Here is a 144179-nt window from a genome sequence, read left to right as displayed (position 1 = left end):
CTCTAGAACTCTAAAATAACTTCCATTCTTGCAAATGATCTGGCTTCCTTTGCCACAGCAAAACTGTGGTGTCCTTAATAAAATGCTGTGGTCTACAAACTCAGCTCTGATTTGTCTTTTGACATAGGTTTTACTATTTTCATTCTATTTAGTGTTGACATAAAGAGTTTAAAAAGATCATCAAAAGGTTACTCAGTAGTGTGTGTGTATGGGTGTTTGTCAGTGCTTGTGAATGTTAAAGAACATATTCCTTATCGAATGGTTATAAGCAACCCGATGTTTTTATTGCATAATAGTGTGCTGCAGTGTCAAGGGCACTAGAGTCAAAGACTTTGATTTAAATACTGCTAGTAAATAGCTCTGGAACCTTGGGAAAATTACTTAATCTTACTGAAGATCAAGAGTATTATTAGTAAAGACCACTTAGGGGATTGTATTAATATTAACTGGGAAAGGGAATAACAGGCTTACAAAAGATACTAAGAACATGCTAATTATATTCATTTCCACTTCATTCCCAAGATCCCAGTAATTTATAAACATCTTTTAAATTATTGGTACCATGACCCAAGTTGATTATGAACTTGCCTTTGTTTCCAATATAAGGAATTTAGGGGGTCTGGCTCCCAGTAAAGGCAAAGTAGCTGGTATTGAAGTAATATTTCTGTGAAGAACAATGATAAACTCTGGAAAAATATAAAAAATAATAACAACAGCAGCAACAAAAATGGAAGGCACTGGAAAGTGATTGTAAGCAAGCTGAAACTAGAGGCAATTCAAGCTAGGTGAGATTCACATTTAGATAAATCTCTTAAATCCTTGGCTAACCTTGAACTACACATGCATGGGCAAGACCTGAAAGGTTGGAAGAGCAGAGAGGTTTCAGTGCCTATCCCTTCTCATCTCACCAAATTAGAAGTTCTTGGTAAGCACTTTGAGCTTTCCCAGAGGATTTACACCTTGGGAGAAAATATGATGCCCCAATATTACAACCTAGCTCCTGAAGGGCACCAGTTGGTGCAGCCACAAGACCAAAGAACACATCTGGCATTTACTCAGGCATAAGCTTTTTTAGGACATATGGACAGGAGAGAATCTCTGAAGGTGGTAGTTCAGAGAATGAAGATAGCGTCTGCAAAGAAATGAGAATATGAGGAGTGCTAGATAAGGGGTTTTGGAACAAGGACTTTCCATGGGTTATGAGAACAGTTTCTGCAGGGTCACATGAAGTGTATACATGGGGGGTGGTGATGTTTTCACTACGCTCATAAGAAGGATATTTACAAAGGGCGTTTTCTGCTTTGGGAGGATTATAGTTTATTATACCATCAGTACATCTTTCCCCTCTGGGGAGGGCTGTTAACCTTTAACTTATGTCTAGGTCTTGCAGCAGCTGTATGCTGAGGACTTAGGAAGACCTGGGTCCCCATACTCAAGATTAAGAATTTCACTCTAAAACTAAGGGTGAAATTAAAATTGATTTAGTCTAACAAAATATGAAAACAAACCTCCATAAACTTGAGATGATTCTCTAATAAATTCTGCCTGCTAGGAGGAAGCTCAGCATTTTTCCGAGGAATATGAGAGTATCCCGAGTATAGTGTAGAATTCATATGTCCAGTATACAGTCAAGAATAATTAAATATGCAAAGTAATAGAAAATGTGATCCATAGTCAAGAAAAGGAGTCCATATATTTTTCAAGTAGCAAATTAGAACTTTTAAAAGACTATGATAAATATATAAAGCATCTACAAGAAAAGGTGATATATTATGAGTTAAAAGATGGGGAATTTCAGGAGAGAAAGGAAATAGTTTAAAAAAAAGAACTGGATCAAAATCTTAGAACTATATGTTAGATTAATGTAACACATTAGATGCTTGATTTCAATTTTGATTATGTGAACACTTGATAATATTCCTTTTTATCAGTATTTTATTCCATTTTCCAAGACAGTATCTATAGAATAAGATAATTCTTTTGTTTTCAAGCACTACTAGAAGAGGAAAAAAGTAATATTTTTAGGACTTCTAATTAGCATAATCATTCCAGTGTTGAGTTCCCATTAATGGCTACTCTCTCTGACATGAGTTATTCTTGTAAGCTTAAAACATTAGAATCAGTGTATACCGCCTTACCAGAAATGAAACCCATATTTGGACAGCCAAAATGAGTAAAGATCTTCTAATATTTATTTGAATTATGGTTTAAGACAAACACATAGCAAACTTATAAAAATAAAAATTAAACACTGATTGATTTTAATATATTTTACGTTCCATATTAAATGTAAGATTTCATATGTAATAATAAGCTTTAAAGTAATGACTTATTTAAATAGAAGAATGAAGAATTTGAAAGAGACAAATTAATCAGTCATCCAGGAGAAACTAATTAGGAGTGAAAAAACAACAACAAAATACCTTAGAGACCTCATGCAGCTTGTATGGAGAACAAAAAATAGGACTGAAAACGAATTGCAATGTGATGAAAATTCAGTGTATATGATTTAAAAGAATAAGATTTTGCTCTTTACAATCTTCCTTCAAGGACATTTGGCCATTGTGGAGATAATCCTAGGAAACAGATACATTCATTAATTTTATAAGCATTTATAGAGTTCCTAAATTATCCCAAGTACTCTTTGAGTTGTTGAGGATCTAAAGGGAAATAAAATGTGCCCTTCAGCTGTGTAACGTTTATTAGAAGAGATAATTAAGCAAATGGACATTTCCTGTTTAATGTTATAAGTCATTTGCTAGCGTTTGCCATGTGGTACTACAGGAGCATGTGATGAAGCACTAAACCCAGACTGCAGGGGGAGGTGGTGTCAAAGAAGGCTTTCTGGGGGAAGACCCACCTAAAATGTATCTTGGAAGACAAATAGGGAATATACAGGTGAGAGGAGCAGAAAGGAGGTGTGGGAGGGGGAAGAAATAAAATATGTGATGTTCATGCCTCATTCTAGTACTACAAATAGTTTAGTGTAATACACTAAACAAATTCCAGTAATACAAATAGTATAGTGTAATACAGAGTGTGCTGATGGAGAAGCTGGGAAAGGCTGATTGGGCTGAGAATATGGAGGGCCAATATGTGTTTACAGGTCACAGGAACCATCAAATGATCTTAAAGAGGGTGTTAATAAATGCGGATTTGGGGGAGATCAATATGGAGGCAATGCAGAATGGGTTTCATTTGAGTGGTATTGGTTGGAGGCAGGAGACCTTTTAATAGACTAGTGATGAGTCTAGGTAAGGAATTATGTAGTCCTATACAATAGGAGAACAGGGACTTAGGAAAGAAAGGAACCTCATTGAGTGCTTGTAGAGATAAAGTTAAAGGCTTTGCCATGGATTGAATATAAACTGAGGAAAAGGAGAAGTTATACATTATTTCCAGTACTTTTTTGGTCTGGACCATTCTAAAGATAATAGTCTATGAAATGGGAAGACTAATTTCAGAAACAAAGATAATTTTTAGTTTTGACCAGCTGATTTTGAGGTGTCTATTACAATAGGGATGGGGTGAGAAGGATTTAATAGAATTTTAATTTGGAGCACAGGACTTGGACTTCAGAAAATTATAGATATGGGCATAATATAAATATATATTTGGAAGCAATTTTCAATGGTGTAGTAGTTGATGCCCTGATAATGGATGAAGTTATCCAAATAAATCTCTATATGAGAGAAATAAAAATATGAAGAATGGGACTGGTGGTAAAGAGTATCATTTAACTAGTCATTAGGAGAAGAAATGCCAGAAAAGGATACTGAAGAGTAATGACTTGAGGAGAGAGAAGAGGCAAAAGACCAGAGACTGGATGAACTTCTCGAATGGGGAGAGAGCAAATAGTGTCTATTGCTTCAACTTGGTCAAGGACTGAATATATCCAATGGATTTAACAACAAAGGTAACCTTGGAAAGTGTGGTTTCAGCAGAAGGGTGTGCTGGAAGTCATAATGCATCAAATAGAGGGGTAAAATATTGGTGAGTAAGAAGAGAAATCAAATGTAAATAACACAAGATGGAAGCGATGTATGTTTACACTTTGAGGGGGGAAGTAGAGAAGGGAAAGAGGTTAAGAAGAAAGATAGTTTAATTGATAGTGGCTGACTCAAGCAGGAAGTGCCAAGGATCCAGAAATAGGTATTATGTTGATGAAGAATGTGAGAGGACAGTGACTAGGGAAAGATGACAGAGAAGAGGATAGAAGCTTGAAGAGGTATGCAGACTATGAGCCCAGTCAATAACCTGTGGCCACTTGAACTCCCAAGTCCCAGTCTGGAATGAACCCAAATCCATTTCTGGGAATTGTACAGGCACCACAGAAGAGCTGTGTTACTGCAGCGCTGTGGGAGCTCAGAAGCAAGGAAAACTCAGACCCAGAAGAGGACAATGTTACAGTGATTGGTAAAGGGCATTTACCAACTTTGAGGAGCCATACTTCAAAAATTAAGTGAAACGCATGTTAAAGTTTTAATCAAAATGAAATGGAGGGAAACATTATCCATGAGAACTGTAAGGTCATTTTCTGGATCTACTTTTTCAAATTGCAATATACCTGAAACAGTCTTGTAAAAAACATTCAAAATGAATACATTAATCCTTTCGCCTAATTGGAAATCAATATACATAAAACTGTAAATCTTTTCTACTCAACTAATATAGCTTGGTACTTTAATTGGATCCAAAAAAACAATTATCTTTAAATTTCAGAGAGATGAGATTCTTATCTGTTCTGCTTAAGTCACCTCTTTGGGATTTATCTCTCTTTAGAGATACTGTGATTCTTATTCCAAACTTAAAAAAACAACATATTAATAACCTTATATGTTAGAAAGTCCTTCTTTTGCTAATCTTGTAAAAGCTTTTTTGTTTGTGTTTGCCATTAAACAAATTTTTATGCTTATATGTATTAAACAATTTGAATTATCAAAAGTATTAATATTATATTAAAGACAATATTTGCAGGCAGAGCAGACTCACTTTTATGTATTCTTTAGACACATCAAAATATAAGTTTTTATAAATTCTTAATGAAATTACTATAGCAAAATATTCCTGAACTCTGCTTCCCATCTCAGGGTATGGGACTTGAGAAAGATATGGGTAAAAACATTCATTTCTCAATCTTTTGTCCAAAGCTTCTCACATCTTAGGAAGTCTTGTAGGGTGAGAGGAGAGCAATAGAAACTGAGTTGTAAGATACATTTTCCCATTCAATGTATTACAGGTGATCTGTAAATAAATGTAAGTTGGTTTATTTATTGCCTCACAGGACTGAATTTAGAACTCATGTTCATAGTCCTTCCTAGAAAAAATCTCTGGGCTGGTATTGAAATGATCTAGGAAGTGTTCCATGAAATCGTATGACTAGAAAGTAGACTGGCATTGATGGAGGCTTGGCTCGTATTCCCAGGCTCAGGAAGAAAGCAGTGTTTTCTAGTTATCCATCCAAACTTGTTTTAAAATAAAACACTATATCCAGTTCTAGTGGGATCAAGTGTGACACATAAACTTATGGCCAGCAAAGATTAGCTTTCCATTTTCAGTGAGATATTGTTTATATGAAGGGAATTATCTCATACCTGATCTTCTGCCTTTTAATCAGCATTGGTAGTCTCTGCAGGACCTGTTGATTATTCTAATTAATATTGGGGCTCCTATTCCTTTTTGGTATGCACTACTGTCCTGTCTGTTATCTTCAGTTTTATTAAGATGCTCGTTTTCTTTGCAGATCTAATATCTGAAGAATATATGTGTTTCTTTAGGGTGTCAAAGAAAATTGTTCTTTTCATCTGGACTAAGATGGCTGTGGCAAACAGCTTTAGAAATTCCTATTTCAAGGATTTATATAATGCTGCCTCATCTTGCTGGAGAATGAGGAAATAATGAGGCAGAAATAATCTGAGGATAATACCTGAGAATCAGAAGGTATGAAGAATTCACAATGTATTATTCCACCCATTCTAACTACCTTCAAATAATAACAAAATTGAACACTGGTTTGGGAAGCATAAAAATGATTTGGCAAAGTCAAAAATTTGCAAATACATTTGGTAAGGCATATTGAAATGCAGAGAATTCTAGTCTGTGGTGGGCCTGCTGCCTAAACAAAATAGTAGAGGCAAGTGTCCCTGAAATCTTTTCTGAAATGATATAAAAATGAAAACAGGAGCAGAAATATATCTGAAGAGACATAGAACAAGTAATTGAACTCACTTACATAAAGGGCTTGTGTAACACAGTGTGACAGAAAAAAAACACCACAAGATTTTTCTATTTATAATTCCCTTCTAACATGGAGGACAGCGAAATTGGCTATATGGAAGATATTTTGTTTGCCGAATAGGGTAATGGATATAAGTATGGCTTGCAAGTTTGGAAGAGAAGGAATGGTGTTAAGTTTGTCTTGAAAAAAATTGTGGCAATGGTATCTTTGGGGCAAAGAAATGGGTGAAAAGGGGGCAATAAGAAGGAAGGGTGGAGAAGGAAACGGAGAGAGAGAGAGAAATACACACCTTTGGCTGGGAAGTGACTTGGGAAGAAATGTTGAAAGGAGTTTTATGCTGTGAGAAGCAAATTCTTCCTTAGGACTAATCTACAAAATCCTCAGGAAAATCTACATTTTTCCTTAAGGACTCATGAAGGTGAAAATAGGTGATTTATATGAAGTCAGTTAAATCTAGGTTAAATAAGTAATGGTAAACAAAAACAGCAGATTTATGGGAATTGGATATTACATTAAACACTAAGGGAATAAGAGCCATGTAAAGTGTGAGTGCTATTTTGGAAGAAGGCAGGTGTCATACCAGGCACTTTAAAAGACTGTACTTTGTTCCACTTTTCAAAGATTATTGAAAGATGGGAAAGTGAAATACTTTTAAAAATGGAACCATTTCTTCTAAGGCAGGAATAGAGAAAGAGGTAGAGGAGCAGGGGTAATGAGGAGGGCTCTAAAAAGTAAACTGTGCCAACTAAGAATGAAAGAAAGGAGAAGAATGTTCAAGTCAAACAATCAGAAAAATCATTCCCTCAATTTTCCTTCATGTATAGGATAGGTCTGTTAGAATGAGATGCAGAGGAACTCTATCTATCTTATTCAGGAGCATTCTTGCTTGTCAAGGGAACTTTATTTGATATCAAAGCAGAATTTCTCCTTGGTGCCAGGAATCTACCACAATATATGGGATGACTTGCATCAGAGGGATCCATTTCTAAAAATCTTGAATAACCTTGCCTCTTCTTTCTGCCTTTCCCTACTCCATCACTTTACTCAATCCCTGAATCACACAGGGCAGATACCGTGAAATGTAATTGACCGATGTATTCTCTTACTGAACCCAAGTAGATCCTTAGAGAGCCTTGTAATTATATATTCCTAATTTACCTAGCTGCTTCTGTGGCTGAAATGGCTAATTTAAACTGGTGTCTTTTACAAGCTATGTCCACCAGAGAGAGTGCTTAACAGCCTGTATCTAACCTATCAACCAAAGGGACACTAGGAAAGAAAATCCAGTTCTCTGTTTCATTTTTGGTTTTTTCTTAAGGAATTTTGTTTTTAGGAAAAATATTTATCAGCTGAGGGCCTGGGGTGGAAAGGCAGTCCTGTAGAAATATTTGCTAGGCTAATAAATATGTCATGGAGATTTACAGTGCTTGAGCCTAACAGTATATCTTCTGTTATCTGACATTCTGTTAACTGGAACTCTCTATTAATTATTATATTTGGCCAGGTGATTGATATTTGCTGCTGGTAAAGATGATCCTGTCAAGAACTGAAGTGGTTTTCTCTACTATGAAATAAAGGAGGCTCTGTTTTTTTAGTATAGCTTATTTAATGTTAGGGAATTTCGGGGCTAATTTTATAATGAGTAAAATACGTATGGTATAAACTTTTTGCTGACTAGAATTTTTGGTTCAGTGGAATACTGTATCAGGAATCCATGTAACAGGGAAATTCCTACATAATATTATATGTATCTATATCTATATCTATATCTATATATAATATATATACATGTATTATATATATACTTGTATATACTTGTGTCAGGACTGAAAAGTACTTTGTATTTAACAAAATACTTAATGAAATATGGAAACCTTTAAACAACAATTTAATTCATTGAGCAATAAGATAAGCAGACCTCATTTTAGCCCTGAGGATAAGATATATTCCTGAAGGCATACACTTTGTCCTGAAGCTTCAGACTAAAATATGTCCTGTATGTTTTGGGGCCAGGGGCAGAGAACCAGGCTGGAACTCAATTTCTAAATTCCAAAACTGATTTTTCCTCTTAGTAATTTTGACCTTGAACAAGTCACACCATATGACTATACATTTCTTCATATATAAGGTGATTCACACACCTCTTCATCCATCCATCCATCCATCCATCCATTTACTCATTCATCCAGCACAGTTCTAGGCACTGAGAAGCCAGTGATGAGTAAGTAGAACTCTGCTCAGTATCCTATCATAGACCTGAGAACTTACTTATGAAAAAATGCCCTCTCTTAGGAACACAACAAAGTATCATTTTAATTTACCCTAATTTTAATACACCTTATTGTTTCTCCTGTATTTTTCAGTCTCTTCCAATAGCCAATTGAACTTATTTGTAAATGGGGTTTAATTGTATACTGAAGAATTGTAAATGGTTATTAAACAATAATGTCATTACTGGCAGAAAGGAATTTTCAAATATACTCAAATAGACTAAGATTATTTGAGTTTACATTAAAAACTACTGTGAGCAAGGTAAAAGAAGAGAACATGGATAACATTTAGAAATGGACACTCGTCTTAAGGGAGGGAAGAGACAGTAATGTTTGTGAGGATTTACTTTGTCAGATAAGATGTGGAAAACATAAAGCAAATTCTGACAAGAATCTTTTCAGCTTAATAGCTGCACTGAAAGCTGGATGAAAGCTTATGAACCAATCTGTTTCCAGATAAGAGATTCCATACAGAAGGGTAGAAGGTCATTTTAGGATTAAATAAAAAAATCTAACAATGATCTGTAATGCAGCCACAATTATCCATAGATAATTAAAGGAACTAAGATGGAATATGAGTTACATGGACAATAGAACCGGAGGTATTTTGTTTATAAAAAAGAATTTGTTTTCTTAAAATCTGTGTATTGAATATACATTGCACAAAAGACAAGAACGTATTAGAATGGTGGTATTATGAATTATTTTTCTATTTTACCTCTTTTATTGACATTATCTACAATGCACTTTAACTATTAAAAAGGAGGTAAAAAGGCAGTGGGTTATTTCTTTAATCTCATTGTTATACCAGGATACAAACCAGATTCCTTTATTTATTTGACACATAATTTTAAGCAAGCTAAACCCTGTAAGTCTTGGTTACATTATCAGTTAACTAAGTATAATAATGTCTTGTAAGTATAAATTAGGTTACTAAATGAGATAATATGTGACTAAAAGACATTTAGACATCCATCAATGGAAGTTTTTCTCTATAATTAAGATAATTACATCTATGAAGAAATATTGAAGCATGTATAGGAAAATATATTTAGATTTTATAATCCCAATGTTCACCTGATTCTAAATGAATAAAGCAACAGAGGTCCATGGGATAGCTTATTTACTACGAATTTAAATGATATGATTTCTGTCTTAGGTTGAGTCCATTTGAAAGTGTCCAGATGGCTTCTTGAGCTCATTTTCTTAGGGTTTAATTCCTCTCTAGGTTAGTTGAGTTTGCTTTGTTTCTTTTTATTTTTTTTTAAAGATTTTATTTATTTATTTCCCATCCCCCCACCCCACCCCAGTTGTCTGTTCTCTGTGTCCATTTGCTGCATGTTCTGCTTTTTGTCCACTTCTGTTGTTGTCAGCCGCACGGAAATCTGTGTTTCTTTTTGTTGTGTCATCTTGTTGTGTCAGGTCTCTGTGTGTGCGGCACCATTCCTGGGCAGGCTGCACTTTCTTTCGCGCTGGGCAGCTCTCCTTACGGGGTGCACTCCTTGCACGTGGGGCTCCCCTACGCGGCACGGCACTCCTTGCACGCATCAGCACTGCACTGCACATGGGCCAACTCCACATGGGTCAAGGAGGCCCAGGGTTTGAACCCGGACCTCCCATGTGGTAGACGGATGCCTTATCCACTGGGCCAAGTCCGCTTCCTGCTTTCTTTCTTGATCACAGATTTCCCTTTTCTGTGATCCAACAAATGGGGTCTTTCAAAATAGAAGCTAAAGAGAGTAGTGATGTGGGTCAGTACCAATCAATTTACCAGGAATGCTGAATAAACAGCTAAAAATGCATTTCTTGCTGACAAAGGGTCAGAAGCTAAAAGACTACACCCTATTATTAATAACTGTAATATAGTTATGATGCAAAATTAAACTGGAATAGAAGAAAGAAGGCAGGTGGTACCAACTCTCTTACTTTTAAAGATACAAATGTAGCTGCATGCAATGTCAGTTGTTTGTCAACACATTTTTTTCCAAGTGATATTTTATTAACCTGTGATGAACACTATAGTTAAGGAATTTTCTGCATTGGCTGAAAATCTTACTTTTACTGACTTAGAAATAAAATGCAGAAAAAAAATATAAATAGAAGCTGGCCATTCTGGCAAAAAGATTTTCCTTGCTCCTCAGTTGCGCCCCAGGAAGTAGGGAGTGTGGCCCCTGGGAGGAATGGGCATGAGCAGTGGGCAGAGAATTTAGTGGTGTCCCTATAGTCATGATTTTATGTCATTCAGGTGGTGCTGTAGAATATGCTTATGAACATTTTAATCAGAATACAGAATGGGCCAATATGAATCTGTGCCCATAGATGACAGCAGTATGGAATTATTTCTATAGTATTAATACCAGGTGCCATATTCAACAGCTTTATTTCCTCGGCTGGAACATACCTCAGGTTGCATAACGACCATTTCCACTTGTTGGATACTCCTCAAGTGAAGTCTGTACAAAAATGGCTGGATTTTATCACAGGCTTCCTGTTTTCCATCAATAGTGTGCTCAGTTTCTCAGTGACTGAATCTTTAAGTAGATTTTTTTGTTTGTTTGTTTTCTTTCTCTCAGTCTTCATATCTATTAGTCACCAAACTCTGATGATTATGTTAAAAGTTTCTCACCTTGATCTCTTTCTCTTTCACCTTTATCTTTTCCAGCTCCAACTTTCTTATTTATTTCTTGTTAAGATAATAACATATTTTCTGCTTTTCCCAGAGCATATTGTGAGCATCAAATAAAATAATATATATTAACTATAGAGTGTGCTATTAATGTCTATAGAGTTGAAACTTTTTTCATCATAGATTCTGAGACAGTTCATACTCAATTATTGCTCAGCCTCCCCATCTGGTGCAATGCTGCTGCAAATACAAACATATATTGTGCATCACCATATATACATACACCCACCCATATATATGGATGCTTATATATATAATAGAGAAAGAATTAAACTATAAAAAAGCATGACATTACACTATAAGTATGAACTGATACTTCATATATCATTGTTTCCTACGATTTCCCCCTTTCTAGTTTTCTTTCACATTATTACTCTAGTGAAGCACTTGCTGCAGTAAAAATAAAAACATTTATATTTTCTTTTTCCCAACTAGATAAGATTAGGACTAGGAGCAGAAGAAGAAAGGAGTGGAGGGGTGGCTGAGACTGGGCCAAAAGAAGTGTAGTTACTGGGGTCTTTCAATTTGGCAGAAGACTAATGTTCATCTTTGAGTGGAGGTGGTTCCATGCCAAGCTGTTCCTTCCCTACCTGCCCAATACATCACTTGCAGACAACCCACAGTCTAAACATGAACTATTCTAAGCCTCTCTGCGGTCACCCCTCGGGCTGAAGTGTGGTTTGCTGGCCTGGCGGGGGAGCAGCCGCGGCAGGCCAAGCCGCTGCCCCCATAATAGGGTGGCTGGTCGGACTCACCGCCACCCCTGAAGGGAGCTCGGCATGGGCGCAGAGTGCCCTCGGGTCTCCCCTTCTCGGCAGCCATGCTTCCGCAGCCGCCCCTCCTCCCGGATGGCGCCACACGATGCCTGTGGGGCGGCACCCTTCTTCTTCTTTCTCCTTGCGCAGGCACAGGGCGGAAAATTCCAGTCTGCCCTTTTCCCCTCCCCTGACAGCAACAGCCAGGCGTGGGTGGAAAAATCCAGTCTGCCCTCTTCCCTTCCCCCGACAGCAGCAACAGCCAGGCGTGGGCGGGAAACTCAAGTCTGCCCTCCACCCCAGCAACAGCAGCCACCAATCCCTAAACCCTGTCCCTTCCCCCAGCAACAGCGACAGCCAATCCCTAACCACCACCCCTCCCCCGTCCAGTACCGCCCACTGACCTTTCTCCGGCAATCAATCAGAACAGGGCGTGGCTTCGACCAATCAGCTTTCCCCAGCCCCTATAAAACTGTTGCCTCTCCCTCAATAAAGTGGACTTGCGTGTTTACCTTGTCTCCGCGGTAGTTCTTCTGCCGTGCGCCCTCCAGTCCTGAGAGGCCCCAACAAGGGCCTGGCCTCCCTTGTCCCCAGTTCGTCGCCTGCTTCTCCGGGCGACCCCTTCGTTGCCGGCTTCTCCGGGCAACCCCTTCATCGCTGGCTTCGCCGGGCGACCCCGTCAGCCGAACCGCGCAACCCCTTGTGAGACCGATCCCTCGTCTGCTGCCGGACCGACCCCTCGTCCCAAGCGGGACCGACCCCTCGTCCGCAGCCAGACCCCACCTCTACCAACTGAGCAAGCCGCCGCACCTCTCTGCACCTAACATAATGTGGGTGACTTTGGCTACTTGTGTGGAGCCAAAGATCTGAGGGAAAACTTGGCTTTTACCAAAATCAAATGCACAGAGTCCATTAGTAAATTCTCTATGAGCTTCACCTACTAATATTTCTAACATGAAATATATCCCATTTATAGGATTTTTCCTAAGGTTTAAATGAAATCACTTGTGCAATGCCTGGAACACTTTAGATATTGAGTAAATATTTGATGACTCTGTCGTGGATATTTATAGTTGGAAGGGATCTTAGAGATCTCTAGTTCAATCTATTTCATTTCACAATTAAGATGGTGAGCCCAGAGAAAAGTGGTGGTTTGACCAAAATTATACTACCAGTTCTAGAACTCAGCTGCTCTAAGTCTCAGTGCTCCTTCCACTATATTATAAAACCTTTTAGCTCTTCTGTTTTGCATCATTATATCACTCTCCTCCCTAACACTCTCTTGCTCTATCTCCTTTGGGCTCACACTATACACATTATTTTATTCTTTTTTTTTTTAAATCCAGATTTTCTCCAAAGAATAAGAAACAATTTTATTTGTATCTGTCTGCGGAGGTTTGGCAATGTAATTATTGTGGAATCGTTTTAGTTTCAGCAAATCCATTATTACTAGTATGCTTCAGGGTGTTGTATTGACTAAGGAGAATTTGTTAAGGGGTTTGTGCATTGTTTTTCCTTAGCTGGTATTAAAAGGAACTTTAAAATGTTAAAAAACAACAAACTCATTTGAACTGAAAACCAAAAAATACTGTGTATTTAGGTGATTTATCATTGCTAACAATCAAAAAACAGTTTTTCATTGGTGTGCCTTAGTATATATCTAAAATGGATGCCCCCTCACTGCATAAGTACATGCAGTCCCTGTTTACTCCTAACCTGTTTTCTAAGAATTAATTTTTCAGTTGACAGCTGGAACTGGAAAATAATCATTCCATGGAAACAGTGTTATTATAAATCTTAGTTATTTTAACTTATTTATTTGAACTCACTGATATGAAATAATTAGAATGAACAATCTCATAGAGTCAGAATCCAGAACATAGGTTACCAAGGGACATGGTGGGGGTAGGGAATAGGGAGTTAAAGCTTAAAATGTTCAGAGTTTTTAACTGGGACAATGGAAAAGTTTTGGTAATCACTGGTAGTGATGGTAGCACAACATTGTGACTGTAATTAACAGCACTGAATTACATATTTGAATGTGGTTAAAAGGGGAAATTTTAGGTTGCATACACACTAATAGAATAAAACTTTAAAAAATCCATGGAACTGTACAACACAAACAGTGAACCCTAAGTTAAACCATGGACTAGAATTAATAGTATAGTTATAAAAATGTGCTTTAATCAATTGTAACAAATGTTCCACACCAATGCAAGGTGTTAATAATAGGGTGATGTATGGAACCCTGTATTTGGTGTATGATTTTTCTATAAACCCACAACTGCTTGAATAAAAAGAAAGACAATCATTCCTATATAAAAATTAATATAGGAATTCAATTCGATTCAGTTCAATTCTGATTACAAAAGAATTCAAAGACAATACATAGAAATTTGTGAAAATTTATAAAAAATTGGAAAGGTAAACAAAAGAATAGAAGAAAATAAAAGTCATCTGTAATACTGGTAGAAACCCCCAAAAGGACATTATGGAGACATATGAAAACATTGAAATATTAGGAAATATATATACATGGAAATATTAAGTATTCAAGGAGTATGATGTGTGTAGCCTACTCTCAAATATCCAGAATATAGACAGATAGATAGAGACAGGGAGACACATATATAAAGGATGGATAGATGAAAGACAGAGAGATGAATGGACACACACACACACAGAAAGAGAGACAAAGAGAAAGAAAGAATATGAAAAGCAAATGTTGTAAAATGTTAAAACTGATGGACCTGGGTATCTGGGATGATTGTGCTGTAGTTCTCTGTATGGGGTTTGTATTATTTTTAGGGTTACAAATCAGATGTCTTTAGGGACGTGTGAGATAGCAAGGTGGACCTGGAGTTAACTTGGAGACTGCCAGCATTAGCTAAAAGTATGTTTATTTTCATACTTTAAAACCTTATGTAAACTAAAAACAAATAGACAACAACAACAAAACAAATTTGTAGACCAATTTGGCCTTTGGGCCTCTAATTTTCAAGCCTGGTTTATAGTATTGTTCAGGCATCCAGTGATCAGAAATAATTTCCGGATGAAAAATGACCTCTGTAGAGTCAGTTTATGGCTGACCACTAGGGGGAGTGAATGAAGCATTTACTCAACAGCCTGGCATAACCCTAGCTCTGGAACCTCCAACTAGAATTATTTTATTGTCTTTTACATTTTATTTCGGAGATGAAATAATGTAAATCTGCTGCAGTGGTAATGTCAATATTGCAATAAATTTGAAGTGTCAATGGTTTTTGATCTGCAACACCAACAAAATATAGTCTTACACACAAACTACCCTCATTTAAGACAAAAATATCTTCTTACCTGGAAACCATTTAGCAATGTTTACCTCCATGAACTCCATATACGTGCAGGAAACATAAGTAAATTCTGTTAGATTTCAGAATCATGATTAATTCTTAGGTACAGCATGTATTAGGAAGAGCAAGGATTCTGTGTTCAGACTACTCTTGTTTGACCTGCTTTACACTGATCATTGGGAGGTATAAATAAGGTAATATGTGTAAGATACTAAGTATACTACCTGACCCAATGCAAGCACTCAACAATATTTTATAATGAGACATAGTAAATTAATTTTCTTTCATGCCATATGTATTTGAAAACAACTTTTAATAATAACTTTAAAATAATATATTATTTTAAAATATTAATAAACTGATGTCACGGGGTTAGGTTAAACTTGAAAGTATTAATATTACTGAACAAATTAATAATTTACAAATGCAAAAGTAGTGATTTATACCATGGCAAAATATTTTCAGTTTTGTTAAAGTATAAACAACTTGTTGCATATATTAATGCATGCATGTCATAATAACTTGATTTGACACAAGACTTTTTAAACAGATGCTTATACAAAGAAATCTATATATATATCTTATATTTATCTAGTCTCTTCTATTTAAACTCATAAAGCCATGCCTTTTTTCATATTAAACTTTCAGCTTAGTTTTACATTTTCTGCTTTGATGAACACTTTCAAATTCAAGACAAATCAGATAGATTTTTTTTGTTTAAAATTTATCTCTGGATCTTATATAAATGAAAAGTGTGATAAAGGTAAGATACATTGGCACTTAGGGAGAGATTTATAGAATTACTGTGCAAGAGAGAAATCAGTTGTACAACTTCAATTACAGTTAGTGAGGATTGTGTGGCGGTTATCTCACATACAAAGCAGAAGATATGACTGCTTTTGCTATTGATGTTAAGTTACATTAAGCCAAGAACTCATGCCAGATCTCTGAACTCTTATATTTGGCTTTGCTTTCTACAGTCTAAATATTTTATTCATTAGCAAGTAAGAATGCTCCCATACAAGGCAATACCTGGTGTAACATAATCTTAATTGAATAATAAATACCCTAGATGGTTACATAATTTTCTTTCTTAAAAAAAATCCTTTAATGTAATAATACATTGTATTATTAATGTAGCAGTAAATAATACAATGGAACAATTCAAATGCACTACTGGTAATTAAACACACAGAAAAGATGTAAAGAATGATGTTATCTGATTTATTGTTTTCCCCTTGAACCTAGTACAGAAATTATAAAGGTTAAGAACACATTCTCTAAAATCAGACTTTCTTTCAAAATATAATAAAACTTAAAAAAAAAAAAAAAGACTTTAATAAAGGGAAAAAAAGGCTAGCCTTTCTGGGTTCAAATCTTGACTCTATCTTTGAATAGACCAGCGAGGTTACTTAATTCATCTAAAAATTGTTTATTCATCTGTAAAATGGAAATAACAATAAAGTTTCCTTCATGTGGTTCTCAGGATTGAATTTTCTCATTATTTAAAGCATCCAGGTCAAGCATTTGACATATAAAAATCACCAATAAATGCTAGTTGCTTTTATAGCATTATCGTGAGCATTGTTCTTTTTATTGGTGATCATAATTAGGTTTATTTTTTTCTCTCAAGTAGGCCAAAGTAAGGGAAGACTGGCATCATATATTTATAAGCATCTATTAGGTACCAGACACTTTGACACATACGTTATCTTGATTAACCCTCACCAAAATACTGCAAGAAAAGAAATATTCTTTCAGGACTTCATAAATAAGGAAACGGAGGCTGAGCAAACTAGAGGCAAGGAGCCAGTTACTAACAATCCAGAAATCAAGCTAGGCTGTCTGACTCCACAGTTCATCTCTGTCCCAAGATATAAGACTGCAAAGATACATGCTTGCATTTGTGTTAGATAGGAGATCCAAATGCCAGAAAGTCAAAGTGCCTCCCTCCTTGCAAAAGAAACCTTTATTTACGGCTCAAGAAACTCAACAAAAACAAGAATGTATGGGACACAATTCAGTTAAAATACATACAACACAATCTTACTTTTAACTAGATAAGATGATTATATATTTATATATAAAAGTAAACAAGCAATGATACCTAAGAAATTATGGAAAAAGAAAGATTAAATGAGGTAGAGGGTTTCTATACTAGATATTTTAAAATATTATAAAGTTTCATTAATTTAACCAGTGTGGTTGTAATGCATGTGTAAACAGGTAGGTCAGAGGAACAGAATAGAAAACACTGACAGTCTCAAACACATTTGGGAATATAGACATGATCAATGTAATACTTTAAATTAGTTTGGAAAAGAAGGACTGTTCAATATATGGTGATGGGAACAACAGGAAATCATCAAGATAAAGTAAAATTGGAGCCTGATCCCACAACTTACATAATAAATTTCAGATGGATCTAAGTTTTATACAGCAAACACTCCTTGAAACTCCTAAAAGAGTTTGATGAAATCTATTCTATCTGTATAGACTGTGATTTTATAAAATCTACGACAATTGCTACAGCTCTCAATTTCAAGTACCCACACATATGCATTGAGGATTGAGTTTGAGAATACTGGAGTATTGAGAATTACAGCAAATGTTATAGATTTTACATAGTAAGTTTCATTTTCCAGCCAGAAATCCATGATGACAGAACCTGGTCCTTATCTTTTCTGCCACTGTAATGGCGGAATGAGAAATATTCATGTGTAATCCGCAGAGAAATTTTTCCAAAAGATTGACAAGCACTCCAATGTTATAGATATTACCTCCTAAAAAGCTTATCTTTTAAAAAGGAATAAACCCTTTCACTTCTCAAATACTATTTGTGAAGCAAAAAAAAAAAAATCCCAGAAACGTTTCTAGTTTTTTTTCAACTTCTTTCCATTCACTGACACCTATAGAGAACAGGGAGAACACTTAACCAAAGAGTTGAAAGCAAATGGTATTGTCAATCACTGCAAAGCTCATGTGTAGAGAACTCTGCTGATTGCAGACTGTGGGGTGACCAAAATTAGGCAGAGTGAACAGTTATAAATTCCCTTTAGCTTTTCTGTTTGGATTAGAAGGGTTTCATGGTAATTGTCATATACATCATTGGTTTATGGTGTTTTTCATTGTTTAGTTTTGCTTTTAGTTCCTCTAAGACAGTTAGGCTTTTAAAGACCTAATTAGATACTCTTTTTTTGTCATACCATGCTGGGTTAAAATATATATAATTTCAGAAAGATAAAAGTCAAATAGTTTCTAATGGTGTTCATTGGTTCATCAACCAAAACAAAAAAATATTTGAATGGAAAATAGTTAGTAAGCATTTATGTACTTCACTATAATTTAAGGATAACTTTGGTTGACTTATACATATATAAAGTGCTTTTAAACTTTACATTACATTATATAAGAAAGAATTTATTATTACGCTAATAAACAGTTTTTCACCCTAGGATGACTCAGTTCTATATAGGTGGCTCAAATGTTGGACTAATCCATACAGATTATCTCCTAGATTTTATTAATATCAATCCTCTTGGAGGATTCTATTTTAATGAGGAAATGTTTCTAGAGATATTAACCTACTTTTCAAGATGAATATTTACTCTTTTTTTTTACCTGGTACTGGCTAGAACCAGTGGTATTTTTTTGAAACTATATATATTTTAGGCAGTAAATACATAAAGATCTAAAGGGTGTGGTTAATCCTAAATTATTGGAAAGTTTCATATTACCTTAACTTTTAGGTATGTTAAGTTCTATATAACTCAAAATGCAATATAGTCTCCTGGCTACTCTTCAAAGGATTTACACTTCAAGGCTTGAAATTGAGCACTATTCCTAAAGATCTTAAGAGTGAAATGGAGGCAAGGATCCTTAATAGTTGCAAAGCTCTTCTCTTAGTAACTTGACATTTCATCAGCTTTTATTTATGTCTTATAGATGGGTATTTGGGGGTTCAATCAACATCTGCTACTCTTTTATTACTAAGATACTGACTCAGTTGTTCATGGAGCTCTTTGTTCCTATAGTTGTGATGAATTTGCCCTATTGTAGCCAGTCTGTCTTATTTTCTCTCTTAAATCCAATCTGTAAATTCAAAGACAGTGTTTAGAAAAGAGAATATAATTGGCCCACTGATGGTAGAATGTATATCTATGATCTAGCTAGTCAAATAAAAACATGAAAATTACATGATTTCTAGAAATTGCTGTATTCCAAACCAAATCAGAACAATGTTTCAATTTTAGATGAAAAGAAATTAAGAGAAGAACAAGATCTATGTTGGAACTTTTCAATTTTGGACAAAATAGTTGCTGTTGCCTAGATACTGATGATTAGACCAATAAGTTAATGTGAAAGAAATTCAAGGGCAAGGTGATTCATGAGAAGTCCATGGCATGAATGCCATTTTGCATTATTTCAGTCCAGAGCACAATCTGAGAGACAGGCATGTGGACTAGATATTTAAAATGTCTCTTACTTTCTTGAAATATTCTAGAAAGGTGACACTCTCAGTTCAAGTTGATATTTCTATTTTGAAATTCTAGAGTAATTAAATCAAAAGGGATTACTAATTTCTTTCTATCACCAGTTAGAGAGGGGTATAGGCAAAAATATTCCCTCTTGCAATTGTTCACTGCGGGACTTTAAACTCAAAAATAAAAGGAACACAGATTAAATTCTCATTTCTTCCTGGAAAAACCTTCCATATAGATGAAGAAAAAAGAGACATTTTCTAAAATCACTGGGTTTATTTTAATTTTATTTAGAAGTAAAAGTAGGAAAGTTTTAAAAAGATGGCTGAATAAGAAGGAAATGATATAAATGCAAGAAACTAAGTGGGTTATAAAAAGACAGAAATGCATGGACATCAAGCCAGTTATTTAACATAATGATGCCAAAAACACAGTTAAAACAAAACATCCAAAAAAGAGTATCTTGCAATATAAACAAGATGTTAAAAATGAGCATGGAAATTAGAGAGAGTCAAACTGCTCATAGGAGATGACCATGTTATTGAAGTTCTCCTAGTTAATTTTAAGGTTCCTTTTTAAAAATATGCTAAAGGTATAATTTTATTGTTTGTTCACATCAGTTTTAAGATTCATTTTCTAAAAGATAAGTAAAATAATGTAAAAGCTAAAATAAGTAAATTGATGTGGACAAATTATGCTTATCTTTCTTTTTTTAAATACTAGAGATCATGATGAAATGTTAAATGGACACGAATCTTATCTACCATTATATGCCAATAACAAATCAATAAGACTTATTAGTACTGAACCAGAATCAATTTTCTACATTAGGTTTTCATTATGATTGCTGATTGTAGTTAAGTATTTTTAAGATTGTTGAGTGTATTTTAAGGAAAGTGTCCATGTGGTAGGTACTAGTTCTACATAGGCAAATGAATCATATATGGAATAAACAATAATTGGCCTATTCGCTATGATGTTTTCATCCTTGGAAAACCTCATGTTCATTAGGTACACATCAGCTGGAGACAGGTGGGTGGAACAGATGACTTTACCCTTTCACCTCAATGAATTTATGTAAAATCTCACTCACTGAGTTATATGATGATAGAAAATAATCGCAATAAAAAAATTCATCCTAGCAAAATGATAGATTAATTTTTAGTGGTTTTTTTTTTTTTTGGTTAATGTGAATGGGTTAGAAATAGGCTTGCTGCATGTCACTTAATAAATTGTTGCATAATATTCGTGATATTATTATTCTGATACACAGATATGCACGATGCTGTACAGAAACTAGATAAGGAAGAGGTAGTGGTGAGGTAGGGAAGGGAGAGGGAGAAAGAGTTAATAGGAAATTACAGTCCATACTAGAAAAGATATCACCATTCCAAGGGTAAATCAAGTTGTGGGCAGTTTATAGAGAACAAAAGAGGCAGAGGGAGTGCCTTTAATTGTGTTCAATAAAGGACAGATACAGACGGAGCTGTTAGAAATACAATCTACCTAGACCCCACTTAAAGGGTAATTTCAGCAGTTTCAGGTAGAATAATTGAGAATGCTCTGCAAAAAGTGATAAAAAGTCATTCTGTAAGGAAGTGTCTGTTCTATCACAGATAATGGATGTAGGCAATGGCTTATGGAAGACAGAAGGAAGGAAAAGTGGAAGGAAGGGAGGGCCAAAATTTTAAAAAGGAAAAAAGATAAAAAGAAAAAAGTAAAGTAGAAGCGAAACATCAAAGTACAGGATATTAAAATGTTGTAAGTAGGTGTTTTCATACTGGTGTGCCACAACTTACACAAATGCTTGTTAAATTACAGGGAACAGTACCTTTCTTTTAGCCTTTAGCTGCTCATGATACTTGTCACAGGTATCTCCTGGGATCTCTCCTCCCCAGAGAGTAATCCCAACGATGGTGTACGTAATACCCATGATGAGCAGGGGGAAACAGTACACCAGTATAATGACAATAATATGGTAGCTGCAAGAAATAAAAAAAGATATGTCTGAAGAGCATATTGGGATGACATGTTTGAGAATTTGATTCCGTTAACTTTTAAATCCTAATTTAAAATACCTTATGATTATTTCCATATTATCTCTATGTTATCATTTTACAAATCCATCAAAACGATCATGCTTCTGTCACCTACAGTCATATTCCAAATGGTGCTACTTGATCTTTGTCAACCTTTGCTTAACATATGGGAACAATAGCTGAGCAAAAGTACTCATTTAAATTGCACACATTCCCTTGCCTAGAGACCCAGAATGCGTATCTTTCCTGTGCTTGGTAATTGTTGAGCTAAACTGTTTGAATTTATCATCAGAGGGAAAGGGGTGGGACAGAAAAAGCTAACTGACTCATATATTTTTTCATGGATCCATAATGATTCCACAAGTTATTGGACTGTGATAAAAAATCAAGTAAAGGCATATTTCCAATATCATGGTGCATCTGATTCTTTTGTTATTTTGGTAAATAACATTCAGACATAGTATATATTATATCAAAGACATGAAACTACATACTGTTAAATAAAATTCTGGGATTTCATATGTTCAATCAAAATTATAAGGATGCAATTAGGAGGAATAAAAGGGCACCCATAAGATAACAACCCAAACAGAAATTTTACAAATATTTGTGTGGCTTCTATTGTCATAGGAAGGTTTTAAAGCAATTAAGGAGTTTGATGTAAGTCCTTCTTTATAATTGAGTTTTTTTTTAAAATAAAGGAATTCTTAAACTTCCTTGCTTCCAGTTCCTGGAAGCTTTCACTAGTTTTTGATTTAAAGTCAATGGAGAACTAATTCGGTGAGGAAATAATTTAATACTAAGGAAAATAATACTATGCAAATTGATTTATTAATATAATGGATAGTATATAGTATTCAGTTTAATAACTGCTGCTTGCTTTTCCTTGAATAAATGCTTCCTAACACTTTTTAAAATTTGAATTCTGCCTAGAGTAGAGGTAGATAAAATAGCTCCTTTAAAAGAGAAACATTATATCTACATCATTAAATAGGCTACTAGGGTAGGAAAATAAGCATTTTATTCAAATAAAATTTCAGTGATCAGAAAAAAGTATAAAATGAATACTTTTACTTTTCTTAAGGTGGTCCACACTGTGAGATACCATGTTCTATTGTATAGTATTATTTCTTTTCAAACTTAGGGTTCAGGTTTCTTTATTGCTAAAACAAACAAAAAGGAAATCAAGCCAAAACTAATTAAAGAAATTTCCAGGACTCCCCTTTCTTTCCCACCCAGGATCCTTAAAAGAACAATTAACATCTTTGGACTTCATTTCCTCCTTTCTCACTTGTTTCTCAATCAATAACAATCTGCTTTCCTTTGTGCACTGCTTTCAATTCCAGTGCTCTTGGAAATACCTAGTTCAAGGATATGCTCATTGTTTAAAACTTGAATAAGACGTCATCTTCTACAGGAAGCTCTCCAGGAGCCACCACATATAAAAATCATCATGTTTTCTAACCAGAAACATCTGTTAACTTATACAACTTTATATAGGCCATATAATGCTGATTATAATATTTTTTAGTATCTCTTTTCCCAAGCAATGCACAAGCCCCTGAGGGGAGTGTCTATGTCTTCTTTACATAATTGTTGTTTCTAACCTACAGTTTCCTAAATGTTTGATAAATGGTATTGAGAAACATAATAGAAAATTAACTTACATGAAATGTTGTTTGGGACCTTCCGGCCATTGCACGTAACAAAGAGTACGACCCGGCATGACTTTGGTTTTGGAGTAAAGACACTGAGGGAAAGCAAGTAGAAATGCTAGGATCCAAATACTTCCAATGACAAGTTTGGTGGCTGTGGCAGACAGTCTGGGTTTCAAGGGATCAATAATGGCCATATACCTATAAAAACAAACAAACAAAACCATTTTGTAAAGTAGCTCTCTTGTTAAAGGATTTGAAATTGAGATTCAAAGGAGTTTCAGTGGCTGGGCTGGGTAAACAAGACAGTAAGGATTTTGCTTGTGTAGAGGCAGCAGAAATGATGAAAGTGGCATTGACCCAGCAATTGGGAAGATCTGGTTCCTATTCTGTCACTTATTTAACTTTTTTGAAATTCAGCTTAGTTATTTTAAAAATAGAAATAAAAGCACCCACGTTTTAGGGGTCAAGTAAGGATCAATATAAGTAAGTGCCACATGGGAGGTCCGCGGTTCAAACCCCGGGCCTCCTTGACCCATGTGCAGCTGGCCCATGCGCAGTGCTGATGCGCGCAAGGAGTGCCCTGTCACGCAGGGGTGTCCCTGCGTAGGGGAGCCCCACGCGCAAGGAGTGCGCCCCGTAAGGAGAGCCGCCCAGTGCGAAAGAAAGTGCAGCCTGCCCAGGAATGGAGCCGCACACATGGAGAGCTGATGCCTCAAGATGACACAACAAAATGAGACACAGATTCTGGGTGCCGCTGACAAGAATACAAGTGGACACAGAAAAACACAGTGAATGGACACAGAGAACAGATAACTGACGGGGGGGGGGGGGGGAGGGAAAGGGAGGAGAAATAAATAAAAAATAAATCTTTAAAAAATATATATAAGTGGAAGATTTTGATTATTTGATGCTGTGCTTAGCATAGCACCAAATCATTAGAATTCAAAATGTCTGCTAAACTGATTTAGGAAGGCATGTAATAAGTGCTTAAAAATACTAGTTCTCACCTTTTTTCTTACTTATGTTTAAGTTCTTAAAAGAAAATGCTAGAGAAATGATATAAATAATACATTATTAACAAGTATAGGAAACCCTGTGAAAGATATCATCATCATATTCATTTAAAAGGAGCAAGAGGCAAGTTCAAAACTCAGTTAAGGACGAATAAGTCAAGTTTGATTTAAGTTATGCCTTCCTATTACCTACCAAAATCATCATGATGCCTATCTATGCAATCACGTATAACACAGTTGTTATGTGAAAATATACTTGAGCCTCTAAAAAAACATATCTCTCTTAGAGTGTAACACTTTGGAAAGTTGGGAAATATCTGAACATACTAATGAAAGTCAAACTTTACTCACTACTCTTCAGAGCAGAAAATAATATACACAAAAGTTTTGTTTTGTAGTCATTAATAAAACACATTATTTTATTTTCACCATTGATTATATTCTCAGATATATTTTGAATTTTGCCAAACTTTCAAGGCAATACTTTCATCAAAGAATGAGTTACTTAAGCCAAAAACATTTTGACTTTAAGAATACATTTCAAAACAGGCATAATTCATCAATTTGTTTATTGCTCTCAGCCTTTGTATCTATTAGTCAGAATTAGGTCTTTGGTAGATATGTTTGATCTTGTTATATATCATTCTTAATATTAACTTTAGTCACAACTTATGTAAAACATTCTTAATTCATTATATATGATAGCTAATAGGTAAATGTGAATTGGTGATATGAAAAGATAACTAGAAAAGCAGTCCCTCGGTTTAGAAAAATAAAGTGAACTATATAAAGTAAATAAAATGTACATGTTTGGAATCAAGGACTCTTTAAAACCTAAACTTCTCATACTTATATTGGTGAAGAAGAATGATAGCAACATTTATTGATTGCTAACCATGTGCAGGTACTTTATTCATGTGCAGGTACTTTATTCATGAATTATATATATTTAAGATAAAAATAACACACTAAATGGGATATATCATTATCCCTATTTTGCAGAAAAAGAGGAGATAAAACCTTCGGTGATGAATACTGCAAGAAATGTTGACTCAGTTGAGGACTTAGCTGTTCTACAGCAATTTTGCAAGGAAAGGAGTAGGGGACATATCCGAATTCACTCTCCTGCTTTTTCATCTCCTGCTGGTGTTTCCCCTTAGGCAAAGCCAAGAAGCCAAAAAGCAGGTGGCCCTACTGATGCAGTCCACAAAGGTTGTCTGCCTGGTGGGAAGGGTACAGAGAAAAGAGTGGAAAAGTTAAAGAGTGTATCAAAACTAAAAAAATGGGAAAATAATCCAGCTCAAATAACTTTGTGTTTTCACATGCAGTTTCCTTGATGGAATGATTTTCTTTTGCTTATTGCATTATCTGAAGTTCTATAGTTGAAAAACTTACACCCATTCTTTAATTTCCACTCTGATATAGAATTATCACTGTAGATTCTTTCCTCTCTCTTTTTCCAGAGCTAGTTTCTGCATCCTCACAGGACTCCACTGGCATTATGCTTATATTTTGATTTTAGCACATTGTTCTAAATGAGCTACTAGAGGCAGGGATACTGATTTACTTTTTCTATGTTCTTTAGCACCTCACTGAGTAGCAGGCTCATAGCAACATCATTGGTGAATATTGATTGCAAATGGTTGATGAGCATTTGGAAGATGGATGAATGAAAAATAGTTTGCAAATGAAGACTTCAGCATGCATACATTTAAAAAAAGGCATGTTCTTAACTTTGCTAAATAGGAATAATAAACATAATGGAGGGTATGATTATTAAGTTGAAATGAAATTTAATAATACGATGTACTCAAAGAGACTTAGAAATATTAAACACAATAGGCACATAACCTAAATCATCCTAAACTATATTGAATAAAAAAATTAACAATTGGGAAGAATAGAGTTAAACTTGAGATGAAAAACAAGCAAATAAGATAATATATTTAAAGTGCTTCTAAACTACTTTTATTGGTATGGAAAGAAAAATAAATTTACACTGAAATTCTAATCTCAGTATTAAGAAACTGCTTTTGACATTGTCCCTCATTTCTTTAACTAAAATATATCCCATTGGGCTAGTATAAAATTGTTACCTCTCTTCTAAATTGCTACTTTAAAGCAATTTCTTGAATGGAAAGGAGAGTAATAATATTTATGCAACTTGAATAGGACAGCTAGTACTCAGTGATTCAGTGATTAAATGGAAATGTTCAGTGTTACACTTGGAGATTTTGCGAGTCCTTTGGGTACACTAGGAATTAATTCCCTTCACTTCCTTCTAATATGAATCTACAGAACATGAGGCTCCTTTCTGGTGTAAATAGTAGACTATGGCAGTATCAGTATATTATCCTGATGGTGCCCATCAAACAGAAGGACTTCTAAACTTTAAGTGTACTTAAGTTGTGATGAGGTAAATGCTTAGTTAACTGTACAAGTGGAATAAAACAGGTCATAAATAATTTCAAAAGCCAATAGCAAAGATGTGAAATGGAGACTTTTTCCTTGGCTGACTTTCTTTTTAATTATATTTTCATGATATCCTATTAAATCTAATTTGAACACAAATTAATTGGTGGTAGTGAAACGAGTTTAAAAACTTGTCTCTGTTCATTCATTAATTTATTCATTCAATAAATATGAATAGAGCTCTAAATCTATGCATGAATTAGTCTAGGTACTGTGACATAAAAGAGAACAGTAAACACTATGAAGAAAAACAGGAAAAGAAGTGGAGAGAAAATAACAAGACATTGTTCTTTTAAATGGTGGTCAGTTCATACATGAGATATACTGAGAAAATGAAAAGTCAGCTGTTCATTTCTTCGTAAGAGTTGCTTCTCTGTCCTTTCACTCCTGGCACACATTAAAATACAATTATTTATTATTAATAGCCTTTGCTCTTTGTGGGACATTAGTCTCCCAAGTCTTCCTGAGGTCATGGTAGACAAATGATTTAATAGTCATATAATCTGACTTCAAGGAGCAAGTGTTTTCCAGGTCTGTCATTTTCATCCATCTCACCACTGGAGCAAATCAGAGATGGTAGACAGTTCAGTTAATTTGAAAAATCATTCCAGTATTGAATTATCAGTTTCCCAAACAGTGAATTTCAGTTCCATTAATTTTAGGACATTATTATGCTCAAGTTATAATCCTCATGAAGTGGTAAATGACATCTGTGATGCATTACAATGTCAAGAAAGTAAAATTCAGTTCCGTAGGCCCTAACTGCCTGGTTGCATTGCTTTCTGCTAGATAAAGGCCACCCAGGAGACTTAAATCTTTGGACTGTCCATGTGCCAGCTGGGCCCTGAATCTCAATGGAGTTGCAACACCTACTCTCCAGTTCATTGGTCTCACCCAGGACAACTAACATGGAGGTGATGTTGGACAACTACCATACCAAAGAACTGAAAGAGTCTACAACTGCAAGCAAGAGAGTCCCATCCATCTGTCCTATGGGTTCACAACCCCCTCTCAATTAGAGGTGGAGTGGACATCACCATCCCCAAATCCTAAGGATTGGGGAATGAACTATGGACTAAAGTAGACTTATTGGTATTCTACTATAGACTTATTGTGATTCTAGCAATAGAAGAACTTATATAATTGATGTGGAGGCAGTGACACTGGAGGTTCTGAGGTCAGGGAGCGAGAAAAACAGGTATATTACAGGGACATTTTTGGGACTTGGGAATTGTTCTGAATGACATTGCAATGACAGATACAAGCCAGTATAAATCTTGCCATAATACAAAATTGTGTGGGAGAGAGTGTAAACTATAATGTAAACTTTAATTCACACTTAGTGGTAATGCTCCAAAACATGTTCATCAATTGCAATGAATGTACCTTACTAATGAAAGATATTGTTAATTTGGGAAAATGTGGGAGGTGTGGGAGCAAGGCATATGGGAATCACCCATATTTTTTATGTGACATTTGTATAATCTAAGTATCTTTAAAAAAAATTAGAATGAAAAAATAGAAAACTAAGCAAAACAAAACAAAAAAAACTACTAGAAGATAATGTAGGGAAACATCTACAAGACCTTATCGTAGGTGGGAGTCTCTTAAACCTTACACACAAAGCATGAGCAACAAAAGAAAAAAATAGATAAATGGGACCTCCTCAAAAGTAAACATTTCTGCACCTCAAAGAACTTTATGAAGAGGGTAAGTAGGCAGCCTACGCAATGGGAGAAAATATTTGGAAATCACACATCCAACAAGGGTTTCATATCCATGATATATAAAGATATACTACAGGTCAGCAAGAAAAGGAAAAGTGACCTAATTAAAAAACAGGCAAAAGACCTAAGTAGACATTTTTCTAAAGAAGAAATATGAATGGCAAAAAGCACATGAAAAAAATGTTCAACATCACTGGCTATTATGAACTGAAAATCAAAGCTACAATGAGATATCATTTCACATCTAATAGACTGGCCACCATTAACAAAATAGAAAACCACAAGTGTTGGAGAGGATATGAAGAGATAGGAACACTTATTCATTTTTGCTGGAATGCAGAATGGTACAGCCACTGTGGAAGAATTTATGTTGCATTTGCATATCAGTGAGAAAAGAAATGAATGACAATGATAAAGAAACATCCTTTATTTACTAAAATAAATAAAACATCAAAAGTTAAAAAAAAAAAAAAGAAAGCCCATCAGAATCCTGCACTGGTATTCCCCTGTTCCAATATAGAAAAATAGATTCACATTTTCTATGTGTAGAACTATGCTTGTGTCTTTGGTATTACAGAGGGACAAATAATGGTTGTCATTGTTACCTTAATAGCAGTACATGGCAATCATAGAACTGATATTGTTAGGCAGGTGATTAAAGTTTTCTGGAGTGGGTGTCATTATACCTGGCTTTTAGAAGCCAGAACTCAAAATAACTGATGTAGTAGTATTCTTGGTTTTCATGAAATGGGTGCAGAATTTCCCACACCAAATGATCTATTGTAACTAGATTTTGAAATGCACTAAAATGATCCTCAACCATCCTAGTGTTAGGTGTAGTGCTGACTGTGGGAAGTTGAGTGAGATAGGAGAATGTGGCGCTCTACTTGTTTTACAAGAGTAAAATAAATCTTTTTGAAAGTTCAGTTTGGGGGTGCACATTTAATTTTTGTCATATTTTATAATGTAATGGTGACTTTTGAGAACTATAAGGAAAAGTAAATAGAATGATGGATCTTAATGGAAACTCTCCAGTACCAGAGAAATAAAAGATTGAATAACAATGTTCTTTGACAAAAGACTCAGTAAAACTCCATAGAATGCAGATTTGGGACACTACAAACTACTGTATTAGGTTTCTACAATATGGATAGCTGGTTGTGACAAAATAAGACTTGTAGCATCTTTGATTCCATTAAATTATGTCACATTATCATTTTACCAAGCAATTATCTTTCCTTTTAAATCCCTTAAATCCTTTAATTGAAAGTACTCTTTAATTCCTGTCAAATTATGCCTCAGATCAGACTGTATTCAAGCAATGTGCAGTACTTGAGAATAAATAAAAGTAGGGTGCCCCCCATGGTGTTAGTGAGGGTAATAGTGCCAAGAGAAGTAATTTATATCACTAAATTGGTTAGGAACTTCAGAAATAAAATGCTTATTTCACTATTTTATCTGTAATCATTAAGTTTATATTTATTTATTAATAAAAACTTGAAGAAATTAGAATCTGTCCCAAGAATAGCTAAGCCTTAGATTCCCAAGTCATGCCTTATAAATGTTCCCTATCCGTTCCAGTGTATAAAATATATGTGCAATATTCAGTCACTTGAAAACCTTCTGTTTACCTACACCAGTGGACAAGGTAGGTGAAAGCAGAATGTAATGTAATCAGACTTCCCAACTGGCAGAGACAGTAATTGTTCTATACCTATGCATGCTGATGTTATCGCAGAAAGCTATGGACACTACTTAGTGTTCATGCAACAATAACTAAAGCTTTAGTACTGCCCCTCAGAATGATTCTCCTTATTTCTACATTTACATCTTTTGGAACACAGAATACTAAAAGAATTCTTACTATTTCATCACGAAATATTAGATGCTTATTGCTAGTCAAGTATACAGTGCTATTGAGATTATGTGACCAGTGCCCTCGAGGATCTTACAATCTGTTCCTTGAAGAACAGGCAGATGGTTTTAGTTGTTTCTTGTCAATAAAGTTGTGCTTTGAGTCATTTTTCCAAAGTAGGAATACATTTTGTGTTAATGCATCTTCTGCTCCATTTTCCTTATTAATGTCTTCTTTATCAAGGGTACTGACTGGATCTAAGGGTGATGTTGACTTTATAGAAAAAAAGGGAGTTAATTAGCCAATGTTAATTAGCCTGGATACTTTTACTATTATTAGAATGGTAGGCTAACCAATTGAAGTAGCAATTACACCCACCAAACACAACAAATAAAATGGTACCTAAACACAGGAAGTTTTATTCTGTTGAGTTAGAAATATGTAAGCCAGATAGGAAGGGAAAAATGGAAACAGACCTAGCAGAAATGAAGGTACACACATTCTATAGGAACCATTGTGGAAATTTGCTCTAGACACAATCCAAAAGAGGGTTGCCAGATTAATTTAAAAGACATATATATTTTTCATAATTACCAAGTAGGAACACAATAACAGCTATAAATAGAATAGCTTTTCATTTGAACCTTAATATGTAGCTAAGAATGGAAATCTGGTCAGGAGGCCACTTTCTCGTTAATCTGGGCATTATCCACTAAACTGTTCCGTTACCTAAAATTATTAATGACATATATAGATTTTCTGTTTTTGTTTTCTCACCATCTGGGGATCATTTTTGCTCTCTAAAATAGGAATACTTTTTTATGTTCACACTTAATAGGGCTAATGAGGTGACTGGAAATTAATGATAGCTATTATGATACCTTGCCAATATTCAGAGATTACTTAGTAAATGCTATTACTTTAACACAACAATTTTCAAAAGACAGTGACAATTTACTGGGTAGTTTTTTTCTGTTTGAACCGAACTTTTCTCTCAAATTACTTTTCTGTCCTTTTAAGATAAACTATTTTATTTTTAAAAAATGGCAATATACAGTTCCTTATAAAATATTGCACCTTCTCATTGCAGCCAGAAGGTTGTCCTGCTTGTTTAGACTGGTGCAATAGGATATTTTTTATATCTATTTACCAAACTCAGGATGACTTTTAACCTCAGAGAAAAACTCCCGAAAAGATCAAAACCACACACAGTATTCCATACAATGATCCTCAATCACTCCCCAAAAAAACAAATTTAAATACCCACACTTTGTGAAAGAGCTCTCAGGTCCATTCACCTTTCTGTGCTAGGAATTATTTCCTAAGATGTAGTGTCTCTCTCATGTCATGAAATATATTTACAGAAATATATTAGACATATCATTCTTTTTCCCTGGCATCATCCCTTCATTTATAATTCACTAGGATTCATATGTCATGTAATTTTGTAGCTGAAAGGGATCTTACATTAATTATGTTGCAAATAGGTTAACAACATAATTAAAAAGTAAAAGGATTGAAAAAGTTATACCATCTAAGTACTAATAAAAAAATGAGGAGGCAATATTGATCAGGCAAAGGAGACTTCAGAGAAAAGAAAATTACCAGGGGGTAAAGAGGGTGATTGCATAATGAAAAATGGTTCAATTCACCAAGAAGACATAATAATCCTAAAATGTGCCTAATAAAACTTCAAAATGCATAAGCAAAAAATTACATGACTGAAAGGATATATGACAAATCTACACGTGTATTTGAAGCTTTCAACAATTCTCTATCAGTAATTGATAGAACTAGTAGATAGAAACTCAGTAAGAACTTTACAGAACTAAAAAACTCTACTAATAAACCAGATCTATGTAGAACACTCCACCAAATAAAAGCAGAATACACAGACTTTCAACTTTAAATGAAACATTCACCAAGTCAGACAATATCCTGGGTCATAACACAAGTCTTCAAAAAAGTAAAATAATTCACATAATATAAATATGTTCTTATATCAAAATGGAATTAAACTAGGAATCAACAGAAAGATAAGAGGAAATTCTCCACACTTAGAAAGGAAATGACAAACTTGTAAATAATCCGTGTTTATTAGTGTTACATGCTGTTTAACAAATATACTTCAATGAGTCAGGAGACTGAGCACAACTTAGCCCAGTCTACAAATGTACTCACAAGTCTGCAATCAGGCTGGGCCAAATCTCATCTGAGGTTTGATTAGAGAAGTGTTCACTTCTTACTCTCAGGTTGATAGTAGAATTTGCTTGTGGCTGTAGGAATCATACCATTTTGCTACTTTAAAATCAACAATGAAGACTCTAGAGCTATCAGCTAGCAAGATAGAACTTTGTATAACATCACATAATCACTGGAGTGACATCATATTTGCTATGTAAAAGTGATAATTTTCTTACAAGAAATACAAAGAACATAAGAGAGGACCCGAACGACCAATTTCTGGAATAAAATAGGTAATATCAATTTATTAGGAAGATATAACAGTAGCAAATGTATGCTTATAATGAGGGGGTCCCAGTATATAAAGAAGTAAATTCTGACAGAATGGCAAATAAGCACATGAAAAGATGTTCAAAATAATTAGCCATTAGGGAAATGTGAATTAAAACCACACTAAGATACCATTAAAATAAAAAAAAAAAATACTGACAATAGTAATTACTGGCAATACTCTGGAACAAATGGAATGTTCTCTACATTGCATTATGAATGCAAAATGCTACAGCCACTATGGAAGTTTACAAATTTAAGTATGCATTTTAGCATATGACTTAGAAATATCAGTCTTAGTTATTTAACCTAAGAAAATCAAAACTTACATTCACAGAAAAACCTGTACATGAATGTTTATAGCAGCTCTATTCATATTTGCCCCCAAATAGAAACAAATGTTTTTCAAAGGGTGAATGGACAAACTGCTATACCTAGAAATCCCTTAGCAATTAAAAATAATAAACTATTGATACACTCAACAGCTTAGATAAATCTCAGAAAAGTCAGTCTCAAAAGGTTACATATTGCATGATTACATTAACATGGTATTTTTCAAAAAGACCAAACTACTGTGCTAGAGAATAGATCTGTGGTCCCAGTTTTTGATGAGGAAGATTGTGACTATAAAGGGAAATAATCAAGAAATTCCTTTGTGGTTCTGTATCCTGATTGTGGTGGATGTTACATGTATCTATGTGTTAAAATTCCTATATCTGAACACAAACCAAAATGGATTTTACTGTATGTTAATTTAAAAATAAATTAAATTATGTAATTGGTATTTAAATTTCCACATATAATGAAATAATATTTATGATTTCTTGTTATATCAGACATTCTTGGGATTAAAATGTGAGTATATAAGGGAATTTTATAAAACAAATCTGATGTGACTATATAAACATTTTTTAAACTTAGACTTTAAGACATGAAGCATTATTCAATATAAAGAGGGACATTCCATAATGATAGGAGGGTCAAATTCAACAGGAAGGCAGAATGATCCTAGTTCTGTTAACATTGATTAAAATATGCAATGCAAAAACGACAAAACCAAAATGAGAAACAACTCTCAATCATAAATGAACTCCAACACACTTCTCTGTTACTGATAGGACAAGAGGATAAAACAATAATAACAGATCCAGTAAAGATAAAGAATTTTGAATATGATTTGCCAACTTGATGTAATTGTACAGCTCCTTATGTCAGACAACTTAAACAATTCTCTACATTTATTTTGGTACGTTACATCTGAGTTGTCAAGATTTTTGTTTTCTAAGACCCTTAGAGTGTTTTCCCCTAAAGTTTAACAAATTAAATGTGGAACCATGTCAAAATAGCAAATGAATGGAAAACATTGTACAAACTGTCATTAGATATCGTTTATTCCATATCTCCAGGGACTTGCAGGACCAGATAAACGTAATGAACCTCACTGTGAGTTATAAGAAACAGATTATGCAAAGGCAGAGTTATCATCCAGGCTTCTATGCGTACATGGATAACAGAATAACAAAATAATGAGAAAACATAGGAAACTTTCAAGTCTTTGAGCAAAATGAAATTGTGGAAGAATAATTTTGTCCTGCTTTAGAGAAAAGTTGCATTTTTATGTTTCTTTTCCTGATTATTAAACATATATCTGTGAAATATAAAATATACATATTTTCTACATTGTATATATTTTCTATATATATTTCTATATATATTAATATATATATTAAATAATTCCCTATATGCTCTGCAAAGTTGCTGTGCCTGGTAAATCAGACTGCCAGTTTCTCATATAGGAGAGATTTCTTTAACCTATTCTTTTTAAAATGATAATGTTGGATTGTACTGTTTTTTTTTTTCTTCTGAACTATCATAACCCTCAACACAAAATTTAGATTATATAAATCTTTGTTGAAGAGATTGAAAATATTATGATTGAAAAGTAAAACAATTTGCAGTTTAATTTATTTTACACCATGTAGTTAGCTCACTGAAAAACAATGTTTTCTTATATCCATTCAATTGAAAGGAATAAAAAGCAGTACATATAGTACTATGGCATCTTTTAAATTCAATAAGATGATACATCTGGGAGTTCTAAGTTGTGATTAATAGGATTGATACAACATAAATACTCAATTTCACAAGTAAGTGCAGAGCATACTTTGTTTGATTTCCTCAAAATTGTTCCTTATGCTCATTTGAAAATCCCTAATGTTTTTCTTTATAGATTATTCAGCTTAATATGAAAGTGATCATCATGCACTGGTTAAGTATTTATTTACATATTAACAACAAATAGCCAATTTATTAAGATATGTTTTTTATTTCTTTTTTTTTTTTTGTAAAATAAAGAACATTGAAATCACTTCTACAATGGCTATATTTTCAGCACTAATAACACAAATGTGGATTCTCCTCCTATGTGTCTCCATAGCAGCCTGTATTCCATTTATGAGTCATTCATTCAATAAAGGTACAGCTCTAGCTTTGTCCTCATGGAACTTATATTCCAGTGGGGGAGACAGACAAAAAAGCAATGCAATTTACAGCTAAGCAAATTGTATATTAACTTAGAGGTTGACACATGTGCTGGCCAGAACAAACTGGCTCCAGAACACAATTGAGCCTACTGTTGTGTACTACTGAGCCGCTTACATATTTTCCCTTACTTATAGGAATACATAAAAGAGAATTTTAAGTAACTTTGCTATTTGTGTAGTTGTGAAGGGGGAATAAATTCTCATAGATGATACTATAAGCCTGAAATAGGGAACTCAGGCCAATATTTAAAAACCTGTGTCACATATAAAACTAATTAATAGCAATAATGAGCTAATTTATCCCTGGGCCTAGAAAAAGGCTTCAAAATTATTTCATATAGGTGAGATATTTTCATCCAATTCCTTGGAAAGAGATTTCATAGCATACAAACCACTTATTATAAGTCAACAATACTCTTGTCAGAAATATTATTATGATTTTTACGTAAGCCTAGAAAATGTGTGTAAGCATGTTACCATAAAACATCCACTACTAAATATCTGGAGTCAAAACTGTTCTGTGCTTTCTCAGAGTCATTATTGGTTATTTAGAATTATTTATTTTAATTAATTAATATTTTAAGTTATTTTGTTTCATGTATGTGAGCTGCATTTTGTTGCAGATAATTTTTTAAAAAGAAAAATATGAAAAATAAAATCATGCACAATATGGCTATTAAAAGAAAATCAAATATATATCTACCTTATTGTACATATAGAAATATATCAGACTATTAAATCCATGGTCTAAAATTCTTCATGTGTTAGGGATCTTGCTGAGTATAAATGGGATTCAGACTCTGACTGTGTCTAATGAAGTGGTCGGGCTGCAAACCATAGCTGTCTATTTTACAGCATTTTTTTATTGTACTAGTGAAAAAGCCTGAATAAAAATGATTTATGCTCAGAGTGTTGAGGCATAAGGAAGAGGAGTTGTAGACAATTCCTCATCCTGAACATATAGTTTAGAACTGAACCCAATGGAGAAAATTTGTAAGTAGCAAGTGAAGGAATCATGTTTACTAAGAAATTAGTAATACATGGAGTATAAAATTAGGGAAAAGACCATTATTCAAAGTTCTATTTTAGACAAAATAAGCTTCACAAAAATTTCAGGCAGAGGACAATATTTTTAACTTAGGATTTTTGCAGATTTGGATGCTATGTACCAAAGTGTGGGCTTTATAGCTTTGTTCTATCATGTTGGGGTTGAGGTGGGGAGGATGGAATTGTTTAAGAGGCCAGCTGATGAATTTTTATAAGAATACCCTGGGGACTCTGAAATGGGATGGTACTATAGCAGGACAAGGTTTATAGGTAGAGGTTATAGACCAAGGAAGTTTGGATATTCATGATAATGTTATCTCACTTATACCTATGGACCTGGTGACTTGGAAGAATCTGAGACATTCAAATATGTGATTTTTTTTCCTACATAGAATTGCATTTCATAGATTCACCATCATTTATTTGATAATTTCCTTTTGTTGGGATTTCAGGATTTTGTGTGTGCTTTGATTTTTGGTTTGAAAAACATCCTTGAACATAAAGTATCAAAATGTCAATTTCATATTGTTTGATCTAAAAGTGTGTAAAAAATGCCCTTTTCATTGCATAACTACTATCTTAGTTTGCAAGGGCTGCTATGACAAATGGGTTGGCTTAAACAATAGTAATTTACTGTCTCACGTTTTTGAAAGCTAGAAGTCCAACATCAAGGTATTGACAGGGTTTACTTTCACCTGGACTCTGTAGCATTCCTACAATCCTCCGTCACATGATACTCTCTCTCTACTTGGGTCTACACCTCTGAATTCCATTGACTTTTGGGTTCTACTTCTGTGTCCAGTACCCTTTGTTTATAAAGACTTCAGTCATGTGGATTAAGGCTCAGGCTGATTCAGTGTACCTCTATCTAAATACCATCTTTGAAGATCTTCACAAATGAATTCATCTCCTCAGGGGTTAGGACCTGAAGATGTCTTTTTGGTTCAATTCTCAATGCCTATCAATTTCTTTAAAGTTTAATTGGTAGCAAATGGAATCACTGCTTTAATTTTCACTTAGTTGTTACTCTTTTTTTTAATGTTAAAGTTTTAATTTTGCAATACTTTCAAACTTACAAGACAGTCACATAAATAATACAACCTCCTTACAGAGAAATGCAACATAACTCTATCCCTCAGATTCTCAGATACCCAGATCCACCAGTTTTAATATTTTGTCACATTTGATATATTATTCTATGTATCCATCAATCATCTATCCATTTACTGAATACTATATAGATCATACGTATCATGCTCCTTGAACACTTAATATTGTCAGCTATATATCCCAAGAAAAAAATATTCACTTATCTGTCCACCTTAAGTACAGTTATCCAGTTCAAGAAATTTAACATTGATAAAAAACGAACAGTCTGTATTCTAATTTTTTCATGTGTCCCAATAATACCATTTTGAATCCTATCTCCTTCTTGCTAGATCTTGCCCAGGATCATATACTGCCTTTAATTATCACTGTTTATTTATATACTCTTTATTTCATTTTTATTGTTTTTGTTATTGTGGGAACATATGTAGAACATAAATTTTCCCATTTCAACCACTCCCAAGCATATTATTCAATGGGATTCATCACATTTTGCTATGTTATGGTACTCTCACCACCTTCCATAGCTAAAAATTTCCTATCTTCTAAAAGAGAAACCCTATACATATTTTGCATTAACTCCCCATTTCCCTTTTGCTCTCAACCTCTGCAATCTGCACTCTAATTTCTCTCTATGAGCTATAATATTCTCCAATATTTTCTTTGTAATGATCTGATGTTTAAATTTAATGTCCTAAATGTATAACAATCTTTTTTGCTTTGACAGCCACTTAACATCAATACTGCAAAAAAACTATGTTCCTATACACCTTCTTCACCCCCCCACCTTTATGTAGCTCTTGTCAAAAATTACAGTTATATATTATAAGTCCCAAAACACTGATTTATCATTACATTTTATGTATTTTCCTTTTTGATCCTAGAGGGAGTAAAAGGTGGAACTACAAACCAAAAATGCAGCAGTATTGCCATTTATATTTACTCATGTCATTACCCTCACTGGAGATCTTTATTTCTTCATGGAGCTTCAATCTATTGTCTTTTGTCCTTTTCATTCAACCTGTAAAACTCTCGTTAGCATCTCTTGTAGGGCCAGTCTAGTGGTGACAAATTCTATTTGCTTTTGTTCATTTGGAAATCTCTCCCTCATTTTTGAAGGACAATTTTTCCAGATATAGAGTACTTATCAGTTTTTGCTTTCAGCACTTTAAATATGTCATCCCACTATCTCTTGTCTTTATGGTTTCAGATGATGCTCTCTTGTATGTGACATGTTGCTTCTCCCTTGTGGTTTTCATAATTCTCTGTTTATTTTCTGTATTCAAAAGTTTTATTATAATATGCCATGACATGGGTATATTTGGGCTTATCTGGTTTGGAGTTCATTGAGCATCCTGGATGTGTATATTCAGGTTTTTCATTTAATTAAATTTGGGACATTTTCAACCATTATTTCTTTGAATATTCTCACTGCCCCCTTTTCTCTTTCTTCTTCTGGGACTCCCACAATATGTGTATTGGTATGCTTGATGGTGTGCCAAGGTTTCTTAGTCTCTGTTCACTTTTCTTCATTCTTTCTTTCTTCTGCTCCTCAGACTAGATGATTTCAATCATCTTATCTTCAAGTGCACTGCTTCATTCTTCTTAGAGCTCCAATCTACGGTTGAACCCCTCTATGGAATTTCTAAACTTTATTTACTATGGTCTTCAGCCTTTTTGGTTGCTCTTCATCATTTCCATCTGTTTTAGTTTCCTGGTTGCCAAGACAAATATCAAGTAATGGATTGGTTTAAATAATTGGAATTTATTGGCTTATGGTTTTGAGTGCAGAAGTCTTAATACCGAGGCATCAACAAAGCAATGATTTCTCCCAGAAGACAGTTTTGGCATTCTGGATTGGCTGCCAGCTACTTTTGGTCCTTGGCTTTTCTGTCACATGGTATTTGGTGGCCTCTCTTACCATTTCTCTTCAGGTTTCCACTGATTTTTAACTTCTAGCGGCTTTTTTCTGGCTTTCTCTCTCTCTCTGTGATCTTCCCTATAAGGCCTTCAGTAATAGCATTAAGAGCCATCCTGATTCATCTGTGCCAAACCTTAATCAGGCAACCTCATCAAAAGGTACTATTTATGAGTTCACACCCAAAAAATGGATTAAATTTAAGAAAATGTTTTTTCTGGGGTACACAGCTCCAAACCACCACACCGTCTCTCTATTAATATTCTTGTGTTCATTTGTTGTTTTCCTGATTTTCTTTAATTCCTTGTCCATGTTTTCCTTTAGCTCTTTGAGCATATTTAGAACAATTTTTAAAAAGTATTTGTTATGTCTCAAGTCAGATCCTCTTCACTGATGATTTCTAATGCTTTATATTTCCTGGACTACCAATTTCCATTTACCAGGACCACCAATTCCCATTTCTTTGTATGCATAATCTTTTTTTTTTTTAACCTGGATATTTTGATATTTTGATGTGTTATCCCTGGAATTTATACTCTGAGACATCTGCTCCTTAACCTTATATCTAGCTGCTAGTGTTATGACAAAGCTTCCTTTGAATGTCAGAAACTAAAAAGAAAGGAAAAAGAAACAAAAGTGCCTTTCTCAGTGACCAAAGTGTAGGGGCCACCCTGATCATTTGTGTACATGTTTCTTGTCTTGGGCATCCACATATGGCCCAGGGAATTCCTGTGTATATGGATATGAATGTCCCCTTTCCTTAGAAAACAATTTCCTTACAGCCTTGGGCACGGTGTGTTCTGGGGCAGCAAGTCCCTTAGGTCACCAACAGACAGATTGGTCCAGACTAATACATTCCCAATATGCACGAAGGTTGCTCTTCTCTCCAGGAATGGCTTGAGGGAGTCCTACTGCAAATGCAGATGAGCTCTGTGCTGAGTCAGTGAGGGGAGAGAGAGAGATCGGTTAGGGCACCAAGAGATCCGACAACTTGTAATACAAGTTGCCTTTTTTCTTCATTTGGTGCTTACCCTGTTACTGCAATCCTTTAATTGTTTTCTGGTGCTTTGAGAAAGGTGTTTCTGCCAGTTCTTGCTGGTTGTTGAAGTCAGAACCTGAAGCATCAACCTCTGCCATCTAGGTTGGGGGGGGCGGTTCTTAGCTGATTACTTTTATGTTTTATTCAGCAATTTGATTGTGTGCTTATCATGTGCAAACTAGTGTGATAAGCCTAAGGATATAAGGATGGCTAATAACAGATATAAACCTACCTTCATGGTAATTATTAGCAAGTTATTAATCAAATACACTTAAATATAACTATAAGATTTAATCTATGAAAAATGTTGTGATTAACATGTGTTATGAAAATTTATAAAGGGGTACCTGAATAAATTGTGAGACTCATGGAAGCTTTCCCTCTGAAAGTGACATTTGAGCTGTTATTTAAAAGAGAGCAGATTTAAGTAATGAAGAACCATCAGAAGAGTATTTGACACAGAAGAAACAGTGCTTGTTCAAATGTTCATGGCATAAAGACAGTACGATACATTTCAGCAACTTGAAAGGGTGCGGTCACCCCTCGGACTGAAGTGTTGTTTGCTGGCCTGGCGAGGGGCGTCGGCCGCGGTAGGCCTATTCCAAACCGCTGCCCCCATAATAGGGTGGTTGGTCGGGCCCACCGCCACCCCTGAAGGAAGCTCGGCATGGGCGCAGAGTGCCCTCGGGTCTCCCCTTCTCGGCAGCCATGCTTCCGCGGCCGCCCCTCCTCCCGGATGGCGCCACATGATGCCTGTGGGGTGGCACCCTTCTTCTTCTTTCTCCCTGCGCAGGCGCAGGGTGGAAAAATCCAGTCTGCCCTTTTCCCTCCCCCCGACAGCAGCAACAGCCAGGAGTGGGCGGGAAACTCAAGTCTGCCTTCTACCCCAGCAACAGCAGCCACCAATCCCTAAACCCTGCCACTTCCCCCAGCAACAGCAACAGCCAATCCCTAATCACCACCCCTCCCCCGTCCAGTACCGCCCACTGACCTTTCCCCGGCAACCAATCAGAACAGGGCATGGCTTCGACCAATCAGCCTTCCCCAGCCCCTATAAAACTGTTGCCTCTCCCTCAATAAAGTGGACTTGCGTGTTTACCTTGTCTCCGTGGTAGTTCTTCTGCCGTGCGCCCTCCAGTCCTGAGAGCCCCCGACAAGGGCCTGGCCTCCCTTGTCCCCAGTTCGTTGCCTGCTTCTCCGGGCGACCCCCTCGTCGCCGGCTTCGCCAGGCGACCCCGTCAGCCGAACCGCGCAACCCTGTGAGACCGACCCCTCGTCTGCTGCCGGACCGACCCCTCGTCCCAAGTGGGACCGACCCCTCATCCTAAGCTGGACCGACCCCTCGTCCGCAGCCAGACCCCACCTCTACCGACCGAGCAAGCCGCCGCAAAAGGGGATTTAAGTGCATGGTACAGAGATTAGGCCAACTGAATCATAATATGTGATGAAGTGGTGATTAAGGATTAAGCTATATAAAGGTTTATCATCTGGACTAAGAATATTCTTTTTCTCATAAGAACAATAGGAAAACATTCAAGGTTTAAGTAAAGGTGCAAGAAATATGTTTTCATGTATGCTTTGAAAACATCACTCTTCTTTGCAATGTGAACACGTTAGGGGAGGCTAAAGACTAGATGCAGGAAGACGAATCACTATGGAAGTCATTATAGTAAGTAGGTGAGATATTATGGTAACATGGTCTAGGGAAGAGGTGTTAAGACAGAGGGAAGGCGATAGATTTGGGAGCTATTTCTTGTGTTCTTTACGGAAATGGGGAACACTAGAAGGGGAAAAGGTTCAGAAGTACAATAAGAGGTTTGGTTGCATTTAAGGTACCTTTCTGACATCTAAGTAGAGAGGTCAAGTAGGCAATTGATTATACATGTCCAGAGATCAAATAGGAGTTAGGAATGGGATTTTAAATTTGTAAGCTCATTTTCTACATACCATTTTATGCTTTGTAAATTTTAAACCATATGTATGTATTACTTACTCCAAAAAATAAAGTAAAAATTTTATAGAATAAGGTAAATCTCCATATTTTAATATCAAAAGATATTTAAGGTTCACAATTTCTTCAATAAATATTTAATAAACCAGCAAGTTAAAAATCATGTCATTTTAGTAGAAAAAGGAAATATATAGGTATATGTGCATGTATATAATATATATGCATATCTGTGTTACACTTATGAATATACACACAAACATATATACACATAAATATAAAAAAATAGTGTAGTTGCAATGTGGATGTAAAGATCATAGGTTGGCTATATTTAGAGTAGTATTATGATTAAATTTAAGTTTCTAATAGTTACATTTTTGGATTTTTTACACTGTGCTTATCTGTTTCCTACAATGAGCAAGATAGAAAAAAATACAGTTAAATAAAAGAGGAGATGTTTTAGTTTGCTAAGTTGGTGAAATGCAGATACTGTGAAATGGGTCAGCTTTTAACAATGGGAATTTATTAACTTACAAGGTTACAGCTTTGAGGCTGAGAAAAATGTCCATATCAAGGCATCATCAGGTGATGCTTTCTTCCCAAAGACTGGCTGCTGGCAATACTGGACTCCTCTGTCACATGGCAAGGCACATTGTGGTGTCTGCTGGTCTTTCCCTTCTCTCCTGTTTTTTCTTTTCTTTCTTTCTTTTTTTTTTTTTTTTTTTTTTGCTTCTAGCTTCTTGAATTTGTGTCTTATTTTTCTCCTTTTGTCTTAATTTCATTCTCTTATAAAGGACTCCAGTAAGAGAATTAAGACCCACCCTGAATGAGATGGGTCACATGAGAACTTAAATTCCTACTCACCGAAAGATCCTACTTATCCCACAGGAGTGAATTAACTTTAAGAGCAAATGTTTCTGGGGCCAATACAGCTTAAAATCATCACTCTGGGCTTGGGGAGGCAGAGATGGATTAGTATCCAATCTTGAATTTTTTATCTTTGTATCAAGCAAGACCATATGAAAACTGTGGTCAGAGATTTAGTTTGCAGAGAACTTCATTCACTGACTTATGCTTTGGCATCATGCCTTTGGCCCACTCAGAGGCATGCTAAACAAACCTGCTTTTGCTCATATGGCAGTGTGGACACTCTTCTTTATAATCAGAGAATTTCCTGAACTTCAAATTACAGAAAAAAATTCTTTAGCCCTTAAGGAATTCATAAATCATATAACCATTTGTATTTTCCTTTTTGTATGGTTATTGAGAGGTTCAGAGACGTATTTGAAATCCAGTTTCCACAGGTGATTAATAGTCCACAATCTGAAAATCTACATTACAGCTTTACCCTGGTCTTCTTATTTTCCCCAATCTTAATTTTTCATTTATTTATATTCTTGTGCTTTGTTCTATGGATTTTTATGTATCTCCAATAATCTAGAAGAAAACCAATTAGATAACAGAAAAATATGGGCACTATTCATTCAAAATAGATAAATGAAGCTATGTGTCTGGATGAGATTTCTTTGGGGGAGAGAGGAAAGAATGAAGTAGGGAAAAAATAAAATCCAGGATTTAGCACTGAGAAACTTATATATTTAATTCCTTATGGAGCCAAGAATCAGAAAAGGAGACATGGAAGAAAGGCTGAGGAGGAAGGAGGAGATCAGCAATGACGAATGTTAAAAGTAGAGGCATTCAGGAAATAGTCAAGATTAGTGCTGAAAGGACAAATAAGTTGGGGACTGAAATGTCCACCAGAGTTTACAATGTGACTGTTTAGATAGGGTTTTGGACAGTAATTCAGATTTGAGGGGCTTGAAGAGCAAATAGTAGGTATTGAAATGGAGACATGAAATATAAGCAACATATACCTTTATATATTAATTAGTGTTTATTTCTTTTGTCAATTTTCTGTTTATGTCTTTCATCCATTTTATATTGGTTATATATACCTATACCTATATATATATAGGTATGTAAGAATATTTTATGTATTAATGTTTTGACACTATCTGCTAAAATGCTGCAAATTCTTTTTTGATATATTCTTTCTAATTTGATTAATGCAAACATGCTATCAAAGAGAGTTCTTCTACTTACTAAGAGCCACCTCTGATTACACCTTAATCTCTGATGATCTTACATTTCTTTCATTTAATTAATATATTTTTATTGCTTTCTCAATGTGTTCATGATTAATTTGGTAAGACCACACTATAATTGTAACTGTACTGTCATAGCTCACTACAATATTAATTCTAGTGGATACAAATTGGACATTTTAAAATCTTTGAATGGGAACTACATATTGTAGAATGAATCAAAGGTTCACAATAAAATCCCTAACATAATTTTTTCCAAAATATAGTTTTATTTAATATTTTGCAACTAATTTAAAGATATAAAGCAATTGATCTTAGGTTAAACTTATCTAGTCTATCATCTAGGCTAAACACTGATTCAAGTCTTACTGTAACACTAATAAAGAACATTAACTTTTTTTTACGTCTTTGACAGTGGCTCTCTGTAGAATGGAGAGAAATGAGATTGGCTCAGGGTAGTAAAATTAAAGACTGATAAAGGATCTTTAAAAAAATTTACTAATATGTTTATGTCTACAATATTTTTAGAATTTATGAATAATTTACCACAATACAATTAATTTGTTGCCAGATTGACACCCCACTATTTTCCTTGACTATTTTTATTTGTTCATAATAAATTTCAAAGGCATTCCATGAATACTTCATGTAACAGATTTATAAAAAGAATGAAATAGAATCTTCCTAAATAAAAAACAGAGTAGCATGTTAGATAAATGTTTATCTATTTGACTAAACAATATTACTTAGTTGAATTAGATTAAAAATTTCTTTAAAAAATTATTCATGTTCAGTATGTCCCTGAGTTTGAGGTATCTAAATAAATCACTCCTTTAAGGTTTCCAGGTAAGAAACAGTGAATGTCATTTTGTAAAATTCTTAAATATTCAGATCAATACTGGAACATATGCCCTAAAGATGTCCTTCACTATATATTAATACAGCTTCTTAGAGTTTCTAACTCAATTGCAGAAATGTGCTTAGATAATGGAAGAAAATACTTAACTCTTTTCTAGCATCCACGTATGTCAAATGGTAAATGTCAAAAAGGAATAGTAATTACATTATTTGTATTGTATTAACTGATCTATTAATAATTTTCTAATTTTATATTCTCAAAATGTAGGTAATATGTGACATGTAAGATGTGAATTTTACATATACATAATATATACAATATATGCACACATATACAAGTGCTAAATTCTAATTTGCTTGGTGATAGTAATGTCCATGTTATAATTAAGCCTTACTATCAACACAACAGTTTAGGAGGCACAATAATGTAGAGGTGAAAAGGAGCCCAAGGTCCTGGAGCAGGTTACAGTGGTTCTCATCTTGGCTCTAATGTATGATCATGGGAAAGCTTAGCACATTTTAGATATTATATCTAAATGTTATATTTTAAAATGACATATTTGGGGAGCATGGTGGACTGAAAAGTGGCCCTTCAATGAAAAATAATTCCACTGTTTGTGTATAAATGTGTGTGTGTAGGGGTGGTGATAAGTAATCTTCCAGGCAAGTCAGAACCTCAGAATAACTGAAAGATGGCTTCTTGACCAATAAGGAAATAGCTTTGCAAGAATGTATAACAAAGCAAGAGGTAGCCTGCTTCAGGGTAAGACCAGAAACTGTGACCTCATTTTGATCTTATTTTTGGTATTCAATAGTGCTAAATTCTAGTTAGCTTGAATCTTTAGTAGGGTTACTAATATTATGAAAACAGTAAGTGATACATAAAGCAAGCATTCTCCCAGTGCAGGATACCAAACACTTCAAGGTAAACTCAACAAGATGTGTGACCATTGGTTTCAAAATCTCCATTCATAAAATAAAGGTGTTCATTAAGCAATCTCCCCTAGTTTTTACAGGTCTAAAATCTCTAAGTCACAGAGTCTGAGAGCATTTTGCTACAGCTGAAGGAATGCCATATTCAACTGAGTCAAAGCTGAAGTTGTTTTCAAGCTTGGGGATCTTTTTTTTTTTTTTAATTAGAGAAGTTGTGAGCTTACAAAACAATCATGCACAATTGTGCAGAATTCCCATACATCACCCCTCCTCCAACACCTTACATTATTATGGAATATTTGTTACATATTATGAAAGAACATCATCAAAAATTACTACTAACTATGGTCCATAGCTTACATTTGGTATATTTTTTCCATACACCCCCTATTAGTAAGACAATCTGAAGCATACTCAACTCAGATACTGAAAATATCTTTTAGAATTGATTTAAAGGAATATTACTATTTGAAGAGATAATGATACAAAGATATACAGAAAAAGAAAAAATGTATTTAAAGTAATTTTTAGAATCAAAGACTATACAGATTTTAAATAGAAAAAATCTATTTTAAGTAGTTTTTAGAGTCAAAGACTATACAGACTATTATAATTCTCCATAGTTTACCAGTCTATAGAATCTTTCCCCATTTGTGTCTTATCAAACATGGACTGGAAGAACTATTTCTGTGATATTTGCAGTCATTTTATAGAGTGAAGTTTGCAAGATTGACACTTCCAAGATACTCTCTTACACTTGAAGTTCCAGTGAGTTATGATACTTTCGGTTATGGTTGCATGGACCTTCTGTCACATTTAGCTGAGAAGACAGTTAACAGTATATGTTCACAGTAAATATATTTTCCTACACAATTAATGTTTTATTAAAATAACTATAAAAGTTAAATAACCCCTTTTTAGTTCCTATTGACAAAGGAACACATCTTTAAACTGTAACACAAGTATTTTACTTATTGAGTGTTTTCTATCCTCATTTAGTATAAATTGAATTGTATCCTCCTACCTTAAGTAGAAAATATATTTAAGTATCTCTGTCCTTCTGTTGGATTGTAGTTAACAATACAAATATGAGAGCAGTCTCTCATGAACTATAACGAATATACAATACTAATACATGGTGTTTAGATTATATTGAAAATTGTATGCTCCATAAGTTTTGTAGTTTTGGTGATTGAACAATGTATTCTGGAAAAGTTCAACTCAGTTTCAGAGGAGTGAGTGAATGCAAGCGTTGCATTATAAGTAAAACTTCAAGACATTTTCAGATTTTCTATAAATGATGGTCAAAGGAAATTGAAAAACCACATTTTCTCTCCTCAAAATTGAAATACCAATTTCAGAGGCACTAAACTTTTCATGGCATTTCATATTACTTCATTAATATTTTGAGCATTATATAAAATGATGTGCTAATGTTTTCCCCATCATAACATTAAAAAGCACATACTTACAAAACTCAAAATAACAAAAATAAAACAAAACAACAAAAAAGAAGATGCTTAAACCAAAGAAGAATTCACTCCTATCTTGGTGGAACAAGATTCAAGGCAATTTCACCTATTCCTCAACTTGGGAATGATTTTGTGCCTTCTTTTAGCTCAGTTCTATCACTAGCAGAATGAAAGGATTATATGTGAGTAAGAATCAGTGATAAAGGGGAAAGAGAAATTTGGCAGTTTCCAAATCACATTTAAAAAATGTGATTTTGTGGTGATTGATTAATCTGTCCACTGATTCTACAATTTGACTGTCTAGGCCTGGCACCAGAAATTAGATTTATGTTCTCAAAGATTCTGACCTTACTATTTCAAACACTAAACATAGAGGATGGAGTTATAGAAAGAACTTGTGTTTTTCTTATTTTTTCAAATACCAGTTGAATATAGTAAGAATTACTATTTAGCTTCATTTTATTTTGAGGCAATTTTGTGAATGTTGAAATAAGTGCTCTTTTTCTTTCCTAGATGAAGACAATGAGACTTGAAGTTAAAGTGACACCCCGCCCAAGCAGTCTGCCAATCATAAAGCTGAGACGGAAATCAGGGAGTATAAATAGAGTTTAGTATGACATTGATTTAAAGTAAACCCAGCTTTCAATAATACGTAGGGATTCACCATTGTCTTTTCATAAATATGTTTAATATGAAAAAGCAAATGCACATAGGATTTTTAAAAACTTGAACATGGGAACCAAAGTTTGAGGTTTATCCAGCCTCTTAATTGCTTGAGCATCTAAGGATTACCACCGTAGATAATGAGGCATTATATAGAAGTCTTATACAGCTGTACAGCTTTTCTGTAAAGAAATTTCTCTCTCTCTGTCTCTGTCTCTGTCTCTCTCTCATATTTCTTCCTTGGGCTTAACGTTGGCCATCATCTGGAAAATTGGAGGCAAACCTTTCAGGCACAAGGTTTACACAGCTCAAAGCCTCCACCAACTACAGCAAGTTAAACCTAATCCGGGAAATTATAGAAACTGTCAACCAAAGCAACCTTTCGGACAGAGCTTGTGCCCATGCGGGGTTCTTCTGTGGCTGCCAGGCCTTAGCTTTGGAGCAAGGAAAAGGGGCTGGAGATGGGTGGTGGATGAGGTCGAGCATACCAGAGAGAGGAGGGAAGGGTGAAGAGTGACTCAGTGTTCATTTATCTGCCAGAATGGTAAAATGACCGAGGGAAGAAGGTGAAAATACATTTTATAGACTGTTTAACTCATTTGTGAAAATTTGGTAATATTAAATGTTCTGGGCTAAGATTTTCCTACTTGGAATGACAGATTTTCCTATCTCCCTCGTCCACCTTCAGCCCGTCTGTCATGACCTTAATGAGGCTCCGTTTGGGACGGGAGTAGAGGCGGTCAGGAAGGCAGAAACTGGTCCAGCCCTTTGAGGACTACAAGTGGCTTAGTTACCTGGTTTCCCAAGAACTCTTCACTTTCATCAGACCTGTCTGCATTTCTTCTGTAACCTCACGCCCCGACTCCGCTCCTCTCGCCCTCCTCCCGCCTTCCTCCGGCCTCCTCACCTGTCCACGGCGATGGCCGTCATCGAGTAGATGCTGGCGAACACCGCCGTGATCGGAAAGAAGTTCTGGAAGCGGCAGTAGTTGGCCCCGAAGTACCACTCGCTGTGAAGGGCGTAGATGAAATTTACCAAAGTGTTGAAGGCGGCCATGGAAGCATCCGAGAAAGCCAGGTTCACAAGGAAGTAGTTGGTGACGGTCCTCATGCGCTTGTGGGCAAGGATGATCCAGATGACGATGAGGTTCCCGAAGACAGCCACGGCCACCACCACGCCGTACGCCAGGGACCAGAGCGCTATGCGCCAGGAAGGCTGCACGAACTGGTTGGTGAGGTTGGCGCGCGGCTGCGGAGGCGCTGGGGACGCGGCCGGCAGTCCCAGCGCGGAGGCGGCGGCGGACAGGTTGCCGGCGTGAACCAGCAGCTGCAGCCACTGGACCTCGGCGGCGCCCGACGCCGCTCCTGCCGCGAGCGCGGAACTCCCGTTCCCGGAATCCGCACCCGCGTCTACCGCGCTGTCAGTCCAGTTCGCGGCGGCTGGGAAAGAGGCCATCGCCTCGGGTCTGCAACGCCCAAACTCCCCACGCCCCTGCAGCAGGCCGGACCCGACTCCGCTGAAGCTCCTTCTTCCTTCTGGTCCCTGGGTACCGGCTGGTCTTCAGCCCGCCTGGAGGCGAGGTACAGCTCCTGCAGGTTGAGGGGTGTTTTGAGTCAGCAGGTGTTGGGGAGTAGGAGGGGCACTTTCTCGGAGAAGTTTGTTCTGGCAGACTGGGGATTTAAGAAGATCCGGAAGAAAAATCTTAGAGCAGTCTCCCTTGGGGAACTCGGGCCTTTCCCAGGCGCACAGTTCCAGGGCATCCGCCAGATCTCGGTGGCTCCGGCGCTGCGACTCACTTTATAGTGTCCTGGAATCCCCAGCTTCGTTGACGTCTAGGGCTGCGGGGCTGACCAACCCCTTAGCCCACTACGGTTACGCTCCTTTCCTGTGTCCCGCCCTTCCGATTTCATCCATTCGCTTCTTAAAAACAGCCTCACAGCTGGAGCCGGCTGCCTGACGTGCACAGGCAAGGGCTGTGCTTTCTCAGCTGTGATGAAAATCGTTCCAAGGTTCTTCTTCTTCTGTTACCTTCAGGGTATTTTGTTGAGGTCTCTCTTCTCAGGCTTTTATTGTGGGCTGTTCTTTTCTGCATCAACTAAACCCTTTCTCCTGTGAGGCGAGAGTGCATGGTTTCAGCCTGCTGCAGGCTGTAGCCACAGAGGGCAGCGCGCTTGCTTTGGTTTTTCACTACCTTTCGAATTTCATTCAACTTTCTGCACCTGAATTTATGTCCTCACTTCTTAGATCCCTTTTCCTCTCGCTCCCATTTCTAAAGTCTACCCTTTCCCCCTCTTCTTTTAATCACTATCCTCAGAAAAATGTCCCCTTGCCTTCAACCACTGTCCCTCACCCATCCAAACGTAGGTTTTTTTAAAGCATAACGAGGAGACTTGAATTTTTTTTTCCATTTCTTTGGGATGAACGTATCCCGTCAACGACTTTAAATACAAACTCTTTGGGATTCCGGACCGTTGGCGCCTTCTTTTCCAGGGACTGACCACACCCTTGAAAACAAGGGTGAGGAATCGCAGCAGCAACCCTGGTTTCCCCGTAGACCAGCGGACAGACGTGACTTCTGAGCTGTGGCTGAGAGCAAATGAATTGGAATGCCCTGTGGAGTACAAGCTGGAGAAAGCCGTCTGCATTTAGAAGGATATTACAATCAGTGTTGAAGAGCAGAAGCTCTCTTTTCTTTGTTGCTTAGGGGCAAGGCCGTAAGGATTAAGGGTTAAACATATTTTCAGGAATCCACCAGAATACAGTTGAACTCTTTGAACCCCAGTTACCTCATGTGAAAATGATTTTTTTTTAAAATGTAGTTTACAGGGTAATTATGGGCATGAGTAGTTTCAATATGATTTCTTCAATGCCCCCAGGCAGGAAGGAGACCTCAGAAAATGTTAGCATCTTTTCCTGTAGTTATTGTGTATTTTATCTAAATATTTTCAGGCTAAATGGATCTGTGCAGCAAGTTTTATTTGCTTAACTAGGAAATAGCGTGTGATTTGTGGGCATTATGCGTTCTTAAGTTTCCCTTTTCAAAACCCTGCTGTGATTATTGCACAAATGAACATAAGATGACTAGGATGAATAGTGTTTTCCTTTTATAGTTTTCATGACTAAAATAGTGGAATATATAATAAGTTTGAAGCAACCTGATAATAATTATGTTGACATAACCCTGCTTCAAAATAAATATATCCTGAAAATGATAGTTATTAAATATATTTTCCTATTCTTTCCTGAGAAAATTTGTGTCATAGGTAAAGTTAATAAAGATTTCTCACTTCTTGCTTCCCAATTCTAAATTAAATCTTTTTTTGAAAGGCAATGCACTCATTTGTGCTAATTTACCACTTAGAAATTACTTGAGTCACAAATGAAAGCCTCATTCTTTTTCTTGAAAATCCCTTTGTGTGACACATACCACTTATTCATGAGTACAAAATGGGTTGTGTGATGGTTATGGAACTAAGCTTATTTTGATCAAATATTTAAAGTTGTAAAATTACTAAGTTGTAAAGGAATTGGTTTAGTTTGTACTGTTGTTTTACTTGCCCAGGTAGCAATATGCCTTGGGTTCTGTTTTCACTGGGATTGTAGAGGAATAGAGATGATAAAACAAAAACCATCAGTGCTGACAGAATTAGAAATAGGTACAATGAAAGCTATTTAAAAAGTCCTTTCCTTTCAGAGGAAAGTTCTTCCCTTTCTTTCTTTGATCTACCTTATATAGAGAGACTCTCCCTGGATCCCAATAGGGTAGTGTCTTAGTTTGTTGGGCTGCAATGCCAAATACCACACAGGGCTTGGCTTAAAGAAGAATATATTGGTTTACAGGTCCAGAGGCTATAAGTCCAAAATCAAGGTGTCAATAGGCTATGCCTTTTTTCTGGAGTCTGTAGTATTCTGGCATTGGCTTGTATTGGTTTCTTCTCTGCTCTCCATCACATGGTGATCTCTCTCTCTCCATGGGTCTGCTCTTCATGTTCCACTGACGCAGAGCTTCTGGCTCCTCTCTGGGCTTCTCTGGCTTCTGGTTTCCAGTTTCTCCTCTTTTTAAGATCTCCAGTAATATGATTAAGAACCTCCCTGATTCAGTTGGCTATACCTTAACTAAAAATAACATCATCAAAAGACGTATTTACAAATGGTTTCATATCCATAGGAATGCAGATTAAGATCAGGAACATGGTTTTATCAGGGTTCATAATTCAATCTCTATATTTAGTCATTGTTCATTTATTGCTTAGTCATTCCTCAGACATATATGGAGTTTACTTTCTTCCAAGTGTTGTACCAGGTGTTAAGGATGTAACAATGAAGCAGTCATATATGTATCCTGTACTCATGTAATCTGCAGTCTACCAATATTTTTGACATTGTAATAGGTATTGAGAGTAATAGAATATGAAAGGTAGAGAGAAAAATGGGAATGTGTGATTGAGGGGAGGGATACTGTGCCCACTGGATTCTGTTAACTTCTCTAAGAATTTTTTTTGTGTGTGAGAATGGAATGAAGTGCCAGAGAGAAAGATTGACCTGAGATTACATCTTAAAGAATGGGAAGGTTGAGGCTGGACTAAGGAGAGGGCTTCCTAAAAGAATTTGGTGAATTCTGCTCCTTGCTGCTCCAGAATCTAAATCCTGCTCTTATCTTAACCCACTCAGCTAATTTCCTAGTTCTTCCTCATCCTCCTTCTTTTACTATAGGAACATCAAAAACCTCAGACTTGGGCCACAGGGGAAAAGAACAGAAGGGCAGAGGACATGGCAGCACAGCAGAAGTAGACTCTGATGGGTAAGATCCTATATTCTTGCATTTGAAATCAGAGAGTATGTGTGAGTGTGCACCTAAGCAAATGTGCATGGATCCCAGGAAACAGACCATGCATCTACCCTTACTGATGTTGTTGTTTTTAAAATTTTTTTCTCACTGATGTTAATATGTTTTATTTTTATTTTTTTTGTTATTTTTTAAAATTTTTTTTATTTTTCGATTTTTTAAAAATTTAATTGCCTTTTTAAAAAAGATACATAGATCACAAAAAATATTACATTAAAAAATATAAGAGGTTCCTGTATACCCCACACCCCACCCCACTCCTCCCACATCAACAACCTCTTTCATCATTGTGGCACATGCACTGCTGCACCTCATGAATTATAGTTTATATTGTAGTTTACACTCCCCCAGTACATTCAGTGAGTTATGATAGGATATATAATGTCCAGCATCTGTCCCTGCAATATCATTTAGGACAACTCCAAGTCCCAAGTACTTAGGGCTATAAATTTCTCTAAGCACTGCCTTGCTGCATCCCATAAGTTTAGAAATGTTGTGTTCTTGTTTTAATTCATCTCAAGGTATTTATTGATTTCCTTTCCAATTTTTTCTTTGACCCACTGATCATTTAAGAGTGTATTATTTAACTTCCATCTAATTTTGGATTTTCCAGTTCTCCAACTGTTCTTGATTTCCGTCTTGATTCCATTAGGGTCAGAGAGGATGCTTTGTGTAATTTCAAACTTAAAAAATTTATGGAGAGTTGTTTTCTGACCCAACCATGTGGTCTAACTTGGAAAATGATCCATGTGCACTTGAGAAGAATGCACTGCTTTTTTGGCAGTGCAACGTTTTGTATATGCCTGTTAGGTTTAGTCCATTTATCATATTATTCAAGTTCTCTCTCTCCTTATTGATCTTCTGTCTAGATGTTCTATCTATTGATGGAAGTGATGTGTTGAAGTCTCCAACTATTTTTTTTATTTTATTATTTTATTTTTTATTTTTATTGACTTTGTAATAATATTACATTAAAAATATATATGTGAGGTCCCATTCAATCCCACCCCCCCACCCCCCCTCTTCCCCCCCCCCCCCCAGCAACACTCGTTCCCATCATCATGACACATCCATTGGATTTGGTAAGTACATCTTTGGGCACCTCTGCACCTCATAGTCAATGGTCCACATCATGGCCCGTACTCTCCCCCATTCCATCCAGTGGGCCCTGTGACGATTTACAATGTCCAGTGATTGCCTCTGAAGCACCATCCAGGGCAGCTCCATGTCCCAAAGACGCCTCCACCTCTCATCTCTTCCTGCCTTTCCCCATACCCATCAGCCACCATGTCCACTTTTCCCAATCCAATGCCACCTCTTCTATGTGGACATTGGATTGGTTGTGTCCATTGCACCTCTATATGTCAAGAGGAGGCTCAGATTCCACATGGATGCTGGTTGCAATCCTCCCACTTTCAGTTGTAATCACTCTAGGCTCCATGGTGTGCTGGTTGTCCTTCTTCAACTCCATCTTAGCTGAGTGTGGTAAGTCCAATAAATCACATTGTAGGTGCTGGAGTCTGTTGAGGCTCAGGACCTGGCTATCACATTGTCAGTCCAGAGATTCAAATCCCCTAAGTATATCTTAAACCCCAACATTAACTGCACCTTCAGCACATTAGCATGAAAGTCTTATGAAGGGAGATACCATCTGAGTCCAGATTCATCACACATAAACACCATTTCCAAAGGGGGGCCATCTGACCTGGTAGTTAACCCCATCGGCCATGACCATAACTCCCATGGGTCTCTTTAGCCCTCAAAGGAACCAATATCTGGGGGTTGTATCTGCTTTATCTGTCTCTCTGACTCTGCTCAGTTGTGCATGAGGGCAATCCTTCTGCCAGCCTCCAGACTCTTTTTTAGAAACTCGTAGCCATATAAACTCATTTCTCCTTTCCATTTCCCCCTTACTTTAGGTCAAACAGCATTTTAAAGTCATGGTATTTTATGTAGACAGGGATATTCTACTGATCCGCATTGAACCTTCCGTAAAAGGTCATTTTCCAGTTGCATCATCAGTTGGTAGTTGATAGTGGTCCCTCGGTGCCAGGGAGGCTCATCCCCGGGTGTCATGTCCCACGCTGGGGGGAAGGCATTGAATTTACATGCTGAGTTTGGCTTCGAGACTGGCCACATTTGAGTAACATGAAGGCTGACAGGAGGAAATTCCCAGGCACAATGTTGCTCTAGGCCTTGTTCTTATTTTAGGCTTATCAGTTCACAAGCATAGTCATTAGCATCAGGGGCTCACTGTTGAACCCTCACTCCCTCCCGGTCCCCGCCGCTGCACCTGGGAGACTGTTGCTGCTCCCCTAGGGACCACGACAGAGCACCACTGGCCAGGAACCCAGTACCCCCCCTGCTGTGGTTTTTAATTGTTGCCACTATGAGTATATCCAAACATTACCATGCACCCTGGACATATGTTCTGTACAGCTCCCTGTCAGCCATATATCACCTGTCAATGGCATCCCATACCAGTATCCCTCCATTGCCATTGTTGAAACACTCTGTGATCCAGAACTCCCCGAAATTTGAAGCCCAATATAATGTCAGGGTTCCTTACTAGGGAATGGCATATAGCGATGGGTTTAAAGGTTAGATAAAGAACACGTGTTGACTTGGAAAAAATTCTACATCCTATCTTTTTCTTTTTTTTTTTTTTCCCCCTAATTATTCAGCTTCTCTTCACAGGAGCCCTAGACCACAGCAATGCATATATATAATATACAGCACTCCCATACATCCACCACAAAACCTTTTCCCTTCCACAGCAATACTCTTACACCCTATTCACATCATATTTACTTAACATGATGTACAGAGTCTGAGACACTAGCTTTCTAACAAGGTGACATCTGTGCTTACATTATGGTGCATACTTTAGGATACACAGTTTTTTACATTCTTAGTTATCCTATGTTTTACATTATGGTTTACATTATCAGTCTGTCATCTCCTATATGTTATGGTATAATATTACATGTTTTATATCCATCCTTGTGTACTCTCAAGAAACTCCTCTCTTACCCCCCATTTACCTTGGTTCCACACATTTAACGTCCATTTTCCCTTCCAGCTTGGTGCCCACAGTGACAGCCAACCTCCGTTTCCTGAGGAGCCACTTCCAGAGATAGATGGAATAGTGTTCAGGGCCTAACTTGCTCAACTGCCCCAATGCCCTGGGAGCCACCCTTTCTCTCGAGGGATACAGTTCCCTCTATTTGATGGCATTAGTCCTCCCCAGGATGTGGGTCCACCCCCACTCTCACTACTTGGGTTTCTACCCCATGGTGTCACCCACTCTGGCAGAATGAGCATTTAGACATTCCCCAGGAGCCCGTCCTGCATCAGACCCTCCCCTCCGAGCATTCTAAACAGGTAACCCTCTTTATTATATTTTGATATGATTTTCTCAGCATTTTACTCTCCACCAACACCTGACCCTCTCCTGTGTTCGTATGCTACCCCTCCCTCCCCCCACTTTTGGGCAATGTTACCCATCCGTCCCTCCCCAGCCACCCTCAAACCCGCAAAGCCCCAACCAAAGGCAACCCCTTGCCCCCCTTTTATCTCTTCTTTGTGTTCATACTTACCACCATCTCATCTTAAATTCCACCCCTGCAGACATCGGCTCACATCCTTCCTCCACCCTCCGATTTCCTGTAAGCCTATCGTTCAGTCTCTTGCTATCTAGGGCAGCTTGGTTATTTCATATCATTGAGGTCATTTAGTATTTGTCCTTCAATGTCTGGGTTGCTTCACTCAACATAAGGTTCTCAAGATTCATCCATGTTATCACATGTGTTTGTAGTGTGTTTGTTCTTACAGCCGAGTAGTATTCCATTGTGTGTATATACCACATTTTATTGATCCACTCATCTGTTGATGGGCATTTGGGTTGATTCCAACTTTTGGCAATAGTGAACAATGCTGCTATGAACATTGGTGTACATATATCGGTTTGTGTCCTTGTTTTCAGTTCTGCTGGGTATATACCCAGCAGTGGTATTGCTGGGTCATATGGCAAATCTATGGCTAGTTTTTTGAGAAACCGCCATACTGTCCTCCAGAATGGTTGGATCCTTCTGCATTCCCACCAGCAGTGGATGAGTGTTCCCCTTCCTTCACATCCTCTCCAGCACTTGTATTCTTCTGTTTTCTTCATAGCTGCCAATCTTATGGGTGTAAGACGGTATCTCATTGTAGTTTTGATTTGCATTTCCCTGATAGCTAGAGATTTGGAACATTTTTTCATGTGCTTTTTTGCCATTTGTATTTCTTCTTCGGAGAAGTGTCTGTTTAAGTCTTTTTCCCATTTTTTAAATGGGTTGTTTATCTTTTTATTTTCAAGATATAGGAGTTCTTTATATATGCAAGTTATAAGTTTCTTATCAGATATATGATTGCCAAATATTTTCTCCCACTGTGTGGGCTCCCTTTTTACTTTCTTGACAAACTCCTTTGAGATGCAGAAGGCTTTAATTTTGAGGAAGTCCCATTTATCTATTAGTTCTTTTGCTGCTCGTGCTTTTGGTGAGATATTCATAAATCCATTTCCTATTACAAGGTCCTGTAGATGTTTCCCTACACTGCTTTCTAAGGTTTTTATGGTCTTGGCTCTTATATTTAGGTCTTTGATCCATCTTGAGTTGATCTTTGTATAAGGTGTGAGATGGTAATCCTCTTTCATTCTTCTACATATGGCTATCCAGTTCTCCAGACACCATTTGTAGAATAGGCCACTCTCTCCCAGTTGAGAGGGTTTGGTGGCTTTATCGAATATTATGTGGCTGTATATGTGAGGTTCTATATCAGAGCTTTCAATTCGATTCCATTGGTCTATGTGTCTCTCCTTATGCCAATACCATGCTGTTTTCACCACCGTAGCTTTGTAGTATGTTTTGAAGTCAGGTAGTGTGATTCCTCCAATTTCGTTTTTCTTTTTCAGTATGTCTTTGGCTATTCGGGGTCTCTTTCCTTTCCAAATAAATTTCATAGTTAGTTTTTCTAGTTCCTTAAAGAAGGCTGCGTTGATTTTTATTGGGATTGCATTGAATGTGTAGATCAGCTTTGGTAGGATAGACATCTTAATAATGTTCAGTCTTCCTATCCATGAACAAGGAATAGTCTTCCATTTATTCAGGTCTTCTTTGATTTCCTTGAACAATCTTGTATAGTTCTCAGTGTATAAGTTAATATGTTTTAGATAATAGTGAACTAAGCTGATTTAGCTGCATACATGTGATACAAATTACAATCTTTAGTGAATGCTTACTATTTATTCCTAATGACCAGGAAGTATTTATTTATTATGAAAAGTATATTATGTATTTTTCTAAATGTTATTTGTTTTCCGTATTCTTTCTTAGAATATATACATGTCCTTTTCATTTATTGACAACTTACATAATTATGGAATAGACACTACTCATGTATTAAATTTCTTTTCTTTTCTTACAATCCAGTGAACACAGAATGGTATATTTCAAGCTCATATTTTTATTTTAATAGGATGCACCCAAATAAAGATAATAAGATAGAATTTCAGGTAGTGTTCCTGGCTAGGGAAGGAGTTATTTTTGAGATGAAGAGCTTGTCAAAATCCCATTTTTTGTCTCTGACAGCAACCTTCTATTTGACAACTCTCCCACATTATTGTCTTCAATAATGTCTACTCCTTACATTGCTGAATTTTTTCTCATTCTTATCAATTTCAGATTCTCATAATCTAACACTTTGACCCTTACTTTATGCACTTTTTATTGTCTTTGTCATTTCATCATACTTCCTTTATAATTACACTGGGTCAGTCCACCTTCTAGGTTTTGGGCTCCTATAATCAAGCTACTGAGTGCTGCTGGCCAAAAACAATCAAACAAATTCCCACCTAATTGTGCAGCTTGGTGATTCTTAAACTATTTCTCTTTACCAGGTTCTCATTTACATTTATGTCTGTAGTCAGTTCGCATGTCCAAAATTCTCTCCTCAAAACTTCCTTCTCACTCTCAGCAAATGTACCTTGCAGTTTCTCTAACAAGAAGAAAACCCTTAGCAAGAATTTCACATTTCTATTTCTTTTCAACTGTATTTTTTCCTTTTGCTGTTGTCTCAATGAAAGTGGTTTCTCTGCTACTAAAACCCCTTCTTTCAAGTTTACTGCTTGTTCTTTGAACCATTCCTCTTCTCTTTGAACATTTCAGTCTGTTTTTTTTTTTCTTCTTCTTCAGAATGAAAATATACCTAAGAATCTCCATGAAAATAGCCCTTTCCTGGTGATAGTCTCTTTTAGTTACCACTTTTTTGTCTTCTTCCTTTCCTACAGGAGCTTTAACAACATATTGAAATTCACATTCCACTTCCTCACCTCCAGATGCACTCCTTAATATGACTTCCTCTCCTTTCAATGTGCTGTCTGATCAATTATCTGCGTATCAAATAAAATAAATGCACACCTCAGAGACGTTGTGAGAGGGAACAGCAGTTGATGCAGCAATCAGAACACACACAACATTTATTAAGTTCACCATCTTATATGGGCACAATTTGTGGTGCCTCTAACAATTACAGTAGTAACATCAAAGATCACTGATCACAGATCACCATAACAGATATCATAATAATGAAAATCTTTGAAGTGTGATAATTACCAAAATGTGACAGAGACACAAAGTGAGCACATGATGTTGGAAACATGGTGCTGATAGACTTACTCTGCTCAAAGGTGCCACAAAGCTTCAATTTATTAAAAACTCAATATCTGTGAAGTGCCATTAAACAAAGTATGCTGTAGTCATTTTCCATCCTTAACTTTCTTCATCTGTTTGTGGCATTTGCATTTAATTTTATTATTCATTCCTTCCTTCTTAACACTCTTTTCCTTGTGCTTATATAGCACCACTCTCTCTCTTCCCACACGTAGGCAATCAATTCTGAGGCTTCCCTTCCTCTGACTACCATTTACATTTGTTGTTCCTTAAGGTTCCTCTCTTACCCTTTGATTTTATTACCCTCTATACTCTTCTTGAGATATCTACCTCATGCATATCCACGTATTCCCTACTATTAGACATGGATATCACCAATCTACTTCTCCAGGCTCATGTATGAAGCTATGTACTGGACATTTCTCCTTGAATGTCTTATAAGCACTTAGTCCTCTACAAAACCTAAAATGAACTCATCTTCAAGATCTTAAACCTGTTCTAAATCTTTTCTACATGTTGATAAGGAAATGAATCAGACTGAATTTAATCGCCCAAGCTAGAAATGTGAGAATTTTTCGATATTCCTTCTCACTTACCTCTGTCTTCTTATTCCACAAATCTAGTCATTAACTCCAGAAGAGTAGATTCTGCATTCTTAGAAGTTCTTATGTCAGTTTTCTTATTTCCATTCCCACTGATACCTCCCTGGTTTAAATCCCTATTATATCTCCTTTGATCTGTAATTCTGTGACTAACAATGGGTTACTCTAATTATAGTCAGCACTCTTGCTGTAAATTATTCTCTCTTCTTGTTGAGAGGGCTATTTCTAGGGCCATTCCACTGCCAAAATTCCTACGGTGGAGAAGAGCAAGATTCTTCAATATCTGGTCCCTGTCTGCCTCTCTAATTGTATCTTTCACTTCTTCCTGGCTTGGTAACTTCTTTATCTGAAATTACTGGCAATTTTTCTAATACATCCTTTTCCAACACATTATGCCTTCACAATTCTAGTTCCCCCTGCCAGGAGTACTCTTTTCACTTCCTCTATTAATTTAGCACTTTCTCCTTAGATTTCAGTTTATTTCCTGTTCTAGGACATTGTCTATGATGAGGAAGTACCCTGTTTATATTCACTAGCTTGGTTCTTTTCTCATCATCCTATAATTATTAGCTTACCTGAAAGTCTCACCAATTAAACTACAAGGCATTTAAGAGCAAGGTATAAACCTTATTCAGCAGCTGGCTAATATGGAACCTATAACAAATATTTGTTGATGGCATGATTAAATTGCTCCCCAAGAAGTAACTTTTAAAAAGTTTTCCATATTCAGTTAACTGTGAAGGATTTTAGAAATTTTCAGTCAAGAAACAGTATGAATTTCCATTATATTGATTGACACTCTTAGAAAATAAATCTCTTGGAAATAAAATTGGTTTTTCAAAGTCTCCAAATAAGTCATCTGTGGAAGTGAGACTATAAAAAGTTCCTTTGAGTTTCTGCATAGAGAGAAACATGTTAACTGCATATCATAATAATCTTTCTTTAAAACATACAATTTTTATAAAAGTGAACCTGAAATTAATATTTGTTCTTTTGATCATTTTTGTTGTTCTTTCTTGTGATTCAATTCCTATGTTCATATCATGTAAAATTAGTTGCCATGCATATACCTACTGCTTCTTCCACTACTTCTATTTGGGAAACAATGATCTCTATAGCTTAGTAAAGAGAGTAGTGATATCTTTTGGAAGTGGAAAAGTATTTTGAATATATAACTTTTATTTCTATATATTATATATATATATATTTAACAAAATAAGCAGGATACCACAAATGCTGAACATTTTGGATATTTAAGAATAGATATTTCTTACAGAGTTTAGTTGAGAGTGTAAAGTTTTGTTGTTTTTTTTTTTTTCTGTTTCTTTAGAAGGCTTGAGAACTTCAGTGTGGAGGGAAACTGAGCAGCATTCAGTTAATCAGGAAATATTTATTGAGCACATAGTATATGCTAGGTACTGTTCTAGCTTTAGGAATCATAAAGAACCTATGATTTGAGGCAACCTGATTTATATTTTCCTACACATGGTTCTTATGCCCTTTTAATTTGAATCTATAGTTAACACTATACCCATTAAATATATGCCAAAGAGACTTAAATCTTCTGGTTGTTCATATGCCAGTTGAGCCCTGCATCTCAGCAGAGTTACAACACCTACTCTTGAGTTCATTGGACTCACCCAGGACAACTAACAAAAGGATGATGGACAAGGCCTATCCCCCAAAATAGTGGGTATCTACATCTGCAAATAAGGCAGTACCATCCATCTGCCCCATGGGATGTAAACTCCCTCTCAACTGGAAGCAGAGTGGGCATCACCGTTCCCAAATCCTCAGGATGAGGAATGTACAAACATAAGGGGGAATGTAACAATGGACTAAGGTAGGCTTATTATTATTCTAGTATTGGAAGAACTTGTAATATTGATATAAAGGCAGTGGTCGCCAGAGGTTCTGAGGGGGGGGCGGGGAAGAGGGAAGAATAGATGTAATATGGGACATTTTTTGGGCATTGTAATTGTTCTGCATGATTTGCAATGACAGATACAGTCCATTATACATTTTGTCAAAACCTATAAAATCGCACAGTTCAAAGTGTAAACCATAATGTAAACTATAGACCATGGTTAATATCAGTGCTTCAATATGCGTTTTTCAGTTGGAACAAATGAAATATGTTGTTAAGAGAGAAAAGTGTGAGAGGGGAGTGGATGGGGTATATGGGAATCCTCTATATTTTTGATGTAACATTTTTGTAATCTAAAGCTTCTTTAATTTAAAAAAAAGAATGCTGTGGAAGTGATGCTTTGTGGTTTCTGAGACTAGATCAGAAAAGGCCATGATTCTCCCTGATCATTTGCTTTTTGGAGATCCCTTTCAGGACATGTCCTTCAGAGTCTAGTTATTATGTTATTAGGTCTCCATGCTACAAAGAGAGGCCATATGCAGGTGCTTCCATTAATAGTCTCAGCTAAAATGTCAATATGAAAGTAAAGAAGTCATCTTGTAAATATTAATAGATCCCAGGAATTTCCTAATTCCTGACCCACAGCACCCATAAGTATAATAAAGTTGTTTTTTTTCTAGGATGTACCAGGAACTGAACCAGGCACCTCCCATGTGAGAAGCAGGTGGTCAACTCCTTGAGCCCCATCTGCTCCCTGGTTAATTTTCAAAGGCTTATTTAACTGTTAATTTCATCAAAAATAGCTACCATTTAGGGAACATTTATTCTGCTAGGCACTGTCCTTAAGTCCTTAAGTACATCTTACTTCACCCTTAAAACAATACTGGATACCCATTTTACAGAGTGAGAATTTATCTTTACTAATATAGCCTGTGCATAAATTCAAACTTATTATATATCCAAGTTTGCCTAGAAAACCAATTGAGAATTATAAACTCTATAGGATTTGGATATTCAGGGAGGATGAAAACCAAATGTGTTAAGCTTACCTGGAATGTGGGGGGTTTGTGTTAAAAGCTTACCTGGAACATGGGAGATATGTGTTAATTCAAACTTACCTGGAGGAAATAACCTATCTAATACTCAGATAAAACACTCGAAGAAACTAACAAAAACTCCTTTTGCATATAAGCACCATTTGACTCCCCACTCTTACATCCTCTTTATAAAAGGGACCCAAAAATTCTATTCAGGCCTCGGTTTTTATCAGGACAAGAGTCTGCTGAGTCTGGCTGGTCAAAATAAACCTTCCTTCTCAGAATTCTCACGTCTTGGCCTTCAATACCATGTACACCCAACTTTTCTCTGCTACCACATCTCTGGGACTTGTCCAGGACATGCTCAGAAGGTCAGAGGAGTAATGGTTGATTACCCCTCCAGGATGTCTCCGAGGAGGCCAGGATGGGCTGGGCAAACCCCAGCTCTGGGAGTCCCTGGACTCCTCTTAGTCCAGAAAGAGGTTGTGGACTTGTCAGAGCCCTCTTGGAGAAAGCAGAGGCACTCGAGGATTCAAGAGACCCTAAGAATGAAGCAAGAAGCTCCACACACCAGACAGGTAAGATCCCCGGGAGCATTGCACAGGAAAAATCCTAATTCTAAAAATTAGGAGGGATGCCCAATTAGCTCTCAAAAGGAGAAGGTCCCACTACTCCTGAGAAAAAGGGAGAAAACCATCTTCTCTAGGTCCGAGAAAGGAATAAGGGGTGGTTGTGTGCATGTGATTGTGGAGACTGAGTGAGATGCAGAAACACACTTCTGCAAGGTGAGTACTGAGTCCCGATCTGTGGTTCCATGGTGAGCTAATCTGGGCAAGGACATTCTGGGGGCCCTCCCTGCAAAGGGACCCTCTTCTGAGTCAGGGGTTTATATCAACCTGCTAAGGCGAAGAGGTGTTGTAAGCTCCCACTAGGGATGCAGCTGGAAATGGATGAAGCATAAGGCTGGGTGAGTGTTGTGCAGTGTTGCCACAAGGTGGAAACATGGGAAGCACACAAAGTGGGACCCTATTAGGTTGTATGCTGAAAAATTTTCTCCATGCATTCCATGGAGATGTATGTAGCATAAAGTTCAAGCCAGGAAAGCTTAGAATGCTTGGTGTTTAGAATGGCTGACTTTTGGTGTGGGCTGGCCCCAGGAAGGGATTTTAGACTCCTGGATCATCTGTAAAATCCATGATGTAGTAACCAGAAAACCAGGGCACCCAGACCAGTTCCCCTACATTGATGCCTGGCAAGACACTGTAAGTCAAAGTCTGCCCTAGTTAGAGAAGTATATGACTAAAGAAGCCAATATTTGCCTAATACAAAAACCTAGGAGTGCTGTACCAGGAACCAGGCCAAACAAGCACTGTGCAAAGGGTCCAGAGAAAGTGAGCCCCAAATCAAGTGCCAACCAACCCATTCTAGAAGGATCAAATGAAAATGACCTCTCACTGCCTTATGTGATTGATCCTTCCATGGCAGTGCTGAAGAATGAGGATGAGCCAATTTCGCTAAGCAATGCTTCCTCATTATCATCTGTGCTGGGAAGTGCAATGCCCACACCATCCCCGCAGCTACTGTATGGCCATCCACACCAGAGACTGTACCTACACCATCTCCACAGCTGCCTTTGTCACTATCCTCACTAAAAAATGCAGGCCAGCTGCCTCCACAACTGTTTGACCCTGGCAGTGCAGTGCCAACCATCAGGAAGGAGTTTCTGAAAAATGGCAACTCAGATCATGGTGAGCTTGGAAGCAGAAGGAGCAAGGAGAAGGGTGACCTTACAGTTACCTCTACGTGAAGCCCTGGCCCCAATTTATTATGATGCAGATGGCCAGATTCAGGGGGGAAATTGGATGTTTATCTACCAGCCCTTTACTATAATGGACCTCTTTAACTGGAAAAGCCACACTCCACCATTCTCAGAGAAGACTCAGGCCATGATGGACCTTTTCCAGTCCATCATACAGACCCACAAACCCACCTGGGCTGATTGCCAACAACTCATAATGACCTTACTAAACTTTGAAGAAATTCAGGGAGTCCAAATAGGCCTCTGCATTGACAGTAGATGAATAGATCCAGGAGCCTACATCTGTGTTGGGTATCAAGAACGTCCACTCACAAGTAAAGCCCACTCTGTATTCCACTCCTTCTATGAAGAAATGGAAAAGCCCTTTTTCATTTCACAAGCAGCAAAAAACCTCTTCATAAACCTAGCTGAAGTAGTAGGGGTAGCCTTTAATGTCTCCTCATGTTATGTATGTGGAGGTACTTATATGGAAGACCAATGTACCATTCTACATTCCCACCAACAGTGAATATGTATTCCTACCTCTCCACATCCTCTCCAACATTTACGGTTTTCTGACCTTTTAATAGAGGCCAGTCTAATAGGTGTGAAATGATATCTCACTGTAGTTTTGATTTGTATTTCCATAATTGCTAGTGATGGTGAACATTTTTTCATGTGTTTCTCTACCATTTCTATTTCTTCTTTGAACAGCTGCCTTTTCAAGTCTTTTGCCCATTTTTTAATCAGATAGTTTGTCCTTTTATTTTTGAGTTGTGTGATGTCCTTATATATAATAAATATTAAACCCTTATAAGATGGGTTATTGCCAAATATTTTCTCCCATTGATTTGGGTGCCTTTTCACAACTTTTGACAAAATTCTTTAGGCTGCAAATTGTTGAATTTTGAGGAGGTTCATTTATCTATTTTTTCTTTTGTTGCTCATGCTTTTTGAGTAAGGTTTAAGAAACTATTGCTTACCACAAGAACTTGATGGTGTTTTCTACATTGTCTTCTAGGAGTTTCATGGTTGTTCTTATATTTAAGTCCTTGATTCATTTTGGCTTAATTTTTGTATAAGGTATAATATAAAGGTCTTCTTTCTTTCTTTTGGATATGGCTATTCAGTTCTCCCAGCACCATTTGTTGAAGACTGTTCTAGCCCAGCTAGGTGGGCTTAACAGGTTTGTCAAAAATCATTTGACTGTAGATGTTAGGGTCTTTTTTTGAGTTCTCAATTTGGTTCCACTGGTTAATCTCTGTCCTTTTGCCAGTACCATGCTGTTTTTACCACCGTAGCTAAGTAATATGCTTTAAAGTCCAGAAGCAAGAGTCTTCCAACTTTGTTCTTTTTAAAGATATTTTTGGCTATTCAGGTCCCCTTACCCTTGCAAATAAATTTGATTAATGGATTTTTGATTTCTGCAAAAAAGACTGTTGTGATTTTTAAAGGAATTGCATTGAATCTGTAAATCAGTTTTGGTAGAATTGGCATCTTTATGATATTTAGTCTTGCAATCCATGAACACAAAATGTTCTCCCATTTATTTAAGTCCTCTTCATTTTTTTTTTTGGCAATGTTTTGTAGTTTTCTGAATATAGGTCTTTACATCCTTGGTTAAGTTTATTCCTAAATATAAGATTGTTTTAGTCACTATTATAAATGGAATTGATTGTATAATTCTTTTAATGTGCTTTTGGATTCTGCTTGTAAGTATTTTGTTGAGGATTTTTGCATCTGTATTTATTAGAACTATTATCTGTAATTTTCTTTTTTCTTAGTATCATTTGGTTTTGGTATTAGGATGATATTGGCTTCATAGAATGAGTTTTGCAGCATTCTTACTTGTTCAGTCTTTTGGAATGCTTTGAATAATCTTTGAATAATTGGTAGAATTCACCTGTGAAGCCATGTAGTTCTGGGCTTTCATCTTTGGCAGGTTTTTGATGATTGCTTTGTTGAGGTCTTCTATTTCTTCTAGAGTCAGTGTATGTGGTTCATGTGCTTCTAGGAATTTGTCCATCTTATCTACATTTTCTTGTTTTTTTTTTAGCATACAGTTGTTCATGTTATCCTCTTATGCTCTCTTATTTCTACAGAGTCCGTGGTAATGTCCTCTCTCCCATTTCTGATTTTATTTGTTTGTTCTCTCTTTTTTTCTTTGTCAGTCTAGCTGAGGGTTTTTATTTTGTTGATCTTCTCAAAGGACCAACTTTTGGTTTTGTAGTATTCTATCTTTTTTGTTGTTGTTGTTATCAATTTCACTCATTTCTGCTTTGATCATGCTATTTCTTTCCTTTGGCTTGGTTTGAGATTAGTGGGCTTTTATTTTTTGTAGTTCTTCTAGGTGTACAGTTAGGCCATCAATTTTAGCTCTTTCTTCTTTTTTAATTTCTATAATTTTTCCTCTCAGCACTGCCTTTCTGGTGTCCCATATGTTTTGATATGTTGTGTTCTCATTTTCATTCACTTCAAGTCATTCTCAGCATTCTCTTGCAATGTCTTTTTTGCCTATTGATTATTCAAGAGTGTATTGTTTAGTCTCACTATATTTATGAATTTTCCATTTTTCCATCCATTATTGATTTCTACCTTCACACTGTATGATCAGAGAAAGTGTTTTGAGTAATTTCAATCTTTTTAACTTTATTGAGACTTGTCTTTTTACCCAACATATAGTCTATCTTGGAGAAGGATCCATGAGCTCTTGAAAAAAACATATTTCCTACTTTTTCGGGGGTGCAGTGCTCTATAGATGTCTATTAGGACTAGTTCATTTATGATATTATTCAAGTCCTCTGTTTCTTTATTTATCCTCCCTCCAGATGTTCTATCCCATACTGAGAGTTGTGTTGAAGTCTCCAATTATTATTGTAGAGATTTTAATTTCTCTATTCAGCTTTGCCAGTGTGTGCCTCATGTATCTTGGAGCACTGAGATTAGGTGCACAAATATTTAGAACAGCTATTTCTTCTTGGTGAGTTGCCCCTTTTATTAATATATAATGACCATATTCATCCCTTACAACAGTTTTGCACTTAAAATCTATTTTGTCTGACATTAGTATCAGTACTCCAGCTCTTTTTTGGTTACAATTTGCATGGAATATCTTTTTCCAGTCTTTTACTTTTAATATGGTTGTGTCTTTACTTCTGAGGTGAGTCTCTTATAGACAACATATGGTTGACTCATATATATTTTTAAGCATTCTATAAGTCTCTGTCTTTTGATTGGGGAGTTTAAGCCACTAACATTCATTGTAATAACTGTAAAGGCATTACTTACTTCATCTATTTTGATCTTTGGCTTTCTGTTGTCATATCATACTATAGTCTATCTTTTTACCCTTTAATTTACCCTTTCGAACAACCTTCATTTCTACACTCTTCTCCAAGTCTCTTGCCCTTATTTTTTCCTTTCAGGTTGCATCAATTCCTTTAGTATTTCTTGTAATTCTGGTCTTTTGGTAACTTATTTTACCAATTTTTGTTTGCCTGTGAAGACTTTGAACTCCCCTTTAGTTCTGAAGCACAGCTTTGCTGGATAAAGAATTCTTGGTTAGCATTTTTTCTCTTTCAGTAAGTTAAATACATCATACCACTTTCTTCTTTCGTCCATGGTTTCTGATTAGAAGTCAGCATTTAATCTAATTGAGTGTCCCTTGTGTGTAAGGCTTTGCTTTTCTCTTGCTGCTTTCAGAATCCTCTATCTCAAATATTCATTCTGCCACTTTTCCATTTTCTTCTCCTTTTTGGGACACTGATAATGCATATGTTTTTACATTTTACATTCTCATTCAATTTCCTGAGACCCTATATCATATTTTCCATTCTCTTCTTTTTCTGTTCTTCTGCCTTTTCCAATTCGGATGTCCTATCGTCAATCACGAATGCTGTCTTCAAACAGTTCAAATCTGTTCTTAAGTGCCTCTAATGTATTTTTAATCCCCCCATCATGTGTTTCATTCCCATAAGATGTGTTACTTTTCTCTGTAGACTTTCAAATTGTTCTTTATGCTCACAGTGTCTTTTAAATATCCTTTATCTCTTTAGTTATATTTTCTTTCAATTCTTTAGGTTGATTTAGGAGAGTTGTGTGATTATTATTAATTGTCTTAAAAACCCTGAATCTCTTCAGGATATTTGGTTTTTGCCTTTGACTGGGTCATCTCTTTCTGTTTCCTAGTGTGGTTTATAATTTTTTTGCTGATGTCTAAGCATATGACTATGTTGATGAATTTACTTTATGGTCAGTTTCTCTCTCACCTTTTATTATTTTTTCATAGCTCTTCTGTGATGGTTGGTTCAACTTATCCTCAGTCTTGAAAATTGCTCAGCTTAAGTTATCAAAATTGTGCCAGTGGATTACTAATGGGGTGCAGATTTTCTTTCAGAAGTTAGAAAACAGGGTGACCCAAGTGCAGTTTTTGTCAATGCAATATATAGATCAGCCAATAGATGGTGCTTGTTGGTGCACTTTTCCATGGAGGTATATCTCTCTCCTTTTTCCTTTGTTTTGGTCTGGCCTGAGCAGATGTTCAAAGTGGGCTCTGCTAGCCCAGTTCACTGAAGTAAAGCCCAACAACATCCCCTCTTTTTCCCTTGTAACTGCTGACATGAAAGAAGACGACTGCTTCCCTCTCAATCAGCTGCATTGAGCAAGGGGTTTTAGCTCTACTTAATTTCTTGCTGATGGCTAGAGCCCTTCCTAGTAGCCCAGAGGTTTAGTAACTCAGAGTTTGTGTTTCAGGTTCTTCTTCTCTCTGTCCCTCATCCTCCTGGGAGTTGTGAAGCACTGTTCTGTTCTGCTGACCCCCAAAGCAGATTACTGAGACAGCTTTTGGCTCTTTCTTTATTGTTTTTGTGAGATAGCTGAGACTTGCCTGACTAATCCAACATCATCTTCCCTCAACGCCCACTCTCTTCATTTTTAAATAAACATGGCTCTTAGTCCCTAAGGGAAACATAGCAAAACAAAATAAGGTGGAATGTAATTACAACTCTTAAAACTTCAACAAAGTGCCTAACATAAAAATATTCAAGTTCAATGTCATATGTTCTGCTACTACCTTTAAATTTTTAAATTCTTACTCTCCCTTCCAATGTAATATTCTCTCTTGGATGATCAGGGGAAACTCTAGACCCACTGCCAACTCTTGATTAATGCCTTCTTTCTTGTCAAGTATCCTCAGATTCTGTATTGTTGGGTTTTCATAGCATTGCTCTCTCTTACCAGCCTCTTTGGAAATAATTTTATATTATTGCATCATTTTTACATACTGACATTCATGAAAATGATTCAAGGTGCTATGTTCTCATGCATGATTTAGTCTTTCAGAAAGTTACATTCATGTCCTTGTCTTATTTGCTTAGGAGAAGAAATTACATAGTATGTTTCAAACACATGGTATATTTTTGAATAATGTTTGGCAACATAGATGGTATAAAACATGGTAACATAAATGATATAATCCTAAAGAAGACTTCTAGGCAGAGTGTGAGCCACAGAAAATATACTTGACTGGTCTCTTATTGGCTTTAGTTTACAAAAGGATAGCCCTCTGGGGGCTGAATCTCAATTAAAGACAGCAAATGTGGAGCTAAGTAAGCAGAGGGTCTGTCAGAGATGGAAGACAATATATGGTTCTAATCTAGAAATTGGTGACATTCTTGTCAAGGGCTATGTTAAAATTCTTATCACAGGTATGCCATTTCTCTTTTACCTTCATATACCTATCTTTTTCTAAATTCATTTTAATATCTGTGCATTTCCTCATACGGTATCTTTAGGCTTAATTATTTATTTCTTATTATGTTTCTTCCTTCTACATACAAATAAATTGCTCCTGGTTCAGGCAAGAATAAACTTAGAAATGCTTTAAAATTAATTTTGAGATGCATTAAAACATAAATAGAATGGTCCAGATTCTTTTAGCAAAAGAGCTCCAGTTATTGCATTAACTCTTGCCCATCAAGCAGGAACAATTTTGTAATGGGGATCTACCTTACTCATTTTAGTAAACCAATAAGTATGCCAACTTTTGTGTGTGTGAACTATTATATGCTGGGCATTGTGCTAAGTGCTAGAGCTATAAAAAGAAAACAGTGACCACAAAGAATGAATGCTGTTTTAATGTGCTTTCCAATTAGGGAATGATTTACATTACTACTTTCCTTTTTTTTCCAGAAATAATCTAGGTGTAGCAAAGGCAAAAGGTCATGACTTGCCTATCTCACCCATTCCTGCCTGATTTCTGGATAGGAAAAGTATTTAATGATGCCAATCAGAGTCAGCAAGTCTGTGTTCCATTCAGGAGGCTGTAATGGAGAATCTGTTCCCTTGCCTTTTCCTGGCTTCTAGTGGCTACCCACATTCCTTAGCTCAATATACTGTTCCTCCATCTTCTGACACATATCGTTCTGACTTCTGTACTCAAATCTCTCTCTGCCTCCGTTTTTCACCTTTTAGAGATCCTTTTCTCATCCTTGAGTTCATCCAGTAACCCAGGATAATCTCTCCATTTCAAGAGTTTTAAATAACATCTGCAGCCTCTTTTGCCATTTAAAGTAACATATTCACAGCTCTGGGAATTAGGATGTGGGGGCATTATTCTATCACCACAACATTAATTAAGTGAAACCAAAAACCAGTCTTTAAAAAGTGTGGAGTAAGACATTGTGTGTACAGTCTATGAATATAGAAAGAATTTGGTATGTCGGGTAAAATGAAATTACGTCATTGTTTATATTTGTAATGAACAGTAGAGAGAGTGGTATGATATAGTTTTGTATTGCAAAAAATCAGTTTAAAAGCCATTAAAATTGATTAAGTATAAAGTGAATTGGGCAATTGCAAGCTAACCATGCTATATTACTTAGAACCTAATTATGAAACAGTAATTGTTTATGTTTACGGACCTTTTGTGCTAAGCATTGTGCTAAGTGCTCTACATGTATCATCTGTTATTAAAATTATGGGACAAGTGCTATTATTTTAGCCTACTTAATATGAGAAAACTGAAGTTTAGTGAAGATAAGTAACTTGCTTAAAATCATATAGTTAGTATGTATTAGAATCTGGTCTTGAACCCAATTAAGTCTGTGAACTACCTTCATTATTGTACTACCTTGTGCCATTTACTTTTTCTTATTTTACAGAGAATTTTCTTACAGGCTTCACCTAGAAACTAAGGCCTGTCTTAGTTTGGGTTGTCATGGAAACAGATTCTGAGACAGGGATTTGAGCACAAGTAGTTTATCTGGAAGTACAAGTATCACTGGTAGGGAGATGGGAGGGGTAGAAGGAGAGGAAGATGGTATGGTATTCAGTCACCAATCCTGGTAGCTGATGGGAGTTTAAGCCTATGGAATAAAGAGGGAAAAGTACAAATGTACAAATGACTCAGGAGCCAAGGGACTTCTTGTATAATGCACCAATTTCTAGGATTCATATTTTGAGGTCTGTTCCTGAGGAGTATGAGTACTGCTGGCCTTCTGCACAGGCATAATAGGTCAAAATCATCCCTTTTATAATTTCAGAGAAAGGTGATGGTTAGGCTAACCGCGTGTTGACTTAGTCAGGTGATTGTGCCCAATTGTTTGGTCAAGCAAGCACTGGGCTAATTGTAATACAAGGATATTTAGTTATCACTGAGTTTTCTGCTTTAGTTATCACTAAGTTTTCTGCATAGATGGCTGAGTACATATAAGATCAACCAGGGAGATTGCCATCAGCAATAAGTGATGTTTTATCCAATCAGTTGAATGCCTTAAAAGGGGAAGTGGTTTCACCATTTAGAGAGAATTTCTCTGTTGGAAATTGAGGCACAGTGGTCTCACAAGGAGAGACTTGCTGTTTGCATGGCTATGCTTGCACCCTAAGGAATGCAGTAAATAAGAGTTCCCAGCAAACAGGATGAAGCTGTTAAAGGCTGAAAGAAAAGATGAGCACATACCTTTTGTAGTAAATAGAACACTTAGACTTTGTACCTTGAGATAAAATTTTTTGAGTTCCTTAGTAATGCTAATAGTTAACTGCAAGTTGCTGCTTGTTGTCATGCAGACTGGGGTATATAGAGAGCCCCTGGTAAACAATAAAGTTGTCTGAGGAGTCTCTACGCGAAGACCCCCTGATCCCAGCTCTCTCTCTTTCTTTCTCTCTTTGTTTCACTCTCTCTCTCTTTTTTTCATTCCCGATACCCTTCGGGCCCAGATCTCCAATATTTCCCAGCTCCTCGTTGGACAGCCAACCTCTCCCAGAAACTCATCAAAGACTTTCATTGGACTTCCACCCGAGCCCCAGTTTTGCAGCCTGCCTGTGGAATCTGGACTTGTGCACCCCCATGGTCAAGTGAGAGAATCTTATCAAATGTCATACTATTTACAGATATCTCCTGTTGATTCTGTTTCCTAGAGAACCCTGACTAATACAGAGGCATAGAGATACAGGCAGTTGGAGTTCTGCGCACTGTGGGTCTCAGAGATATGGCAGTGTCCCAATAAGACCTTTAACAACATGCTTCTTTTATATGCCCTTATTTTCATAAGACAATGTGGGAAAGGTACATGAACATGCCAGCTGTAGTTACTAATATTTTCAGTATTGCTGATTTGGTTTCAAGAAACAAAGTTTGTCCTGTATCTGTTAGGATGTGCTCCAGCACACCAGCACTTGTGAGACATTGTACTCAGGCCTAGGGTAGACAAGATGATCAGGAATGCTGTCACTCCTGATTTCCAAAGTTGAAACTACTACTTTGTGATTTCCTTAGGACCTGATACCAATCATATATCAACATGTTAATGTTAAAAAAGAGGCGGTCACTACTCTATTTTGAATTCGAAATGAATGTGCAATACTTTCCAATGAGTTAATGTGGATTTTTTGTCTGTTTTTAAGAGTAAAGACTGCATTATCTTAACCCCCACCCTTTATGTGGCTAGTTTATAGATACAAGTAGAATTCTATAAAATAACACTTTTTAAAGAGGCAGACATTTACTGCTCTACCATGGTTTCTCATGGAGAGTTGTCAAACTAAATTTCATGGCATTTAATTTCTCTTTTCACACTTTTCTTTTGGTAATTTCCTCTTAGAGACTTGACCCAAATTGATTTTATCTTCTTCTGTGTACTTATAGAAGCACAGGCAAAAAAAAGAAAAAATCTGATTTGTCTTTCTATTTCTTGTAAACAAGACTTAATAGCACAGTTCTGAAATAAAGGTTTTTTTTCCCAGAAGGGAAAAAGAGTATACAAATATTTTTCATCAAGAGTAATAGAGACTATATGTAGGAGCATCAATGGTATATGATGTTTGAACCTCCCAAACTCTGCTACTATAAAAATAATTGAAGAATAGTTAAGTTGCCAGAATAAATTATTTCCAATTGACATTATTTGGTATGAACAGTCTAGAATGTTATCTGTGCAAGAGTCTATAAAATGGGCATATTCTATTAGGCTCTATTTAAATAGCAGATTCTGTTGACCACACATTAACTATTTTACTCTAAGACATGAACATTTTGTGTGGTGAAGAGCGGAAGGTTTTCATTTTTAAGGTTATTATTTTTTACTTATTTTCAGTGACTTTAAAATACTAGATATTACTTTTGTTCTTTTAAAAAATAGCCTAAGTGAATATTATTGCTGTAATTTATTTTTTCTAAAGTTTGAAATGGAATGGAAAGATAAAAAATCTGATAAACAATTATAACAAAAGTACCATACTAATGCAAGGTAGTAGGTAATAGAGGGTGTTATTTGAGAACTCTGCATTTTCTGCATAATTTTTCTGTAATTCTACACCATTCTAATGAAAAATGTTATATTAAAAATCTATGGGGAAGCGGCTGTGGCTCAATCAGTCAGATTCTTGTCTACTACATGGGAGGCTCCTTGTGAAGGCAGGCTTGCCCATAGGCTGTGGAGAGCTGCCGGCCTGCAAGCACTGCGGAGTGCTGACTCAGCAAGGTAATGCAACAAAAAGGGAGACAAGTGAAAAAAAAAACAATGCAGAAGAACACGCAGCGAATGGACACAGAGAGCCGACAGCAAACAAAAAGTTGCAAGGGGGGCGGGATAAAAAAAAAGCTATTCATTGTATCCCAATGTAATTATAATTAATACATTAATGGCATAAAAAAGAAGCTTTCCCTTTGAGCAGTGAATGGAGACCTAAAGAGAAGGAAAATGAATCAAATGGAATTTGGGCCAGGTTTCTATTTTTTCTGTGTTGCTGTGTGTGATTTATCTATGATTCAATTTTCTTTTGTTTTGTTAAAGCTTGTGTGACTTTGGCGGTTGCCTGAGATTTGTTGGGTGTTGGTAGTATCATGGTGGGACTTGCAAGGGGAATTGTGAGTCTTTGAGGGGACATCTCACGTTGGCCTGATGCCCAAGCCCAGTGCACCCATTGCCTCCCCACATGTACACACACACACACTAGTGCACACCCCCACTCACAGGCAGTTCCTTAGGCTGCAGGTTCTTCTCTAGGTCATCAGTTGGCCAAAACCCTCTGGGCATGTATACCTCCTACTGTCAGATGTTTAGAAAATACATAGAAAAGTAGGATGATGCATAAAAGGTGGTAAAATGTTCAGTTGATGGCTCTGTGTATCTGCATATGGGGTCTGATGTAATTCTCTGTATGGTTTCCTATTATTTTTTAAAAATCTCATAAAATTGAAATATTTCAAAATAAAAAGTTATACAATGGACATTCAGGGCACTCCTCTCTTGGGGTTTCTGTGTGCACTCCTGGAAAGACCATCTCAAGCCGTCCTCATACAGGCCACAGGCTTGTCATGCCAGCTGGACCCAGCCTCCCCCAGCTGCTCCTTCAGGCTGCCCATGCCCAGGACTTTGTCCTCAGAGGACCTGGGAGCCTCCACCACCCAGCAGCAAGGAGGACACACAGCACCCCGACCTCCTCGGTGTCTGGACACGATTTTCCACTGTCAGGAACCAGGACTCCTTGGAGAAATGGCTGATTTCAGGGCTGCAGCAAGAAAAGTGAGACATGAGCTTACAGCATTCTATAGCTAGATAGTAAGGAAGGGCTCAACAAACAAAGAAGATCCATCAAAAGGACAAAACTTCAATGTGCAGGGCACCTATTGACCAAGTCAAGGAAATTAGAGGATTAGAATAAATAATGATATAAGCCAACTATAAACTATTGAATTGGAATGCATAAGTCCATGCTGAATTAAATATGTACATACAAACATACATAAAGTTTGATGAAAACAGGGATATTTACAGTTACAAAGCACTCCTGCCCAAAAAATACGAAAAAGGAAAGTGTAGCTTTTTACTGGAGAAGACTGGTGTCCCATGCCAATCAGGTGATTTGATGAGCACTATCAGTAATGGGATCACTGAAATCAGGAGCCACCAACTGGGGTGCCTGGAAAACTCAGCATCACTTCTGTGATACTCCTCCCTTGGCCCTTGGTCTGAACAGAGACCAAAACAGAGACATATCAAGAAAGAGAGCTGCCATTTACCCTGACATGTGAGAGATGACTCCAGGATAACCTGCTGCCCCAGAGAAACCCTGAGAGACTGAAAGAGAGGCTGGAAGCTGAAATCAGCAGAGCAGCTGAAGCCACTAGTCCAGGAGGCGAGGGGAGAGATGTGCCATATGCCTGATTGTCCATAGCTGAGCTCAGGGGCAAGTGAGCCTGGAGGAGGAGGCAGAGGCCTCCATATGGCCTTGTCGCGAGGTAGGAGTCCAGGATTCTCTGGCAGCAGACCTTTGGGGAGACAGCCTCTCTAATGATTCCTTGATGTGGACATTTTCACAGCCTCAGAATTAAAGGCTTTTACCTTAATAAATTCCCATATAAAAGCCGAAAAAATAAAAGTAAAAATAAAAAGCTGATGAAAGCCAGATACATAGCAGCCTGGAGGAACTGGAATGAAAACCAATGATGGCATTCACCCCCAAATCCTTACTCCATTCTCCACTATTTTCAATTGTATATTGGCAATGCAGAACTTAACTGAAGATAAGCTGATGAAAAATGTAAAGGGATGACTTAGTTATTCATATATTATGAAAAAAACATAGAAATTTGCTTTTACAGGTAAGTATTGAAGAGTCATCAGAATATGCATGAGTCCGGATGATAGTTTCAATGGAATTCTTTTTGTTACTGATGATATAACCCATTTATGGCTAATTTGCATAAAGGCATTTATGTATAAATTAAAATACAAATAATGAAGGGAAAATATTCAAATATAGTAAGGATTCTCAAAAATTGATGATTAATACCCTTTTAAAGTCCTTTAAAGATGTTCAAGGTGTTTTTTTAGCAAGAAATTATGATTTGAATTGAGAACGGGTACCAAATTAATTTAAGTAGTAGTTGCAGACCCTAACCAGTATTTTTGTATGAAAGACTGAAATGCTCCTCTTAGAGGATGCCAAATTACCCTTAACTTCCCCTGAACAGAGCATTCCCCATGTTCCATTATTTTTTCTTTTTAAATGATTTTTTTTTGTTTCTCCTCCCTCCCTTCCTGTCCCATTGTCTGCTCTCTGTGCCTATTCGCTGTGTGTTCTTTTGTGTCTGCTTGCATTTTTGTCAGCAGCACCAGGAATCTGTGTCTCTTTTTGTTGTGTCATCTTGCTGCCTCTGCTCTCCATGTGTGCGGCACCACTCCTGGGCAGGCTGTGCTTTTTTTGCATGGGGTAGCTCTCCTTGCAGGGCACACTCCTTGTATGTGGGGCTCTTCTACGTGGGGGACACCCCTGCGTGGCATGGCACTCCTTGCACACATCAGCACTGTGCATGGGCCAGCTCACCACACAGGTCAGGAAGTCCTGGGTTTGAACCTAGACCTCCTATATGGTAGGCGGACACTCTATCCGTTGAGCCAAATCTGCTTCTCCCCATGTTCTGTTATAATTACTTGATTACTTGTTTGCATTCCTTCATGATAGAGGGATCATATCTAGATAAACATTGTATTTTGAGTGAGTAGCACTTAGTAGAAAATAATAATTATTTGTTGAGAGAAAAGATACATTTATAATTTTGTCTATATTCATATATACTAAAATTGTCTTATATTTTAAAGTTGACAAGCTTTATTAATATTATATCATTAAATCAAACTTGAATTTTGTCTTGAATACAAAAGCTTCTAGCCCAGTTTCTGATTCAGGGAAAATGTAGGATTGTAGTTTTTATTTTGAAAGAAAAATAAACAGGTCTCAAAAGCATTAGGATGATAATAATGGACACTATGTTGTAAACTGCATAAAGTTGGGACCTACAAGGACCTATATTTTCTGTGTCTCTGTTCTAGTTTTTTTTGGTAGTAAATATTAGTATATGCACAGTTTTGTTAATAAAATATATGTTAAAAAAAGAATCACAATGCAACCAACCACTATGTACCTGCCCTTCAATTTAAGAAAAGAACATTATCATTAATTTGTGCCCATCACCAATCCCATCCAACACCCTACATTTCCAGATTATCATTTTCTGAAGTCTGTGTATATCAGTACCATTTGTTTCTTTATAGTTTCATCACTTTATATTACAGGCTTTAATGATTGTCAAATGCTTGATTGTGAATTGATGCCTTGATAAAGCTTGTTAATAAAGATGTACATGCCTTCATGAATTTACTGGCCATTTAAGGGTTTTCTTCATATTTGCCTATTTTGCTCAAATCTTTTCCCTCCATTTAAAAATATATTGTTTGTTTTTTTATATTGATTTATAAGTGCTCTATATATTATCTAAATACTAATCCCTATTATTTGTATGTACTACAGAAACATTTTCTCATTGGTGTCTTTAGTTTTCACTTATTTTATCGTGTCTTTGTTGAAGAAAAGTATTTTAATGTGTAATTTGCCTAATATATTTTTGTTTATGATTAAACGTCTTATATTTTTCTGAAATCCTTCCTTACAATGATAGCTGCTATTTTCTCCCAAAACCTTTTTGAATTTACATTTTAAACTTAGAGCTTTATCATGATTTAATTTTTGTGTTCTATGTGTAGTAGAAATCCTATTTCATCTTTCATTCCATATAAATAAGTCACCCTAAGGCATTTATTGAAAAGTTACTCCCTTTACCATTGATCTGTTATTACAACTATGTAATAAATAAAAATGTAACATATATGTGAATCTGATTCTGGATTCCTTATTCTATTCCATGGGTCCATTTGTTTGTTCTTACATAATTAGAACATAGTCTTAATTAACATAATTTTCTATTATTTCTCATAACCTGGAAAATAGCTGCAATGCCCTCCCCCTTTTCTTCTAGAAGAAAAAGATGTTTTGGAAATTCTTGCATTTTTGTTAGCAATAAAAATTTTTCTTTCAGCTTATGAATACCATATTAATGAAAGGAACTAAGATTTTAATTTGAAATATATTGAATTTTAGAACAATTTTGGGAATAATTTACTTTCTTATTTTAATATTGAAGCTTTGAAACCATGAACATGATAGTTTTCCTCTTCTCTATTTATTTAGCTTTTCTTTCATGTCTTCGTAAACTTTCTTGAATTTATCCATAAAGTGCTTTCAAAATTTTTATTAGATTTATTCCTAGGTACTTTTAAAACTTTATTCTATTGTAAATGACATATTCAAAAATTACATTATTGAGTCATTTTTTCTTGATAGGTGAGAAAGCAACTAGTGTTGTAAAATTGATGCTTTATATATTAATTGTAATAATCTAGCTATAAATTATTTTTGGTTTTATATGCAAAGATCATAACTTCTACAAATAATGGCAATTTATTTCTTCTATTTAGATTTTTATGCTTTTATTTTGTCTTGCCTTTCTGTACAGACTAAAATTTCTGAACTGAAGTTCAGTGATTGTGAATAGTCTTGATCTATTCACCATCATAGGATGAATGTTCTCAATATTTCATTATTAATGAAGAAATTTGTAGTAGTTTCAAAATGCATATTGTTTAAAATGTTCCTTTTTATTTCTAATTGGCCAAAAGTATTTTAATGATAAATAGATGTTTAATTTTTTCAAATGTTGCTTTAATTTCTGTAACTTTAGAGCTCATTATGTGTTTTTTCCTTTAATATAAAAATATTGCTAATTTCCTTCAGTATCAACTATACTTATACACACACACAGCCAAGAATTTAAATCTGTGCATATGGCTATACCAAAGAGGAGACTTAGCTGCAATTTCCTCATTTTAAGAAAATATTCCTTTTGTCTTGTAGTTTCCCGGAATGTGCCCCTTTGTTGATAATACTGACTGACAGGGTGAGGATCTCATGAAGTCCATTCTTACCTGAGATGGGTAGAGGAGTCTTTATTCATCTTTGGACACTTCCAATTCTTTTGAAAGGTACCGAGATATCTGTCTAAGCACTTGTCTGGAATCTGCATATTATGGGCATTATGCAGGTTGCTCAGGAAATAAATATATCTATCCTCTTGATAAGCTTAGGCACTTTTAAATATATAGCTCCTACACATTCCTGGAGAAATTCGGTAAACTGGGTTGAACTGAAATTCGGTCTCAGGCATTTCTGTGACCTGACAATAGCAAATAGAATTACACTAGATGTCTAAGGTCTATCTCCAAAATGTGAAACATAAAAATTAAGTTTGCAGCCTGAATAAAGCTAATGGACTAGATAGAGATACAGAAATAAAGTTGGAAACAGATCAGGAAAAAAATTACATTTGGGCCTTTTTTTAATCATATGACAGTGGCCTAGTTAGTAAACAGAAACTCTAAAGGTCACTATGTCAGCTCATATATAGTCAGGGCATAGGTTTCTCTGGCTCAAGCCAGTAAATGAAGGCAATAGTTTTAAATCTCATATTTAGTCCACTTGGATAAAGAACATATGAAAACATTAAAACATATCCCACTGGGATAAAAGAACATATCATATTTGTATGATCCTGCAGGTGTGTGTCAAGAAGACATTCATTTATTTCCAGTAAATCTGGTTCACTTATTTGTTTACTCAAATATTTATTTACCACCATCTATATCCAAGCACTACTTAATGTACAAATGATATGGTAGTGAATAATATTCCTGATCCTGGATCTCATGAAGTTTACAATTTAAGAGGAAGAATAACTACTGAATGAATAATTACAATTAGGTAATGAGTAGCAAGGAAAAGAAGTACAAGGGAATATGGAAATGTGTGCCAGGGAGACAAATTTATTTTATATATTCACAAACGTGGAAATTTAGAAAAGACAATTATGGGCACATTTAAGAAATCTTTCCAGACTCTGCCCCACAAATAATGGTGGAGTAAGACACTTCAGGGATTTGTACCACCACAGAAGCTTTGAAAAACCCATAAGAACTGGCAGAAACATCTTTCTCAAAGCTCCAGAAACAGCTAAAGAACTGCAGTAACAAGAGTAGTGCTTAAGCAAGAAAAAGGCTACTTAAAAGCTATAATATCTTGCAACACCTTGCTTGGCCCCACCACCAACATTTGGGTGCCACATCATATTCCCAGTATGAATCCCTGGTCCTGGTTTCAGGAGAAGCAGAGTAATCCTTTTGCACAGACTGGGAGCATGTTTGTCTCCTGGTGGTAGACTGATAGAATTGCTCTATCAGAACTTGCCCTGCATGTACAAGGCAATGCATAAAGCTCTCCTGTAGAATGCTGTGGGAAAGCTATCAAATTATGCTGCTTGCATCAAGGGATGGCTGGTTGAAGACTGTGCTTGGGACCATGAGAAAACCATTTACTTGGAAGAGGGGGTACCTGTAAACAGAGGAATTCCTAAATCCAAATGTGTATATTGAAGATAAGATGCATGGGTAGAAAGGACAGAAAGGCCCTTACAAATTGGCATGAAGTTGTTTTCTAAACTCTTTGTATAGATGAGCTCTTAAGGAGAGCACTGGCAGAGGTCGATCTGAAAAGACTAGTGTAGTAGTTTGATATTGTTTATGAATTCCAAAAAGAAATATTGGATTATGTTTGTAAATTGGTCTTTTTCTCTGGGCATATGAGATTATATTGGATTCAGAGGTTTACTTAATTAAGTAATCAAGTAAACCTCTGTGTCAGTAAGATGTTGAGTACCTGCCCCTTGGTGGGTGGGGACTCACAGATAAAAGGATTGGCAAAGGACAGAGTTGGGGGTTTCTGATGTTGGAGTTTTGATGTTGGAATTTGATGCTGAAGCCTTAAGCTGGAGCTCCAGGAAGTAAGCACACAGAGGAAAGAGCAGCAAGCCCCAGGAAGGGAGGAACCTAGGAAGCCTGAACCCTCACAGATGTCAGCAGTCATCTTGTTCCAACATGTGAAAATAGACGTTGATGAGGGAAGTAACTTATGCTTTATGGCATGGTATCAGTAAGCTCCTACCCCAAATAAATACCTTTTATAAAAACTAACCAATTTCTGGTATTTTGCATCAGCATCCCTTTCTTTTTTTTCTTTTGTTTTTGGTTAGCTCTGTTATAAGACTAGATTGATACAAGTTTAAGGAACATATACCTCGGAGTCTAAATTTCAGTGATAACAAATCTAAATACCAAAATATCAGTTTTCAACAAAAGATTACAAAACATAAAAAGGAACATGAGGTGATGGTCCAGGCAAAAGAGATTATTAATGCATTAGAAACCATCAATGAGGAGGATTGGAACTGGGGCATACCAGAAAAAGACTTTAAAAAAAAATGGGCCCAAATATGCTCAAAGAACTAAATGAAATCAGGAGATAGATGAATACAAAGAGAATGTCAATAGAGAGATGAAAATTGTGAAAAGGAAACAGTTGAAGATCACAATAACAAAAATGGTAAATTCTTTAGAGGGGTTTGAAAGAAGTTTGGAACTGGCAGAAGAAAGAATCCATGACCTTGAAGATAAAACAATTCAACTCATACAATCTAAAGAGCAGAAAGAGAAAAGAATGAAGAAAGCAAATGGAGCCTGAGAATCTGTGAGACACTATCAGGTGTACCAATACACACATTGTAGGGGTCACAGAAAGAAAAGAAAGAGAGAATATTCAAAGAACTAATGACTGAAAACTTCCCAAATTTAATGAAAGTCATGAATATACACATCCAAGATGCTCAATGAACTCCAAATAGGATAAACTCAATAGACCTGCACTGTGCTGTGTTATAATCAAACTGTTGAGTGCCAAAGATAAGGAAAAATTCTGAAGGCCACTAAGAGAGAAGCAACCTGTTATGTGCAAGGGAGCTTCAATAAGGTTGAGAACTGATTCCTCAACAGAAACCATGGATGCATGGAGGCAATGGGATGACAGATTTAAAGTACTGAGAGCAAAAAGTTGCCAGTCAAGAACTGAGTATCCAGCAAAACTGTTTTTCAAAAATGAGGGAGGGATTAAGACTTTCCTAGATAAATAAAAGTTGAGGAACTTTGTCACTACTGGACTGGCCCTACAAAAATATTAGACTGACCCAACATTTCCATAAATAAACAGTTTTCAATTGGATTTTTTGCTCCTATGTTTTCTAGAACTATTAATATTTGGGGTTTGAGTTCAAGGTCGGGGCAGGATACATAAATGACTGCACATTTTAGTAAGCCTGTGAGCATTGTCTTATTAATTAATTGATTGATTGATTAATTAATTGACTTTTTATAATTGTCTTTAAAGTGGATAAGTTTCTTTCCAGCTCTGTTTGGTAAATTAAACAGACAAGTCAGTCTTCTCTTTCTTCCCAGTCCTATGTAGCTTTACTTTATTTCCTTAATACTCTCAAAGTATCTTTATTCACTCTACTTACACTATTCTTGTGTTTCTCTTTCTTCTTGCCTACTCATTCCACTTGTCTTCATCAAGCATACCAATCTTTGTCTTTCTAAATGTGTGTGAAATATTCAAGTAAAAATTTATATATTATATTGTAATAGAGAGCATGAATTATTCTTCAGTATTGAGTGTGGACTAATAGCATGAACACAAGGAAAACTGTTTATCATTAGAGATAGCTGGTAAAAGAAAATGAAACTCAGGGCAGTGACAGGATTCTGAATTGTAGACTGGATAAGTGTTTCTGGCCCCATAGTGTAACACAGTATTGCTCTATTGATAACAGCGAATAAAAGCGATAACTTAGTAAAATAATTATAATAAATAATAATTTAAAGAACTTAAAAGTTGAATGAAGCTCCAATTAATGCTTCATTAGACACTGCTAAGTAAAAACTTTATTATCTTCAAATAATATGAATCTATTGGTATAATTGGTTAAATGCAATTTAAATAACTCCAATGCTCTGACAGTGACAGTTCTTAACATTCCAGACTTTTTGATCAACAAAACAAACAGCAAGTTTTTATTGTTCCCAGAATAGTAAAAATTTCACAGGACAATGATGGTTAAACAATTTTTTTCCAATTTTATCAATATAGTTTATGTCACAGTGCATTTATTTATTGAGCTATTACATTTATTCAGCTGATATATATTAAGCAGTTCCTGTGTGGTATGGTGGAGTGCAGAGGTAAATAAGCCATAGCAGTGTCTATCCTCTTGAAATAAGGAAAATGGGCATCAGAAAACTAGTCACAATTATGATGATTATCATAAATCAGCATGTGAATTTGAGTAAAAGGACTTCCGTAGAGCAGGTAAAACAAATAATAAGGTATCACAAGTCTCAGCAAATAGTCTAAGGAAAAATCATTTTCTAAACTTTTAAAATTGAAAACAAGATATTTTCAGCACTACATTATTTTAGTGTGTTACATCAGAATTACATGTAAAATGTGAGTTGTCATTGATCATATACTTAATATAGTATTATAATGCATAAAGGCAGAAATTATTTCTAAAGGATATTTCATAAAATTAATAAACAATTTTCAATTATTTTAATAGTCATTCTGTTCCTTTTACAAAGGCTTTTTTCTACAAGAAAAGTTTTAGTTTTTAATTTATTACAAAGGGTTTATTTTGGTTTAACACAATGGAAAGCCTAAATATTACTTCACCTTATTCTCCACCAGATTATTCTCTGAGAATAAGGTAGGTACACAGAGTTAGTCACTAACATGTTTTTAAAACCACCCTTATTCTTAAAATTGGGAACGTTGATATATCAGAGCCATTCAAATTATGTTCCATGGTATATTAATATCCCTTGGTTTTTGTGAAAAAACTTTTTATGATAATGAAGTCACTGCAAGATATCTATACAATAGCTAATATGTCCACTTTCTTTATTAACTGAAGCATGATTTTGTTTGAAGTAGCAATATGATCAGTCAAAAGTCATATTCCAGCCTCTTTTATGCTAGGGTAAGTTACCAGTTCAGGTAAATGAGATGCAATGGGACTCTTCTGGTCACTTCTGAAAAAAAAAAAGACTTTTCCTTCTGCTTCCTATCTGGAATTCAGATGGGAAGCTGGGATCGACTAGTCATCCTGGGAGCACAGATGGTTATGAGCGGTGGAATAGAAGTCAGAATAGGCGGCAGACTTGGCCCAGTGGTTAGGGCGTCCATCTACCACATGGGAGGTCCGCGGTTCAAACCTGGGCCTCCTTGACCCATGTGGAGCTGGCCCATGAGCAGTGCTGATACACGCAGAGTGCCGTGCCACGTAGCGGTGTCCCTGTGTAGGGAAGCCCCACGCAAGAAGAGTGCGCCCCGCAAGGAGAGCTGCCCAGTGCAAAAGAAAGTGCAGCCTGCCCAGGAATGGTGCCACACACACGGAGAGCTGACACAACAAGATGATGCAACAAAAAGAAACACAGATTCCCGTGCTGCTGACAACAACAGAAGTGGACAAAGAACACCCAGCGAATAAACACAGAGAACAGACAACTGGGATGAGGGGGTGAGGGGGAAGGGGAAATAAATAAATAAATAAATAAATAAAATCTTAAAAAAAAAAAGTTAGAATAAGCCTAGGACTTGATGTTTTGTGGACTTTTCAATGAAGCCACTCTAGATGGTACTTCTTGTTTGTGAAAAATATTGGTTAAGCCACTTTATTGAGTCTCTTTTCATTGCATCTGGATTCAAGTAATGACCAAATAGTTTTGTTACTACAAAAATCTATACTATGTTATGTTGTAATACTTCACAGAGAGATGTGTGCCAAATAACCCCTTTATTCATAGACTAATTATGAATATATAAATGGACAACAGGGTAACTAATTTGTAAAATTATGACATCAAATGATTTTATTTGATTCATAAGTCCATATTCTATCCAAAATGCTACAGTTTCCAGGAAAATCACTATATAATAATATATATCACTTTCATTACTGTTGCACTATGCTATACTTAAAATATATTAAAGATTAAGTGACAAATCTAACTTCTAATAAGATAGATTAGAAAAACAATTTACTGAGAGTACACATTTGGTTATTCAAGAAAGAAGTTTACTGATGTGAAATTCAAAGAAGAATCAGCCTAGGGGGATTTTTTATGCTAAGAAGTATGCTGAGTAATTAATTGAAAATATATTTATTGGTAATTGGTATATAAAAGAAACTGTGTTGCTCCTAGAATATGGGGACTAAAGAATCTGTTTTAGGTGCTTTCATATATTTTAGGGTGGGCAAACTCAATAAAAATTACAAATCATTAGGAAAATACTGTAATAGAAATGTTCACTGGGAGTAAGAGAAACAAAGAGGATGGAAACCTACTAAACCCTGGGGAAGTTTTCTTTAGAGAGGTAAAAGTTGAGCTATGGTTTGAAAGGTAACTGAAATTTACCTGGGTAGAAAATAAGAAAGACTATACTCAGCAGAATGAATGCATAATAAGCACAAAGCCACAGAGGTGAGTGTTTTTGAATCACAGAGTGTGTGATGGAAAGTAGCTTGAGCTGAGGGGCATGAAGTGCTTTGTGTCTCATGCTTAGGATTTTGACCTTTATCCTAAAGGTATTGGGGACAATTGGGAGGAACTTAAAAGGTGGAGTGATTGTGGCAGTTTGAAGTAATTTGTAAATTCCAAAAAGAGATATTATGTTTGTAAACTGATCTGTCCCTCTGTGCATGATACCCTTTGATTGTATTAAATTCAAAGTTTTAAAGTTACTTGATTATTTGAGCATAGGGCTTTTGTTGGAACACTGTCATTAGGGCATGCAGGGTTGAGTCCCCACCCCCCTGGTGGGCTTATAAAAGAACACTCACTCAAGGAGAACAGAGAAGATACACAGGAACAGAGACACAGCAGAGGAGATAACTTGATCCTGAGGCCCTGGAGAGAGGGGAGCCATTCCCCTAATAGTTTGCAGCTGAAAAGACTGGAACCCTGAGCAACTAGGAAGGCTCAGAAAGAAATGAGCCATCCAGGCTACAGCTGAGATGAGAAGAAGCTGGACCCACAGAGCCTTAGGAGAGAGAGGAAGGCTGAACCCTCGCAGACATCGCCCACCATTTTGCTTCAATACCTAGCAACAGACTTTGGGTAAGGAAGTAACCTTGAGTTGGACTCTTTAGGGCTTTGTAACTGTAAGCTTTTACCCCAAATAAATACCCTTTATAAAAGTCAACAGATTTCTGGTACTTTGTATCAGCACACCTTTGACTGACTAATGTAGTGATACTATCACATTTATGTTTTAATTAATTTTAGGAAGTTAATATTGACATCAGAAATACGTTGTATGGTAGAGAGCACAAGCGGGAACAAGTAGATTTTCTAAGTCATCCAGTAAAAAAAACAAACAAAATTGTCAGTTAATTTTAATTGTATGAATCCTGATGAAACAGAGTAACAGGGCTGTCACAAAATAATAGTATTGTTTCTGTATGAAAAGATTATCAATTTAAGGTCAAGTGTAATACTGATATAAGTAAATTAGAACACAGCTGAGAAAAGTAATTATACAGAATCTTCAATGATTTATATGGATTTATGCCTATACCTTCTGCAAATAGGAATTTGGTGTCTGATTTGATGAATGTGTGTGTCACCATGTATAGGTTCTTTTTGGTGGTAAACTCCTGCTTGGAAGATTGGAATCCAGGGGTAAATATTTATTGTCAATATCCTTAAGTTTAAAAAGTTAAAAGAAAATTATCTTTTCTGGCTTCTGCAAGATCGTGTTTACTGCATTATAAACAAGTGTTAGCTACAATGGAGCACAGTATTTTCATAGCTAAAGCATTGTCCTAGATTGATTCTAACTAGGAACATGTTAGTAGTAGGCTTGTCAGTTACATACAATTGATAAATGCTGCAGTGGATTGTGTGCTGTCTTGAAAACTTCACTGGTCACCCAGCTAACAGAGTTTTCTCCACTGTCAGAATTCCTTTAAAAAATACTGTTTAGCCTACATTTGCATACTTGTTAACAAATGCTTTCAAGGTCATCTTATGTATCTGGAAGAAATGACAATATATGATGTGGTTTATTTCCTCAGGGAGCTCACAGTATAATGGGCAGAACAAACAGCAAATTACATTACAGTTTGTTGCAATAGGTGTTGTATTAGGGATGTGCATTGATGAAGGGCATTTAAATCAGGCTTGGAAGAGGAAATCCTCTTTACAGAATGTGACCTTTAGGAGGATGCATAGTATTAACTAGGGAAAGAGTTAGTGGGGCTGTGTATATATGAAGATGCTCCAAGGAGAGGAAACACAATGTATGAAGTCATGGACTCATAAAATATGATGATGTCTGTTAGAGAGAAGGTTGCTTGTGAAGGGTCAAAGAGAAAATAAGAATTAGATCACCAGATGTCTCAATTTAAAGCTATAGAGAATCACTGAAGGTTATCAAGAAAAAATTCTAGGACCGAGTGGAGGAAAATTGAGGAATAATGAAGGCCCTGCTTAGAAGTTTTATGCAATGACTCACCTACGTGAGAAGCCATGAAGAACCGGATCGAAACCTGTGATTCTTAATTTTGGGGGGTCATGAACTCCTTTGAGAATCAGATGAATGCTATGCACTTTTATCATTGCATAGCAGTACATATTTTAATAAAATGGAAAATACTACCCCATAGATTACAAGGGGTTGCTTGTTATGAGGAACTCCTAGGGACACCCAGATACTCGAAGCAAGGTACATAGCCTCATGAAATCAACAGCCCCTCGGCCAGACCTATTTGGGAATGTATGTTGATCTATTTCCCCAATATAACATAACCATGCTCATTTATAATTCCCCTACCCATGATTCTTCTCCTTTTATTTGAACCTATAATTTTCAATATATCCATTAACTATATCTCTCAGAGACTTTAATCTTTGAATTGTTTATATGCCATTTAAGCCCTGAATCCCAGCAGAGTTCTGACCAACTCCAACTCCACAGTTTTTCAGGCTTGCCCTGGATAACTGATAAAATGATGATGATGGACCTGTCTCATCCTCCAAAAAGCAAGGAGTATCTACAATTGCAAACAAAACAGTTCCTCCCATCTACGCCATTATATCTGATCTCAGCCTGAAGCAGGCAGAATGGACATCATCCCGAATCCCTCAAGACTGAGGAATGTGCAAACATAAGGGGGGAGTGTGCCACAGATTGAAGTAGATTATTGTTTTTGTAGTTTTTAGCTAGTGTTAATGGAAGAACTTGTGACAATGATATAAAGACAGGAGGTGCCATGGGGTTAGAAGGGAGGGGGGAATGGGATGAATAAGTGGAACAGAGGGCATATTTAGGGCAGTGAGATTTTTCTGAATGATGCTGCAATGATGGACACATGACAGTATACATTTGTCAAAGCCTATAAAACTGTACAGCACAAAGTGTAAAACATAATGTAAATTAAAGACTGGTTAGCAGCAAAGCTTCAATATTGATTTATCAATTATAACAAATGTATCACATGAATGTAAGATGATAGTAATAGGGGACACTGTGTGTAGGTGTGTGAGGAGTTACATGGGAATTCCCTATACTTCCAGTGTAATTTTTATATAATTCTAAAACTTCCCGAAAAGGAAAGTTTATCTAAAAAGGAAAAAGCAGACTTTGATGAGACCACATTGCCTGTCTCTGGAGATTGTAGGCTGTTGAGTTATGTATATAATGTGGTGTGCGGGAAGCTTATGGGTACTAAGCAGTATGAGAATGGCATGAAAAAAGGGGATATTTATAGAATGAAATTAGTTCCATTTAAATAAAGTTAATAGCCAAATTCAACAGAGGATATATGAGAGGATTTAAAATTACTAAACTTTATCCAGGATAAAGAAAGAAATAAACAGATTAACTACCAATTATTTTAGAAAAATTTTAAAAGTAAATAAAGTCAAATAGCTACTCCTTCCCCCTCCCACCAAAATAAACATGCCCAGAAAGTTTCATAAGGGAGTTCCATTAAGAAGTTGATACTAAAAGATAAATGAAATACCTTTATAGCATAGAAAAAAAGAAAGAATTCCACATTATATTCATAGAGGGAACATAATATTAATACAAAAGACTGACAAAAAGGAAATTAGGGATCAGTCTCAAGATGAAAATTGATATAAAAATCCTAGAAATACATCTTAGCAACATAACTCGGTATAATGTAACTTGAACAAGTAGGATTTATTCTAAGAATGCAAGCAGGTTCCATAACTGACAATCTTTATCTAAAAAGCGAATTAGTATGATCATCTATACTTATGCTGTTAAGGCATTTGATTTAACTTCCATTTTTAATAAAATATTTCCTTTAATATTAATATAAAATATCCATGTCAACTAAACACTTAGCATTAAGTTTAATGTGACCAATGCACACATTAAAGTCAGAAACAAGACAAAGGTATTCAGCATCACCACTATTATGTTATTATAGCTTTCTGTTTTTTAAAACCAATTTTAACACTTTTAAAAATAGCTCTTAACAATTTTGATAAAGACAGTCAGGCATAGAGGAATTAATACACCTTGAGGAGGGATATTTATTTATTTATTTGTTTCATTTCACTTATTCTGGGGATATAACTTCATGGCAATGCAGATTATAATAATTATAACAGCAAGCATTTACATAATATTTACTATGTACCAAACGTTTCTTCAAGCACATTACATGTATTAACTCATTTAATATTCATAACAATCAAGTTAGCTAAAACCCAGATAAAGAGTAGTTTAGTAATTTGCCTAAGGTCACATAAGTAACAAGTTCCAAAACCAGACTCAAACTCAGGCCATCTGGACCAGAACCCATGCTCTTGACCACTATACATTCTGCCTCCCTATAGCAGTAACATAGTAAGATTGGTCAATAAACCCTAAATTAAGCTTTTAATCCTATTAACTTTTATCTTCAGGGGATAAAAATTTCTCTGTAACTCCCTTTAAAACTGCATGTTCATTTTGGATTTATCTCCAGCTGTTGGCTTTTTATGAATACTTTCAAAATGACCTAATCCTTGATATATCAAAAGTATGTGTTGTTTTCTTCTGAATTGGAGGCAGTAACACCTTTCTTCATGGATCAAATTCTTAGATACCACACTTACTTTCCAAGTTAAAAACATTTTTTTCAATAAAAATTCAACAGAGATATACAAAGAATACAACTCAATATATACACCAAGGGGTTCAGAACTAAAGTATTGCCAATATATTGAAATCTATTTTGTACCCCTCCCAGGTATCACCACCATCCAATTTACCAAAAAAACAATTTTCAGAATTTGGTGATTGTTGGGGATTGAAACATGACCCCACAAATTGTATGTTCAGGTCACAACCTTTGGTCCTGAGGGTCTGAATTCATTTCAAACAGGACCTTTGGAGAAGTTATTAATGTGTGCCTGAATTGAATGAGGTTGGATCTTCATTCAATATGACCAAGTCCTTAGATGCAAAGGAAATTGAACAGAAAGATATGAGCAGCCAGGAGCTGGAAGTCAACAGAACCCAGAAGAGAAAGGAGAAAATATCACCATGTGCCTTGTCAGGTGACAGAAAAGCCAAGGAACACCAAGATTGCTAGCCAGCAGATACTGACCCCGTGAGGAAGCAAGTCTTCTAGCCTCTGAAACCGTGAGCCATAAGTTGCTTTTTTTAAGCCAATTTATTTTATGGTATTTGTTTTAGCAGCTAGGAAATTAAGACAATATTATAATTTCCTTATATTTATGAAAGTATTTACTGTATATGAATGAATCCCTAAATAATATATAGTATTATTTTACATATTTAAACTTTGAATAAATAGTATAGGATTGTATGAAATCTTCAACTTTCAATTTACATACAACACTGAAAGAGAGTTCCATCTACATATGTGAAGTTCTGATGTACTCTTTTTCTCTACTGTGTAATATTCCTTTAAAATGAGCATGGCACTACTGTGCAACAACAGTGGATATTGAGGTTGTATAGTATTTTTTACTATTACTATAAAATTCTTATATATATATCTGTACATATTCAATAGTTTTCTTATTCAGCAATGTAAATGATTGGTTATATACAATGCACATCTTCAATTTTACTAGTAATGCTAAATTGTTTCTCTAAGTGGTTGTACCAATTCACTCTCCCATTATTAGCATATAATTTTTTGTTTTGCTCCACATCCTCATGAAATACTTGGTGTATTTGTCATGGTTCTCCAGAGAAACAGAACATAAATGCATATTTTTATATATATATATAAATATTATATGAAGAGAGAGAGAGAGAAAACTGCCTCACATGACCTTGGGGCTGGCAGGTCTGAATTCTGTAGGTCAGGCTGTAGGCTGGAAACTCTAATAATGGTGATGCTGAAGTAAGGCCAGTCCATATTACCCTGGAGAAAATGGTTAAGTTGAGGCAGACATTCTTCTAATTTCTGAAACCCTCAGTTCTGGCTTTTAAGACTTCCAGCTGATTGGATGAAGGGACTTCCCACATTGCTGAAGGCAAGCTCCTTTTCTGATGGTGATGCCATCATCCTTAAATGCAGTGTACTGATTGTAGATGCAAAACCATCTCAAAATACCCTCACAGTAACACTCAGACCAGTGCTAGTTTGACCAAACAACTGGATACCATAACCTAGACAGGTTGACACGTGTAATTAACCATAGTACTTGGTGATATCAGTCATGAAAAATATATTTTTGAAGACTATAGTAACCGAAAATCAATTTCTATATTGAAAGGTTTCTTTTTCTCTCAGCACTTTAAAGATAACTTTCATATTTTTACCTTCGTTGTTTCTGACAAGAAGACACCTTTCATTTTTGTTATTGTTGCTATTGTTTCCTGTCATTAAATCTGCTTTTCTACTTTGATCATTTAAAATATATTCTCTGTATCTTTGGTTTTCAGCAGTCTGATTGTGATGTGACTATATATTTCCTTCTTAGGCTTTGCAGATCGAGGATCTGTGGATTGCAGTCTTTCATGAATTTTGGAAAATTCTCAGAAATTCCATCTTCAAATATTCCTTCTCTCCCATTCTCTTTTAGTTATATTAAAGTCCTTATTTGATAATTCCAACATAAAAATTGTCTGTGGGCCTGCATCTATTACTCTTTTTACTGGATTATGAGCAAATATTCCTAATTCTTCATGAAAAATAAATATTGACTCCATTTCGCTGTTCGGCAGTAGTTTTTTCCCTCCCCAAAGAAGTTCTGTTTATTTAACTCTCAAACTGTTGGGGTGGTACATTCCTTTAGGCCCAATTAACATATAACATTGAAGTCAGTAATATATTTGGCTGACTCTGGTTCATTATTCTTTTAAGTCATTTTATTCTCTCACATACAGTTACAAGAAATTAAAATGTTAAAGTAAAATGAGTTCAGACCAATAAAATCAAGGGAAATATAAGTTGAATTCCATTACTTCTATACATGCTTGATATAAAATAAAAGGTCATAAGGCCATGTTGCCCACCAGTCCACGCACTGTTCTGACATTTTCCCTAGGAGGAAGCCATGTACAAAAGTCAGTATCAAAGTCTCAAGAGTTTGAGAGCCTGCTTGCCACATGGGAGGTCCCAGGTTTGGTTCCTGGTGCCTCCTCAAGAAGATGGAAGCAAACAACAAGCAAAAACAAATGTAAAACCAACTCAGGGGAGGTGATGTGGCTCACTGGTGAAGAACCAGTCCTGGGTTCAATCCTCGGCCCCCAGTACCTAAAAAAAAAAAAAAAAAAGTTGGTTTGGAGCCATGACTTGAATAAGTTGTAAGGGATGATATTCATGTGTCTTTGTTCTTTCTGCCTTATGCTTCAGTCTGGTTTAAAACTTTTGTATGTTGTGCACGGTGGTACACAGTGTGGGATAGTGTCATAATCAATTATTAATTTTATGCCAGACATTGTATGTTCAAGAACAGTAGAAATTGAAGTAGGTATTATTCCCAGAAAATAGCACCTCCCTTCATCTACACAGTTACTAGTAGAGGGCTGAGTCAATATTATCTGTGGTAGGTTTGGGTCTGAGTTTGGTTGCAGCTCAATTACATGCATTTCATGACGAGTTTCCAAAAGTTTGGGGGCAAGGGTGGGACTTTCCTTTTAGTAGGGCTTGGATCTGAGCACAGGCAGTCTTTGAAAATCTCTGTTTTAGATCAGTTTCCAGATTTTCAAATGGCAGAGGTGCTCTCTCTGTTTCACATTCTAGCAGACAACATTGTGAGTACTAAAGAGTCTTCGGCTCTCCAGCTGTGCACTCAGCTTTCCACACCCATGGAGACCTCTCTTCACATTAATGCCACTCCACAATCTTGAGCAAGCTGCTGCCTTTTCCTCTCTGATGGTCCATTCTCCTAAATCTCTCTTAGCCCTTCTGCTCTGACCCTAACCTTCAGTGTGCTTCTACCCAGTGAAGGTTCTGTGGAAAGAAATAGTGGGTGGTTATGAACTTACTCAGTGACTGGAGTCCAGGAAGTTAAAACAGCCATTAGGTCCCTTTTCTCACAGGAAGGGACCTTTATGGAATTTAGAACATTTAATTTTCTTTGCATTCTCAGCTCTGTGATGGGTTTTAAATAATTATGATTTTGTTTTTTGTCCAGCTTCTTTTTAAAATATATTTTGATTGAAGTATATCGTTCATACATGAACATGCATAAACAATAAGTATATACTGAAGATTGTGAACTTACAAAATAAACATGCATAACATCATACAGAGGTCTCATATATCACCCCTCCACCAACACTTTGCCTTGTTGTGAAACATTTGTTGCAAACTATGCAAGAGCATCATCAAAATATTGCTATTCACTATAGTCCCTATCTTACATTTGCTGTATTTTTTCCCCCAACTCACCCCATTTTTACAAAATATATTTTTATTACAGAGGTTGTGAACTTATGAAACAAACATGCACAAGTATAGAATGCCCATACAACACCCCTTCCCCAACCCACCACATTGTTGTGGAACATTTGTTGCAGATTATGAGACAATATCATCAGACTATTACCACTAACTGGTTGACCGTAGAATATATTTGGCATATTTTTTCCATACCTCCTGTTATTAACACAGTACACCTTTGGCATTGTTGTTAACTATAGTCCACAGGTTACATTAATTGTATTTTCCCCATGCTTCTCCATATTCCCACCACGCTGCAGTAGTGACGGACATTCATTCTAGTTCACAGAAGGACATTTTTGCATTCGTATCGTCAACCACAATTCTCATCCACCTCTTGGTTCACTGTTTTATTCAGTCCCTATATTATTTTCTAGTTTTCTTCCAGTTGACACTTACATCCCTAGACTACCCTTTTCAGCCACAAGCCCATTTATAAACCAGCTGCTACTTATTATAAGATGTTACCATCAACTCTATTTTCACAGTTTTGCAGTCAAGTTAATTAAAACTTCTGCATACATTAAGCATAAGTAGTCCTTTGCAATCCTCCTCATATCCTAATAACCTATGCTCTAGGTTTTAACTCCATGCATTTATTCACTGGATTTAGTTCATATTATTGAGACCATGCAATATTTGTCCTTTGTGTCTGACTTCTTTCAATGATAATGTGGAAGCAAAGTTCTCTTTTGACCTTTCCTAACCAGGAACTGAAATCCCTACTTCAGTTTCTTTGTGATCCATGAGTAAAACATCAGTGTCTTTCATTGATTCTTGAAATTTTCAGGCATTTTTATTTTGTATATTACTTCTTCCTTATTTTTATTCACTGTGAGTTCTAATTAGACATATCTTAGTAACTCCATTTTTCTGTACCTCTTTTATTTTTGTAATTCCTTTTTTTTCCTGAGCTTCATTCTATATAATTTCATTGGATCTGACTTTTAGTTCTTCTGTCTTTTCACTCATGCATTGAGTTTTTAATTTCAATGGATATATTTTTCATTCTAAATGTCTTGTTAGTTTCTCTTTCAAATGTGCTCTCATTTTTTATTATCTCTAATACCTCGAGTATATTTTCAATTCCCACTTTTATTTTTTTAAATACCTTTTTATTTTTAAAAAGCTTAGGATTATGTAAATGTTACATCAAAAATATAGGGGATTCCCATATACCCCCCCATAGTTCCCCACTTTAACAACATCTTTCATTAGTGTTGTACATTGCTAAAATTGCTGAACACATACTGAAGTACTATACTAGCCAAGGATTATAGTTTACACTTTGCCCAGCACAATTTTATAGGTTTTGTTAAAATTGTGTAATAAATTTGATCCATCATTGCAATGTCATTTAGGACAAGTACAAATGTCCCTAAAATGCCCCCATGTTGTACCTATTCTTCCCTTTCCCTTCCTTCAAAATCTCTGGTGGCCACTGCATTTATATCAATGATACAAGTTCTTCCATTGCTAGAATAATTATATGTCTACTTTAGTCCATACTTGCTTTCCCTGCTTATGTTTGTTCAATCCTCAATCTTGAGAACTTTGGCATAGTGATGCCCACCCTGACTCTGATTGAGAGGGGGCTTGGATCCCAGGGAGCAGATGGACGGAACTGTATTGTTTGCAGCTGCAGACCCTCTTTGTTTCCTGGGATGTGTATGGTCCATCATTACCCTTTTGTTAGTTGTCCTGGGTAAGTCTGATGAGCTGGTGAGTGGGTTTTGCAACTCTGCTGAGATTCAGGGCTCATCCAGCATATGAACAGACCCCCAAAGATTTAAGTCTCTGAGACATAGATCTAACAAGTATAGTGCTAATTATAGGTTCAAATAAAAGGGGTAAAAGAGTCCTGTGTAGGAAAACTGTAGATTAGTCTAACTCTGTTAAATTCCAGAGTAAGCTCCACTAATAGGGTGCTGAATTCCTGAGCTTTTCTGCCCTGCTGTTGAAAGCACTGTTTACTATGGCAGTCAAAGAGATCCTGTCAACATAATCATTTTATTTTTTAATTTTTTAAAATACAAATTTTATATTCTATATCTGATGATCCTATTATCTGAAATATTTGGTTATCTGGTTCTGTTATTTGTTGTGATATCTTTGACTTTAGCTCATGGTGACTTGATTTCTCCTGTTGTAGCTATTAAGAAATACTGGATAATTGAAAAGACTTGCAAAACTGCAATGTGTTCTCTAGGGAGTAATCATGTAAGGCCTTAATAAACCTAAAGGATGCAGTTCAAGAGAGGAAAGAAATCATAGGTAGTCATGGAAAGTTTCGAAAACTTCCAGGTTCAGCCCCTGAGTCCTTTTTTAATCACAAAGACAGCTAAGATTACTAAGTCACTAAATTATGTTTGAGGTGTCTCAGCTTCTGGGAATCATACAAAAGTTTATTGAGTAATCTTTTATACATTACTAGTATGTCACTAAAGCCAGGCTGTGTAATCAGATAAACCATTAATCTATACATCTTGAAATACATTAATCCATAGATAAAATTTCCATGAAGGACAAATGCTAAGAAAAGAAATTTCAAATTATTTAAGGAAAATTACATTTCTCTTGGTAAAATACATGATAAAACATATATATTTAAATTGCCTTTAATATTTACATAATATAAAAAATGTCTAGCATGACATGCTTCTAAAATATGATAATTGGATTTAAATGGTCATTTATTCACAGTTTTACTGGATAATGAGAGAGTGAATAAGAGGAAATGGATTTTCAGTTTATGCCATGACTTTTTATTCTAGCTTTGAAAGTCCTTTCTTTTTCTATTTTATTGAAATGCTTAAAGCATATCGACTTGTCAACATCAATGCTACAGAATGTCTATCCAGATTCTCATTACTTACCATTAACATTGTACTAAATACTGAGATAAACAGGAAGAAAAAGCCATAATAATTGTTATTTTTTATTTATAACTTAAAAAATAACAATTTTCTATAAACGAATACTTTGTAAATATCTACAAAAATTTTAGATTCTTGAGGATCAATGCTTCTCTATTCTTAGCTCTGAAAACTGTTCCAAGTTGGGTCTACAGTTGATTTAATATATTTGAAGTTGGGCCTTTGGTGCTCTTCTAGAAATTTAAAGTTTCACATAAAGAGAGGGGATTCTGCTTCTGCCTCAAAGGATATCAAGTTCTTGGCTAAGCAGTTTACAAGTACCTAGAAAAGGTTATGCTCAGAATCCATGCAGTGAGTCATAGACACCAACACTGGCATCTCAGGATATCTTAGTTTGACAAAGGATGCCAAACAAAAACACCATAAATGGGTTGGCTATTATAAAGGGGATTTATTTGGGATAAAAGCTTAGTTCTGAAGCTGTGAAAATGTCCAAATCAAGGCATCATCAGAGATACTTTCTTACCAAAGGTCAACTACTAACAGGCCCTGGGGTCCTGCCTTGTGGTGAGGCAAGATGGCAGGTTTGCTGTTCTCTCCTTCATCCTGGAGCTCAGCTGTGGGAAATCAAGCATCTCTCTCTGGGTCTTGTCTCCTGAGCCCCTGGGGGCTTCTCTGTCTTTCTGCTGCTGTAGGTGAACCTGGGATCCTCTCACATGGCCAGGTCAAAATGGCAGAACACTCTCTACTGTGTCTTTTCTTTCTCTCTGTGTGTTCTCAGTTTATATAAGACCCAGCGATAGGGCAGAGGCCCAACCTAATTCATACCTCACTGATATAGTCCAATCATAAGCAATAAAGTGGTCTCATCAAGGGATCTAATAACTGAATTTGATGCAATCAAAGGGTATTACATCCACAGGAATGGATTAGTTCAAAAATATAATCTTTTCTGAGATTCAACAAATCCAAACTTATCACACAGGGGATCTCATTTTCTACCATGACCTCTTTTCTTTTTTTCTTTTTTTCATGGACTAGGGGAAGCTACTCTTGCTTTGCTACCTCATCACTACCCAACTGGAACACCTTACACTTTTAAAAAGTCTTTGCCTAATTAGCAGGCTCATAGAAAAGCTCACCTTTTTAGGCCTGGAGAGTGTGTTTTTATACTCTCTATATTAGTCAGTGTTCTCCAGAGAAACAGAAAAAGAGAGAGAAAGAGAGATTTATGATAGGAATTGGCTCACATGACTGTGGAAATTGACATATTCGAACTCTGTAGGGTAGACTGCAAGCTGGAAACTCTGATGAGGTGAAATTATATTCCCAGGAGAAAGTGGCTTGCTGGAGAAGCAGAACTTCTTTTAGACTTCTGAAATCTTCAGTTCTGCTTTAAAATCTCAAACTGGTTGGATGAGGAAACTCCTCTCATTACTGAGGGCAATCTCCTTTGCTGATTGCAGATGCAATCAGTCATAGATGCAATCAATTTATTGTAGATGTCAAGCCACCTTTGAAATACCTTTAAAGTAACAATCAGGGCAGTGTTAGCCCGGACAAAAAAGTTGACATCATACCTGAGTAAATTTGATACACACTCTCCCTATCACAAACATTCTCAAATTGAAAGAAAAAAAATAAACACCTCTATGGCAAACGTACTTAATCCCAAACCTGTTTAAATGGGAAATAACAGCCAGAAAGGAAAGCATCTCTTTGTCCCATACCCTTTTAGTAAGGCCTTCATCCCAAGTTCCTGACATTTAGTAGGCACTCAATAGAAATCATTTATTAGTATGTGAGGAATTAGTGAAAACATCAGCAAACAGTAGTAGAAATGATGAAAATCTATTTTTGTATATTAAATAGCATTATATGTGTGTGTGCACATGAACAAACATATTAATACTTGTGTGTATGATGGAAGTATATGAAAAGCTTCAAGAAACTGGGCTTGCTAATCTTTGAATGGAAAGTAATCAGTCATTAGATCCTACATGAAAAGGAGTTTGTTTTTTATTTTATGGAGAATGTCATTATTACCAGATTTTTGTGTATATGTAGGCAGTATATTGAAAAAGGACAATTCATGGGATAACTGAAAATAAAAGTATATTTTTGCTACTCATTTTAACTAATATTTAATCATTAGGAAAGTTTTTACTTTGTTTTTGAGTTAAACCAGTTTCTCTAATATTTTCTAATCATATCTAGAAAATAAAAATCCCTATTGTAATTTAAATTAAAAAAATGAAAACTTCAATTCAGTAATTCAAATTGCCTAACTCAAAAAGACTTGAACAGATATTTCAGGAAAGAGGATATTCAAATGACCAGTGTGCGTAGGCACTCAGCACCATTAATTGTCAGGGAAATGCAAATTTAAAACAATGCAATAGCACTACATACCTACTGGAATTCTAAAACTAAAAAAAGATGGCAAATGCCAGGTGTTGGAGGGTATTTAGAAGAATTCTTGGAATGTAAGTCAATAAAATCACTTTGAAAATTCATTTGGCAGTGTCTACTAAAATTGAACAGATTCATATACCCTCTTGATTATATACCCAAAAGAAATGAGTACATATGTTGGTGGAATGTTTAAGCACAGCATAATGGAAAAATATATGCTATAGTCATACAAAGAGATGCTATGCAGCATTTAGAATGAACTATCCAGTTTTATATGCAACATTGGGCATGAATATCACATAATGTTTTGTGAAAGAAGTCAGACACACAAAAAATTCATGTAATAAGTGACTCTTTTTAATAAAATGTACAGCAGACAAAATTTATCTGTGTTCTTGCAGGTCAGGATAGTGTAACGCTTGGGTGAGCAGTAATGATTGTTAGGGTTGGAGAACAGGATTCTAGGAGGTTAACAATGTTCGTTCCTTCACCTGTATTCTAAATACATGGATACTTTAAATTTGTAAAATTCAGGGCGCTTATGATTTGCACACTTCCTGTATGCATATTATACTTCAAGTTTTTTTTTTAAATGACCAGGGCAATATAGTAGCCAGTCTCCCAAAGATTTCTCTACAATATTTTTACTTGCCTAGTCAGAGCCAAAAGGAGTAGCCTGCTTGAGTTAGAAGACAGAGATCTATTCCTAGTGTTTCATCTCCTTTCTAGCTTGCTAAACAGGAAACTAGAAATTTCCTGAAAATTTCAAATGACTTCCTAGGAAGCTCCATCCTTGGAAGATGGAGAAAAGTAGAAAAGGCAGTTTTGCTTTATACAGGGAGTGACACCACTATCTGGGATCCTCTTTTGGGAGAGGAGTCAATTGTTGACACTTTCACTTTTGGACAGTTTTGTGAGCATGGAGGATGGGTATCTTCTTCCATCAACAAATTCCCCCTCTTTTTCTCATGTTCTGCTTTACAATGTATTTTTTTTAAACATTTATTTTATTTATTTATCACTCCCCCCACCCCCATTGTTTTGAGCTTGCTGTCTGCTCTTGTGTCTGCTTGTCTTCTCTTTAAGCGGCAACCTGGGAACTGATCCTGGGACCTTCTGGAGTGGGAGAAAGGCACTCCATCTTTTGTGCCACTGCAGCTCCCTGGTCTGGTGCGTCTCTGATCGTCTGTCCTCTGTGTCTCTTTCTGTTGTGTCATCTTGCTGCTCCAGCTCTCTGTGGGGCCAGCACTTCTGTGCAAACCAGCACTCTGCTTGGGCCAGTATTCTGCGTTGACGAGTACTCCGCACAGGCCAGCTCTCTGCTCAGGCCAGCTTGCCATGCGGGCCAGCTTGCCTTTCACCAGAGGGCCTGGAAATTGACCCGTGGACCTCCTATATGGTAGGCAGGAGCCCAATCGCTTGAGCCACATCCGTTTCCCATATGATGTATTCTTTGTTAGAGTCCCTCAGCCTGACAAAAATTCCTCTTAGGGCAAAAAATTAAAATAACTTTGAGCTACTTCTTGCCCAAGTATTTTTATATATGGTCCATGGGAAAGAGCCACTCATCATTTGAGCTGCCATTAGATCCGAGTGTAGTTACTTTTCAGTCCTCAACACACCTACCACAGACAGGATACCTTCATTTTACTTTTTTTTGAAAGAAACTCTGGGAATTCAGGTCAATGTCAATCAGTGGCAACTCTCCTTTAACACTTCAGCCATAGCCATACATTTAGATTTTTTTAGTATACCATTTGAGCAGTCTTCCAAAATCTAGGAACTACTTACTAGAAATACTGATTGGTTCTTGGAGGTGTCTTCTAACTTGAAATGCAGAAGGTAACACCCTCTACCCCTTCCCCTTGAGAAAGAAGGCATGGGATTCATACATTGCAGCTATTTTCTCCCAAGACGTTTTATTACTCAGGCTTGGATAAGCTGTGCTTCATTAATAGGAGTGGCTTAACATAGGAATAGTTTATTTTTTGCTGTATTACTATCTAATGCAGTGTAGAGAGCACTTTATGGTTTTCCTGAGTAATAACTAAGAATCCAGTCTTCTCCATCATGCTACATTAGTTTCATAATAATGTGGCATCCAAAGTTATTATAGAAGTGGAAGAGAGAACAGGACCATACCCTTTAAAAAATTAAGGCTATGTATACAAGGAGCTTGAATTGCTACCGTCTACTGTTTGTTATTTTTATTAGTCAGTACTTAACCATATGCCTCCCAACCTAACTTGAGTCTTTCCAAGTGCCTGGAGAAAGAAAGGAAATTTAATGGTGAATTTATAGCATTGCTTCTGCCAAGCAGATATGCCTTCACTAATCCTTCCTTCTTACACCCTTTTAAAAAATGTTTTCAAGGAAAGTGAAGTTCTCCTATGAAGCTAGTTTTGAAATGTGTATTTCAGTATGGATTTTTGCTTTGATATCTGATATACCTCCTCTTGCAGTCTTAGCCAAAATACAGCCAAGATTAGTCTCATTTTAGCATATCTCTTAGGTTGTTATTTAAATGATTTAACAAATAATAGGCAAAAACTTTGTTTCAGGGGTAGAGAATTCAATATCTCCTGATTTTGTTGGTTTGAAAGAGTTTGCTAAATTAATGTTAATACTGTAGAAATCATAAGATCATCAGAGACTTCAATGATAGCACAAAAACATATTAGTAACATGTTTCTGATTTGAAAATATTATTTGATATTTCATAATTCTATCCTTAGAAAGGTATTGACTCTTTCCTGGAAATTTCAAATGACTGAAAATTTTATTCTTGAAGTTGTTTGCAAACTTTAAAGAAGAGAACAGCAGAATGGTGTAGTTGAAAAGTATGTACATTGTTGCTTTGAACCTGTACTTAGATTTTTCCTGTGGATCTAAAATAGTTTGAGGAAATTTGGAGCTCCAAAAACACAGTTGAGAAGTCCTGTTACTGGTGGTTCTAAACCCAAGTTCATTAGTCCACATGATCAGAAATCTTTATGATTCTAAAAGTCTCAGAAAAAGATATATTTAAGTAATTAAAATACCATATTGTCTTTGAGAGAGCCTGTTTATTCTTTGGATATTCCTTTCAAATGTACATATCTTAGCACATTTGATCCTCAAAGGAGCCCCATGAGATTGGATTTATTTATTTATTTTTAAAGATTTATTTTATTTATTTTTATCCCCTCCCCACCCCGCCCCAGTTGTCTGTGTCCATTTGCTGTGTGTTCTTCTTTGTCCGCTTCTGTTGTCAGCAGCACAGGAATCTGTTTCTTTTTGTTGTGTCCTCTTGCTGTGTCAGCTCTGTGTGTGTGTGGCACCATTCCTGGGCAGGCTGCACTTTCTTTCACGCTGGGTGGCTCTCCTTTCAGGGCGCACTCCTTGCGCATGGGGCTCCCCTACACGGGAGGCACCCCTGCGTGACAGGGCACTCCTTGCATGTATCAGCACTGCACGTGGGTCAACTCCACACGGGTCAAGGAGGCCTGGGGTCTGAACCGCGGACCTCCCATGTGGTAGACAGATGCCCTATCCATTGGGCCAAGTCCACTTCCCTGGATTTATTATTTTTGTTGGACCAGCAAAATCTGATTTAAGGACCAGAACCTACCTAGTAGTAAGTTCTTAAAGTCTAAACCCCCAGTTATCTTTGTGATTCACTTCCACATATTTTCATCCACCAGATAAGAAAGAGAGGGGAAAGCAGGATGCTTGAACTTGTTTTTTGTTTTATATTTATAGTATATTAGCAATAAGAATTAGAAGTACTTCTTAACTTGATTAATTTCAAAAACAATAAATTAACTATAAACTTGATATGTAAATTGAAACTATAGGAGTTTTCCCATTAGAATCAAAGATGCTTTAGAAGTTTGATTTTATTTGTGTATTCCAAAAAAGATATTTGATTATACTTGTAAAGAGGTCTTTTCCTCTGGGCAGGATACCCTTTGATTGTATTAGATTCAGCTGAGATGCCTTTGATTAAATTATGTTAGGAGTAGGGCTTTGATTCTACCATGTCATTTGGACAATTCAGTTTAAGTCCTCACTCCCTTTGTGGGCTATATAAAAGGACATTCATTCAAGGAGAACACAGAAGTAGATACACAGAGAGGATATACAGCATAAGGGAGCACCATAGACATGGAAGAGGACTTTGATCCTATGGCCCTGGGGAGAGATGAGCCATTTACCTGATAGTTTGCAGCTGAAGAGATAAGAGCCCTGAGCAGCTGAGAAGACCCAGGAATATATGAGTGCTCCAGCCTACAGCTGAAATTGGAAGAAGCTGGGCCCATGAAGCCTTAAGTAGAAAGAGGAAGGCTGAACCTTTGCATATGTCACCTGCCATCTCACTTCAACATGTGACAACAGGCTTGGGTGAGGATCTAACCTTAAGTTGAACTCTTTAGGGCCTTGTAACTGAGCTTTTACCCAAATGAATACCCTTTATAAAAGCCAAAAGATTTCTAGGACTTTGCATCAGCACTCCTTTGGCTGACTAATACAGATACTTAACTATATTAGTTTCCAGTTTAGCAAATGAACACAATCTAAAAGGCTTAAAACAATGCAAAAGTAGATTGTGGGAAGATTAGTTGGATGAACAGGCAGAGCTCAAAAATCTTACAAAAACAATGATGAAAGAGCCAAAAGTTGTTTGAGGGACCTGCTTTGAGGGTCAGCAGACCAGGGTAGTGTAACACAACTCACAGGAGGGTGAGGGACAGAAAGACAAAGAAGCCAAAACAAAATAAAACAAAACAAAATATATGAGTTACCAAGTCCCCTCAGTGGCTGGGGGCTCCCCTCTACCACCCCTGAGATATTAAGCAGGGGTAAAAACCCTGCCCTACTGCAAAGGGAACAAACATCTTCTTCCCTGTCAACTATTTAAAGGGAAAAAGGAGGGGAAATTGTGGGATTTTTTTCAGTAAGTTTGGCCAGGAGAGACTGCTTTGAATCTCTACTCAGGAGAGTCAACACAGGAACACAGGAAAGCCAAGACTGAAATACTTCTGTAGAAAGGTGTACTGATGAATGCAAACTGCTGGCTAGTAAGGAAACTGCGTGAGTAAAAACTGTTTTTGGTTCTCTCTGTATCCTAACCCATGGAGAAAATCTGCCCATTAGTGAGTCCCTGGCCAGACTTTGATTGCTTAAACTGTGCAGTTTTTAAGACATAGAATAATTTGAACCAAATATCAAAGAAGAACTGTAAACAAAAAAAAACAATAAACAAGAGAGAGAAATTGACCTTTAGAGTAAATTCACCAACATATTCAGATACACAGACATTATCAAAAAATTACAAGCCATACTAGGAAACAGGAAGAGATGGCCCAGCAAATGAACTAACCAAATATCTTGATGAGATACAGCATTGAAGACAATTAATCAATGATAATCACAACTCTTCTAATTTTCAAAGAATTGAAAGAAAGTATGATTAAAGAAATAAAGTGTATTAAGAACATAAAGAAAAATATGAAAGCCAACAAATAAAATTAACAGATCTTATGGGAATGAAACACATGATGGATGAGATTAAAAATACATTAGAGGCAGACAACCAGCAAGACGGTGGCAGAGTAAGGAGTTCCTAGAGTTGGCTTCTGCTACAGGGCAGTTAGAAAACACCCAGAGCTATCTGAAACACCTATTTGTGGGCTCCAGGAGACCAGAAGAGCATCCTGCACATCCTTGAAGGAAGAGAAAGAGGAGACTGCCTATCTGCAGAGAAGATTCATAGAGTGTTCCACACTGTGCAGGCCTCCACTGGAGGTACAAGCTACCTCAGGAGCTATTCCATGGCTGGAATTGGAAACTTCATTTCCCAAAAATAGGGGAGGAAGAGATGGTTGGACACCAACTTCAGCTACTGATTAGTAAATTTGGTGGGCTAAAGTATAATCCTAAGAAGAGCTAAAGTTGGAACCTGTCCAAGACAGAAAGGCTGGTAGCCACCATCTTAATATACACCTGGAATGAGGGAAAGAAAGGTGGACAGAAAAATCACAGTGCTTGTAGGGACTGGCTTCTTTCCATCCAGATCAGATTGTAGCTCTAGCATAAGTCCCAGACTCACCTCCTGCAGGGAGGAAGCTGGTGGGCCCTGCACCAGCCTGTCCACATAACTGCAGGTACATTTGGCTGGCACAGACTGAATAATCAGAAGTCTACCAGGGCAAATGAGGTCATCTTGGGCCTGCACTGCATAGATTGCTGCCCACACCTGCAGCTCCATTCTCACCCCAGGCAGGAGAGAAAGGAGTGTGAAGCTGTATCAGTCTCTCTGGGCAACTACAGTCTAAGCTTGCATGACTTGGATTATTTCATACAGCTGTGAAACTGTCCCTACCCTGGCAAAGGAAAAACTTGGGAGAATCTTCATTGGTCCCTGGGGCAACGAGAGCAAGTTGAGTCTCCACAGTTTATAGCACCAATTATATCCTTTGGCTCCTATTGCACAACCAGCAAAGGATAAAGGGCAGGAAGCCATAAACTAAAGAGAAAATCTGCACCCAGAATAAATACTCTAGTAAGTCAGATGCCAAGACACAAACAAAAATTTACAATCCACACAAAGAATCAGGAAGATAGTTAAAGGAACAAGATAAGCCTCCAGATGACATAAAGAAGTTGAGACAACTAGTCATAGATGTTCAAACAAATCTTAATAAATTCAATGAAATGGCTAAAGAGATTAAGGATATTAAAAGGACATTGGATGAGCACAAAGAAGAATTTTAAAGCATACATAGAAAAATAGAGGTCTTATGGGAATGAAAGGTGCAATAAATGAAATAAAAAATACATTGGAATCATATAATAGCAGATTTGAGGAGGCAGAAGAAAGGATTGATGAGCTTGAAAAAATGGCCTCTGAAAGTGAACATACAAAAAAACAGATGAAGAAAAGAATGGAAAAATTTGAACAAGGTCTCAGGGAGCTAAATCACAGCAACAGATGTGCAAACAAATGTCATGGGCATCCCAGGAGGAGAAGAGAAGGGACAAGGGGCAGGAAAAATATCTGAAAAAATAATGGTAGAAAATTTCCCAGCCCTGTTGAAGGACATAGATATCCATGTCCAAGAAACACATCATACTCCCATCCAAAAAAACCCCCAAATAGACCAGCACCAAGACACATAAGAATTAGAGGGAAACGGACTTTGGCCCAGGGGTTAGGGCGTCCGTCTACCACATGGGAGGTCCGCGGTTCAAGCCCCGGGCCTCCTTGACCCGTGTGGAGTTGGCCCATGTGCAGTGCTGATGCGCGCAAGGAGTGCCCTGCCACACAGGGGTGTCCCCCGCGCAGGGGAGCCCCACGCGCAAGGAGTGTGCCCATAAGGAGAGCTGCCCAGCGTGAAAGAAAGTGCAGCCTGCCCAGGAATGGCGCCACCCACACTTCCCGTGCCGCTGACGACAACAGAAGCCGACAAAGAAACAAGACGCAGCAAAAAGACACAGAAAACAGACAACCAGGGTAGGGGAGGGGAATTAAATAAATAAATCAATAAATCTTTAAAAAAAAAAAAAGAATTAGAATGTCAAATGCCATAGACAAAGAATTCTGAGAACAGCAAGAGAAAAGCAATGCATAACATTTAAGGTATACACAATAAGATTAAGTGCTGATTTCTCACCAGAAACCATGGAGGCAAGAAGACAGTGGTATGATATATTTAAGGTAATACAAGAGATAAAGTTCCAGCCAAGAATCTCATACCCAGCAAGACTGGCTTTCAAAAACAAGGGTGAGTTTAGAATACTCACAGATGAACAGAAACTGAGAGAATTTCTAAACAATAGACCAGATTTTCAGGAAATACTATAGGGTGTGTTAGAGCCTGAAAGGAAAAGACAGGGGAGAGAGGCCTGGAAAGAAGTGTAGAAAGGAAGATTATATTAATAAAAGTAACTAAAATTGTCAAAAGAATGGTGAAAATAAAATATGACAGATAAAACCCAAATAATCAGGAATAAACTTAACCAAAGATGTGAAACACTTGTATTCAGAAAACTACAATTCGATGTTATAATATACAGATTCAATGCAATCCCAATAAAAATTCCACCAGCATTTTTTAAAGTAATTTGAAAACACGATTATCAAATTTATTTAAAAGGGTAAGTGGTCCTGAATAGCCAGAAATATCTTAAAAATGAAAAATGAAGTTGGAGGACTCTCATCTCCAGACTTTAAATCATATTGCCTAGTTACGGTGGTAAAAACAGTATGGTACTGGCATAAAGACAGACACATAGACCCATGGAACCAAATTGATTGTTCAGAAATAGATCCTCACATGAATGGTCAAGTGTTTTTGACTAGTCTGTCAAATCCACCCAGCTTGGGCAGAATAGTCCATCAACAAATGGGGCTGAAAGACCTGAAAAAAGAGGGAAGGAGGACCCCTATCTCACACCCTATACAAAAATTAACTCAAAATGGATCAAAAACCTAAATAAAAAAGGAAGAACTGTAAAACTTCTTGAAGAAAATGTAGGAAAATGTCTTCAAGACCTGGTGGTAGGTGTCTTAAAGAAGATAAGAGGAGAACTGGAATGGATTACTGGCTTTTAATTATGTAGAAGTTTTAATTAGCTTTACTGTAAAAGTGTGGAAATGTTTAGAGTGGATGGTAACACATAGTGAGTAACAGCTAGTTTATAAATGGGGATGTGACTGAAAATGATAGTCTAGGTATGTAAATGCCAATTGACAGAATGTTAGAGAATAATCTAGTCACTGAATAGTACAGTAAACCCAGGGGTGGATGTGAATTTTGGTTGATGGTACAGATGCAAGAGTGTCCTTTGTGAACTAGAGAAAATGTGCATCAGTATTGCAGATTGGCGGGAATGGGAGGAACATGGGAAAAATACAACTGGAATGACCTATGGACTGTTGTTAGCAGTGGCTTCTAATTAGAAACCATTGAGGTGAGAAGAAAGTGGTATGATGTATTTAGGGTATTGAAAGAGAAAAACTGCCAGCTAAGAATTCTGTATGTGGCAAAGTGATCCTTCAAAAATTATCATGAGTTCAAGCAAAAACTGATAGAACATGTTAATTAAAGAGCAAAATTACAAATTATACTTAAAGGGAGTGCTGAGCCTGAAAGGAAAAAAAAGCACGGTATATTTGGAGAAAATTGTAGAAATGAATATTTTAAGAAGGGTAAACTAAAGGTAAGGAAACAGACAATAGAAAAATATGACAACAGAGAGCCAAAGGACAAAATGGATGAAGTAAGTAAGGCCTATACAGAATAACATTAAATGTTCATGCCTTGAAATCCCCAATCATAAGACGTAGATTGATAGAATGGAAAAAAAAAAGAGTCATCTATAAGTTATCTACAAGAGACCCACCTCAGCTATAAGGAGAAAACCAGGTTAAAAGTGAAAGGCTGAAAAATGGAAAAAAGATATTCTAGGCAAACAGTAGCCAAAAAAGAGCTGGTGTATCAATAATACTATCAGACAAAATAGCTTTCAAATGCAAAGCTGTTATAAGGAATGAAGAAGGTCATTATATTTTAATATAAGAGAATTTTCCAAGAAGAAATAACTATGCTAAATATTTTTGCACCTAACCAGAGGGTCCCAAGATACATGAGGCACAGACTGGCAAAACTGAAAGGAGACGTAGATATCTCTACAATAATAGTTGGAGATTTCAATACACAACTCTCAGTTTTGGATAAAACACCTGGACAGAAGATAAATAAAGAAACAGAGAACTTGAATAATATGATAAATGAATTTATCCTAACAGACATCTATATAGCATTACACCCCAAACAGGTGGATATACTTTCTTGCCAAGTGTCTATGGATCCTTCTTCAAGATAAACCATATGTTGAGTAGGATCATAACATAATGAAGCTGGAAATCAGTGTTGGACAAAAAAAAAAAAAAGGAAAATTCATAATATATGGAGATTAAACAAAACACTCTTAAATATTCAGTGGGTCAAAGAACTAATTGCAAGAGAATACAGCAAATATCATGGAATGAATGAAAATGAGAACACAACATATGCAAACCTATGGGACACTGCAAAGGCAATGCTGAATTGGAAATTTATAGCCCTCAATTCTTACATTAAAAAAGAAGAAAGAGCGAAAATTAAAGATCTAATAGTACACATGGAGGAACTAAAGCAGAACAGCAAACAAATCCCAAACCAAGCCAAAGGAAAGAAATAGTAAAGATCAGAACAGAAATGAATGAAATCAAGAACAAAAAACAATGGAGAGAATTTTTAAAAACCCAAAAGTTGGTTCTTTGAGAAGATCAACAAAATTCACAAATCCTTAGCTATACTGACAAAGAAAAAAAAAGAGAATAAGCAAATAAGTAAAATTAGAAATGAGGGGGGGGGACGTTACCACTGACCCCACAGAAATAAGGGAGATCATAAGAGGATACTATGAACAACCATATGCCAACAAATTAGACAATACAGAGGAGATGGACAAATTCCTAGAAATACATGAACCACCTACACTGACCTTAGAAGAAATAGAAGACCTCAACAAACCAAACACAAGTGAAAAGTTTGAAGCAGTCATCAAAAACCTCCCAAAGATGAAAAACCTGGAACCAGATGGCTTCATAGATGAATTTTACCAATCATTCAAAGAGGATCTAATACCAACCTTGTTCAACCTCTTCCTAAAATTGAACAGGAAAGAGCACTACCAAACTCATTCTAAGGAGCCAATCTCATCAGATAAAACTAGATAAAAGTACTAAAAAAAAAACAAAGAAAATTACAGACCATTACCTCTAATGAACATAGATGCAAAAATCCTCAACAAAATGCTTGAAATAGAATCCAAAAGCACATTAAAAAAATTATACACCACAATCAAATGGATTTTGTCTCAGGTATGCAATGGTGGTTCAACACACGAAAATCAATTAGTGTAATAAATCACATTGAAAAATTAAAGAGAAAAATCACATGACCCTCTTGATTGATGCAGAAAAGGCATTTGACAAAGTACAGCACACTTTCTTGATAAAAACACTCCAAAAGATAGGAATAGAAGGAAGCTTTCTCAATATGGCAAAGTACATATATGAAGAACCTATAGCTAGTGTTGTACTCAATGGTGAAAGACTGAAAGCTTTCCCATTGAGATCAGGAGGAAGACAAGGATGCTCACTGTCACCACCATTATTCAGTGACAGTGATAGAGGTTCTAATTTGAGGAATTAGGTTAGACAAAGAAATAAAAGGCACCCAAATAGGAAAGGAAAAAGTAAAACTTTCACTATTTACTGATAATTTGATCCTGTATCTAGAATCTCCTGAAAAAATCCACAACAAAGCTAATAGGACCAAAGGACAAGTTCAGCAAAGTAGTGGGATATAAGATTAATATGCAAAAATCAATAGCATTTCTATACACTACTGTTGTGCATTTTGAGGAGGGAATCCGAAAAAAATTTCAATTTGTAATAGAATCTAAAACAATCAAATATTTAGGAATAAACTTAACCAAGGACATAAGGTACCTATATTCAGAAAAGTGCAAAGCATTGCTAAAGGAAACTGAAGTCAACTTTATAAATGGATGGACATTCCATGTTTATGGATTGGAAGACTAAATATTGTTAAGATGTCAATTCTACCCAAACTGATTTACAGATTCAACACAATCCCAATAAAAATCCTAACAGCCTTTTTTTTTTTTCCAGAAATGGAAAGAACCAATTATCAAATTTATTTGGAAGGGTAAGGGGCCTGAATAGCCAAAAATATATTATAAAAGACAAATGAAGTTAGAACACTCTCAATTCCATACATTAAAGCATCTTAGTTAGGTACAGTGGTAAAACTAGCATAGTGCTGGCATAAAGACAGACAGATTGTCCAATGGAACCAAATTGAGAACACAGAAATAGACTCTCACAGCTATAGTCAAGTGATTTTTGATAAGGCTGTTTATGGGTAGATGACAGTGGTTGAAATGGAAAGTCTAAAGTCATATATATTTTTAGAAGGAAAGTTAAAATCTGTAACTTGGGACTGTTAAGACAGTAAAACAGTAAAACTTCATGCAAAACATGAATCTCGGTGGTACTGAATATAAGACTTTCTACAAAATATAAATACAAATATACTAGAGAGAAGGGAAAAAATAGCAACTATATATGGCAGGAAAGCATTGAGAGATTGAGAAGAGATGAGTTTTGTTTGCTTTATTATTATTATTGGAATAATGAAAGAGCTTTAAGAATGAATTGATGAATGCACAACTATGTGATTACACTGAATACCATTGATTGTAAACTTTGGATGGATTTATGCTTTATTAATTTGTACAAAATAAATTTGTATTAAAATTTGTATAAAATAAAACTGATTTGTTAAAAAGAGTCTGCATGAAAAATCCCCCAAAAGATAAAGAAATAAGTAACTTACCTGAAATCCAGTTTGGAAAAAATGTTTTTTAAAGAAAATGTTCCATTTAAAATATTCTTCAGTGTGAATGTTCTTATTGTAGTGTTTTCTGCATTATGTACATTGGGGGAGGAATAAACATATTATTATTAAAAAATAAAGTTAATAATGTAAAAAAAAAACTCCACAAAATGCAATCTCCGTGTTTTAAACTCTGCAAACTTAATTATTGTAAAGCCTTTTTGACATGTAATGAAACAGTATCCGAGGATTAATGTTTGGACATCTCTGGTGAACTATTATGCTGTCACATTTTATGCTTATTTTATTTGCTTTTTACTTTATGAAATTAAGGCAAAACTTTTCCTCTTTGTAAATCTTTAGTCTCATTCCTTATGTTTTGATATGCAGTGCTCACTATGTCAGTTATTTCTATGCAAGCTGCAATTTCTCTTTTGACTTCCTTTTAAGCCAAGAATTATATAGTAAAACTGACAAAGTATATAATAATGTTTGGCTTATATTTTCATTGTTCATATATTTTTACTGCATTCTGCTTTATTTTTGACCATAGGATTTTTGTTTATACTATTTTATTTCTAGAATTTGTCATTATTTTTTTCTTGCATTATTGCATTCACTTTAGTCCCAGTATTTTACAAGTTATTTTTATGTATCCTATTCTGTTGAAAACCTTTTATTTATTTATTTTTCTTGGAATCTTGCATGTGTTACTGCAGTACCTATCTGACAATTAACTATTTGAGAAAACTTTTATAGATATTGAAAACATGTATTAAATGAAAAGTGTATACATCACTTTTCTCCATTTCTTATATTAAAATGAAGCCTAAAATCTCAAAATATTACAATAACCTTAAAAATTAACAACAAGATAGAATTTCGCATACTTATTTGCTAGTCAGGAAATTCAACTTTATCAGGTAGGAATATGGCCTCAAGTAAGGAAAGATATCCGTAATAGTTCCTGTTATTTTTCACAAATGAAAGAATCTAGAGGTAGGCACTTGCTAACATGGATCTCTTTGATCATTGTTTCCATAAGAAGACTTAAGATTATCACCATCTTTGTGCTTTGCCACTTTTGGTGTCAGGGTCTCCATTCAGCATAGAGGTGACAGCTACTCTGATATAGACTTCTTCATTTGTTTTCCTCATTAAAGGCAAATATGTGCAAACAATTTCAATGGGCACTTCTAGCAGTATCTGTGTATTTCATCTGGGAAAGGATAGCCTTTCCACTGGAATCCTTCCATTAGAATCTCCTTGGGCAAAGTTATATCACAGACACAACCCTAGGTTTGATAGAAAATCAAGAAAGTATATTTTACCTTTAGTCTGTGGTAGAGACAGGCAAGCATGAGAGGGGTTCATAATATGTTTTGGATCAACCATTCCACATTCCAGCTAAATGAATCTGAGAGGAAATGAACCAAAAAACATAAATGTAAGAAATTCATTGACATATGGTTCATTAACACAAATGACATTTATTTTCATTATTTTAAATGTACTTGTATTCTTAGTAAGTCAAATGACCATGAGGGAGCTTTATGACATTTTTGAAAAAATCACAGATAAATAACTTTTTGTAAAATTAGAATCATCATGGACCATCATGAATCACATATTAGTGCACAATTTCCCCAATTTATTCTTCTCTCAGTTATGAGTCATCAGAGGCTAAGAACTATTTCTATTAAGAGTAAACTAAATTATATGAAGGATAAAATAAAAGTACATACATGAATAGATTTTAATGGAGATTATTGAGTAATAACCACAAAAAATGGCATTGAGAAAAATATTTCAGGGTCTACTATTTCCCAGGCTATATTTTAGGCACAGTGGACCAAATCTTTGCCATGTGGATGTAATCCCTATGCTTCTACAGCTTATTGTTCAGCAGAATTTGTAGGAGATTAACACAGATTTAAAATTTTATATGCACAAAATATAATCAAAGTTACTTGTAAGGTAGGTATTATTATTAAATGAGGCTTAGGAGGAAAAGTAAGTGTAACAGTTTGATATGGTTTATGAATTCCAAAAATAGATACTGGATTATGTTTGTAAACTGGTCTGTCCCTTCAGTCATAATAGAGTATATTGGATTCAGAAGTTTTGCTTTTACTTGATTAAATAATGATTAAGGTTTTGATCGGGCGATATTAGTAGGAGATTGGATCCCTACCCCCTTGGTGGTTGGGGACTCACAGAGAAGGAATTGGAGTTTTGAACTGGAGTCCAGGAAGTAAACACACAGAGAAATAAATAGGTCCTTAGAAACAACAGAAGCCCTGGGGGAAAGAGACAAAGCCATTCACCTGATAGTCTATATTGACTTATGGAGAGAACACAGCAGCTGAGCCCAGAAAGAAATAGAGCCCCAGGAAGAAAGGAACCCAAGATGCCTGAACTCTTGGCAGATATCAGCAGCCATCTTGCCCCAACATGTGGCTATAGACTTTGGTGAGGGAAGTAACTTATGCTTTATGAACTGGTAATTGTAAACCTCTATCCCAAATAAATACCCTTTATAAATGTCAACAAATTTCTGGTATTTTGCTTCACTTACCCCTTTGGCTGACTAATACAGTAACTTAGATAATGACAGAGTTAGTAAAGTTTCAACTCTTAGCCAAACATGCTTGAATCCAAAACCCTGGCTTGACTCCCAGCACCAACTATTAAGTTTATCTTACACCAAAGTTTGGTTCATCATATTTTACCCTATTAAAGTATTTTCAGTTCCATCAAAGTGTGATACACATAATATATACAACTTAAATATTATCTCTTGAGTTCTTTGAACCTTGAGTTTGTCACTTATGATAGAGATGATAAAAACTTTCTCATAAAATTGCTTTAAGAATTTAATAAGAATGACTTCACATAACACAAAGCAAAAAGTGTTGTTCATTAAGTGATAGCTAGGTTATGATTCATAATGTGATTTTAAACAAGATTAAGTTAAGTATTGTGGTAGTTTGACTCTTTTGTGGACACAAGAAAATTATATCTTAAGTGGTCCATTCCTGTGGGTGAGAACTATTGTGAACCTTTGATTAGATGAGATTCAGTTAAATGCTATTTGATTAGATTACTTTGGTAAGGCATAGTCTGTGGTGGATCTTAATCTTCTTACTGGAGTCTTTTGTAAATCGAATGAATAAACAGAGAAAAAGGCTACAGAGACAGAGAAAAACCCCTAGAAGTTCAGAGAGAAAAGACACAGGAGCTCAGAGAGGATCCGTAGAATTTGAGACAGAAAGTCATAGATGGAGCAGCCAGAAAGCAACAATGCCTGGAGGAGGAGGCAGAGACCTCCAGATGCTGCCATTTGCCAGAGGAGTCCAGAATCACCCATAGCCATCTTTGGGGAGAGAGTTTTGCCTAATGCCTTGATTTGGACACTGTTCTCAGCCTCAGAACTGTAAGCTTATAAGTTAATAAATCCCCGTTGTGAAAGCAAACCCATTTCTGATAAATTGCCTTGGCAGCCTTTAGGAAATTAAACAGTACTTGTTAATTCTTTTCAACGTAAGCATAGATATTATCATGAATGCAACAAGGAATCTATAAATATGTGAAATGGACCATTTTGTGATTAGAAAGAGTAGCAAATATTTTAATAAACATAAACAAATCTCAAGTATCATTCTATATTAAGATTCAATCACTAGTAACCCAATACATGTAGAGGACAGCAGTGATGACCAATTATTTACCACTGGTGTGATAGGCAAAAAATAAAATAGACATCTATTGTTGTATAAAGTACCTGAGTACAGTAATATTGGCACTCTCATTCTGATTGTGGTAGTGTAAATACGGGCAAAACATAAAGTCTTAAAATTTTCATTTATTTGACCCAACAACTACAGTTTTAGGAGTTTATCCTAAGAGAATTATTATTTGTATGTTTTCTTTGAAGAAATATCTTTCAGGTCCTTTGCCCATTTTTAAATTGGATTGTTTGCCTTTTGTTGTTGATTTGAAGGATTTCTTTATATATTCCAGATATTAAAATCTCACAAAATATGTGATTTCCAAATATTTTCTCCCATTATGGAGGTTATCACTTTACTTTTATAATAAAGTTCTTTGATGCACAAACATCTTTAATTACATGAGGTTCCACTTATCTATTTTTCTTTTGTTGCTTGTACTTTGGGTGTAAACTCTGAGAAACCATTGCCTATCAAAAGGTCCTGAAGATGCTTCCTTAATGTTTTTTTCTAGGTGTTTGATAGCTCTAGCTCTTATATTTATGACAATGATACATTTTGAGTTAATTTTGGTATGTGGTATGAGGTGGGGTCCATCTTTTTTCTTTAACATTTGGAATCCAATTTTCCTAGCACCATTTTTTGAAAAATATATCCTTTTCAGACTGAGTAATCTTTGCTTCTTTGTCAAAAAATCAGTTGACCATACATGTGAGGGTTGATATCCAAACTCTCAATTTGATTCCATTAATCTGTATGCCTGTCCTTGTGCCAGTACCATACAGTTTTGATTACTGTGGCTTTGTGATAAATTTTCAGATTAGGAAGTGTGAGTTCTCCAATTTTGCTCTTCCTTTTCAAGATGGATTTGACTGGTTGGGGCCCTTTACCCTTCCATGTAAAATTGATGATTAGCTTTTTCATTTCTGCAAAGAAAGCTTTTGAAATTTTTTTTGGGACTAGGTTGAGTCTGTAAATTGCTTTGGGTAGAATTGACATGTTAATATTTAGTCTTCCAATCCATGAGCATACAATATTCTTGCATTTATTTAGTTCTTCTTTTATTTCTTCTAGCAATGTTTTATAGTTTTCTGTGTACATGTCCTTATTAGTGGGTAGATTTATTCCTAGATATTTTATTCTTTTAGTTGCTATAATAAATGGAGTTATTTTCTTCATTTCATCTGTTTTTTCATTACTAGTTCATGGAAACACTACTGGATTATGTTGCCCCAACACTTTGCTGTATTCATTTATTTGGTCTAGAAGTTTTGTTGTGGATTTTCCAGGGTTTCTGTAAATAAGATCATGTCATCTGGAAATAGGGAAAAATTTATGGTTTCCTTTCCAGTTTGGAGGCAATTTATTTATTTTTCTTGCCAAATTGCTCTGTCTAGGACTTCCAGTATAATGTTAATAGTAGTGGTGACAGTGGGCATCCTTGTCTTCTCACTGATCTTAGAGGGAAAGTTTTCACTCTTTCACTATGAAGTAGGAAGTTACTGTGGGTTTTTCATATATGCCCCTTAACATGCTGAGGAAGTTTCCTTATATTCCTTGTTTTACAAGTGTTTTCCTTGAAGAAGAGTTGCTGGATTTTGTCGAATGACTTTTCTGCATCAACTGTGATGATCATGTGGTTTTTTTTTTTCCTTCACTCTTTTATATGACTGTATTACATTAATTGATTTTCTTATGGTGAACCACACTTGCAAACATATAATAAGTCCCACTTGATCATTGTGTATAATTCTTTTAATGTGCTGTTTGATTTGGTTTGCTAATATTTTGTTCAGGATTTTCGTATCTTTATTCATAGAGATATTGATCTGTAATATCCTTTTCTTGTGGTATTTTTATCTGGCTTTGCTTTGAGGGTGATGTTGGCCTCATAGAATGAATTAGGGTATGTTCTCTCTTCAACTTTTTGGAAGAGTTTAAGTGGGATAGGTGTTAATTCTTCTTTGGATGTTTGGTAAAATTTCCCTGTGAAGTCATCTATTCCTGGGATTTTCTTTATTGGGAGATTTAAAAAATTATTATTACTCATTCCATCACTTGCTAATGGTTCACTGAGTTCTTTTATTTCTTCTTGAGTCAGTGTAGAGAGATAGGTGTTTTTAGGAATTAGTGCAATTCATATAGGTTTTCTAATTTGCTGGCATAGTATCTTCTTATTGTCCTTTATATTTCAGTGGGGTCAGTATTAATGTCTCTTTTCTCTAATGTCTCTTTTCATTTATGATTTTAGTTAACTTGTGTCCTCTCTCTTTTTCTTCATCAGTCTAACGTTAGGCTTTTCGATTTTATTGATCTTTTCAAAGAACCAACTTTTGGTTTTGTTGATTATCTATTTTTTAAAATTCTCTACTTCATATATATTTGTTCTAATCTTTGTTATTTTATTTCTTCTGCTTGATTTGGGTTTAGTTTACTCTTTTTTTCTATTTCTTCCCATTTTGAGGTAAAGTCCCTGATCTGAACTCTTCTTTTTTAATGTAAACATTTAGAGCTATCAATTTCCCTGTTGACACCTCCTTACTGTATCCCTTTTAGTTTTGGTATGTTGTATTTTCATTTACCTCAGGATATCTACTAATTTCACTTCTGATTACCTCTATAACCCATTAGTTGTTAAAGGGTATGTTGTTTAATTTCAGCATATTTTTGAATTTTTCCTTTCTCCCTCTGATATTGATATCAAGCTTCATTCCATTGTGGTCAGAGAAGATACATAGTAAAAAATAGATGTCACTGTTTTTTGTTTCATTGAGACTTGGATTGTGACATAAAAATTATCATCTATCGTGGAGATGATCTATATGCACTTAGAAGAGAATATGCATTCTGCAGCTCTTGGATGAAGTATTCTATGTATTTATACTAGGTTCAGTTGTTTTACAGTATTATACAAGTCTTCTATTTGCTAACTGAGCTCCTATCTGGATGTTCTATGCACTATTGAAAGTAATGCATTGAAGTCTCCTACTACTAATGTAGAACTGTCTATTTCTCCCTTCAAATAGGGCAATATTTGCTTCACACATTTTGGGGCTCTGCCAATAGATGGATATATATTTATAAGGATTTTGTCTTCATGTTGATTTGACTCCTTTATCAGTATATGCAACTTTCTTTATCATAACAGTTTTTATTAATTTAAAGTCTATTTTATCTGATATTATTATTGCTATATCAGTTCTCTTTTGCTCACTATTTGCATGACATGTATTTTCTCCATCTTTTCACTTTCAACCTATTTGTATCTTTGCCTTCAAGGTTAGTATCTTATAAAGAGCTTGTAGTTGGACTTTCTTATCAACTCTGCCAAAGTGTTCCTTTTGATGGAGAGTTCATTATTGATAGAACGGTAATAACAAGAGGAAAGCTAGAGCACATAAACACAAATACTGTAATTATATTAGATATAATGGACAATACATTGCATTTCAAAAGCAAAAATGTCGCATAGAATGAAAAAACAAGACCTATCTATATGCTTTTTGCAAAAAAATTTATTTTAAATAAAGATAGGCAAATAAGTTAAAATTAAATGATGGAAAATGAAACACTATGCTAGCAATAATAAAAAAAAACACAAAAAACTGGAGTTGCTAAATCAATATTAAACAAAATAGAGTTTAGAGCAAAGAATATGACCCTGGGATAAACTTGGTAATTTCAAAATGATAATGAATGGGATCCAAGATGGTGGAGCAGGTAGTGGCAGGAAAACAGGCAGGCTTGTCAGGTACAGGGGGAATGGTGTGGTTGTCACAGGAGACCGGAGTGAAAGGGCTTAGCCAGTTGTTGGTGACCTGAGAGGGAGGCCTGGTTGTGTGTGTTTTTTTCAATTCTTCTTCCCCCACCCCACCCCCCTTCTTCCAGGCACCAATGAAGCATCAGGGCTGAAGGTGAGTGATGTGGGTGGCTGATGAGTAGGGGCCTAGTTGTATGACGGTGGCTTGGGAGGGAGACCCAGTGGTTTTTATTTATTTCCTTTTTTTCCTTTTCTCCTCTTACTTTTTTCCCTTCTTTCTCCTCTTTTTTATCTTTTCTTTCTTCATTTATTTTTTTAGTTAAATACATGCAATTATAAAGGTTTCAGTTAAGTGTAATCAAATGTCAAAGAAGAACCTAAACACAAAGCCAAACAAAAATAAAATCTTAGGCAGCAGAGAGAAATTGACCAACAAAGTAAACTCATAAAGATAGACAGATGCCTAAATATCTTCAAAAAATTACAAGCCATACTAAGAAACAGGAATATATGGCCCAAAGGAGCAACCTAAAAAGCCAGACGATTTGCAGTGGTATGACATAGTTAAGGTAATGCAAGAGAAAAACTACCAGCCCAGGATTCTGTATCCAGCAAAATTGTCCTTCAAATATGAGGGAGAGAATAAAATATTCACATATAAACAGGAATGAGAGAATTCTTCATCAAGAGTCCTGCCCTTCAATAGATACTAAATGGAGTTGTGAAAGTTAAAAGGAAAAGAAAGGAGAGGTTGAGAGGAGAGTGTAGAAAGGAACACTAGTAAGGGTAACTAAAAGGGTAAAAAGAGAAACAAAAATTAGGTAAGACATATATAAGCTTAAGCTATGAAGTAGTACTGCCGTACAGTAAAAATACTGAATGTTAATGAATTAAACTCCAATTACAAGACACAGATTGAGAAAATGGGATAAAAATGATTCTTTTATATGTTGTCTACAAGAGACTCACTTTAGACCCAAGGAAACAAGAGGCTGTGAATGAAAGTTGGAAAACAATATCACATACAAATAGTAACCAAAAAAGACTTGGTGTAGCTATACTAATATTAGACACAAGGAAACAAGAGGCTGTGAATGAAAGTTGGAAAACAATATCACATACAAATAGTAACCAAAAAAGACTTGGTGTAGCTATACTAATATCAGACAAATTAGACTAAATGCAAAAGTGCTGTTGAGACAGAGAAGACACTATGTTTTTATAAGGGATAATCTATCAAGAATCAAGAACAATCATAAGCATTTATGCATCTAATCAGGGTGCCCCAAAACACATGAAGCCAACACTGGCAAAACTGAGGGGAGAAATCGATGCCTCCACAATAACAGTAGAAGAAATCAATACACTACTCTCAGAAATAGAAAGAACACATAGAGAGGGGGTCAATAAAGAAACAAAGATCTTAAATAATATGTTAGAGGACCTAACCTAACACATATATACAAAACATTGCACCCAAAACAGTAGGATATACATTCTTCTCAAGTTTTTATAGATCATTTTCCATGATAGACCATATGCTAGTTCATAGAAGAAATCTCAATGACTTTAGAAAGACTGAAATTATACAATCATTTTATAGAATGAAGCTGAAAATTAATAATGAGTGGAGAACTGGAAAATTCACAAATATATGGAAGTTAACAAACTCTTAAAGAATCAGTGAGTCAAGGACAATATTGTAAGAGAAATCAGTAAATATCTTAAGGTGAATGAATATGAAAACACAACATATCAAAACTTATGGATGATGCAAAGGTAGTGCTGATAGGGAAATTTATAGACCTAGATCCCTATATAAAAGAGAAGAAAGAACTAAAATCAAAGACCTAAGTTCACATATGGAGGAACTAGAAAACTAATGGCAAACTAATCCCAAGCAAGCAGGAAGAAAGCAATAATAAAGATTAGAGCAAAATTAGGTAAAATTGTTTATACAAAAACAAGAGAGAGAATTAACAAAATCAAAAACTGGTTTTTGAGATTAATAAAATTGACAAATTCTTAGCTGACTAACGAAGAAAAAAAGAGAAAAGATGCAAATAAATTAAATCAGAAATGGCAAGGAGACATTACCACTGACCCCACAAAAATGAAAGGGTTCATACAAGGATCCCTTTATACCAGCAAGTGGGACAACTTAGATGAAATGAATGAATTTCTAGAAACACATGAGCAACCTACACCAACAAAAGAAGAAATAGAAAACCTGAACAGACAAATCACAAGTGATGAGATTGAATCAGTCATCAAAACCTCTCAACTGAAAGCAGGAGGATTGCATCCAGTATCCATGTGGAATCTGAGCCTCCTCTTGACATAGAGGTGCAACGGACACAACCAATCCAAGGTCCACAGAGAAAAGGTGGCATTGGAGTGGGAAAAGTGGACATGGTGGCTGATGGGTATGGGGAATGGCAGGAAGAAATGAGATGTGGAGGTGCCTTTGGGACTTGGAGTTGCCCTGGACGGTGCTTCAGGGGCAATCACCGGACATTGTAAATCCACCCAGGGCCCACTGGATGGAATGGGGGAGAGTATGGGCCATGATGTGGACCATTGACCATGAGGTGCAGAGATGCTCAGAGATGTACTTACCAAATGCAATGGATGTGTCATGATGATGGGAGTGAATGTTGCTGGAGGGGGAGTGGTGGGGTGGGGGTGGTGGGGTTGAATGGGACCTCATTTTTTTTTAATGTAATATTTTTACAAAATCAATAAAAATAAATAAATAAAATTACAGGGGAAAGAAAAAAACAAACAAACAAAAAAAACCTCTCAACATAAAAAAAACCCCAAGATGAGAAAATCTTAAGAAAAAAACGCATGTCAATCCTAATCAAGTTCTTCCAAAAAACTGAAAAGGAGAGAACACTATGTAACTCATTCTATGAAGGCAACATCAAGTTAATACCAAAGCCACATAAAGATGCTACAGGAAAAGAAAATTAGGGACAAATCTTTCTTCCAAACTTAGATAAAAAAATCCTCATAGAAATATTTGCAATCAAATAAAAAAATACATTGACTGAATTATACACAATGATCAAGTGGGTTTTATCCCAGGTTTGCTAGGATGGATCAACACAAGAAGATCAATTAATATAATACACCACATTAATAGATCACAGGAGAAAAATTACATGATCATCTGTAATGAAGCAGAAAAACATTTTTAAAAATTCAGCAAACTTTCTTGATAAAAATACCTCAAAAGATAGGAATAGAAGGGAACTTCCTCAACATGATAAAGGGCATATATGAAAAACCCACAGCTAACATAATACTCAATGGTTAAAGATTAAAAGCTTTCTATCTAAGATCTGGAAGAAGACAAAGATGCCCACTGTCACCATTCTTATTCAATACTGTTTAGAAGTTCTTGCTAGAGCAGTTAGGCAAGAAAAAGAAATAAAAGTCATCCAAATGGGAAAGGAAAAGTAAAACATTTACTATTTCCCCAATGTAACATGATTATACTTATTTATAATTTCCCTAATCATGATTCTTCTACTCCTTTTATTTGAACCTATAATTTTCAGTTCACCTGTTAAATATATTCCTCAGAGACTTAAGTCTTCTGATTGTCCATATGCCAGTTGCAACCTGAAACACAAGGTTGTAGCCAACTCCTACTCTTCAATTCTTAAGGCTTGCCCTGGACAACTAACAAAATGATGGTTATGTACAAGTCCCATCCCCAAAACAAGGAGTATCTTCAACTGCAAATGAAACTATTCCTTTCCTCTGCCCTATAATATCTAATACATCCTGATGTTCCTCAAGACTGAGGAGTGAACAAAAAACAAGGGAAGCATGTAACATGGAAAAAAGCAGATTTTTTGTTACTGTAGTATTACCTTGTGTTAATGGAGTAACTTGTAACATTTATATAAAAATACTATAAAAATGATAATGAGGATGTAAAAATCCTAATCTTTATAGATCAAAGAAAGAGCTTGAAAATATATGAAGCAGAAACAGAGATTCAATGATTAATCCAAAATTATAGTAAAAGATTTCAACATTCTTTTTTTTAATACTTGATAGAACAATTAGACAGAAAATCGATAAGAACACAAAAGACTTAACACTATCAATCAAAACGACCTATTTGACATTTATAGAACACCATACCCAATAAGAGTAAATATAATTCTTTTCAAATGCACATTCTGGGCTATAAAAGATAGAACATATTCCAGGTTTTGAAACAGATTTCAAAATTTTAAAGACTTCAAGTCATACACATGAGGCTTTATGGTGAAAATGGAATTAAGAAAGAAATAAAACACTGAACAATATCTAGAAAGTCCTCAAATATTTGGAAAATAAATAAAACACTTCTAAATAAAAAGTAATTCAATGATGAAATACACAAATAGAAAATATTTTAACTAAATAAAAATGAAGACAACATATAAAATTATTTAGGATGCATCTGAAACAGTTTTTACAAATGTACATCATAGCATGCTCTATTAGAAAATAAGAAAAGTCCCAAACAGCAGAACTCAGATTCCATCAGAAGAAAATAAAAGCAGAAGAATAGTTAAAAACAAAGAGGTAAAATTGAAGTAATAAATATTAGAGGGAAATTAGTGCAATAAAGGACAGAATAACAATAGTGAAAATAAAAGTAATAAAAAAACTAGTGCTTTGAGAATATCAGTAAAATTGTTAAAACTCTAGCCTTACTAATTAGGGAAAAAGTGAAAAGGTAAAAGTAGTCTATGTCAGGAATTAGAGCAATTACACCACAAGTTCTAAAGAAAAAAAGATAATAAGTGAATACTATTAATAGATTTATGTAAATTGAATAATTTAGATGAAGTGGGCTAATTTCTCAAAAGGCAAAAAAAACCTCACTTTATATGAAATAGTTTACTAAATTAGTTCTATATCTAATAAATAAATTGAATTTTTAGTTAAAATTCTATCCAGAAAGAAAACTCAAGACCCAGATGAATACTCTGATGAATTCTACTGAATATTTAAAGAGGAAATATTACCAATTCTATGCAAACTATTCCAGAATATTGAAGGGTAGAGGATACTCCCTGACACATTCTATAAGACCTGCATACTTCTGATGACAAACAAAACAATAGTTTTGAAAGAAAAAACTACAGATCAATAACCCAAAGAAAAATAAGTTAACATGTGAGCAAATCAAATCCAACAATATCCAGAAAGTTATAGATTAATGATCAAGTAGGAATTATCTTGGAAATGTGTTTCAGTGCTGAAATGCAATATACCAGAATGGCTTGGCTTTTACAAGGAGGATTTGTTAACTCATAACCTCACAGTTCTGAGTTTGTGAACATGTCCAAATCAAGGCATTGTCAGGTAATTCTTTCTTCCCAAAGACTGGCTACTGGCAATCCTGAACTCCTTTGTCACATGGCAAAGCACATGGCCACATCTGCTGCTCTCTCCTTTCTCTTCTGGATTTTGTTGCTTTCAGCTTTTTGGTTCCATTGCCTTCTTTCAGTTAACACAACACATATGCACCAAAAAACAGAAACCATTGTTGAAATAAATTTTAAAAGACATAAATAAATGGTACAAACATTTTATGCTCATCAATTGAAAGAACAAGTTTAGGATGATGTTACTCTTGAAATCAATCTTTGGATTCAATATAATTCTTATGAAAATTCCTGTGGGCTTTTTAAAGAAATTTACAAACTGATCCTAAAATTCACATGTAATTTCAAGGGGTGGGATTGAAGTAATCCAGAATAGCCAAAACTAACTCAAACAAGAACAAAGTTGGAGGAATCATACTTTAATAATGATAAATTTTAATAATCTTGAAATTATTATTAAAATGCTATAGTAATCAAGAGAGTATTGTACTGATATAAGCAAAGATATATGACAGTGAAATTAGAGTTGAGTCAAAGAATAAACTAACATTCAAGGCCATAAAAAGCAATGAATGAATCTTGATGACATGCAATAATCCACACACAAAGGACAAGTATTGTGTGATTCAATTTATTTGAAGTATCTCAAATAAGCAAATTTATAGGGACAGACTGTAGAGTACAATATACTATAGGCTGGGATGGGGGGATGACTACAGACTTTCTTTTTAGGATGATGAAAATGTTTTGTTAGTGGGTGGTGATGATGGTAGCACAACATTGTAAATGTAATTAATGCCACTGAAGTATGCACTTAAAAATGGTTACATAGTAAAATTTATGTTGTATTTGCTACCACAATTGAAAAAAAACTAATCCAAAATGAATCATATACCTTAAGGGAGAAGTGAACAATGGAGTAAATCTTTGTGACCATGAAGTAGGCAGTGATGTTTGAGAATTGATGCTGAAAGTGTGAGCAACAAAAGAGAAAAAAAATAGGTAAATTGTATTGCACCAGAATTTTTAAAAAATGTATTTCAAAATACACCGTTCAGGTAGTGAAAAGACAATCCATGGAATGGGCAAAAATATCTCCAAAGCATACAATTGGTAAGTGATTATTATCTAGAATATATAAAGAATGCTTACAAATAAACAATAAAAGACTACCCAATTAGAAATGGGCAAAGAATATGAATAGACATTCTTCCAAAGAAGATATACAAATGGTTAATAAGCAGATGGAAAGATGCTCAGTATGATTAGCCATTAAGGAAATGCAAATCAAAACCACAATGAGAGACAGACTTCTCTGCCATTGTATGCTGTGACAAGCCTCTGGAGGCAGGCAGGGCCCTCGAGATGGGGCCCAATGACCCAGGTATGCCTGGAATGGAGGATGGTAAAATGACCTAGGGAAAGAAGAAACAGGTACAAACTGCAGTATCATGCTGGCTGAGGTCATCATTAAGGATGGAGGCATGCCTCAAGGAATAGGTTCTTCTGGTGTTTATCATGCAATTATCGTCCTCCTTTGGGAATCTTTTGCTTGGGGATTATTGATGGTACCCACCTTGGTGGGATTACATGAAACCTTCTATAGACATATGCTTCTGATGAATGGCCTAATACAAGGAGTAAAGTGTTTGTTGTTGTTGTTTTTTAAAGATTTATTTATTTATTTCTCTCCCCTCCCCCCTACCCTGATTGTCTGTTCTCTGTGTTCATTTGCTGCGTCATCTTCTTTGTCGGCTTCTGTTGTCAGTGGCATGGGAATCTGTGTTTCTTTTTGTTGCGTCATCTTGTTGTGTCAGCTCTCTGTGTGTGTGGCACCATTCTTGGGCAGGCTGCACTTTCTTTTGCACTGGGCAGCTCTCCTTATGGGGTGCACTCCTAGCATGTGGGGCTCCCCTATGTGGGAACACCCCTGCGTGGCCGGGCACTCCTTGTGCGCATCAGCACTGTGTGTGGGCCAGCTCCACACGGGTCAAGGAGGCCCCAGGGTTTGAACCATGGACCTCCCACGTGGTAGACAGATGCCCTAACCACTGGGCCAAGTCTGCTTCCCAAAGTGTTTGTTGTTATTCCTCAGTGCCCACTTATTGATGCTCTTTCTGATATTTGGGGTGGAAAATCCTTCTCACTGCTAACAGTATTTGTCGCGTGGGCCCCAATTCCATTAATGAAGATCAGCCCATACTAATAATTTGCTGCTATCTCTGTTTACGGAGTTTTTGCAGTGAATTAATTTCTCTGTGGTATTTGCACATGAAGCAGATATCCCAAGTATAGGAAAGAAATATGATTTATAGACTCATTTCAGCAACATTTGCTACAAATTTAGTAACCAACCCTACAATTGGGGCTTACCTTGGACAAGTATTTAGAGACAGCTCAGTGGTGATCCTAGCTGCAGCAATAGCGTTGCTAGATATTTGTTTCATCCTTATTGCTGTGCCAGTCATTGCCTGAGAAGATGTGATCAGTGTCATGAGGAGCAACAATTTCCTGGAAACAGACTGACTCGTTGGCAGCTTTAAAAAAGTGGACAAAGATTCCAGAGAACTGCTAAATTTCATTATGGTATTTGTCTCCTACCTACCAGAGACAGGCCAATATTCCAGCTTTTTTTTTTAATACTTCAGACAGATAATGAAATTTTCACCAGAAAGTGTTGCAGCATTTACAGCAGTCCTGGCATTCTTTCCATTATTACACAGGCTACAGTCTTGAGTTTACTTATGAAATCAATAGGAAATAAGAACACCATTTTACTGGGTCTAGGATTTCAAGTATTACATCTGGCATGGTATGCCTTGGGTTTAGAACCTTGGATGATGTGGGCTGTTGGGATGGTAGCAGCCATGTCTAATATTACCTTTCTGGCTGTCAGTACACTTGTTTCACGAACTGCTGATGTTGATCAACAAGGTGTTGTTCAAGGAATGATAACGGGAATTTGAGGGTTGTGCAATGGTCTGGGACCAGCCCTTTATAGATCCATATTCCACGTGGAACTTAAAGAACTGCCAATAACAGGAATAGACCTAGGAACAAACAAAAGCCCTCAGCACCCTTTCAAACAGAATTCCATCATCCCTGGATCCCCCATTCCTCATTGGAGCCTGTTTGGTACTGCTAGCTCTGCTTTTTGCATTGTTTGTTCTGGAACATACCAACTTAAGCTTAAGGCCTAGCAGTTGGAAAAAGCACTGTAGCAGTCACAGCTATCCTCATAGGATTAAGCCCAAGTAGAGGCCGAAGAACCCTTACTAGAAGACACAAATGTGTGACAACTGAAACCAGGAAGATTTTTCTACCAGCACCCAGGTCACAGTTTTCAGCTATAGTTCTGGATATACATTCCATTTCCATCCACAATGTACTCTAAGATTGTCTTAAGAAATGTATCTGCATGAACTTCATGGAAACTAAATAAAGAACTGGAGAGTTTTCCAAAGGTGTTACAATTTCTTTTAAAAAGAAACCTTTTGTTTATTAGCACCAATTTCTTGCCACTAAACTGTTTGTTTCATTATGTATCTTTAATTAAAAGCTATATTGAGCAGATGTGGCTCAAGTGGTTAAGCCCCTGCTTCCCACATGGGAGGTCTCGGGTTTGGTTCTGATGTCTCCTAAAAACAAACAAAAAACCCCCCCAAACAAACAAAAAGCAAACAAAAGATAAAACCATCTTGGGGTAGCTGATGTGGCTCAGTGGTTGAGTGCCAGCTTCCCACATATGAAGTCCTGGGTTCAATCCCCAGCCCCAATACCTCCATTAAAAAAAAATCTATATATGTAACTACTTGATTCTTAACATGTCTACCATTTCCTTAAGGTGTTGAGATTTAACTCTATGCTGAGTCTTAGTGAGACAGAGTAGATAGTATGGGTTGGGTGTGGATCTCTTCATATTAACATTGTAAAATCTTGAGTCAGATCTTAACATTGTAAAATCTTGGAGTCAAATAATTCAAAGCCTTAAAGCAGATGGACTAAAATAAAGAAATGGTGAATGAATGGTTTGCATTTTTCAAAAAAGTTTAAAATTTTACTAAATCCAAATCATGTTTCAAGCTTGTTATGGTAATTTTATTTTAAACATTATTCACTACTGGTTTTTGAGATAAGGAATATCAGATATTTAGGTTTTAAATTGGGAAATTTAGAGCCCAAAACTAAATACTGGCTCATATTTGTTCCCCAGCTACTTTTTATACCACTATTCTTTTAGTGTTTGTATAATCATAATCTCACCACCGAATACATAATCTAAAAGTTATATATACAGTTGGTAGTTTTGAAAATGTCAATGTGATATCTATATGTAGATAAATATATATTGTGGTCTTTCATGACTGTCACAGTAACACTTTATTTATAGAGGTAATGTTTGTACTAAATTCTTCAGGATCCCAGAAAAGAGCTTTATACAATTACTGATGTGAATTTCTCTAAAGTGTATATTTTTATGTCCAGTTATATTATTTTAAAGAGGGTCAGTTTGGAAAAATTGCACATAAAGTATTATATATTTTACAATGTTTTCATTATGTATGGTTATTGCTTAATGCTTTTTAAACTTGTAATAGTCTATGGCTAAATAAGGTCTTAAAGGAAATGTATATATTCTGTTAATAAAATTAAATATTTAAATACTTTTTAAAATCACAATGAGATACCATTTCACACTGCTAGGGTGAATATAGCAAAAACACAGAAAAACAAGTGTTGGTGAGTATATGGGGAAACTGGAACCTTCATACATTGCTGATAGGAGTATAAATGCTGTTGTTACTTTTGAAAAATAAAAATTTTATTAAGTAATATTGTTCATACATGAATATACATAAACAATAAGTGTATGGTAAAAATTGTGAACTTACAAAATAAACATGCACATCATCATACAGGGCTCTCATACATCACCCCACCACCACCACCAAACAATTTGTGCTGTTGTAAAACATTTGTTACCAATTATAAAAGAGCATCAAAATATTACTACTAAATATGCCCCTGAAGCAGTTTAATATTATTTATGACCTCCAAAAGGAGATATTATGTTTGTAAACTTGTCTGTTCCTCTGGATGAGATAGTCCTTCAGTTGTGTTAGATTCAGCTGAAATGTCTGATTAAATTATGTTAAGATTAGGGCTTTTAGTCAACTATATTATTAAAGTGTGACTCAGCGTTGAGTCCTAGCCCCCTTGATGGACTGATGAAACAGACTCTCACATGGAAGTAGATACACAGAGAAGAAGAGCACAGAGAATGAGAGACAGCTCTTTAGACATGGCAGAAGCACCATAAAAGAGGGATGAGCCATTTGTCCCATAGTTTACAGCTGACACTGTGAAGTGAACAGGGCAGCTGAGCCCAGAAGGAAACAAGTCCTGGGGAATGAGATGAGCTTTATGCCTGCCTATTGCTGAGATAGGAAGAAGCTGGGACCATGGAGCCTTAAGAGGGAAGAGGAAGGCTAGAACCCTCAGATGTCACCTGCCATCTTCCATCAAAATGTGGCAACAGACTTTGGGTGAGAAAGTACCTCTTAAGGTACATTGAGTTGTACTCTTTAGGGTCTTGTGACTATAAGCTCTACCCCAAATAAATACCTTTTATAAAAACCAACAGAGTTCTGGTACTTTGCATCAGTATCTCTTTGACTGACTAATACAACCCCATATCTTACATTTGGTGTATTTCTCCTCAAACCTACCCAATTGTTAATACACTGTATTAGTATTATCCTTTTGTTATAGTTTATGAGAGAATGTGCTCATATTTGTCCTGTTAACCACAGTCCATCTTTCATCACTGGATTCCTTATACAACCCCATGTTTTGTAAAATCCTTTCAAAGTGTACACGCAGTAGCTCTCATTTTCATCAGAGTTTGTGCTGTCATCACCTCAGTCAATTTTAGAATGGTGATACAGAGTTAATCTCTTCAGATGGAGGTGTGCTATTTCCTTGGCTGTGGCAGTTACAGGTTTATTAGCCACAACAGAGATAATCTGTTCAGGTGGAGTCTAGATGACTAATTCCTCAAAGCAGGTTGGAGGTTGGGTGGCTGATTTCTCAAGGCAGATCATTACAGGTTTATTTGGCAAAAGACAGTCAGTAGAATCTAGGATTTCATTGTCCCCACCATCATCATTATCAACGTATATATCTCCATCCCGATTTTCAGGAACTCATTCCTTTCCAGTCAGTGCCCTCACTTTTACAGAAGACACCCTGAGAGGTTGGGAATTCAATTTATATTGTAATTCAGTCACTAATACAATGAGATTCTGGGTCTGGTTTTCAGAAGTCTCAAGTCTGCAGCTACAAGAACTAAGAATTACCTGTGGTGCACACATAGAAATGTTCCTGTCCCTCCTGCAGGGCTTAAACTGGAAATTTGAAGCATGGGACTCATCCTTTTATTTAACAAGTGTACTCAGCATATTTAGGGAAAACCCACCAATACCATTATATATTTTAACCCTACAAATCTCTGTTAAAGTATCAAATACACTCTCACCAAAAGCCTTGAGTCTTATAAATATTTTCATAAGAGTATCCAGGGGTGATATTTTTTGTATCTCTATTGCCAGTTCATGCAATGGACTATCAGTGCCATCTTGATCATTAGAAATAGAATCATTAGAGTCTTTGAATCTAATCAGAATTAGATAACCAATTCCTGAAAACCCCAGAACTATCTCAGAAATCTCATTCTTAAGATTTTGTTTCTCAAGAACCACTCCCAGTATTAAATCTTTATTAGTCACAATTCTCCAGGGAAAGAGAACAGACAGGATATATATAATGTAAATACTATAAGATTTATTTAAGAATTGTGTCACGTGACTGTGGAGATCAACAAAACTGAATTTAGTATGGCAGACTGAAAGCCGGGAACTCCAATGAAGGTGCCAATGAATTCTCCAGAAAAAAATTGGCTGGCTGAAGAAGAGATGGACATTCTTCCTTCTGACTTCTGAAATCATCAGTTCTCCTTTTAGGGCATATAAATTATTGAATGAGACCCCTCTTATTATTGAAGGCAACCTCCTTAGTTGATTGTAGATGTAATCAGCCATAGATGCAATCAAATTACTGATGATTTAAATTCATTAAATATCCTCATAGTCACAGTCAGGCCAGTGCCTCCTTGATAAGACATCACAATTACCTAGAAAGAATTAATGGGGAAAAATGGTTGAATTTATGATAATTGTTTGTATTTATGAGAGAATTTGAATTCTTCCACATCCTGGTTTCCTTGTTATCATTGAAGAATTGAATTGAAACAGACCATAAACTATTTTGATGTCAAACTTAACCCAAATTTGAAATGTTGAATGAACACTCATTGCAGGAAAAAGGCATGATCTTACAGATTTTGGAATTTAACAAACTCAAGGAAGACTTTTGGTTTTGATATTAGTGGATATTTTACTTAATTGCTCAATATGAAGTGGGGAATTTAACATTTTCCATAAATGTAGGGAATACAGGAGATGAAATTTAAAATATCTTGTCCTTCCAGAAAGATCATTCCATCAATAATAATTTTCTTCATTTAACTCCCTCCTTCCTTCTTTAGGAATGGAAAAGTCAGAGCATGGGGATGTATTATATAGTTAAAGATTTTAAGGTTGCAGAACAAACAACAAAGGCATTGACAAATGAAAGGAGCTGTAACATTCGATAACACACCAAGTGAATTATGTGATAGAAAGTCCTTCTAAAAGTTATTTTCAGATTTAGCTTTATCTTTTATGGGGAATTACTACATGAGTCCAAATGAAAGAAGCTCTTTAATAAGGCTAAGTTATACTTACATAGATGCCAAAATTAGTTAAACATTTTAAAATTATTAACTAAACCACTTTCTTTTGTCTATTTAAAGCTATAACTCATTGTATTTGTGGATATAATTGGTTTAGAAAGCTAGGATACCTAAATATCAGTTCATTTATATTAACCACATAGACATACATAACTATCTTGTCTTCAAGCAAAACAGTTAAACCTTTACTGGGAAAAAATTTTTTAAAGAATAAGGGGCTGTTTCATTGGTATATTGTTATTTTATCATTTTTAGAATTTTATTTTTGTCCCATGGTTAGTCTAGGTTAGAAGGTAAACATTTTGGAACTATAAATATTATTAGTATTATTATTTTAAAGTAACTTTGCACAGGTTTGTGATTCAGAAAAAGTAAATCAATTCTTTGAGTTTCTGGGAGGGAGGTGCAGAATAGGGTCTTGTCTATTTTTGCCTTCTGAAGTTATTGTTGCTAAAATTAAAAAAAATCAGAGATGGATGGTCTCATAATACTGAATTTGTAACACACTACACTCTAGGAGATCTGGACTTGGAGTTTAAACTGAACTTGACATTTTCAAACTTTATTAAATTTACTACCAGTCAGAACATCCTTTAGAACAGGACATTTTCATTGAGTCTATAGCAAATTATTTTGGTTTGGCATTTAGACTCAATTACTTTGGAAGGGCATTTTCCCAGAGAAGTTGACTGATTCACTCTTTTTCTGTACTCAAAAACATTATGCTTCACAAACAAATAAATACTATTTTACCTCACAATGTGTTGTTTATTGTGTCCATTGTGATTAAACTAATATGACTGAAATAGTAACTCTGCTTGAGATTATTTTTACCCTAGAAATATAGCAAATACTAGTGCTAAATTAACAAAATAAAATTAATGGCATCATGAGAATTCTTTAAGGTAATCACTAAGTCATAGGAAGTACTTAAGCATCCTGAGTAAAATGATTACCTGGTTCCATGTGATCTATTGGTAATTAAATTAGTAATATTGTAATTCCCATGGCAAGAATTTTTACTGATAAAAGCAAAGATTACAGAGACTAAGACACTGCCTAAAGAATATGTGGTTAGAAACATTTTTCATCTCAGATCTTTTGAACAAGTTACTGATTTTTCAGAGCAGTGTAGCCTTTTAATTTTAATTTTCCTTGAGAGCAGTCCAAAAATTTTATGGTAACTGTTCTTAATAAATAAAAACACCACCACATAAATAAACCAAGCTTTGTGGAGAAACTTAAAAATAAACCAAAACAGGCATTTGCCTTTTCCTGCAATGTGCCCAATTTTCACCAATCTTCCTTTAATCACTTTATCTCCCAGTCTCCTCTAACCTACCTCCTAGTCAAAAGATCTCTTATCTCTGCCATTTTCTTACTTAAAACTGCACTGGTTCATTGTCGTTTTGCAAATCAGATTTGTCTTCTTTCTTTAGGTTTCTACTTCTTTAGACATGCTCTGTATTTACATGATTCTCCAAATTAGTGCCTATGAAAGAAAATTTTTCTTTAGTTCTTATCAAAAATACTGTATTAGTTAGCCAAAGGGGTGCTTATGCAAAGTACCAGAAATCTGTTCTTTTTTAAAGGGTACTTATTTGGGGAAGAAGGCCCTGATTAGTCCAATTCAGTACCACAAGAGGTATTTCCTCACCAATATCTGTTGCCACGTGTTGATTCAAGATGGCAGATGATGTCTGCAAGGGTCCAGCCTTCCACTCTCCTCTTAAAGCTCCATGCACCCACTTCTTCCAATCTTAGCTGTAGGCTGGAGGACTCATTTCTTTCTGGCCTCAGCTGCTCTGTCCTCTTCACAAAGTCAGAAGTAAACAGTCAGGCAAATGGCTTATCTCTCTTCCTGGGGCTGTAGGATCAGAGTCCTCTTCTCTTCTACGTCTATGGAGATCTCTCTATTTCTCTGTTTATCTTCTCCTATGTTTTTCTTCTGTGTGTCTCCTTGATTAAATGTCCATTTATATAGCACACAAAGAGGGTGGGGATTCAAATTGAGTTACCCTAATGATGTGATCAAATCAAAGCCCTAATCATAACATAATTTAATCAGTCATCTCAGCTGAATCTAATACAATCAAAGGGTGTCACTCCCAGGGGAACAGATCAGTTTACAAATATAATCAAATATCTTTTTTGGAATTCATAAATAATATCAAATTGTTGCAAATGCCATCCTAAAAAAAAAAGAACACCATCCTTTTGTCACACTTATAAATTCTGTATTCTGCATTTTCTTGTGCTGTTATACACCCCTTTAGAAGTCTGGTGAAATCTAAGTATCCTTACTGAGAATAGTGGCATGCATAGAATAAAATATTTGGGTGACAAAAGAAGCAAATTATATCGAAATCCATTTGCTAAAATAGCAAAGAATAACTTTATGATGCAGTTATATATATATATGTATATATATATACATCTTTATAATTTATTAATATGATCCTGCGGAGCAAGTTGCTACATGGTGTGTTGTGGGAACACAGGCTCAGGGACAACAAAGATTTTAAGCAAATGGCTGCTTACACAGCACAAAAGATCCAGAAGATGAGGGAGGAGATTCTATGGTGGCCAGTCTCCTGTGGAGGCCAGGGTTGGTGGATGTGTGAAAACTCTACTTCATAAGAAGAGGAGAGACAAATCTATGCTGCCCAAGGCAAGGATTTAAACAACCCAAGGAGTGGGGCCCCTCATAAGCAGCTAGAACGACTATTTCTTGCTTTAGAGTTTAAGGTCTGGACAGGTCTATCAGACCTAACATCTCCCCAGGGGTGTGGAATAGAAATATCTGAAATATCTGCACACAATAGAAAGAGGAGGATAGGTGAGGAATGGGAAATGGCCACTAGTTGTGTCAGTGTCTACTCCAGAAAATAGAGTAGTGGATCTATAATTATAATTTTGAAACAAAGATAGGTATAAATGATATTTTGAGATATGTAAAACAATTGAAGAGGTATGTGAAAATTTGTGTGATATCTATTGGTGACAAAGTCATTAGCATGTTACTACTATGGACTTTTGCTGAGATTCATAATGGAATCTGAACCCCAGGATGATGATCCTACTTTACATCATTTTACTGAAGGATGAGATATCTAAACCAACTCTACTTTCACCTTCTTAATCATCTCTATCAAAAATATTCAAATATGAAGTCTTCAGAGCTCAAGAATAAGAATTTTTACTTTGAATAAACCAAACTTTGAACATTTTTACTAGCTTTAAATTTACTGTGCAAATTTTTAAAAAGAAATCATAATTCCTCCATCTACCTTACAATGATTTCAATCACCTTAACCCTATCTGACTTCTTTTTAAGAGAAAAAAATAAAATAAAACTCTATAGGCAGTCATGCTGATACAGTAAAACATATTTTTTAAAATTATTATTCTTATGCTTATAATAGAAATGCCTTAGTTTGCACAAAGCCTGTCAGTGCAAAATACCAGAAATGGGTTGGCTTTTATAATAGGAATTTATTAGGGTAGAAGCTTACAGTTCCAAGGCTGTGAAAATGTTCAAATCAAGGCAAGTATCTGTGAATCTGGTCCTTCAAGTAGTGAAGATTGATTGTCAATGTGGGCCCTGAGGGGAGGGGAAGAGAGGTTTAGAATAGATGGCATCAGGGTAACTGGGGGGAAATGGAAGAGTTCCCCAAGATCATACAATGATGGATATAGGACATGTTAAATTACACCAAAAATGTATAAACGTCTATAGGATATAATGTAAACCATAATGTAAAACATAAGGTAATTTAGAAAATTATACATTCTAAAATATAAACCATAATGTAAACCAAAATGGAACCATGTTTGAAAACTATGTTTCAATATTCATACATCAGCTGCAGAAAATATAACATGAACATGTAAAAAGATCATTGCTGTGGAAGAGGGAAAAGGGTTTGACGTTGGATATATGGGAGTCCCCTATATTGTATATGTGAATTACTGTGATCTAAAACTTTTGTGAAGACAAAATTAAAAATTAGAAAAAAAAAGGATATAGACACTGAGGAATGAATGAAAGAAATTGCCTTGCCACTGTACATACAGGGCAACATCTATAGCAGTGATGAATGGCAAACCATCAAAAACAAAGCTTTACAATATTTTTAATTTTTTAATACTCCAATTTATTTTTATTTTAGTTTTTCTAAATTAGTATGTATTCTACTTCTAATCTTTAAACCCATCACTACATTTCATTTTCCTATTAATTGAATTTGCAATATATTAGGCTTCATTTTTGATGAATTTTGGGACCACAGAGATGTTCAACTATGGCAGGGGTATTATTGATGGGGAGCGCATGGTTGGGAGGGAGTTCTCCAGGGCATGTATATTGGGTACACAAAAATGTTCAGATATATGTTTGGTATTTTCATAGTAGTTACAGTTATAAACGACAGCTGAGGGAGTGCTGAGTTCCTACCCAGGGGAGCTCTGTCACATTCCCCAATGGAACAGCAACAATCCCCCAAGTGCAACAGCAAAGACTAATGAAGAAGGATGGTCCAATGATGAGCCCTTAATACTGATGACTATGCTTATGAGCCTGTGTGCCTGAAATATGAAATAGGCCTAGAGCTGCAGGGTGCCTAAGAGTTACCTCCTGTGAGCCTCCATGTTGCTCAAATGTGGCCACTCTTTAAGCCAAACTCAGCATGTAAATGTGTTACCTTCAACCCAGAGTGGGACATCACTCCTGGATGAGGCTCTCTGGTGCCAAGGGATTACTACCAAGCACCAGCTGGTGATGAAACTAGAAAAAGACCTTGAATAAAAGGGCAACTCAGACCAGCAGAATATCTCAGCCTACATGTAAGGTCATGTGTTAAAAACTGCTTTTTGACCTTGAATAAAAGGGGGAAATGGCAAAAACAGATGAGTTTATATGGCTAAGAGTCTTCAAAAATGAGTCGGGAGGTCATGAGAGGGATAGGGCTTATGCAACCTCAGCAGGACCCCAGAGACAGCCAGAGTAGATACAACCCCAGGTACTGGTTCTCCTGTGGACTATGGAGACTCACAGGTTCTATGGTCATGGCTGGTGGCTCTGGAATTCAGTGCCATGTCATTTGGCCTTATTTTGGAATTTGTGTTCCTGAGTGTGATGGAGTTGGACTCAGATGTGACCTTTCTACACATGCCTCTTCTGTCAATTTTGCTGAACCTGTGGTTGGTGTTAGGGTTGGTGTATACTCAGGAGAACTGAATCTGGACTGGCCATGTGTCATCTGGGCCCTGAGCCTCAGCAGAGTTGCAACTCCTACACTGTGGTTCATTGGACTTACCCAGGTCAGCTAACAAGGAGGTGAAGATGGTCAACCACCACACCAGGGTGCCAAGAGTGCCTACAACAGCAAGCAGGAGAATTGCATCCATCGTCCATGTGGAATCTAAGCCCCCTCTTGATATAGAGGTGGAGTGGACATCATCATCCCATGGTCCACAGGATAGAGCAATTAAATATGGATTAGAGTGGACTTACTGATATTCTACTATGGAACTATTGTGACCAGTAATGGAATAAATTGTAGCATTGATGTAGAGACAGTGACCACGGTAGTTGCTGAGTGCAGAGAGAGGGAAGAAGAGATGTGATGCGGGAGGATTTTCAGGACTTGGACAGGGACAGATGCTGGACATTATGTATCCTGCCATAACCCATGGAATGTACTGAGGGAGAGTGTAAACTACAATGTAAACCACTATCCATGTGGTGCAGCAGTGCTCCAAATTACATTCACCAAATGCAATGAATGTGCCACAATGATGAAAGAGGTTGTTGATGTGGGAGGAGTGGGGTGAGGGGCAGTGGGTTGAGGTGGACTGGGGGTTATATGGAAACTCTTATATTTTTTTAATGTAACATTTAAAAAAATAAAGAGATCATAGAACAAAAAAAAAATTGATAGCACAAACAGATTTGATGTTTTTCTATAAAATTGAGTTCAAGTAGAGTTAGTAAAGAGGTGCTACTATATTCTATCTAGTTGAGTTTATTTTAGTTATAGTCTTAAGCTATAAAAGATGGCAGGGAAAGCAACATCTAAGTGGGCAACAGACATCACCCTGAAACCAGAGGAAGAGGGGACTATATCTAAGAACTCTGATCTTTGCAAACTGTCTTGAGTAAATGTTGTTCTCTCTCAAACACTACCTTATTGTACTCTCTGGGAAAATATCAGAGAAAAATGAGCAGGGGGAGAGCTAAATGCTTTGAATCTCGAATCCAGAAATTTAACACAGGATCACAGGAAAGTGAGACTGAAACACATCTACGGAAAGATGTGCCAAGGAGTGGCATCTGCTGGCAGGTCTGGAAATTGCATGGACAAAACTCTTCAGTTCTTTCTGTAGACTAACCCCCAGAAGAAAATCTGGACCCCATTAATGAGTCCCTGGCCTGCTGTTGATAACTTAAGCTGGATGATTTTAAAGACATAGAGTAAGTTGAACCAAATACCAAAGAACAGCTGTGAGATAAAAACACAATAGGCAAGAGAGAGAAATTGGCTATCAGAGTAAACACACCAGCATATTCAGTTGCCTAGACATCAGCAAAAATTACATACCATACTAGTAGACAGGAGGAGATGGACCAGTCAAAGGAACTAACTAAATATCTTGAAGAGACACAGGATTAAAAAAAAATTAATCAGTGATAACCACTCATCTCTCCTAAACCATATTAAAGAACTAAATGAAAATATGAGCAAAGATATAAAGGATATTAAGAAGATACTGGGCGAGCATAAAGAACAAACTGAAAGGCTGCAAAGAAGAGTAACAGATCTTACGGAAAGGAAAGACATGATAGATGAGATTAAAAATACATTAGAGGGAGAGGGGAAAATTGGTATAATGTGAGGGTATTTTCAGGACATTGGAATTGTCCTGAATGACATTTAATGACAGATACAGGCCTTTATATATCTTGTCATAACTTACAAAACTGCGGGAGAGAGTTTAAACTACAATGTGAACTATAATCCACACTTAACGGCAGTACCCCAGTATGTGTTCATCAGTTGTAACAAATGTACCACATTAATGAAGGATGTTGTTAATAGGGGGAAGTGTGGGAGGTGTAGGGAGTGGGGCATATAGGAATCCCCTATATTTTTAATGTCACATTTATGTAATCTAAGTATCTTTTAAAAAATAAAATATTTAAAAAAGAAAAAAATTATAATAATATAAAAATCCATGAAACAAATACATTAGAAGCACATAAGAGAAGATTTGAATTGCTTGAAGACAGAATTAGTGATTTTGAAGACAGAACATCTGAACTGGAAAAGATGGGAGAACAGAAAGAAAGCAGAAAGGGAAAAATGCAACAGAGTCTCAGGGAATTGAATGACAATGTGAGATGCACAAACATTTACATTATCAGTGTCCCTAAAGAAGAAAGAATGGAAAAGGGGCAGAAAGACTATTTGAGGAAAAAATGACCACAAACTTTACAAACCATATGAAGGACATGAATATCAACATCCAAGAAGGACAACACACCCCAAACAGAATAAATCTGAATAGAGCTACCTCGAGGTATCTACGATTCAGAATGACAAGTATCAGAGATAAAGAGAGGATTCTGAAAGCTGCAAGAGAGAATAGCAAAGCATCACAAACAAGGGAAAGTTGATAAGATTAAGTGTTGATCTCTCATCAGAAACCATGGAGGCAATAAGTAAGTGGTATGATGTATGAAAGGTACTGAAAGAAAAAACTGCCATTCAAGAATAATGTGTCTGGAAAAACTGTCTTTCAAAAGTGAGGGTGACTTCAAAGTCTTCACAGAAAAACAAAAACTAATAGACTTATCAAAAGACCAGAATTACAAGTGATACTAAAGTGATTGCTGTAGTATGAAAGGAAAAAAGAAGAGTGAGAGATTTGGAGAAAAGTGTAGAAATGAAGATTATTAGGAAGGTAATTTAAAGGGTAAGAAGACACACAAGAGAATTATATGACAACAGAGAACTGAAGGACAAAATGGATGAAGTAAATAATGCATTTACAGTAATAACATTTAATGTAAATGGATTGAACTCCCCAATTAAAAGACATAGATGGATAGAATGGATAAAAGAAAATATGAGCCATCTGTATGTTTTCTACAAGAGACCCACCTAAGATGTAAGGACACAACCAGGTTAAAAGTGAAAGGATCAAAAAAGATATTCCATGCAAATAGTAACAAAGAGAGAGTTAGAGTAGTGATACAAATATTGGATAAAATAAATTTCAAATGCAAAACTGCTAAAAGGTTGAAGAAGATCATTGTATATTTATAAAAGGGGCAATTCACCAAGTTGAAATAACTGTAATAAAGACTTATGGACCTGGGAAGTGGACTTGGCCCAGTGGTTAGGGCATCCGTCTACCACATGGGAGGTCCGCGGTTCAAACCCTGGGCCTCTTTGACCCGTGTGGAGCTGGCCCATGCTGATTCGTGCAAGGAGTGCCCTGCCACGCAGGGGTGTCCCCCGTGTAGGGGAGCCCCCCACACAAGGAATGCACCTCATAAGGAGAGCTGCCCCATGTGACAGAAAGTGCAGCCTGCCAAAATGGCACTGCCCACATGGAGAGCTGACAAAAGATGATGCAACAAAAAGAAACACAAATTCCCATGCCACTGACAACAGCAGAAGTGGACAAAGAGGAAGATGCAGCAAATAGACACAGAGAACAAACAACCGGGGCAGTGGGGGGGGGGGGGCAATAAATAAATAAGTCTTAAAAAAAAAAAAAAGACTTATGGACCTAACCTGGGTGCCAAAAGATATATAGGGAACATGCTGTCAAAATGGAGAAATAAATGTCTCTATTATAATGGTTGGAGACATCAATACACCACTTTCAGTACTGGATGGAACATCTGGACAGCAGATAAAAAAACAAAGAATTTGAATAATATGATGAATGAACTAGACCTAACAGACATCCATAAATCATTGCACCTCAAAGCAGGAGGATATAAATTCTTTTCAAGTGCTCATGGACCCTTCTCCAAGATAGAACATATGTTGGGTCACAAGACAATTCACAATAAATTTAAAAAAGATTGAAATCATGCGTAACACTTTATCAGATCATAACAGAATGAAGCTGGAAATCAAAAGTGGACAAAAAAAGGGAAATTCATAAATATATGGCAATGAAAACAATAAACAAACAATAGAAGAAACAATAATCAGTGGGTCAAAGAAAAAATTGCAAAAGAATTCAGCAAATATCTTGAGGTGAATGAAAATGACAACACAACATATGAAAACCTATGGGACACTGCAAGGGCAGTGTTGAGATGGAAATATATAGCTCTCAATCCTTACATTGAAAAAGAAGAAAGAGCTAAAATTGAAGATCTAACTGCATACCTGGAGGAACTAGAGAAAGAATAGCAAACTAATCCCAAACCAATCCAAGGGAAGAAATTGTAGAGATCAGAGCATAAATAAATGATATTAAGAACAATAACATTAGGGTGGGGGAGGGAAGGGGAGAGAAATAAATAAATAAATCTTTAAAAAATAAAAAGAACAGCAACAACAAAAGCACTAGGGAGAATCAACAAAACCAAAAATTGATTCTTTGAGAAGATCAATAAACCCTTAGCTGGAGTGACAAAGAAAAAAAGAGGGAAGACACAAATAAGTAAAATCAGATAAGAGAGGCGGACATTACTACTGACCACACAGAAATAAGAGAGATCATAAGAGGATACTATGAACAACTATATGCCAAAGAACCAGACAATGTAGAGGAGATGGACAAATTCCTAGAAACACACGAACAACCTCTACATACCCTCAAAGATACAGAAGACCTCAACAAACCAATCA

General features: G+C 36.0%; 1 protein-coding gene and 1 pseudogene across 1 annotated transcript in view; one reads left to right on the top strand and one right to left on the bottom strand.

Annotated features, from left to right (window-relative positions):
- The window catches only part of TACR3 (tachykinin receptor 3), a 106258-nt gene extending 54984 nt beyond the window's left edge, over positions 1-51274 (bottom strand). Inside the window, exons 1-3 of the mRNA XM_058294677.2 lie at positions 49581-51274; positions 23469-23657; positions 21594-21744 (exon numbers count right to left, since the gene is read on the bottom strand). Coding sequence (XP_058150660.1) covers positions 21594-21744; positions 23469-23657; positions 49581-50128 — 888 coding nt within the window. The 5' untranslated portion in view covers positions 50129-51274. The remainder of the gene's footprint in view (positions 1-21593; positions 21745-23468; positions 23658-49580) is intronic.
- A 12885-nt stretch (positions 51275-64159) lies between these two features.
- Positions 64160-129745, top strand: LOC101421939 (hippocampus abundant transcript 1 protein pseudogene; annotated as a pseudogene).
- Positions 129746-144179: the final 14434 nt, after the last annotated feature.

The sequence above is a fragment of the Dasypus novemcinctus genome, chromosome 1 (genome assembly GCF_030445035.2).
Source record: "Dasypus novemcinctus isolate mDasNov1 chromosome 1, mDasNov1.1.hap2, whole genome shotgun sequence".
Classification (NCBI taxonomy): domain Eukaryota; kingdom Metazoa; phylum Chordata; class Mammalia; order Cingulata; family Dasypodidae; genus Dasypus; species Dasypus novemcinctus.
This window is presented reverse-complemented; position numbering and strand designations above follow the sequence as displayed.